At 42.1% G+C, this 144,179-nt stretch overlaps 1 protein-coding gene across 3 annotated transcripts; it reads right to left on the bottom strand.

The window, feature by feature from the left end:
* Positions 1-30,557: 30,557 nt before the first annotated feature.
* On the bottom strand, positions 30,558-108,583 carry MAPKAPK5 (MAPK activated protein kinase 5). 3 transcript variants are annotated; one of them, XM_089676876.1, is made up of 15 exons: positions 108,385-108,583; positions 81,188-81,261; positions 72,461-72,536; positions 67,318-67,415; positions 61,469-61,577; positions 59,852-59,941; positions 59,509-59,604; positions 52,371-52,451; positions 51,509-51,696; positions 49,366-49,486; positions 48,756-48,886; positions 47,907-48,022; positions 45,562-45,642; positions 39,832-39,936; positions 30,558-37,336 (listed from the first exon to the last, which is right to left on the bottom strand). In XM_089676876.1, exons 1-15 carry the CDS (start codon positions 108,418-108,420, stop codon positions 37,239-37,241), a joined length of 1,500 nt encoding a protein of 499 aa, XP_089533002.1. In that variant the 5' UTR covers positions 108,421-108,583; the 3' UTR covers positions 30,558-37,238. The 3 variants fall into 3 exon arrangements, with proteins under 3 accessions (XP_089533002.1, XP_089533010.1, XP_089533020.1); XM_089676884.1 differs by lacking the exon at positions 45,562-45,642; XM_089676894.1 differs by lacking the exon at positions 59,509-59,604.
* Positions 108,584-144,179: the final 35,596 nt, after the last annotated feature.

Here is a 144,179-nt window from a genome sequence, read left to right as displayed (position 1 = left end):
CTCCCCTGTGTAACTTCGATGTCAGCCATTGGCAGCTCATGCGTGACACCTGCCGCTTGCTCAGGCCCTTTGAGGAGGCCACGCTATTCGTGAGTCGGCAGGACTATGGGAGGAAAGACGTCATTCCTCTGTTGCACGTCCTGGAACAAATGCTGTTAACAATGGCTGGTCAGGGTGCGGTAGACGTGGCACACAGATCTCAACGCCATATGACCCCTGTGGAGGCAGGACAGGAAGAAGAGGAGGAGGTAGAGGAGGACATTGGTGCTCAGGAATTATTGAGTGAAATGGGTGGTTTTTCCACTTAGCGGACAGGAGTGGAGGAGCAGGAGCATCTGGTAGAGGAGGAGGAGGAGGAGACAGAGGACCCAGACGCACCGTGGCAGTATGCTGTGGAGATGGAGGCAGGGAGTCCCTTGCATTCCTTGGCACAAATGGCCCATAGCATGCTCGGTTGCTTGCGTAGCGACAGCCGAATAATAACCATCAGACAGAGGGATGACTTTTGGCTGTCCACCTTGTTGGACCCTCGCTACCGTTCAAAAATGGTGGCCTTTTTCACACCTGCTGAGAGGGAGGCCAAAATAAAGTACTATAAAAACCACCTATGTAGTCAGTTGGTCTCTGCCTTTCTGCCCCAACGTCCATCCTCAGACACTGTGGGCCCTGTGCGCTCGCATTCCGCTGCCATGGCAGCAGGGGAGGGGTGGGGTGGTAGGAGCAGTGGCAGCTCCACCAGCAGCGGCTGCCTCAGTCTGCAGTCGATGATGAGTAGCTTTCTTCACCAGCGCAGTGAGGAAACTACTAACCAGCCGCAGCAGCAGCATCAGGTGGACCTGGAACAGGACCTCAAACAACAGGCTTGGGCCTACTTGGACAGCACCCTGCCAACCGAGGTAGACAATCCCCTTGACTACTGGGCAACGAAACTTGACCTTTGGCCCCAACTAGCTGAATTTGCCCTTGAAAGGCTGTCATGCCCGGCCAGTAGCGTGGCATCGGAGCGCGTGTTTAGTGCGGCAGGAGGTATTGTAACTCCGCGGAGGACACGACTGTCCACCCAAAGTGTGGAGAGACTCACGTTTGTGAAAATGAATCAGGCGTGGATTAGTCTGGATTTCAAACCACCAGTTCCTGACACAACTGACTAAATCCGCCATGAATCATGCCCCAAACATGTGCCACTTTCAGGTCTCCTCACACTGCTGGTGGGTTCCATTTTGTCATAGGGTGCTGGCAGATTACGGGCCTCCCATTGCTGCTGCCAGGCCCGTAATCTGCCATGGGCCCCTGTACCGCCTCCTCATGCTGCTGCCAGGTCCAGAGTGTGTCATGGGTCCCTGTACGGCCTCCCATTGCTGCTGTCTCCATCGCCACACTCTGCCATGTGCCACTTTCAGGTCTCCTCACACTGCTGGTGGGTTCCATTTTTGTCATAGGGTGCTGTATGGCCTCCCATTGCTGCTGCCTCCACCGCCACACTGTGGCTCCACACTCTGGTTTTGGCCCCGTGACTGCCCAAATGAGTGAAGTGCGCGGTGATTCTAAGATCGACGGCACTCATCTGCATGTCATACTGACTGACAGTATTATTTCTCTTCCCCAGCAGACTCCAAGGGCATTTAAATTAAAGGTACAGTGTTCTGCACTAATATAAAGGCTCTCTGAAGCCTAGAAACACCCTTTTATAAGTTAAATTCGCAGCGAATATATTCGCCTCGAATCAAATTTATTCCTCGAATTCGCCGAATCAGCGGAATCGAATTTTTGAATACTTCGCTCATCTCTACTCATGATACGGGATCAACTTTTGCACATTTGCCCAGCAGTCTTCAGACAGTTTGTCTTGGAGAGAGAGCCAGCATCTACTAAAGCTGCAGCAGATCTGGCAGATACCTTCGTCCACACACGGGTGTCTGACACTCGCAAGGCTCCTCCGAACGGCTGGAAAGGGGGGAAATCGCCCCTAGCAACCTCTCCTACGTCGGTGAGTCAAGCTTCCCCTCCGCCCACACCTGCAGCGCCTGAAGCCAAGTCATTCCTGCCTGACAACTGCAGATGTTTCACCTGTGGGAAAGCCGGACATCTCAGGATGCAGTGTCCTGAGCAGAAGCAGATGACCAACCGGCCAGCAACTCTTCCTCCGTGCTGTTCGTCCACAGGAAGATGCGGATAACCCCCACCAACTTACAGCCAGTCACTGTGGGCAACCGGTCTGTAACTGGTTTCCGGGACACCAGGGCAGAAGTCACCTTGATCCGGCCAGAGGTGATTGAGCAAAGGAACCTCATCCCAGGAAAGTTCCTTACCCTCACGGGAGTTGGGGGGACCCGTTCACGCATACCCTGTGCCAAGGTATTCATAGATTGTGGTGCAGGAAGGGGGGTGAGGGAGGTGGGTGTCTCGGAGGAAATTCCCACACCTGTTTTGTTGGGTGCTGATCTAGGTACTCTTGTTTCCCATTATGCCCCTGCCGAGAATACCCGGAAGGGCCCCCTGGAACTCTCTGGACATGCCAAGGTACTGTGTGCAGATATTGGGATAATGTCTGGGCAACCTGTGGATGGACTGAGGGAGGGGGCTGGGAATGGAGTGGGGCTACAGGATTCTCCATTAGCTGGAGAACGAGAAGAAATCCCCTTGCCTGGGGAGGTATCGAACTTGTGTCAGTAAGTTTCTCTTACTGGTCTAGTGTGTCCTGCCTTTCATTGGCATATTAATGTATCCCTCCTCACTACTCAAGCCACCTGCCAACAAATCCAGTCTTCTATTCACACCTATTTTTCACAGAACGTCGGCTTGGTCTCTTCAGCGGTCACTTTGTGGGAGGCCCATAAGGCCACCATTTGCAGCCACATTATCCAGTTGGCCTCCTTGAGGAAATGGGACTGGGAACATCGAGTTATTGAATTGACATCCCTGCCAAGGCAGACAAAACATGGAAGACGCACCCCATTGTAACCAACAGGAAGGCTCGCGACACTCTGGCGACAGAAATGGATATTCTTTCCACCTCTAGAGTCGAGTGGGTCTTGCGGTGGACCAAGCATTAATTTTACACTAGCACCAGTAAATCAGGACCTATTATCCAGAAAACTTAAAGTGATTTTAAAGGCTTACTTTTTTTTTTGAATAACAAACATGTCCATACTTACCTGCTGTGTTGTTGTTTTTCACAGAGCAGCCTGGATTCTCCTCCTCTCGAGTCCCCCTCCACCGCTCCTGGCTCCTCCCTCCCATCGGGTGGCCCCACAGCAAGACGTTTGCTATGGGGGCATCCACTGCTCCGTGTGTTCATTTACACACACACACACACACACACACAGGGCTCAGCCCCGCCCTCTCTCTCTTCTCATTTGCTCACTGGCTGTGATTGACAGAAGTCTCAGCCAATGAGGAGAGGGAGTCACAGGATAGCCGAGACCCCAGTGCACATCGCTGGACCGAGAGGGGCTCAGGTGAGTATTAGGGGGGCTGGGGGGGATGTTGCCAGAGAAGGTTTTTTACTTTCATGCATAGAATGCATAATAAAAAAACCTTGAGCCTTTACAACCACTTTAACTCCGTAGCTTCCTAGCTTCCTCCTCTCAGAAGGCATTCAACTCTCTGTTGTGGGAATTTTTGATATAAACCCCACTGGGGTTTCCTGGTTACTTCTCTACGCCCTTCTTGATTTTCAGCGGCATTAGACGCACTGCCCTCTGTCCCTAGCCCTCTTCATGTTAGTCCTGGAACCCTTAGTGATAGCTCTCCACAAAGACCCAAACATTGCTGTGGTTTCTTTAGTTGGTGGCGACTATAAAGTGAATCTTTTTTTGTGGAAGACACCTTTCTGGTCCTGACAAATCCCTTCATTACTCTTCCAAACCTGCAGAAGGTCCTGCAGCAATTTTCAGACATGTCCGAACTACACATTAACCTGGATAAGACGACATCCCTTAATATCATCTTAGACCCCAACCTAGTTACTCATCTGCAACAGCATTTTCCCTATCGTTGGGCATCCTCTTCTATCGATTATTTAGGAATTAAACTAACCCCTGATTACTCTTCTCCATTTGCCCCTAACTATAACTCCTTATTACGCTCTCTAACCTCCCTTATGCAAGCCTGGCACATGAAGAAACTTGGCTGCCAGGTGTGTGTCACTGTGTGTTGCGCACGTTTGTGACAATCAGTACATCAGAATTGATACATTTTCAGATATACTGTACCATACCATAGTTTGTGGGTTATATAACTTTCCTACAGATTAAATAATATACACTGATTTGGGTTATTTTTACCAACGAAATGTGGCAGATAACATTTGATCTTGTGACGGAGGGTAGGCAGGACCGAACACACAGAGTAGATGACAAACGCACAAAGTTTTATTGAGACAAAAGAATGCAGTTGTGTAACATACAACTTAAAATATTTGCAGATTTCTATAAACGATCGCATGTCTTTTCTAGTGTTAGCCAGATGAAAGCGATAAGAACAAATAACAGAGGGATGGATGTGACGTTGGATGTGCCATCCACTCCTTAGTAAATAAAATCAAGCATCATTCATACTTGGCAGGAATGCTTTAGACACTACAGTGGCATTCTTCCGTCAGTACAATGTGTACACACTTGCTTCATTGGTTTGTGTGAAGGTGAGCAGGCGCTGAAAGAATTCATTTTCAATCTGCTTCAGGTCAAGTGGTCAACGTAATAAGACGTGAACAGTAATCTGCGCATTAGAACCACAATGACATCACTTTTGTTAGCTTTGTTGCCAGACATTAGTTGCCCGTTTTCATCTATGGGTTTGATTAAATGACAGATATTACTTCATTACAAGCAAATTAGAATGATCGCCACACACGTGCACAATATCATATTGACACAGTGTTGCTGGTATGAGTATTTTTTCTTGTAACAACTGGACAATTCTGTCAGTAAAGTAAGTTAACATCAGCCAACATGGACAGTTTCGGCAGACATATGCCACCTCAGCCAGGATGATCCACAGAATAAATGGTATGGCATGGCAACTTAGACAGCTGTGGTTGGCTTCTGTTCTACACATTCAATCTCACAAACTACCTAAGCTGTTAGATAATCAGTGTACCAACGCTTTAACAGTACAGCTATTGCTATATTTTTGGTAAATTGCAATTGTTTTCTTGTCTTCATAATCCAGCATTGGAGGTTTCTAGCTACACCCCTTCCTCCTGCTGCCTAGGCCTTTCACACTTCTAAAACAACCATAACAAAATTTCAGGTGTATATTTAACAGTCAAAAATGAAGCAAATAAAGAAAGTTAATTGTTAAGGTTTACACACACTTAAAAAAAAAAGAAACTCTTCCTAATGTTAAATTGAGGTTGGACATTCACTCCCCCCACCCCTTTAAGGTTTTGTAACTATAGCATATCACAAAACCGCTGATTAAAATGCTAACCACGTATAAAGCAACCTGCAATACACATTGCATTGCAGCATTGTGAAGAATCCCATTCAATTCATCTGAATGTGATCACTCTGGGCTGCACAGAAAATGCAGGACACCTTTTCCCAATAGGCTGCAATGTAGCATGGCAACGGGAAGGAGCAGAGGTGTCCCTATGGTTGGTGTCACCCGGTGCGATAACACTTGATGACACCCCCTCCAATGAGCCCCGCAGAATGGATCGGATCTGCAGATTGAGCATAATGGATTGAACTTGCTTTACAGCTTACCTTTTTGTGCAACGGGTTGCATGGCGACGATCCCCACAGGATGGATTTGATCTGCGAATTGAGCATAATGGATCGGAGTCCGAACCATTATCCTCCCCAATCCGCAGATCCGATCCATCCTGTGGAGATCGTCCGCATGCAACCTATACAGGGTGACGCCAGACCCGCTCCACAAAAAGGTAAGTTGTAAAGCAAGCTAATGATCCCCGCAGAATGGATCAAATCTGCGGATTGGGGAGCATAATGGATCGGACTCCAATCCATTATGCTCAATCCGCAGATCCGATCCATCCTGCGGGGATTGTTGGCTTGCTTTACAACTTACCTTTTTGTCCGGTGTCGGCCCGTGCAGTAGGTGTCACCCGGTGCGGTGCGCACCCCCTGCACCTGCCCAGGGACACCACTGGGAAGGAGACCTATAAAAAACAATACATTTTCCATTTGTGAGCTACCAAACAGAGCTCCAGTAGGAGGAAAAGATGTCTTCCTACATGTTGCATTTTTTTGTGAGTTGCCCTAAGCAGTCCAGTCAATTAAACAAGATTCTTTAAAATGTTAGTGCTATGTGTTAAAATGTATGGGAACAGGATTAGTGTGAGCAATAGGATGTAGCGTTACCTTTAACACAGCTTGGAGAATAATCTTTGTTGCTAAAGATTATAACAGATTTGATTCTGGCACATGTCTACAGAACTATTAACCTGTTATTCAAACAGTAGCTCAAGATAAAAGGTAGAATTATTATTATTATACAGGATTTATATAGCACCAACAGTTTGCTCAGTGCTTTACAATATAACGAGAGACAATACAGTAACAATACAAGAGGGATTTGAGGGCCCTGCTCCTTGGAGCTTACAATCTAGGAGGGAGGGACTAGTGGTACAAGAGGTAGTAACTGTGGGGGATGCACAGGTTGGAAGAGTAGAAGATTCCAATATTAGCTGAGGGCAGGATAGGCTTCCCTGAAGAGATAGGTTTTCAGAGATCGCCTAAAAGTGAGCAGAGTAGATGATAGTCTGATATATTGGGGTAGAGAGTTCCAGAGGATGGGGGAAGCTCTGGAGAAGTCCTGGAGACGAGCATGGGAGGAGGAGACAAGGGAGCTAGAGAGTAGGAGGTCTTGCGAGAAGCGGAGAGTACGGTTTGGGTGATATTTAGAGACAAGATCGTTGATGTAATTTGGGGCAGAGTTATAAATGGCTTTATACATTATTGTTAGTATTTTGAATTTTATCCGTTGGGCAACAGGAAGCCAGTGGAGGGATTGGCAGAGAGGGGTGGTGGATACAGAATGGTTTGTAAGGCGGATGAGTCTGGCAGCAGCATTCATGATAGACTGAAGGGGGGATAGGCTGCGATGAGGTAGGCCAATGAGGAGGGAGTTACAATAGTCAAGGCGAGATATAACAAGGGAGTGAATAAGTTGCTTAGTGGTTTCCGAGGTTAGGAACGGGCGTATCTTGGGGATGTTGCGGAGGTGAAGTCTACAAGATTTGGACAGTGATTGGATTTGGGGGTGAAAGGACAGTGGGAGTCTAGGATTACACCTAGTACCCTGGCATGAGGGGAGGGACTGATGATTGTGTTATTGATCTTGATGGAGAAATCAGGGGAGGGGGCACGGGCTGGAGGGAATACTAAGAGCTCAGTTTTGGAAAGACTGAGTTTGAGGAAGTGGAGTGACATCCATGCCGATATGTCACTTAGTAGGTTAGTAATGAGAGAGGAGACTAAAGGGGTGAGGTGAGGAGTAGATAGATAGATTTGTGTGTCATCAGCATAGAGATGGTACTTAAAGCCGTGGGAGTTTATCAAGTGACCAAAGGAGGAGGTGTAGATGGAGAAGAGAAGGGGTCCAAGGACGTAACCTTGAGGGACCCCTACAGAAAGAGGGAGTGAAGAGGAGGAGGCAGCGTTATAGGTAGTGCTGAAGGAGCGCTGCGATTGGTAGGAGGGGAACCAGGAGAGAGCAGAGTTTCTGAGGCCAAGAGAATGGCGTTTTTTTGAGGAGGAGGGGATGGTCAACCATATCAAAAGCCACAGAGAGGTCAAGTAAATTTGCATGTGCTGCCCTGCTTAACAATAGCCTGTATGCTCCTTATTTTCTTCAGTAAAATCAACTTTTCAACTGACAGACATTTATCACATTTATTAGTACCTCATTAAGCACCTGTTTAGTATCTTTAATGTAAGATGGGGTGGACGAGACAAGGGGCTGTAAGAAAAAATCTATATATTCCCCAACCCTAGAGCATAGGGAACCGATGCCGCTGATAATTGGTCTACCAGGGGGATGTAATGGATCTTTATGTATTTTTGGGTGGTAGTAAAATACAGGGAGCCTAGGCGCCTTGGGATAGAGATAATCTCTTTCTTTGTTGTTAATTACATTGAGATCATGTCCTTGTTTGATTAGGTTCTTTAGGTGACCAACAGGTTTTTTGGTAGTACGATGTATGTGTCCTTGTCGCCAAGGATTTTCTGGGCTTCTTTTATATATTCCCTTTTACTTAAAACTACTACCCATCCCCCTCTTGTCCGCAGGTCTTATAACTAAATCCTTGTTATTAAGCAAGGATTTGAGGCCTGTGTCTAGATCTTTAGAATTATATGGACGTTTGATTTTAATAGTCTCAACATCTTTTAGGACTAGTTCTTTGAAGATGTTAATATATGATTGTTTGTGTGGTGGGGGGTTAAATAAAGATGCATTTTGAAGGTTTGAATACGTGGAATTAGTAGTTAGACTATTGGTTCCAGTTGATTTACTCATGAAGAAGTGTCTCTTGATAGATAACTTCCTAGCAAATTTGTGAATGTCCACGAAGGTCTGAAATTTATTGAGTTTGGTCTTGGGTGCGTATTTAAGGCCTTTGTCCAAAACTGTGACATGGATTGTCTAGAGACCCGCATTAAACTGCTCGTGCGCGAGTATTGCGGTTGCCATTTTGTTGGTGATCAGGTCATATACAGACTAGATATAGGAAGTTATTACTACATCTATTCCAGAGAGTGGCCGGAGCTACTTTTCTATAAGCGCTATATAGATGATGTCCTTATAGTGTGGCAGGGAGAGGAATTAGCTCTTGTAAACTTTTTTGGAACACTTAATAACAATAACCTAAACATCCAGCTTACTTATGAATATAGCACTGATCAAGTCAACTTTTTAGATGTTACCATAATAAATAAAGGTGGATATTTCACTAAAGAAGCCCATTTTAAACAATCAGATAGAAACGGGTATATCCCTATAGATAGCTGCCACCACCCTCGATGGCTGGCAGGCGTACCCAAAAGTCAGTTCATGAGGATAAGACGGAATTGCACTAACATTGAAACTTATTATGACACGGCAACTGTCAGGTACCGACTGGCAGTGACTCTAGAGATCCACAGGCCGGGGTTCCCCAGGGCGCGGAGTCTAAGCCACAGTCTGCTTATTCACCAGAGCCCCTGATGGTGGGGATGGAGCAGGCTGAGACCAGGTCGCGGCCCCTGAGTACACCCAGCTGTGGTAGAGGTAAATGCCAGTGGTATGAAGCGGATCAGAGCCTGCTGTGAAGAGGCGGAGCAGATTTGGCAGCAGCGGGTGGATCCTTGCAGGATGGATGGACGGATGACACCGTGGAGAGATAGTGAAGTCAGGCAGGCCAGGTCGGTAACAGTGGAGGAAAACGGTACAGAGCAGTAAGCAAAGAGTAATCAGGTCACAGGCCAGGTTCAGCAGCAGGAGGTCAGATCATCAGGAACAGGCAGAAGAAAAGTAAAGATGAGCCAGGGGTCAGGGCAGGAGACGGTCAACGGCAATCAGGGTCAGGTTAGGTCGGCAACAAAGCAATCTCAGGAACAGAACAAGCAGGAACAAGACCATACGGCAATGTGAGCATTGCAAGAGCTGGTTTAAATAGCCCACCCGGCGCTGACAGGCACGCCTGGGTCCTAGTGCCTGCCCGGCGCATTGGTGATGGGCGTGCCTGGGTCCTAGTGCCCGCCTGCCTGTATGTCTTGTCAGGATCCTATGCATGTGCAGATTCTTGCGCCGCGGTGATCTTCTCGTTCCCTGACATTGCCCCCCCTTATGGGAAGCCTCCGAATGCCCAACTGACTCCTCTTTTGTGGCTGGTTGCAGAAAAATTCTTGAATTAACCTAGGAGCATGGACATTTTGCGCTGGCTCCCCCAAATTTTCTTCTGGGCCAAAGCCTTTCCATTTAATGAGGTACTGCATCTGACCTCTTCTCTTCCTGCAGTCTAAGATCACCTCAACCTCAAATTCGTCTTCTCCATCAACGTCTAGGGCCTCTGGGGGTCTTCAACTTCGGTCCGGGAAAGGATCCGGTGCTGCAGGTTTTAACAGGGATACATGGAAAACAGGATGTATCTTGAAAGATTCGGGAAGCGATAATTCATAGGCCACTTCATTAATCTGACGTTTCACTTGGAATGGGCCCACGAATTTGGGTGCCAATTTCCTCGATGGGCATGCCAACGTCAGGTTGTCAGGTAGACTCTCCTGGGTGCAAGATCAACTCCCCTCTTCTTCTTCTTCTATCAAAGGCTTTCTTATTATCCTCCTGAGCTTTTGCCACTGCCTCCTGTAATACCTTGTTATTGGATGCAAAGAAGTTCAGAGTATCTTGAGCAGCCGGAACCAAAATTTCTGGAATTAGCTCAGGCAGGAAGGTAGGGTGGAACCCATAGTTGGCGAAAAATGGGGATTGCTTGGTGGCGGAGTGACTCGCATTATTATAAGCGAATTCTGCCAAAGGCAGGAGTGCCAGCTAGTCATTCTGGAGAAAAGAGGTGTAGCACCTGAGATATTGCTCCAGAGTTTGGTTGGTCCATTCAGTTTGCCCATTCGTCTGTGGGTGATATGCAGAGGAAAAGGATAGTTTGATTTCCACAATCTCACATAAAACCCTCCAAAACTTCGAGGTAAACTGTACGATATCCTTAGGCACTCCATGAAGCCTTACCACCTCCTTAATAAAAATCTGCGCAGTCTCTGGAGCGGAAGGCGTTTTCTTCAGCGGAAGGAAATGGGCCATCTTGGACAGGCGATCTACCACCATGAAAATTACAGTAAGATCTTGTGAGGGCGGTAGTTCCACTATAAAATCTATGGATATCATACTCCACGGTCTGTCGGTCACTGGCAAAGGTCGCAGCTGACCCCAAGCTTTGCTCCTGGAGGACTTATCCCTATTGCAGATGGCACAGGTCTTCACGTAAGCTTTGCAGTCCTTGGCCATAGTCGGCCACCAAAACGTGCGCTGTACCAGTTCTAATGTTTTGAACACTCCAAAGTGGTCTGCCAACGGGTGATCATGGCAGTATCCCAGTATCAGTGTTCGAGGTTCTTCGGGTACCACGATCTGCTCCCCTTTCCATAAGAGCCCATCTCTATTTTGAATCGAGACTCCAGGTGGATTGGGAAATCCCACAGATGCAGTTTGTAATTTGGACAGGAGTTCCAATTGCAAAAGTAGGAAGTTCCCTGCTGGCAAGATTGTGTCTGGTTTAGGAGTTTCTTTAGGGTCCTCAAACATGCGAGAAAGCGCATCGGGTTTCGTGTTCTTAGACCCTGGTCTGTACGTTATATGGAGAACAAACCTCGAAAAGAACAATGCCCATCTGGCCTGACGTGGTCGAAGGCGCTTAGCCGTCCTCAAATATTCTAGGTTTTTATGGTCCGTGTAAACTAGGATTGGATGCATTGTCCCCTCCAGCAGGTACCTCCACTCCTCCAGTGCTGTCTTGATTGCCAAGAGCTCCCGGTCTCCAATGTCATAGTTCCTCTCCGCTGGTGTGAGCTTCCTGGAGAAGGCGGCTATAGGGTGCATGAGTTCCTTAAGACCCTTCCTTTGAGACAGAACTGCTCCTACTGCGTTTTCGGACGCATCAACCTCCAATATGGACGGCAACGAAGAGTCGGGGGGACTCAAAATGGGTGCTGCTGTAAACAATCTCTTCAGGGTCTCAAAGGCAGCCTGCGCTTCAGGAGTCCACTGGAAGCGAACCCCCAGCTTCGTGAGTTGAGTGATGGGGGAAACAAGACCCGAAAAGCTCTTGATAAATTTTCGGTAAAAATTGGACGAAGCCAATGAACCGCTGAATGGCCTTGTCAGCCGGTACTGGCCATTCCAAGATTGCAGAAATCTTCTGGAGATCCATGGAAATTCCTGTGGTGGAAATAATTAGTCAAATGAATGGAATACTGTGCTTCTCAAAGCTGCACTTTTCTGCTTTGGCGTAGAGCCCGTGTTGGCGGAGTCGCTCCAGCACACTCCTGACATGACCTCGATGCGCCTCCAAGGAAGGGGAAAAAATCAAGATGTCATCTAAATAGGTAATGACAAAAACATCCAGATAGTCCTTGAATATATCATTTATAAAATTATGAAAAGTGGCGGGTGCGTTGCACAACCTGAACGGCATGACTAGGTACTCGAAGTGGCCGAAACGGGTGCGGAATGCTGTCTTCCACTCATCCCCCTCTCGGATGCGGACCAAATTATAGGCACCCCTCAGGTCCAACTTGGTAAAGATAGATGCCGTCTTCAATCTTTGGAACAGCTCAGGGACTAAGGGAAGGGGATAACGGTTCTTAACTGTTATCTTGTTCAGTTCCCTATAATCTACACAGGGCCTCAGGGACTTGTCCTTCTCCACGAAGAAGATCCCGGCTCCAGCTGGTGATGTGGAAGGACGGATGAATCCCTTCTGGAGGTTCTCGTCTATATAGTCCTTGAGTGTCTCCAGCTCTCGCTCGGACAAGGGGAAAATTCGCCCGAAAGGGATTTCAGACTCTGGAAGAAGATCGGGCAGTCATATGCTCGGTGCGGAGGAAGAATGTCTGCTCCCCGTTGGCTGAATACATCGAGGTAACTGTGGTAAGCCGAAGGAATTGCTCGAGCTAGCTCTGCATCAGTGTCTACACATAATAGTGCCTGTGTGACCAACGGAGTTTTGGGACAACAATGCTCTTGGCAATAGAACGAACTGAACTGGATTGACCCAGTCTTCCAGTTAATTTGGGGGTCACGCGCTTGTAACCAGGGGAGCCCCAAAATAACTGGGAATGGGGACGCGATGGCATCCAAGCGAAGGAGTTCCTGATGGTGGCCGGCCACCGTAGTACAGATTGGTGGGGTTTCTCGATCTACCAGTCCAGATTTAATCCGGGACCCATCGGCCAGAAAGATGTTCAAACTGCGCTCCTTGGTTTGTAAGGGAATCTGCTGATGGGTAGCAAAGCCTAAGTCTATAAAGCAGCTGCAGGCCCCTGAATCAATAATGGCCGTCACTGACACGGTTCTTCCGGGGAGTTGGAATGAGATAGGCACGGCTAAGTGAGTCGAGTTGTTAAGACATGCTGGGGATATAGCAGAAGCAACAGAGGCAAACTTACTTAACTTTGCTGGACAGGAGCGCACAAAATGACCGGCTTCCCCACATTAGAGGCAGAGGTTGTGAAGCTGGCGTCTTTGGCATTCAACTGTTAAAGAAGGCCGTATCAGTCCGAGTTGCATGGGTTCGGCCCATCGTCCGTAAGTTCAGAGTTCCTACTACTAACATAGGAATTAGACTGGAGCGGTACCCGGTGTAGCACCCATGTCGGTCTCAGACCCTGACTGGTCCTTTCTGGCCTCCGTTCCCGCAGCCTGCGATCAATCTGGATGGCCAGAGGTATAAGATCTTCCAGGCAGTCAGGCATGCCCACTCTAGCTAATTCATCCTTGAGTGGGTCAGATAGGCCTAAGCGGAATTGATGATGCAGGGCTGCGTCGTTCCATTGGGTGTCGCCACTCCAGCACCTAAATTCGGAAGCGTAATCTTCTGCCACTCGGAGGCCTTGTTGGAGGGAGTGCAGAGCCGCCTCAGCAGAAGCGACCCGTTGTGGGTCATCGTACAACTGCGCCATTGCCTTGAAGAATGCGGAGACCGAGTTCAGCTGTAGTTGGCGGGCTTCCAGCAGTCGGTGGGCCCAGCCCTGAGGCTCCCCCTGCAGTAACGATATGACAAACCCCACCTTTACGTATTCCGAAGAGAATGTCCGTGGCTGTAAATCAAAGTATAACTGACAGGAATTTTGATATGCCCTGAACGTCCCTCGATCCCCATTGAAACACTCGGGCGTTGGCACAAAAGGTTCGGGTGGAGGTAGAGTATTCTGTGGGGCCCCTGGCAGGAGGCGATGTAGGTGGATCCGGGGACGTGACCGCTGGTGAAGCTAGGGCAGGGGTCTGCAACCTTTAAGACATAAAGAGCCACTTGGACCCGTTTCCGAGAGGGAAAAAAAGACTGGGAGCCGCAAAACCATTGCAACATTTAAAACAAATCCGACACTGCATATATTGCAAAAAACGCTCTGGTCATGAAGGGGGTTTAAGGGCCCAGTAAGCAAAGGGTTAACCAGGGCCACAGTGTATCGTCATAATTACAATCATAGCCTTAGGTCAGTGGTGGGCAATCTTTTTTTTTCAACTGAGCCAAATCTCGCCAAAACCACGATTGAAATTTATTTTGAGAGAAACATTTTTAAAACTGAAAATACATCCCCCATATAGTAATTCATCCCCCATAGTAATTCATCCCCCCTATAGTAATTCATCCCCCATAGTAATTCATCCCCCATATAGTAATTCATCCCCCATATAGTAATTCATCCTCCATATAGTAATTAATTCATCCCCCATAGTAATTCATCCCCCATATAGTAATTCATCCCCCATATAGTAATACATCCCCCATAGTAATTCATCCCCCCTATAGTATTTCATTCCCCCTATAGTAATTCATCCCCCATATAGTAATTCATCCCCCATATAGTAATTAATTCATCCCCCATAGTAATTCATCCCCCATATAGTAATTCATCCCCCATATAGTAATACATCCCCCATAGTAATTCATCCCCCATATAGTAATTCATCCCCCATATAGTAATTCATCCCCCCTATAGTATTTCATCCCCCCATATAGTAATTCATCCCCCATATAGTAATACATCCCCCATATAGTAATTCATCCCCCATATAGTAATTAATTCATCCCCCATAGTAATTCATCCCCCATATAGTAATTCATCCCCCATATAGTAATTCATCCCCCATATAGTAATACATCCCCCATAGTAATTCATCCCCCATATAGTAATTCATCCCCCATATAGTATTTCATCCCCCCTATAGTATTTCATCCCCCCTATAGTATTTCATCCCCCCCTATAGTAATTCATCCCCCATATAGTAATTCATCCCCCATATAGTAATACATCCCCCATATAGTAATTCATCCCCCCTATAGTAATTCATCCCCCCTATAGTAATTCATCCCCCCTGTGTCAATTCACTTACCTTTGCTCCGCGCGTTCCTCTAGCTGTGTTCCCGCGCCGTTCTGGTCTTCAGGGCGAACTGTGAGAGGAGAGGAGTTCGTCACGCTGCCCCGCCTACATCCTGACAGCCAATGTTTGGAGGAGGGAGGGGAGCGGGCGCCCGGCACATAGAAGAGCTGCATTAAAAGAGCCGCGGCTTGCCGACCCTATTGCCTGTCACCTGGTGGGCAGTGTGCTCCGGAGCCGCAGGAAAGGTGAAAAAGAGCCGCATGCGGCTCCGGAGCCGCAGGTTGCCGACACCCGGGCTAGGGTCTGAATGCATCCCTCCAAATGGGTATACCCCTCCTGTAGTGTCTTGATGGCTTGTGTGAGTGGGGAATGGGGAAGGACCTCTTCCAGGCTCAGCCATGTCCGTATGGTACTGTCAGGTACCGACTGGCAGTGACTCTAGAGATCCACAGGCCGGGGTTCCCCAGGGCACGGAGTCTAAGCCCCAGTCTGCTTATTCACCAGAGCCCCTGATGGTGGGGATGGACTTGGAGCAGGCTGAGACCAGGTCGCGGCCTCTGAGTACACCCAGCTGTGGTAGAGGTAAATGTCAGTGGTATGAAGTGGATCAGAGCCTGCTGTGAAGAGGCGGAGCAGATTTGACAGCAGCAGGTGGATCCGTGCAGGATGGATGGACGGATGACACCGTGGAGAGATAGCGAAGTCAGGCAGGCCAGGTCGGTAACAGTGGAGGCAAACGGTACAGAGCAGTAAGCAAAGAGTATTCGGGTCACAGGCCAGGTTCAGCAGCAGGAGGTCAGATCATCAGGAACAGGCAGAAGAGAAGTCAAGACGAGCCAGGGGTCAGGGCAGGAGACGGTCAACGGCAATCAGGGTCAGGCTAGGTCGACAACAAAGCAATCTCAGGAACAGAACAAGCAGGAACAACAGGAACAAGACCATATGGCAATGTGAGCATTGCAAGAGCTGGTTTAAATAGCCCGTCCGGCGCCGACAGGCGCACCTGCCCGGCGCCGTCATTGGTGACGGGCGTGCCTGGGTCCTACTGCCCGCCTGCCTGTATGTGTCAGGATCCTACGCATGTGCAGATTCGTGCGCCGCGGTGATCTTCTCGTTCCCTGACAGCAACCATCCTAAGGCAAAGATTTATAGAAAAGGGATATACGGCTTATACTTTAGATATGGAGATGGATAAAGTAGCCAATATGAATAGGAATAACATGCTTTCTGACCCACCAACACAAAAAAAGGAACATGTTCTGTCCATTCATCACCCCTTTCTCCATTCAATACAAAACTATACGTCAAATAATCAAGAAAAATTGGGATGTGCTCAGAGCAGACCCAATCCTCTCCCATGCTCTACAGGTGCAACCACAAATTGTCTTTAGAAAGGTACAATCACTGCGGAACACCATCGCTCCCAACATAACAGATCCTCCTCCCCGCCTTGGTTTATTTACTAATCTTAAAGGGTTTTTCCCCTGCAAAAGATGTCAAATTTGCCAACATAGCAATATGTCTAAAAAGATAATCGAGACGTTTACCTCAACTACAACTGGAAAGTCTTACGACCAGGGCTTTCTTTCTGCCGGAACGCGGCGGTACTGCGTTCCGCCACCTTTTTCTTCTTGTCCCCGCTCACCGACTGCCTCTGCAGAGCTGACAAGCTATGCAGAGCAGCGAAAGTGACAGGTGCCGGACGCGGCTTGTTTATGTCATGCTTGCGCGTGCCCGGCACCTGTCACTGCCGCTGCTCACAGCCGGTGAGCGGGGACATGCACGCTTCACCCCCCCCCCTCTACCGCCAGCGTGTAAACATCGGGGGCGCGGACGATGGGCGAGGACACTATGCACGCTTCACCGCCCCCCCCCGCCGGCGTGTAAACATCGGGGGCGGCGCGGCGACATCAACGGCAGTGACAGCGTGGACGCAGGGGCCGTACAGCTTGGAGTAGGTAAGCTGCGCTCGGCTCCCTGTCACTGACTGCAGTATCATGTATTGCTCTAAATTTTTACTCTCTCCCCAGCCTGTGCCCACCTAAACTATCCCAACCACCTGTGCCCACCTAAACTATCTGAGCCCACCTAAACTATCCTCACCCACCTGAGCCCACCTAAACTATTTCAGAACGCAATTGCTCAGCGCTCAGCGGCGCCGATCGAGAGCGCCCCTCCTGTGCATGAGGAACAGGAAAGATAAATTCAGTGATGGACGGTATTTTTTGGAGGAAAAGGTGGCAACCCTAGGGGAGCCTGTAGGAGCAGGCACATCTACCAGACAGGGTACACATGCATGCTAGACTGATTTTATATCTATGCTGGACGTTTACAAACGGCCTGCCATGATTTTATATCTATGCATGTGTTCCTGGTGTCAGTACGGTACTGATTTTATATCTATGCGTGTGTTTCTGGTGTCAGTACGGTACTGATTTTATATCTATGCATGTGTTTCTGGTGTCAGTACGGTACTGATTTTATATCTATGCGTGTGTTTCTGGTGTCAGTACGGTACTGATTTTATATCTATGCATGTGTTTCTGGTGTCAGTACATTAGTCATTTTATATCTATGCATGTGTTTCTGGTGTCAGTACGGTACTGATTTTATATCTATGCGTGTGTTTCTGGTGTCAGTACGGTATTCATTTTATATCTATGCATGTGTTTCTGGTGTCAGTACATTAGTCATTTTATATCTATGCATGTGTTTCTGGTGTCAGTACATTAGTCATTTTATATCTATGCATGTGTTTCATGCAGATCATGCAAGAGGCAGCCGGGGGTCCGATGACATCATTTCCCTTATATGGTATGTACGGGAAATGATGTCATCGGAAGCCCCTCCCAAATTTTACTTGCATTCCTGTTCTCTAAAGGGGTGGTCCTAGGGTTTGATGGGGGCGTGGCCAGGTTTGGGTGGGGGAGTTCCACCACCTTTCCTCTGAGAAAAAAAGCCCTGCTTACGACATATCTACTTTTATTACCTGCAACACCCGATATGCGGTATATCTTTTGGTGTGCCCGTGCCGGAAACAATACGTCGGCGGGACCACCAGAAGATTCCGAGACCGTTTCCGTGATCACATATATAATATCAAAAGAGGTTTCCGTGAACATTCACTATCCAAACATTATAGGGATTTCCACCATAGGGTCTCATCATCCCTCAAATTTGTAGGGATTGATGTAGCACAACATCATTGGCGTGGCTCTAATAGATGCAGGCGAGTTTCACATTTAGAAACCAAGTGGATTTTTGAAATCAAGACTATGACCCCTGCAGGCCACAGTGTTGAAGTAGACATAAATTGCTTCATCGACAACAGTTAACATTTACCACTCCATATTTTATATACATTCCTATACCTGACTGAATGATTACTACTAGGAGTATTTTACGTATACAGTTTGTACAGTTAACACTAGCGTATTGTTTTTAATTTTGAAGGATAACTTATTATATATCATATATTTTACCATATACAATTTACATTTTATGTGTTAATTATCTTGATAATGCTTTGCTTATATTTACCAGTCTTATCTACATATTAACAATTTCTAGCTCAGTATGAGCACTATTTGAGCGATATATTTACGCTTAATGAATCGAGTATAATAATCATCAGGTTCTATGGATAAGAATATTGTTTACATATTTTATATTGTATATAATATGTACCCCCTTTTTTTTTTTTAACTGTTTCAACATTCCTTTATTCTTTACAGTATTAAGCAATATGCTTTATCGAATATGTAATTTTAGCCCATTACAGCTTGCCCCGCATTACTCACTTTGGTAATAACTTCCTATATCTAGTCTGTAAATGACCTGATCACCAACAAAATGGCGACCGCAAAACTCGCGCACGCGCAGTTAAATGCGGGTCTCTAGACAATCCATCAAACCAATAAAATGGTGATCGGAACACTCGCGCATGCGCAGTTCTATGCGCATCTGTCACATCTTTGCCTACGATAACATGGCGCTTGCGCATGCGCAGTGAGTCGAACTCCGGCAAGATGGCGTGCACAGACCAGCATACCTGTCACCCACCACCAGAGGGACCTCCTAAGGATCATCATAGTACCAGGCAGTACCCACATAGGACCTCTGGCTATATGAGATCTCTATATGTGCATTAAGATTGCGCTTCCAGTGAGTGGGCTATCTTTCCATACTTTCACATCTGGAGGCGGGATCAGTGCCCTCACTGGGCATATCAAGTTTTAATATAATACCTTGGACTCTGCATTTATACTTCGTATATACCACATTGGACTCTCCATTTATACTTATTATTTGGAGATAATTTTCATCTTATTGGTTAGCATTCACTTTAGCGCTGCACTGTATTTACTTCTGCTTATTCTTGTGGTTCCTTTTGGTGCATATAGCTGCTTTCAAGTGCGCTCGCTAGGCCTTACAGACTTTGAATACAAAGCTGAATGTAAAAAGCACAAAAGTCCTGAGGCTATGACAACCACTCAGAGTAAATCACCTATATAAAAAATGCATCTTACAGCAAAAGCTTTCTAAGTCCAGTTCACAAATATTACCCGTTTTAAACTGGTTTAACTATTCAGTGTATTAATGTTATGCCCCATATACACGCTGAGAATATTGGGCGAATGATCATATATTTTTTTTTGTTTTTGCATGCTAGTCTCATATAAAAAACAAACAGAACCACTGTTAACCATTAACAGACCAACATGCTTAGTCACTAAGACTCAAGCAGCAATATCTTATACCAACCAAAAAACAGTTTATCAACCACTGTCCACCCACAAAGTAGGCGACATTACCTAAAAGCCAGGTTACCAACCTGGCCCCACCCCACAACCGCGGCCTAAACAATCACTCTACAATTCAACAGTGAAAATGCCCTTACCAATATCTGAGACAGTATCAAAAACAACCTCCCAAATTTCCCAAAAGAGGGAAATCCTTTTGCACATTATATTGGCTTTTCTAAATAACAAATGCAGTAATCTAGAGGCTGGACAAAACATTTAGTGCAGCATAACACTTTTGACAGGAAAATAATACCTTTTCATATAGAGATGTACACATCAAAGCAAAAGGAGGGACAACTGAAGCTGCAAGAGGGACAACTAAAGCTACATGAGGGACAGAGGAATTTGGTCCCAAAGGAGGGACAATTGGGAGCAATGCCAAACACTGTTAGACCTCTGATGAAACTCTCCAGTTTACAATAGAGAAAACACCAATAATGAGTATACAGTAAATCAGTATATCAATCAATTCACATGTTATGGTAACTTTACAATGAACTGAAGTCTGGGCCTAGAAAACCACTTATATGTGACCAGAATAGATACTGTTTTATTTAGAAGGCCTAAGAGTTTGAATCCACCTACATCATTGCCTTCCAGATGAGATACAAGAATATCCAACACAGGTCACGCTTGCAAATAGGGAATATGAGCAGCCAGCTTTTTCAAATACTAACCCCATATACCCTGCAAGAGAACTGGAATTTTAACAGGAGAAGAAAAAAAATTTCCGCATTAGAGAACATATGAATGTCTACTATTCATACTATTATTTTTTTTTTTTTAAATAATAATTATAAAAGCAAAGGGCGTCTGTAATAAATCCAAAGAGAAAGACGAATATAAAGAGCAGCATGCCCATCTACGTCTTGATGCATTTCCTATATAGCAGCTGCATATCCTGCACCATCAACATATTTAAAGACAGATTTAAGTTACAGTTCTGATAAAAGAGAGCCATTCACATGCAACAAAAAAAAGAAAGGAAAGTCTTGCGAATAGTTACAATTTTTGAATCAGCTCTATTGGACTATGTGAATGTCCTAAGGCATTAAATGATGACTGCCTATTCTTGTCTTGCTAATCCAATTCTGCAAACAATTCTGTCTAGAAAGTTAACTTACCTCAACTAACCACCAGACTGAACTGAGTGGGAAAGAAATTCTAAAGTGTTTTATATGCAGAAGATCAGATTGATTTCATAGCAATAGTGATATTACATGACATGTTGAATGCAATTTGTGACCCAATAGCATCATGTAAACATAGCTTCTAAAGTCCTTTTAGGAACGAGAATTATATGCAAAGTCATTGTGTCTTTTTCTAAAAAAAACCTCCTATTAATAATTTTGATGATGGAGTGTGGAAACAACCACTTTTTTTTTTTAAGAAATATTTATTGGGTTTTCATTGAAAACCCAATAAAAAAAAACTGCATAAGAATGCTGATAGCATATACAGAGAGCGTTGATCACAGAACGCAGAAAGGATACAACAGAAACTTAATGTCTTGCTCTGAATAACACAGCATATGCCTGGGTATGTCTAGTATACAGCTAGGTTTAAACATGAAATGACCCTTGGCATTTTACGGGTGATAAACCCAGAACGTATAAAACATACAATAATTCAATAACATAATGCTAAATAAACTGGAGAAATGTTCATCTAGCCAAAGTAATAAAATAAAGTATAAATGGGGGGTAAAAAAGGGGGGGGGGGAATTATGGAGAAGTCAGCAAATGCTAGATTGACAAAGAGGGGGTGTTAGAGAGGAGGGAAGTTAGGGAGAGAACAGAGAGGAAGGATGAAAGAAAGAAAGATAAGAGAAAAGGAGTGTGAGAAAAGGAGGGAATAAGAGACCAGAAACTAAGACAGCTAGTACCTAGGATTACCTGGAAAGATCACCAACACTGAACCCAGAGAGGAGACCAAGTAATATGCAGTAGAGCCACAAAAAGACCCTGATGTTGCATGCCGTGTGAGCGGCCAGCTGACATGTATGCAAGGGAGAGGGACATGAGACAGCTTAATGACAACCAATGATACAACAGTCATACAATGAGGCTAAGACTAGGATTTTCGGGTGGTAAATGAATACCATGTCAAGAGCTCAGATTGTTCCGATAGAGGGAATGCTTTGGTGATATATGTTTTCCATTTATGTATATAGGGTTCCGTAGAGCGAGAACTAGAAAGGTGTAAATCTAGTTTCTCTCTGTGAAGAAGACTATTTAGATCTTGTTTAGCATTCGATATAGCTGGTGGGATTGATCAAATCAATTTCTTTGGAATGGCTCTCGTAGCCATCATGAGGCAGATTATCAGCCACGGCTTATTCTTCTTATACTCAGTAGAAGTAGCAGAATGTATTTTGATATTGCGCATATACCCATGGCTTGTGTGAGCAATATATCATTTAAGTGACAACTTTGTGTAGCAAAATACATTTTGGCCTAAATTTATAACGAGCTTTCAGTTTTTTTGGATATTTTTTTATGACAGAAATGAGAAAATATTTTTTTTCAAATTTTTTGGACTTTTTCTGTTTATAGCACAAAAGAAAGCTCTATTTGTGTGAAAAAAAGACATAAATTTAATTTATGTACAGCATTACATGATTGTGCAATTGTCAATTAAACTAGCGCAACGCTGTATAGCAAAAAATTGCAGTATCTATACCATAGTTTAGACGCTATAACTTTCACACAAAGCAATCAATATACAGTTGTGTTCAAAATAATAGCAGTCAGACATCACTAACCTGATCAATCACTGTTTTTGGTAGAAATGATATTTCTACATGGCAAATAATTTACTAGCAGGTGTAGTAGAGTAATAGAAATGCAACAGACCCAACAGTCATGACATGCATGCTGCTGATTCTGTGTAATTGAATCGCTAATTGAAAGGGGCATGTTCAAAATAATAGTGTGGAGTTCTATTAGTGAGGTCATTCATTCTTTGAAAAACAGGTGGCAATTATTGCCCTCATTTAAGGAAGGAAGGCAGCAAATGTTGTACATGCTGGTTACAGTGCATTTCTCACTGAAATTCTGAGGAAAATGAGTTGTTCCAGACATTGTTCAGAAGAACTGCGTACCTTGATTAAAAAGTTGATTGGAGAGGGGAAAACATATAAAGAAGTGCAGAAAATGATAGGCAGAAAATGGCAAGGACTCAGCCAACAATCAACTCCAGGAAGATCAAAGAAGGTCTAAAGTTACCTGTGAGTACTGTTACAATTAGAAGACGCCTATGTGAAGCCAAGCTATCTGCAAGAAGCCCCCGCAAAGTCCCACTGTTGAAAAAAAGACATGTGCTGAAAAGGTTACAATTTGCCAAAGAGCAAATTTACCTAAAGAGAAATGGCGCAACATTTTGTGGACTGATGAAAGTAAGATTGTTCTTTTTGGGTCTAGTGGCTGGAGACAGTTTGTCAGACGACCCACAAACACTGAATTCAAGCCACAGTACACTGTGAAGACAGTGAAGCATGGTTGCGCAAGCATCATGATATGGGGAAGTTTCTCATACTACGGTGTTGGGCCTATTTATCGCATACCAGGGATCGTGGATCAGTTTGAATACATCAGAATACTTGAAGAGGTCATGCTGCCTTATGCTGAAGAGGTAATGCCCTTGAAATGGGTGTCCCAACAAGACAACGACCCCAAACACACCAGTAAACGTGCAACATCTTGGTTCCAGATCAACAAGTTTGACGTTATGGAGTGGCCAGCCCAATCCCCGGTTCTTAATCTAATAGAAAACTTGTGGGGTGACATCAAAAATGCAGTTTCTGAGGCAAAACCAAGAAATAGAGAAGAACTGTGGTGAGCATGCATGTCTGCCGTGTAGGATTCTCATTTTCACCACTTGCACCAACACAGGAGCACGCATGAAAAAGCATGGCCAATTAATTTGACCATGTAGAGCTTAGTCAGCTTGTTATGGACATTGTTATCCTATTGTGATCTGATTATTAATACGGGTCATTACACTTATCACCTATATGTGGTAGTATTTATCCCTGCATAGGGATTCACTGTGTTTGAATTATCACGTATATTTTTGTTGAGATAATCCCCAGATGGGGGGAATTATTACCACCGGATTAGGTTCAACTGAACCTCTTATTTGCACCGTTTACCACTTGTATATCACTGTATAGATCTGGCCAGATCCAACACCTTATTAGGATTTACTATATTGTACTGTTATATATGCTGTTCTTATTCACTAGTATATATGTTGTTTTATTCATATGCATAGGGTGGTCATATCCACTTAACAGTTTTCCATATAGCGCTGCATCATTATATTGTTAAGTATCATACTCACAATGGACATATAAAACATAGGCATTTCACAATGAACCTCTGGTTGGCTCTGAGGAAGAGGCTGAGTCCTCGAAAGCCGTCAGCCAGATGGTCATCCAGGGTTCCATAGTTGTGGACTCAGATGCTATATGGATTGAACACCTTCGTTCATTGTGATATCCCTATGTTTTATATGTCCATTGTGAGCATGATACCTACTTTTTTATTCTTTCAATAAATATTTTTAAACGATAATGCACTAGGCCGGTGTACCGTTTTGTTTTTTCATTTGCATTTAGTGACTTTGGACTACCCCGATCCATTGAGGGCAGCAAGCAGTGCATATTCCAGAACATTCACGTTGTCATTCTAGCCTCTGCTGAGTCCATCCCCAGTGCAGGAGTAAAGTATTTGCGGTGTTTAATTCTACCAAAGTATCTGTTATAACAGCAGCAAATGAAAACACAGTAAAGACATTTCCGGGTCAGAAGTATGATAAGTGAAATATAAATGAAAGCACTAGAGAGCTGGGAGTGGACAGAAAGGGGCGGCTAAAGGTTGACAGACAGAGCACCCTAAGCAGGGAAACCACTGACAGAGGAGATTGAAGCAGTCAATAGAGTGATGTCTGTGTACATTCCCAGCCCTCAGAGCCTTTACCCCTAGACTTGTGATGATGAGGGTCCTGTTGGACAGGTGTTGATCAGGCTATTGGGCCATGGTAGCAGCTTCAGACACACTGCCTACAATGTCAGGAACAGTAGTGCTTTGGGTATCTGAGTGGGGCCTGCGTATTCTTTCACGATAGCTCATCCCGTTGGCCTGTGTGCTGACACTTCCAGTCAGTGGTCCTCCTCTTCTTGTCCCTGCCAAGTCCAAATGGCCACCTGGTCCCAGTAGTGATGTGATGCTCAGGCACTTCTGGTCCAGCCTCAGGATCTTCATCTGCCTGGTGGCCCCTTGGAGAAGGATGTGCAAATGTGTGGTAGACATCTTACCCACTTGCCGACCGCAGATAGCCGAATGACGGCTTCACTGTGACTAGCCGGTCCTGAGAGGGTGTCATATGACGTCCTCCCAGAACATGCCCTCCCATGCGCCCCCGTCGATCTCCATTATCGCTGTGTCCTACGGACACAGCTCATCACATGATGTGGTTAAAGGCCAATCACAGCAGCCTTTTAACACGTGAGCAGCCATGTCCAATGACACAGCAGATCACCAGTCAATGCAGTTGCCGGTTCCCGGTGCACTTTCCTCACGTTGTATGGACCTGACAGCGAGCGGGTTTTTCTTTTAATATATGGGGGGCATATATCTGACAAACCAACTGCCGGTTGTCAAGATACAAGCAATCCGGCCACCTGATCGTATCCAAACACTCCCTGTAAATGTCACCCCACCCCTGGCATGCACTGCATTCGATTCAATGGAGGACAGGTGAGACAACCGGATGTCTCATTAAGAGAACCTGTAACCAAAAAATCCTCACGTGGGGGACTTTTTATCCCCTATGTGATGGGAAAACAAATTAAGTGAAAAAAAAAGTTTTCTAATTGTGAAAAATTAGTTGCACCCAAGCCCCATGAACGTAAATGCACACATTGGGGACACCAACACATTAAATGATTGAAGCAACAACTTTTCTTTTTTGGACAATTTGCTTCTTACGTACCCATTCCACATTACGAGTGGCACAGATACATAGTTTGTGTGTTCATTATCTGGACTGGCACAGAAGAAATAAATGGATTTATGCAGTTTTTGACAAAGAATTATTTCAAATCCCAAATTTACCATAAACAGAAAATTCAACTTCTGGATATTAAAATTTTAGTGTAGGGAAATGGTTTACTGGCTATAATTTGTATAGAAAACCCACCCATCCTCTTGGTTAAAAGTATACTTTATATTCAAAATTTATGAACAAGAAACTGTTCAAATGACTTTGGGATTAAACTTGTGAGGGGGAGAATATTAAATAAGAGATAGCAAAAAAACTAAAAAAGGCTTACCAGAAGCCTAGAATCAAGACCAGGAATGTACTGCTATTTGCCCCAAAAGACTGAAAGAAGATAAGTACTACCAAAATATTTACCTGGTATTCTCACCATAACCAGCAGATCCAGGTGATCCTGAACAAATCCTTGTACTTATTGAAAACGGACAATATGGTAAAAAAAAAAAAAATGTAGTAGAGTGGTTAGAATTAGCATTCAGGTGATCAGCCTCAATTTTAAATAGGCTTATACATAATTATTGTAAAGGGTACATTTGATAGCAGTATGTGTAGTCTGTTTCCTAAACAAAAGATTAAATCATCATAAGTGGTCAAAAGTTAAAACCATAGTACTATGTTGAATATCAAACCATAGGCATCATATATTTGATGCCATGCCAGTGTGGCACTTTTTTGTGTAAGCAAAACAAAACTTCAGTTTCATTGGAGTCTCTCTTTAATTGAAAACAGTAAAAAAAACTCATTTAGTAGGCATGTTGGTCATAATTATGTCCTGGACTAGTTTTGTGACTTTAGGTTGTGTAAATGTGAAATGGTGACTGACAGGTTAATACATAGGATATGAAACACGATGGATACAACTTTTAAAAGCTACTTAGGCTCTTAGTTACAAAGTGTTTCTTTACTGTAAGTAATTGAGGTTATAGAATTAAGGATTTAGAAAGAATGAATTAGAAATTAGTTAAAACCTTTGTATGTGAATTAAGCTCTTTTCCTTTAGTAGGGGCAAGTATGGACAAGGACCCTACTGCACATCGAACATGAAGCTAGGTGAACCTCACGTGGGAACCTGTTCACTCAGCAAAAAAGTCTCCATGTTTCAGCATGCAACACTGCTGCATATACAGAACTATTCCATATATGCATCCCCCCTACTCCAATAACCTGGTGAATTTGAAAGGGGGACTGTAACAGAAGCGTAGGCAGGACAGAACACAAAGAAAATGGTAAACACACAAAGCTTATTGAACTATGGGAGGCACTCAATTTGGGCAGCTCTTGGCACTCTGCAACATGCGGCTTGTAGGGACACTCACGGTAATCAGGCTCACGGGGAGTCAGCGGGACCTTGACTATGGGGTCTGACCTCAGCACAGCTCCCACACAGCTTTCTAGGGCCAACATCAGGCTCACGGGGCTCAGCGGGACCTTGGCTATGGGGTCTGACCTCAGCACAGCTCCCACACAGCTTTCTGGGGACATCAGGCTCACGGCTCTCAGCGGGACCATGGGATGTGACCTCAGCACAGCTCCCACACAGCTTTCTAGGGACAACATCAGGTTCACGGGGACTCAGCGGGACCTTGACTATGGGGTCTGACCTCAGCACAGCTCCCACACAGTCTTCTAGGGACAACATCAGGCTCACGGGGCCTCAGCGGGACCTTGGCGATGGGGTCTGGGTCAGGTAGCGATGGCTCAAGCCCTCAGGGGGGCAGTCCAGCAGCGGTCAGCGGACCGAGATCCTCGCATGGCTCAGCTTTCCAGGGACAAAGTGATCAGCAGCCAGAAGCCCTCACAGCGGTCAGCTTTCCAGGGACAGCAGCGAGCAGCAGGCAGGGGCCCACACAGCGGCCAGCTTTCCAGAGACAGCAGCCAGCTTTCCAGAGACAGCAGCAATCAGTAGACAGGGGCCCTCACAGCGGTCAATTTTCCAGGGACAGCAGCGGTCCTCACAGAGGTCAGCTTTCCAGGGACACTCACAGCCCTGGCGTAGTGGCAGCGCGTAATGGTTCTGACCTTTGGGGGGGTTTCCTGCAGAGTGCCCAGTGGGGATGGCTGAGGAGGTCCAGTCCCCACCAGGACCTCCCTCCACAGCGGTGGCGGCAGAGAAGGAGCGGCCGGATCCCGTGCCAGCCTTTTAAAAACTGGCAGGACACTTCTGGTTGCCCCAGCAACGGCCGGCCCAGCGCTGCGTTGCTGGGGCAACGAGGTACGCCCCGCTGACTCGGGCCACACTCTCAAGAGCGCGGCCTTTGTCTCCGACACGGGAAACCTTGGGGGGCACGCAGACACCTTGGCGGCCCTTTGCTGGGGATTCTTGGTGGGGGGTCCGAGAGGTGCTAACCGCACCACAGGGGGCGTTTCCTCCCGTCCTGCACAGCCCTTTGATGTAGGCTGGCAGGACGTGAGGGATCTGCAAGGGGGGAGGGGTGAAGGGATAGGCAGAGGGACAGCAGGCAAAGGGGGGTAGGCAAGGCACGGGCACTCCGTGACAGGGACATATGCCTAATGTTGGCTAACTTTTTAGGGTTCACATAGGGTTGACTGGGAAGTGTGTTTGTGGGTGGGCTTCCACCTAGCAGGCCGGTAATTAGCAAGCTGTAGTACAAGTCCAACATACATGCAGAGATCCACATCTATGCCACACAAAATGTCACATACAATGCCTTTTTTGCATCTCTAGCTGGGAGACTTCTGGAGCACCTGATGTGCAGATATATTTGATATGACACTTTATATTTCCTGTGTGCTGTTTATACATTTAATAGCATTACTTTAGGCTTTGATATGCTGCCTTATACTATACTAACGTTCATTGTGGCACTGAACAGTCTATGCAGGAATTACGATACTGCCATTTAATCTACTTGCCCATAAGATAATACAGAGCATCTTTTAAGGATGCTAAATCAGCAGAGAACTGTATGCAAGGAACACTTTTTAATCAGAGTATAGCATCAAGTCAGTTAAACTCCTCGGATATTGATCTGGTCAGTTTCCGGTGCTTTGGTGTTAATGAAACAACAGGTACACTAGATGGGCAACAATGAGACGACCCCCAAGACAGGAATGGTTTTACGGGTGGAGGCCACTCACATTTGTTTCCCCTACTCCTCTTTTCTGGCTGTTTTTGACTAGTTTTGCATTTGGCTAGGGTCAGTGGCACTACGGGTAGAATGAGGCGATACCTGGACCCTACAGTGGTTGAACAGGCAGTCCAACTCCTCCAGGATGGCACATCAATACATGCCATTGCCAGAAGGTCTAATGTTTTCCAGCACATTCTCAAGAGCATGGAGGAGATTACAGGGGACAGGCAGTTACTCTAGGAGAGCTGGACAGGGCCATAGAAGGTCCTTAACCCATCAGCAGGTCCAGTATCTGCTCCTTTGTGCAAGGAGGAACAGGATGAGCAACGCCAGAGCCCTACAAAATGACCCCCAGCAGGCCACTGGTGTGAATGTCTCTGACCAATCAGAAACAGACTTCATGAGGGTGGCCTGAGGGCCCGACCTCCTCTAGTGAGCCCTGTGCTTACCACAGAGCTCGACTGGCATATGCCATTGAACACCAAAATTGGCAGGTCTACCACTGGTGCCTTTTGCTTTTCACAGATGAGAGCAGGTTCATCCTGAGCACATGTGACAGATGTGAAAGGGTCTGGAGAAGCCGTGGAGAAGGTTATGCTGCCTGTAACATTGTTCAGCATGACTGTTTTGGTGGTGAGTCAGTGGTCTGGGGAGGCATATCCATGGAGTGACGCACAGACCTCTACAGGCTAGACAATGGCTCCCTGACTATTAGGTATCGGGATGAAATACCCCAGGACACCATCCGTCATCTCATTAGGAACATGTCCCGATGTTGTAAAGCATGCACGCGTACAAGCATCTGTGGGCCATACAAACTACTGAGTACCATTTTGAGTTGCTGTAATGAAATTTCAGCAAAATAGACTAGTCTGCTGCATTATTTTTTCACTTCGATTTTCGTGTTGTCTTTGAATTCAGTCCTCTGTAGGTTGATAATTTTAATTTCCATCAAACGATGGGGTTTCCTTACATTTCTGAACACATTACCCAGTCCATATTAGTATAGATATCCGGCCTGATATTTTTCCCTATTGAGATCTGATGTTTTCAAAGTGTTCCTTTAATTTTTTTGCGGTGTGTATATACACACACACGCGTTAGAGCTTGCAGGAGTTTTCATTTTGCTCTAGGAGGATGCAGAACCCTTGACCTATGTCTGGACAGTGCTGATTAGCCCTGTGCGGATCACATGCACTCTTCTGAGTGTAAAAAAAAAAAAAACCTCTCTAGCAATACACACCAAACTAAGCATGTGCAGAGTGACTCCACACGATATGTCTTATCACGAGATAAGAGGGGGACACTGGAAGAAGGGGAGGACCAGAAAAGTCAGGATCAAACAGCATTTCTACAAAATGCAGAGGATTAACCCCTTAGGTTCCACAGTGATTATAACAAGCATGCTTTACTGCATATACAGACTGATTTTACTGTTGTGGGTTTAGTAACACTTTAAGAACCTCTGGTTTAAAACGCCATTTTTCACTGTTGATGGTAAAAATAGGGCACATGAAAAATCAAGACACAAAGGTTTCAGTAAAATTTTATATACAGTAATGCATATTTACATTTTAATACTGGTCTGAAAAAACTGTAATGACATCAATAAACATTGCAACATAAATTAAATATGCCTGGTACATTTAAGAAACAAGATTAAGAATGATGAACCACAGAAATAGATCAGACAAAGATCAACTGCCAAACCTCCCTCCCATCCCCAATTTGGCTGAATTATATTATTTCACTAACTTTTAAGTTATAAATAAAACTGAATTTATTATTCTATTTTCTGCAATAAATTCCATTAAAGTCAGCAAATGTTATCACCCCCCATATGTGTTTGGCATATAAATGTATCAAAATATTTCTTAATCATGCCATGCACAAAAAGTGTCCAAAATAATGTTGCACAACTTTTATTCTTGCGCACATTTGAGAAAGGATAGTTTTTACTCAACTCTAGTGATCATATAGGGTATGTGATTAACTTTAACAGAACTGCTTCATGATAAAAGATAATATATAAAATTGATCAACAGCTGAAAACGTTCAGAAGCTCACTGGGCCCATTTATAAAGCTGATGGAAAAATTCAATTTCTAGCTATTTTGCAGCGCAAGTTTCAATTACTAGGAATTATCTAAGACAGTTTTTCCATTACACAGCTTTATAAATCAAGGATGTATTTTTATGAGTGGTTTCTTTAAGTGATGTTCATAAGAAGAACATCTATTACATATAGGTACAGCATTTATGTTTCTACAAAATGATCTGTCATCAGTAAATAAAGTGTATATGTGCTGACCAAGCAGGCAACCATTGACTAAAAGCTTCCACTACATGACCCCCTAAATACCAGGGGTCTTAGACACACCACTGGACATGATCAGAGAATTTCCAGTCCAGTGCATCGCTTCTGATGATGATGGTCTCTTTAATAGTGATATATTCATTCCTCACGCTAGATTGTGACATGACTGTACCAAAAGTGTCAAGTGACACTCTTGTTTCCCACCTTTACAGTACCCATGTTCATCCTTTTCTGCACTTTAACATAAATGTCACAAGCATTACCCTCAAGGACAACCTGTTAGGAAAACTGATTTAGAACATAATTTTGAATTACAAGTGGGCTTTACAAAAGTATTAGAAGAAATGCAAATATAAACATATGTTCAGCAGTTTTTGGGTACATACACAAACAGTTCTCCAAGGCAAGAGAAAATCCAGAAAAAATATCCCATCACTTGGAAAGTCAGCTGCAGCATGGCATGGACAGCACTCTGACCCATGTTAAAATGTCCACACCATGCAGTCCCAATTTTAAAGTGATCGAATACAGTCTGTTAAGCACAGAACGCAGTGACTGCATGGAACAAGCAACACTGTATGAACCTTATATGAAGAATTGCAGCGAACAAATTACAGAGCTACTTTGATTTTTTTTTCTTTGAGCGTAGACTCCCAGAATCTAAGTCAAGGTTATGTTGCTTCTTCAGGTTATTTACATGTTGCATGCAGTTTATCAACATTGTTTTACTGACAGAGACCTAAAGTGTTCTTTGGTTGCAGATCAGTTGAAGATATGTATACAAATGGATTTTTCCATTCCTAGTTTATGATAAATGTTGGTTTGCCTGCTAAAATTAATTAGTAAGTGTATAGGAAAAAGACAGAGAATACTGCAGCTCAAGGTCAAGTTTATATATCACTGCTCTACTCCCATGTAAAACCAAATACATAAAAGTTATATTCAAGGGTAAAAGTGATTGTTTAAACACATTTAGTTTTATAATAAAACAAACTCAATAAAATAAATCAGACTTGTCTTATAAGCATAGTGCTTTCGCTATAGGACCATGCGACGTAAACGTTCAACAACCACTAAGACCAAACAATAACGCATTACACAAGTGTCTACTTCACAAACAGCCTCAAAACAAAACTTACATGTCCCAGCTTTAACTTTTTGAGACTTCAACCATAGAAAGATTCCAACTTTGTATCAAGTATTATGTCAGCAGGAGAAATACCTGCTGTTCTGCATAATGCACAGCATCATTTTCAAAGGGTGCTAGATAAGTCACAAACCTTCAAGAGGATTTCAAAAGCCTGATCTCTGTAAGCAAGGTGATAGATCCAGTCAGACCTACTAGGAAACACTTAGTCAATGTAGGGGGTTCCACATTTACAACATATTGTAAACTAATTGGGAAACGCCTCTGCCAATTTTTTTCCTCTGTCAAAGAATGGGAACCTGACTGTCACTGATTTTATGCCACATTCACCCTTTGGCTGTGTTTGGGAGAATCCCACAGTGGAACGATCAAAGGACTGACTACATAACTTGTGATTCTCCAAAGAGATGTCTGCCTGTCTAAGGCTAGCCTTGACTCACTTAACATGAATGCAAAAAAAACTTAGCAAGTAGCTCAGCAGGAGTGTTAACTATACTAGTCTGAAATAAAAATGTCATGAAAAATTGGAACGCCAAACTCTCCACCAATTAACTTCAGGTAAAATATGCACTCATAAAATTATACTCTTTTTCCCATAAGCTTTGAGGGAACAAATGCGTTCACGTTATTGGAAAAAGACCACTTATCTTTTGCACTGTAGTTTTTTATTTAAAAGAAGGGAATATAGACCACTTCCCTCTGTTGGGTGGCCTTGTGAAATAATGCTGAGCACAATCCAGGAAAGGTAATTTTCTTTAGTAGGACTCCCATGGTTTTGGAGTATTAAATAATACTGGTATTTCTTCTACTGTGGAAACAGACTTCCAAAAGTTCAAACACTTGATTTAAGAATAAATTTGGGAATAAATACAAAAGTATGGCTTAGATTCAGCATGTCAAGCCATGTACATGGCCAGCCAGCTGTTGCTGGACTACATCTCCCATGAACTTCAACACTTTAATACCAACAGATAAATAAAACTTGATATGTAAAAGATTGCTTCTGATGTTTTTAACCCCAGATTTACTCCACTAACAGTTTGAGCATCCCTCAACAGCCATTACAACTCAAGGAATTTCTTGCCTCAGATGTATAATTAATGCCAACCTGAAATGCAATTTCCTTAACATCTCCATTTGGAGCACTTTTCCACCTAACCAACACACACACACAATATTTAACATTCTCTGATGTGAACAGAGAAAGAACCACACTAAAGACTAGAAAACACAAAATGGTCATACATCCTAGTTATAAATCTGAAAAGAGAATGATGTGCATTTGTGACAAGTGGCTATTTTTTATTCCTTTACATAAACTGCTTCTAGGATTATTGCCATAGCAGTCATTTTACTACACAAAAGTACCAGTGATGTTTACTGATCACTCATGCACAAAATGATATGATGAGGTCATACACATTGGGGTTCCTTTACTAAAACTGAAGAGTGCAAAATAAGGAAATATGGAATATTTCATCTTGTTCAATTACGCTTTGACAAAAAAAATAAAAAAATCTGAAAGCCGATTGATTTCCATGCAGATCTGCACCAAGTTTTGCACTTTCCATTTTTAGTAAATCAACCCCACTGTGTAATCAACACTATACAGTCTGAGATCACAATGTAAAACATATACACTGCTTACTAATAGAGCAGATACCTGTGATTATCAGTACCAAAATTCAGAAAAGGATCCTTGCAACATATAGAGATTACAGACAGGCCATTTATACTACAGTGCGAGGCTTGCCAGTGCTTCAAACATACAGAATTTCATGAAGTTCAAGAAAAGGAAATCTCAACCAACATTCAACTATCATGAATATAAAACTAAAACCTTTTTTAGAAAATAAATGAAATGTTCCCGCTAGAAGAACTGAACGCAAAGTGGAGTAGTGAAAGTAGAAGTGGATCTTTATGACATGACATTTGTGGCTATGAAAGTATCTGGAGATAAAGTAAATAGACATTCAGGGTAAAGATACAGCATTTCCCCCACATACTTGTTATTTAAAGTTGAAGACCATGGCGTTGATTTAGTAAAGGCAAACAGACTAAGCACTGTGTAAGTGCAGATGTTCTAGAGCTTATTAAATGAGGTAAAACGTCACTTTACAAAGAATACCCAATCACATGCAAAAAAATAAAAATAAATAAACAGCATTTTTGCTTGCACATGATTGGATGATGGAATTAAGCAGAATTTCCCTTCATTTACTAAACTCTGGAGCAACTGTACTTGCAAAGTGCACAGTCTATTTGCATTTAGTAAATCAAGCCCTATGTTTCCTTTTATTTTAAATGATTTCTTTGGGTCAAACTGGCCCAAACAAACTATTTCTATAACTAAATGATTCTGCCATTGTGTCTGCTTTATGGTACTGTAGTAGCATTAGCTATATACAGTAGAGCAGTGTTTCTCAACCAAGGCACCCTGTAAAATTCTGCACCTTGTTCTAATGTGAAAAAAGAAACTAAACGTTTTACATAATGCAGTTACATCCTCACACACAAGACACCCAATGTTAGAGGCGATTTATTCTTCCAAAGAAAATACACCTTTGCACACTGGTGCTGACTAGTATTCCAATGTTACTCTTTTCCCTCAGTTGCTCTCCCTCAATCAGCTAATGTGAGGCCTGTGTTGACAGAGAGGAGCAGGGGAGGGGCAAACAAGGATGCTGTGCAGGTGCCCAACATCCACCTTATCAACCAATGACGTCACTGGTTGTAACAACACTGGCGGCTAGAAGGTCGAAATGGTGCACAATAAAAACCTGTGGCTTTGTGTAACTAAAAGGCAGGCTTGATCCAGCTACTGGTTTGAATACAATTTTGGGGCAATTTTTAGGCATTTTGCCAAGGCACCCCTGAAGATACCTGGAGGCACCCCAGGGTACCTGGGCACACTGGATGAAAAAGGCTGCTGTACAGTATGCTGCACTGTGTACCAGCATCCTCGCAGTCGACTTTCCCCATGCTGCTGGCAGAAAAACGAGAGTGCTTTTCAGTCAGAGGAAGCTTTGAATTTTATTCATGTGGAAACAAGGCTTCCCCCTGACTGGCCAAGATGGAGATGGTAAGATCATCTACCTGACTTCCACCACAGCTAATCAGCGGGAAGTAATGCATTCATTCATAAAAATACAAGGTATCCTCTAAATGGCTGAGAAGCACTCCGTCTGACTCATTTTTGATCTAGCAGCACATGGGAAGTGGCCCTTGATGCTGTCAGCACAACAGGGTCACAGGGGAAGCACTTGCAACCGAGCCCTGGAGTTCCACCACCATGGGGGCCCCAAGCAGTGCTGCCAACCTCCCATTATTTTATTGACAGTTTGAAAAAATAGCCTGATTTCCCCTGTCCATAAGTCTAAAAAAAGGAAGTTATACTTAACTATATTTTCCACTATTTAAAACAAGCCTGTACTGACATAAATGTAGGCCCTGCCACTGAGGCCTTTTTTTGGGTGTTGTTTCAATGGATAATTACACAGTGAGTAAATGACCTTGATGTACAAAGCCAGTGAAGTCTTGTTATGGGTCACTTGCTCTTAAATACTAAGACTAGAGAGTGCGCAATGAAAGGTCAAATAAACACAATAAAACAAAGGATCTTGAACCTAGGAGCAATCACAGAAGATGAACAGTACAGCGGGAAGTTTCATGTTTACACAAATGTACATTCAGCTAAGCTCTCTGCTATGAAAGAGCTTTTCAAGATAGAGCTGGGAAGATCACTTTGGCAAAGAAAGCCAAGCCACGCAAACATTAGTACGTCATTGCCGTTACTGAAACGTACATAGTTTCTAGAATCCCAGAATTGGCACTTTAGTCTGCAGTTCACCACTGCATGTTTAGGCACACTAAACATATGCATATTGTATATTAAAAGGAAAGTGTTAAAATAGAAAACTAGATTATCTAAAAAGAAAACTATTAAAGCTGAGAACTGTGCAGTAAAAAGGAGAAAAACAAGCACCCCACAAAGAATAAAAAAACAATAGTTATGAACAGAAATACATGGTATGTCTTTTCAGTGCTAAACAAGAGCACCACCTAGTGGAGAAATTGCTCAAAGCAACAAAATGCTTAGTTTTAGGGTCGGTAAAGATGAATATAAGAGGGGAAAAAAAAAAAAAACGAGAGATTTCTAGAACATGGATACAGATTGAAAGTCTTATACCTTTCTGAAATATACTGGCACCTATACAGAGCAGCTGGTGAACAATTCAAAGGCATGTGCTCTATCCAGTTATTCCTGAGGATACCGCCAGCCAGTGTAACCAAGTCAGTTACATTCAACATACAGCTAATTTCAAGTATGTTAACATGTTGACCGTCAGCCGAGACTGAACTATATTGCTCAGAATGTATTATTCTGACAGTTTAGAAATCAAGCAGCGTGTATACATAGTAGCCTGCTGACTATCTAGGGGCAAAAAAAATAAAAAATTAGAGGGCTCATAACTTTGTAGAGTTATACAAGTTCATGAACAGCTATGTATCCCTGCTAGGCTTGTACCTATTAACAGTACAGTAGTGTGAAAAAATATTTAAACCAGTTCATATTTTCTAAATAAATTACAGTACCAATGATCTTTTTTTCTTTTAAACCTCTATCTACATTTATACTGTATGTTCAAGCAGTGTGGAAATTTAGTGATATAATTTACATAAAACTATTTTACAGTTATTTAAGACGCAAGTATTCTTCTATAAAATAAAATAAAAAAAAAAACACTTCAGCTATTGAGAATCTTCTTGAGAGTTTGTTCGTTCTTCAATAACCTGCTTTACAATTTCAGCAAGTTTTAGACGATCAACTTTGTCTGTAAATCCTTGTCCTGAAAGAGAAAAGAAATGTTATTACTGCAAGATTAAAACCTATTTGTCAGACATTTATCCCCTTTAAGGGAAATCAATCTTGATTTACTACAAATAAGCACAAAAATCCACAAATGACTTCTATGTAAACTGTTTTTTTGGGAATCTTCCATAACAGCGCCACTGTTGACATACAAGGGAAGTTCAAGTAAAACTGGGGCTTTATATAATAAAAGAACACATTTCTAGGAGTGGAAACTGCATTTATTTTTCTATATACTCCCCTGCTACATTTATACACTTATCCCAGTGTTTAACGAATGCCCGGAAATCTTTGGCATAGAAAAATTTATCAGTACGCCTTAACCATCCTAGGACAGTCTGCTGCACTTCCTCATCATTGTGTTCACCGTTCCCACAGAAATATTTGTCTCAATTACATGACAGGTTATGCATTAATTATCCAGGATCAGGTGTTCCACGTGCTGAATGTTAACTGAATAACTGCTGTGGGCTGGGTACCACCACAGCCAGAATCCTCACTGACGGCCTACAGCCATCTTTGAAACATTTACACCACTCAAATGTCTTGCAGCAGTTCAGCATCTTACCACTGTACTGTGCTTGAAGCCTTTTGCAGATATCCGCATGTTTTACACTTTTGTTCACAAGAAACTTCATCACCACACGCTGTTCCATGCATGCACTAACACTGTTGTCTGCCATCTTGATTAAACGGGCCTGCGACGTGTGTCTGACTGCCTATCAGTAATAGCACTTGGCACTTACTACTGAGTGTAGTACCTCCATGCTAGCATCCCTTTTTACACCTGTTAAATTAAAAGTCCCAGTATGACATGAACGCCCCTTGCATTTTCCCTAACTACAAACCCAATTAAAAAAAAAAAGTTGGGACACTGTGTAAAATCTACATAAAAACAAAATCTAATCTCATAAACCCATATTTTATTCTCAATAGAAAACACATCAACTGTTTAAGCTGAGAAAATGTACCATTTTAAGAAAAACAAAGTAATTTTGAAATTGACAGCAGCAACAAGTCTCAAAAAAGTTGGGACAGGGCAAAATACAATCCCAATTCCATCAATGTTGGGACAGGGCCATGTTTACCACGGTGTATCACCCCTCCTTTTTAACAACACTCCATTAAAAGAAACAGAATAATCATTCTGCTGTATACGTGGCCTGGTAAAGGCCCTGGTCCACGAGATCCCAGCGTTTTGGTGTGGGCTGAAGGCACAGGTGTACTGGGGCATCCAGCCCCACTACTGAAAGCCTATAAGCAGTCTGCATCCCAGGCAATCAGCCCCAAGCCCATACTGCCCTAAAAAGTAGTACTCAGTAAGCCAGCAGCATCTTTCAGCCGCTCAGTTATAAAGGGTGCTGGCAGAGGGGCTGGATGGTGTGCCTGTGCCTTCCACCAGCACAAAAATACCACAATGAGTAGAAGCCCTGAAAGCATTTCAAGTTCTGGGGCAATAAGCCCCTGCGAGAGGAGCTGATGAATGGCATCATGAAGATCTAGTCAGTCTTTGTGGGAAGAGAGGTCAATTTGAGGGCATTAAGTGAGGAAAAACATAGACCGAAACTCCCCAGAAATGACACTTTGATTCCAAGAATTCTCAGATGTTTAGGTTCAGAGGGCCCAATGGACATCTCCCCAACTCTGACCAGTGGGGGCACCCTATCATTGAGAGCTTGGAGTTGGACTTGTCTTCCAATGAAAGTGTGTTTCAGACTTAGATTTGGAGCTGGAGGCCTGACAGAGACTTTTCCTAGTCTCAGAAATAGTACTACTGGCTGAAGCACAGGCCTTCTTTTTATGGGGGAGAAGAGTACTCTTATCCCCCGTGATCTCCTTGATGTACCTATCCAAGAAGGGTCCGAATAGGCATTCAGGCCGTTTAGGCAGTAGTGCAAGGCCCCAGGTAAGGTAGGGGTCTATTTCTGCAGGAAACCTTCCTTAATATGATATTGCTAAGCAAAACATTTTGGGCAGAGCAAAGAGCTTCTCAGGGTGAGGCCAGTCACTGTACAAAACAGGCTCTAAGAGATACCTCATCCCCAGGCAGCCTATCCTCAACAAAAGCCAAGTCAGAGACCAGCTCAGGAGTGGAGAATTAAGGGGCCATTTGTGACCCCTGTGATCAACAGACCGAACAAAAAAAAAAAAATCCTCCATCCGCACACCAACGATGTGGATAGAGGAATCCCCCCCCAAACCCTCTGCTGTCAGGATATACTGATGAGTGGCTGCTGCTGCTATTTGTTTGACAGAAGTCGATCAAAACAGCTGACTGCTGTGAAACAGGGATGACCACACACAGATCAAAATTTGGGTAGTTCAGGAAAGACCCACTGAAATTCAATCAATCAGTCTATGGGTAGTTTAACAAGGTACGTGCAGAAACTCAAAAGAGCAGCCTTAGAAACATTTAAGACCAGATCAGATTCACTTTAAGATAAAACTGACTGACAAAATCTCTAAATTTACCATTCCAGCTAAAACTTTGTAACGTATCTCTCAGTAATTTACAGTCTCTGTTGTATTCCCAGGCTTCGTGTACAACTTCATTTAATTTTTCATCTTCATTTTCTCCTGTAATAAGAGAACAAGAATTGAATCTCTCAGTTTACTCTTTTTTTTTTTTGTTTGCATCTGCAGGATTTGGCAGGACTTTGGGATGCCAGACAGCACATCCGGGTCCTTAAAATGGAATAAAACTTAATCTAAAAAATAAACACGCTTACAAGATACTCAGTACAGATTTTTAAGGATTCATACTGTGTTTTCGGGTGTAGGTTTACAAAACACATGTGCAAGTGATGTCACACAATATTCTTACAGCAATATCTATGAAAGAAGAAGCTTTAGGAGTATGTCAACACCCCATATTGGTGTTTCCCAACCTCTTTTCAGTAAAGGCACCCTTTAAAATGAGGCACAATGACGAGGCACCCCATTGTAAAAAAAACCTAAATTAATAGTTTACAGAACAACAGAATCCAAACACGTAGGACACCCAATGTTCAAGGAGATTTGTTTTTCGAAAGGAAAAAAACCTTTGCACACGGGTACTGACTAGTATTCCAATGTTTCTCTTCTTCCTCAGTTTCTCTCCCTCTCTCAGCTAATGTGACCCCAGTGCTGATGGAGAGGGGCGGGGGAGAGGTAAACAAAGATGCTATGCAGGCACCAGATATGTCCTCCTAATCAACCAATGACGTCACTGGCTATTAGGACGCCGGAGGCTAGAAGGTTGTAATAGTGAACAATGAAAACCTGTGTCTTTTTGTAACTAAAAGTCAATCTTGATCCACCTGATGGCTTGTATACAATTTTTAGGCATTTTATCAAGGCACCCCTGAAGAAACCTGAAGGCACTCCTGAAGAGCAGTAAGCATGCTGATGGGGCAAAGTCTATAAAAAACATGCTGTGATGCCGAGAATGAGTGTGCAAGCTCTGATGTGTCTTAAGAAGCCAAAAGGGACAAGCAAACGTAAACAAAGGATTATATTGGGCAGGTTTTGGGGGTGTCAGCAGAGGGCTGCAGTTGTGCCAACTCAACTCACACAACTCAAAACAGGACTGGTGGAAAATTTTAATTCAATCAGCATCTGCAGCCAATTAAATGGATTGCTGATCAGTGTATTCTGACAGCGAAGGAGTCCCTGGTGTCAGAATACAACAGCAAAGCAGGGTGGATTGCTCCACCCACCAGCTGATCACAAAAACGATGCATATATGGTCAGTCTAAGAATTTGGATGGTCTAAGGCTGGCCATATGAGTCAGGTTTTTTTTTTTCCATTCAACCAGCATGTTGAATGAAAAAAAAACTGACCCGAAAGTGACTTTTAGAGTGTCTTGACCCCACACAGGCTAGGCTTTAGCTATCCTTCATTTACAAACAATGCAGGAGGGCAGTTTAACATTTTTTAATCCTGTTTTAGGACAATGTTTAAATCTAATGTACAGATGATAATGAACTGCGAACACAATACAGATGTGCTTATTTATGTTAAGCATTACTCCACAGCCCTCTCCTAAACACTGCAAAGCAGGGAGAGCATGTAAGAATTTTTAAGCAAGAAAAAAAAAAAGCATTGAAAAAAAAGCTTAACAGCAATTTTAAAATATTTTTATTAAAAGGATAAATTCACCTTTTAGAAAAAAATAATAAATTCACATTTGCAGGTAAGAAATGTGCATATATTAATTTTGTCTGTAGGAGCCTGGAAAGCACTGCACCAGCGATCAGTAGATCTCTGGTGCCATGCCGGTCTCATGCAGATCTGTCAGTATAACTGCTTGCCCGTACGGGATGCAGGAGTAAGCAGATATACTGACAGGAGGAATGAATGAACTACCACGGTGCTTAACAGCGCTGTGGTAATTCATTGGGGACAACAAGCGGACAGTCGCTAAGGCCGTTGGGACTTGTAGTCTCTTATTCGCAAAGCCCTGTCAATGAGTGACGTGGCTGTGTGGGCGGAGCCCCGCACAGCCACTTTTTTTTTTTAATTTGACAACTAGCAAAGGGGAAAGAAGATCCTCTGCTAGCTGTCAAAGCAGGGAGAGCAGAAGCTGGTCTGATCGTAACATGTTACATGTTACACCGTGCAAATGGGTGTAACATGCTACAAGAGGTGAACTTATCCTGTAAGTTATGCTATGTTAACGGGAACATATAAAAAATATTGGCTGCAAAAGTGGAAAAAATGTAAAATGTTCATGCTCATATAAGCAAACAGCCTCTGTAATAATCATCATCATCATCATAATAATAATAATGCGGCGTGCAACAAGGACTGATATATATAATTCTTCTCAAGCAGTATAAAACACAGTTGGAGTGCCAGGAGCGAGACCTCCCTTCAATAATCTTCAACTTATAAAGAGATCCAGCGTCAATATTTATGTAGTGTCACCACTCACCAGATGTGCTGACCTCAAGCTATAAAAAAAGGTCAAAATAGAATATAATATAATATTAGTTTAATATAATATAATTGCTTCAATCTTGAAAGGTTGCTACCGCCACCATCAACAGGTAATCCAAATATGCACACTCGCCAAAATGTAGGACCTCACTGCATTACATCTTACAGCGAACAAAATATGCAAAACAATCATAAAATATAGAAACATTCGAATAGTTTAGCAATGTTATTTTATTAACAATAATCACTGAAGAATAAAAATCATAAAAGTGTGCAAAAATGTACTTAAAAGGCTGACAAAATGAGAACAGGCAGGCAAACAAATATAACCAGGTGGTTCACAGTGGAGGTGGTGGACACAAAAAGCATGAAAATCAACTGCCAACACACAAGCACATGAGCAGACATATGCTTGAGATACAAAGCACAAAGCTGAGGAATGCTTAACCACTTGCTAGACAATTGCTTAAAATTAAAAGGGATCAATTTTGGCTTTAAAGAAGCAGCCTGGAAAGAGCGGAGAAGTGCTCTCCACATAGAGTAGCTGGAAGCGGCCAAGGAGTTGGGTTTTGGAGCCCTCCATTGTTGAAGAAGGATCTTTCCTCCAGAGACCTCCTTTGTGGGACTTGTCAAATGCATCACCAAAGACACTGCCTTCATGAACTGTGCAGGCTTTTAGCCATAAGATTCTCTACATATGGACAGAAATGACAGCCATTCTGGAAATTTGTGTTACAACACAAAAAAATGTAGGACAGAAGTCAATGTCTGTAAGAATTCCACCGAAACAGAGTCCTAGAAAATAGGATGCCGTTGGCTATTCATTGCTCTAGTCAAGGAGTCTCCAAACTTTCTAAATATAGGGCCAGTTTGCTGTCCATCAGATTTTCAGCGGGCTGGACTGTCAGTGGGAGGGAAATAGTGCCCCTTCAATGGTGTCAGTGGAAGGAATAGTGCCCCGTCATTGGTGTCAGTTTGAGGAATAGTGCCCCGTCATTGGTGTCAGTTTGAGGAATAGTGCCCTACTGTTGGTGTTATTGAGGGGCAATAGTGCCCCATCGTTGCTGCTGGTGGTAGGTATAGTCTCCTATTGTAAGTGTCAGTGGGGGAAAATAGTGCCCCATCAATGGTGTCAGTGGGAGAAATAGCGCCCCATCGTTAGTGTCAGTGGGAGGAATAGTGTCCCATCATTGGTGTCAGTTTGAGGAATAGTGCCCTACTGTTGGTGTTATTGGGGGGATATAGTGCCCCATCTTTGGTGTCAGAATCCTTAAATGAAGAAACAACTTCTAAAGGGACAATAAGATGATTGTTTAAACGGCAGTCCTAATATGTTTTTGTGAACTCGTTACACTGGATATAGCTTGGCAATGATTCTCAGAAGAGTGAAAATCTTTTCAGGTGTACCCCAATCATCGTAAATGACCCATTCCATTTGTTCATCAAGGAGGGATGCCTTTCTATATTTTGCATGTCTCTTAGTATTTACAAGGGCATGGAAAATAGAAGAGAATCAAATGTAACTCTGATTATGCTTTTGTGCAAAGCAAAAGTGAGCATTTGTACATTGGCAAGCATTTTGCGCGAAGCTAGGTTTAAATATCCAAAAAGCGCATAAACTGAAACACATTCCCAGCTTCTAGGCAGATCTACGTAAAAATGAATACTATTCAGGGAACACTTATACACTTCTCAAAAACAATTAAAGGCACACTTTTTAATCAGAGAATAGCATCAAGTCAATTAAACTCCTGGGATATTGATTTGGTCAGTTAAGTAGTAGAGGGGGTTGTTAATCAGTTTCAGCTTCTTTGGTGTAATGAAATTAACAACAGGTGCACTAGATGGGCAGCAATGAGATGACCCCCAAAACAGGAATGGTTTTACAGGTGGAAGCCACTCACATTTTTTCCCCTACTCCTCTTTTTTGACTGTTTTTGACTAGTTTTGCATTAGGCTAGGGTCAGTGGCACTACTGGTAGAACGAGGAGATTCCAGGACCATACAGAGGTTGCACAGGAGGTCCAACTCCTCCAGGATGGCACATCAATACGTGCCATTGCCAGAAAGTTTGCGGTGTCTCCCAGTACAGTCTCAAGAGCATGGACAGGCAGTTACTCTAGGAGAGCTGGGTATCTACTCCTTTGTGCAAGGAGGAGCAGGATGAGCACTCCCAGAGTCCTACAAAATGACCTCCAGCAGGCCACTGGTGTGAATGTGTCTGATCAAACAATCAGAAACAGACTTCATGAGGGTGGCCTGAGCTCTGTGCTCCCTGTGCTCACTGCCCAGCACCATAGAGCTCAATTGGCATTTGCCATTGAACACTAGAATTGGCAGGTCCGACACTAGGGCCCTGTGCTTTTCACAGATGAAAGCAGGTTCACCCTGAGCAAATGTGGGAGACGTGAAAGGGTCTGGGGAAAGTCATGGAGAACGTTATGCTGCCTGTAACATCGTTCAGAATGACCGTTTTGGTGGTAGATCAGTGATGGTCTGGGGAGGCATATCAATGGAGCGATGCACAGACCTCTACAGGCTACACAATGGCTCCCTGACTGCCATTAGGTATCGGGATGAAATCCTTGGACCCATTGTCAGACCCTACACTGGTGCAGTGGGTCCTGGGTTCCTCCTGGTGCATGACAATGTCCGGCCTCATGAGTATGCAGGCAGTTCCTGAAGGATGAAGGAATTGATACCACTGAATGGCCCCCATGCTCGCCTGACCTAAATCCAATAGAACACCTCTGTGATATCATGTTTTGGTCCATCTGACGACACCAGGTTGCACCTCAGACTGTCCAGGAGCTCAGTGATGCACTGGTCCAGATCTGGGAGGAAATACCCCAGGACACCATCCATCGTCTCATTAGGAGCATGCCCCGACATTGTCAGACATGCACACAAGCACGTGGGGGCCATAAAAACTACTGAGTACCATTCTGAGTTGCTGCAATTAAATTTCAGCAAAATGGACTACCCTGCTGCATAATTTTTTCATTTTCGGGTTGTCTTTGAATTCAGTCGTCTGTAGGTTGATAATTTTCATTTCCATCAAACAATGGGGCATTCTTACGTTCCTAACACATTGCCCAGTCCATATCAGCATAGATATCTAGCATGATATTTTTTCCCCATTGAGATCTCATGTGTTTTCACAGTGTTCCTTTAATTTTTTTGAGCAGTATTTAAGTGTACTGCAAGTAGTAGAGATATTGATTTGCATACTTGCTGTAAAGCTACAATGTCAGTCTGTTAACAGGACGAACCTGTCTTACCTTTACATGTCGCTGATCTCTCTGTATGGGTCCAGGCTTCAGCTGTCACAGTGGGCATACCCCTGGAGGGGTTTTCAGGGCCTGGGAAGCATAGGAAAACACCAAGGCTCTGAACCTGTATAGTACCTTCTGGCTAACTACACTCGTTGCACTCAGTGTCAAGGTGAGCACCCAAGCAGGATCCAGTGCCCAAAGCAACATTACAGGTCGTCCCCACAACATGAGGTCTAGGTACGGCTCATAAGGTAATACTAGGTACGGCTCATAAGGTTACACTGATCTGGATGCACTGCTTCCATTGTTATAGTACAAGGTAATGAGGAGTTGACTGAAGAGGGACATTATTTTAACACTTATTTGTACAATATTTTTTTGGAGTCGGAGCAGTTATATTTCATAGTATTTCCTGCAAATTTGTCATAGGACATTAATAACAAGCAACCTGCACTTCATTATTGAATTACACACTTGTGTTGTATATCACTTTCTCCCCATAGAGCCATTATATTTATTAATTCCTCTGTGACTGACAAGTATACATAATGATATGGGCCCTGCAATGTGATAAGGTCTGCTGGTTTTGCATATGATACAAAAGGCACAATTAGAAAATCCACTTATGAAACACCAAAATATATGCAACTAGTAAGTGGGTATAGAGTGGGATGTGAGTTGGATCTGTGCCTCTGTATTCTTTTCAAATGTGCATGGACGAAACTTGTTGGGAAGAGCTTTGCATGCTGATGTCTTACACTGCCAAATTGTTTTCAGGTGATGGTGGTTTATTACATTTTCCTGCTGGTCTTTATAGGATTTTTATGCTTTAAAAAGTATTTTAAATAAAATAATGTTACTGCACTATTGGAGTGTTTCTCTGTTTTATAATCATGTCATCAGGAGGATTAACCTTCACGGAAGATTTGTTTGGTGAGTGTGTGTTTGGATTACCTGGTGATGGTGGTGACCTTTTATGATAGAAGCACAGAGTTATATGCTCATTTGACCTATTTTTATAACTTGAGGTCATCATATCTGGTGAGTTGTGGCACTACACATCCACTCACCGGCCACTTTATTAGGTACACCTTGCTGGTGCCAAGAAAATATTCCACACACAATTACACCCCCACCACCAGCCTGAACCATTGATACAAGGCAGGATGGATCCTTGCTTTCATATTGTTTATGCCAAATTCTGACCCTACCATCTGAATGTTGCAACCAGTCTGCCCAATCTCCTCTGACATCAACAAGGCATTTTCACCCACACAACTGCTGCTCACTGGATATTTTCTCTCTTTTTCAGAACATTCTCTGTAAACTCTAGGAATGGTTGTGTGTGAAAATCCCAGTAGATCAGCAGTTTTTGAAACACTCAGACCAGCCCGTCTGGCACCAATAACAATGCCACATTCAAAGTCTCAAATCCCCTTTCTTCCCCATTCTGATGCTCTGTTTGAACTTCAGCAAGTCATCTTCACCACGTCTACATGCCTAAATGCATTGAGTTGCTGCCATGTAATTGGCTGATTCGCAATTTGTTTTACCAAGCAATTGAACAGGAGTACCTAATAAAGTGGCCGGTGAGTTTATATTGAAGCTGAATCTCTATAGAAGTTGAAGAGTACAGAGTACTGAATTGAGGTCTCCTGACACTGCAAAATGGGTTTTATGCTTTTAGGAGGCCCTGTTGCTATGTTAAAAAAATAAAATCATTAGTGGCCTGTAAAACAAAAAGTTTTATAATAAAGCTAGCCACAGGCCTGCCACTGATTGAAGTTTTTCAAACATTCTCCTTTGATGAAACCGTTGACTTCTGTCAAGCAAGGACAGCCACACACTGATCAAAATTCAGCCAGTCCTTGCAGAACCGGACGAATTTCGGTCTATGGCCAACTTAAACTTTCCAAAGGATGCAGAATAAAATATTTAATCTCTTGAAGAGCTACAGGTGCTGCTGTCATCCAACACTTCTGGATGTGTTGAATAATGTGTCACCTGCTGGTTGCGATCATTACTCCTGCCTGCTGTTCTGTCACTATTGTGTTCTGTGGGCTTTTTTATACATTCCGATACGAAATTAAACTATTTTACACCTAGATACCTTTAATCTAATGAACTGGAGTTGGGCTTTAAGAATAGATAAAATGTTAGGCTAGCAGAATGTAATACATTTACAAAAAGCAATCTTTTAAACCAAAACAGTCAATCATTCTCAGTTTTCTACAGAATGGCATGCAAAAGGAGACCTGATACCTACGGGTGCCTGATATTACATGCTAAATGTTGGTTTGGCACACCATTTAGGCCCACTAATTGCTTTAAATAAATGCATGATAATTTACCTTCTTGTGGTAGAATACATTGTGCAATCACATCCCGCAGTTTTTCCAAAGCAATATTGGAATCTTCACTTCCATTCTCTGCATCTTGAATATAAACATTTTCCTTGGGTTTTGTCCTGTAAATAAAAACAACATGCCAAAAAGAAAAAAAAAAGTCATTATGCTTTGCAGATTTTGTTGGATTTTGGTTCAGAGATGTGTCACAATTAAAAATGGCACTTTTGCCCAACCCCCAAAAAGTGATCTGTAGGGTCTACGATGAGTATCCACCACTGTTTTCCTTTAGTCCCAATGATAAGGAGGAAGGTTTTACATTTTGATATATTATCCCTTACAAAATTACTTGGCTAACGAAGAACACCACCAAATAATTGTCATTAAAATTGCACCTTTAGGAAAGTCTTAGTTAAGAGCTTTTGTATATCTATATCAGTTAACCTGTTCCCGCTGGCCGTATGCATATACAGTATGTGGCCTCTTGTAGGGTGGGCTTTAACACCGAAAGGCTGCATATATGTGCCCCTATGAAAACACTATCTGTGCTGAGAGCATGTGCCCTGCACGCTCCCAGCACAGCTCCTGACAGGTACTGGAAAGCTCCTGATGCATATTTGCGATCATATGTCCGCTGTGACTGTCAATTATACACAATGATTATAGCCGCTAGCAATAATCATTGTGTTCTCCTGGCAGGGACGGCTCCACGCACCCCCATCTAACCCTCACCTTTCCTCAGCTTTACATCTCAAATAAGATAAGAAAATGAAGGGACATGCTGAGGAAGTTTCTTTCCAGATCACTCCAGCATATTGATAGAGATGGGTAGCTATGTTTACTCATAACATTTACCCCAACAGCTTTCTCTTGCGCAGGATGGGATTATTGACAATGTTTAATGGTTTCAAGTTGACTTTGAGGTCTTGTATTCTCATGTTGGCAAGCTGCTCTGCATGGGCTTGCTGTATCCCGGCAACCATTGCCTGCAATGGAAAATGACACACAGTCTAATTAGTTCCTGTGCAACTTTCTTAAGGCAGCGCATCCTCTGAAGTGAACGCAACAGAAGACTCTTTAATGTGATAATGTGCTGACAGAGAAAACACACCGTAATGGCTTAATGTAAACGGCATACTCCTGAATATGCATTTCTGCTATCTTCACCTGGAACGTAGGCAAGACAGATTTTCCCATTGAGAGCCTTTGTCTGAAGTGTAACCTGAACCCTCAATTTTACCTGATTATAAAACACTAAATTTAATTTCAGTTTGTTTTTTGGTAGACACTTGTACCAACACCCACAGAAATCTCGGTACCACATTTACAATTAATGTTTCTTACAATGTTGTTTTACTGATAAATATCAGTTTCATCCATTTGTAATGTCATCTGTGTACACCATGGAAAGTTAACATTTCCTAACAATTTAAGATTAAGGCAGAGCATAGAATCCATATACAACCTTATCCATCATCATCTGTGCAGATGGCAAAATATTATCCAGTGCCTCTGTGGAGTTTAGCCAAGGGTGGTCCAGAACACCTTCAATGGTGAGTCGTTCCTCAGGCTTAACCTTCAACAGCCTGCAGACAACATTACATATTATCCTCTGTTCTTAAGCACTTAAAGCCTAAGTGCAGCCAAAAATAAAAGACAGAAACATCAGCACAAGGAACATAACTTAAGAGTCAGTAAGATGTGTTTTCCTTGTGCTGTTATCTCTTCTTTTAGTTTAGGTCCGCCTCCATCCATGTCCCACCCCGGCAGGGTTAATAAGCCAACATGGGGCTGTAACAGGCTCTCATCAAGACCAACTATGTCAGCACTGTCCACCCAGCTCTGCCTTTTATAGAAGAAATACCACAGTGTCTATGAATGAAATGTGATCTATGAATCAAAAGCGGGTCGAAAATTGATAGGTCCACCTCCTCCCTTCATAGAAGTGATAGTATGGCTTCTATGAACAGGAAAGCTGGGAGAAAGGGCAGGCACGGTTAGTCTTTCTTGAGGAGATCCTGTGACAGCCCCTTAGTTTTATTAATCCTGCTACACCAGAAGAAAACACAATAACCACCTTTTAGCATCATTTTATATGTGCAAGAGTCTTAAACAGAATCTTGCCAAAAAATAATCCTATTTCTGAATGAAGTGGGAGCTTGTGTGTCCTTTCACACATTTCCTAGTGCAGTGTTGGGAAACTTTGCAAATGTCAAATGTGACCCTCAACCCAACGGGTCTCACAATAGCATCTGTACCTCGATGTTTGAAGAAAATGGACCTGCATAATTTTTTTAAAGCAGGACAACACAACACACAGATGGTTTACATTTGAGTGCTGTGGTGCATAAAAAGACACAGGTGAGTTGTAGTGCGATATGTACATGCATTGTGGTGCCATTCAGAATGTTGCAGCAATACATGGTCAAATATACACTTTAACATGCTCCTGCAACACATAAGTGTGAAAACGCACCAATACAGAAATTGTTTAAAGCCAGCTTTATAAACAAGTGTTGTGGTAATGCTTTTTACCACAATGCACATGGTTGATTGGTCACACAGTGCACTGCCATGCCATTTAATTAGTTTGTCCAACCACAGCACAGAACGGTGCACAGCATAAAAATAGAGGAAAGGTAACTCTTTCCCAGGTATGATTTGCACTGACAGCCTAAAGACACCAATTTAAAAATGTTCTCCTCAGTGGGCAGAAAGAGGAAATGACAGGCAGGGAATGAGCATCCACACATTAACAGTACAATAGCAAGGCAAAGTTCAAGAGCAGCTGCACTCACAGAAGGAGATGCCTCCCCAACTGCCTGCACACAGGCACCGAACCACTGCTAAGACTGGTCATGATGTTAAGGGACCCCAGTAGTTTTAAAAACACTGTAAAGCTTACAAAACTGGTGCCTTATTTAAATGCCATACCTGTAAGGCCACAATTCCCCACAGTTAGGCCAAAAAACCTACCATTTTAAGCGACCATCCTTGTCAGGCCTAGCATTGGGTATGCACTATATGCTGGGCAAATCCCCAGCATCATAGGAATGAGCATTTTCCCTCTTTCATGGCCCTTGCATGCACAATGCACTCTCTCTTGCCCTGTCGCAGCAGCACTGGATTTGGCTCCTGTGGCTCCTGAGAGGTGGAAGTGCATTGCTCATGCCTGGATAGAGAGTGCTTGTTCCTGTGATGCCTGGAGTGTGCTTAACTTATGCTGTGTTCTAGATCCTAGGCAGGATGGGGCTGATCTCTTGCAATGGTAGTTTTTTAGCCAGGCTGTGCTGAAGTCATCAATGGAATACAGGCATGACATAAGCACTAGTTTTAAGTTGTAAGCTTCAAAGTGTTTTTAGAACTACTGGGGCCCTTCGACCACATGGTATATAATAGAACAAAGGTGATTTCAGCTCTAAAATGAATAAGATTTTGTTTTATGGGCAATCTTGCTTTTTGATGGTGTTCACATTACAGTTTCCACACCAGTCTAACAATAGCTTAATTACTGTTGGTCAGCTACAGAGCACACCGGATTAACACTGAAAAAAAGCCTCTTACTTTATAATTACAAACACAGATTTCAAGAAAGTACAATAACTCACTTTCTGACAATGTCTTTTGCCATTTCTGAGATCTGGCTCCATTCTTCCTCTGGGAACTCAAAGCTTCCTGTCATAATCTTCTTCCTCATATCCTTAGGGATTGTCCGGCTGTGGTGCTTGGAGTAAAAGGGAGGGTAGCCGCACAGCATCACATAGATAATCACACCTAAGGACCATAAGTCACAGCTCTGGGAGAGACAGAGACAACCACAGTGTAAACATAAAACACGTAATAGTGATAGATCCCTGTATGCACAAAGTGCATACAAGTGTTGGGGGTCTGATAACATGTTTTTCCTACAATAACACAAGGAGGGAAAACATGCAACATTTCCTCTACATCACAAAGAACATTTTAAGTGTTCCCTGTTGCTTGCTTTCATATTGTGACAAATGTGAAAAAATATACACATTTCTTCACAAGCTAATACGTTAGTGAATTTTACAAGATTTTTCTAGCAATATCTGTTAATTTGAGCAACTTGATGTAAACAAAATTGTGATTACAGAATTGCTGGAAAACAATTATTCTATTTACATTTCTATTTCTGAATTCACATGGGTTATCAATTTAAACATTTCAGTCTATAAAATAAAAGCTGCTGGGGCGACATTCATTTCATGTAGAATCTTTGCAGGATAGCCATTACATAGAATAAAAGCTGGCTCATCCAGATGTTCTTGAGCAGTAACTCAGCAAAAATGCAGATAAAGAAAGCGTGCCCTCTCATTGGTGAAAATCCCTAAATGGAATATAATGTGGAACTTTGGAACTCTAGTTTTTGTGGAAAAAAGTATTTCTAAATATTCAATGGCTGCCACAAAGCAAAGATCCGTTTTGATAATCGACAAAAACATTTACCTTATTATATGTATATGGTGTTGGTGAGGTAGGAATAATCCCCGACTTCTCTTTCTGGTGTCTTCTTTGTGCCTCTAGAACCTGCCAGTTATATTATAGAAGTAAATAGAAGTGCAGTCTTAAAAATAGAGTTTTTTTTGTCTTTAATTGGTAAACACCTTATATATGGGCAACAAAAATGTTTCTGTAAGGGGTATATTTTGTGTTAAAAAAAAAAAAGTTTTCTATAAGGCATTTATCAATAATAAATTACTACAGGACTTATTCTACCATTTAAAGCCCTGTGCTGCCTGAAGAACAAACGTGTTTCCTGCATAATACAGAATGGGCAGGTCCATTGATCAGAATTCTCACACTGCTAGAAGAGATGTGTCCATCATGTGGCATGTGTAATCTGATCTCTCCGCTCTTAAGGCTTCTAGCAGAGTACCAGCTGTTGTGTGAGCTTACAGAAAGCTGCTGCTCTTGTGTGGAGCTCAAGAATGGCTTGCAGCAAGTGATAAGTATATCTAATGTAATCTTTCCAATTGATACATATGAAATACTACTTTGTAATATTGCATAATTATCTGACTAAAACAAATATGTCTTTTAAAATATTTATTATTAATCTTTAAATACAATTTAATTGTTGAGGTAAAATAAACCTTCTTGTGAACACACTAAGAAGCAACTCCAACGAAAACAGATTTCTATGCCATGGGAGGATAGTGGCTAGGGTCATTGCTCCTTTGGGTCTTCCCTGTGGCATTATAGCTTGACATAGAGATCATAATATGAATCTCCTGCGCTCAAAAATGAATGTATGCTTAATATCAAATAAAAGGCTAATAACCACACCTTATTACCTATAAGTGAACAATGCTAAATATACAAAAAATGGTGTAGCGCTCTTACCAAATGATATACACAAAATAATAATGCACAAGTGATAACAAAATGATTGTAAATTGTAACTGATCCCCTATGGGGTCTCCAAGTGAGAAACAAATACATAACACAGTGAGTAAAATTATAAATCCATGGTCTCTAATTAGACCTGATATAATCCAACTACACACAACAAAGTGTTAAACTCCCCAAATCTCAATTGAGATTAGTGATAAAACATGACTAGTCAATCAAAAATTACAGTGACACACACGTGATCCCAGCACTGGAGGAAAGATATTCCAAATATAGTGAAAAAAAAGTGCTCGGTGAAAACAGAAACACTCCAAACAACGTGTTGCAAATTCAATTTTCACAATAATTCCACACATCAAAAGCTTCAAACATAAAAAATGGATATAGGAATATATACATCCCATAAATAATATAATGTAATATAAATTGTACTGAAAAAAGTCCAACAGAAATAGTGCAACACCAGCGTTCCACAAAAATTAAACCATTAAAAATTAAAATCTTACAACAATGAAATTCCATAGGTCAAAAGAACATACTGTTCCCAGAGATGCATTGCAGCTAGCCTCATGGCATGGAGCAAGAAACAGTATGTTCTTTTGACCTATGGAATTTCATTGTTGTAAGATTCTCTCAGTTTATGGAATAAACTTCACAAGATCTACAAGATGTCATTCTCATTGAGTTACTGACTGTGGTATCCAACTGAGGTCGAAGTTATCGCTATCTCATCACAACTGAGTTGGCTATATTGATTATAGCCAAAGGGGATTTGGAGCTGATCCTGACCTAAAAGGCTAAACGCACAGATCCGATGTGAGGTTTTTCTGCTTGGGATGATACCATAAAGAGGAATTTGTGCTTGGAGCGTCCAGGTGTGATCCCAAAAGCTGTTTGGCCCTTTTAGGGTCATGGCAAGGAGGTGAGGAGCCAATTTAGCCATTTTTGGATTTATCACCAGCGGCTGCAATGCACACAGCATCACCTGCATGTTTTAATTTTTGTGGAACACTGGTGTTACACTATTTTTGTTGGACTTTTTTCAGTACAATTTATATTATAATATTTATGGGATGTATATAGTCCTATATCCATTTTTTATGTTTGATGCTTTTGATGTGAGGGATTGTGAAAATTGAATTTGCAACACGTTGTTTGGAGTGTTTCTTTTTCACCGAGCACTTTTTTTCATTATATTTGGAATATCTTTCCCCCAGTGCTGGGATCACATGTGTGCGTCACTGTAATTTTTGATTGACAAGTCTTGTTTTATCACTAATCTCAATTGAGATTTGGGGAGTTTAACACTTTGTTGTGTGTAGTTGGATTATATCAGGTCTAATTAGAGACATTGGATTTATAATTTTACTCACTGTGTTATGTATTTGTTTCTCACTTGGAGACCCCATAGGGGATCAGTCACAATTTACAATCATTTTGTTATCACTTGTGCATTATTATTTTGTGTATATCATTTGGTAAGAGCGCTACACCATTTTTTGTATATTTGACATAGAGATTTCCACCCTCCTCTAGTAAAACATGTAGTTTAACCTGCCTGAAAATCTAGTCTTTCTATCCTTGGCCTCAGATTTCTGAATACATTTGATGAAGTGAAAGTTGAAAGGTAGAATATGCAACATATAAAATGCAGCAACCAATCTGATACCAATTCTTATTAACACATTAAAATATGCCTACTGCAAAATTTAATCTACAAATCGCAGATTTCCATACTACACCTCCAAACTCACAGCATGTTATCAATTGTTAATTCCATGAGGTGGGGTAAAGTGTTACTAAACCCAATATCCTGCATTCACTATATCTGGTCTCCCACAGTACACAGAACATGGAAATGCAATTATTTTAGTAAATGTAAACTGATAAAAATACCTTTTCTCACCAGCAGTTAGAGTAGTCTTGTGACTTCTATCAGTGTCCAGCAGAGCACTGGTTAAAGCTTGTAGGAAGAGTTTTCATTCTCTCATTGTCCTAGGAGACTGCATAATGCCTGACCCTGTCCGGACAGTGCTGATTAGCCCTGTGCTGATCACATGCACTCTCCCAAGAAAAAAAAAACCTCTCTAGCACTACACACCAAACTGAGCACGAACAGCCTGCCCCCAAGGCTCTGATCTATCAGCAGATAGATTGGGGACAGTAGAAGAAAGGGAGGATCAAAGAAGACCGGATCAAACAGCCTTTTTACACAATTCAAAGGATTAACCCCTTAAGTTCCACAGTGAGTATAACAAGCAGGCTTCACTGCATATACAGATTGATTTTACTATTGTGGGTTTAGTAACACTTTAAAGCTTGTGCTAGTGTAATACCATGACAGATTAATGACCATGACAGATTATACAGATTTACATGTGTTCTCCATATATGCGGAGTGTGCATTCATTATATTCCATCCTACTTGTGTAAGATTTCTTAACACATAATATTTAAATTTGTTTTTCTCACACCTACCAATATGTAATAAATACTAGATTAAGTAAATACATCTCTCCATCTCCACTGAACTTGAATAGCAGCTTAAAATTACAGTGTAAGGGGCTTTTGGGACAAGTTCTGTGCATTTATATACCTCTATACTCATTTCAGGTCAACATAGGCTAAGTGGAAATTAAATGGGACTGTTGTTTATTTAATTAAGACAACACTGCATCTATCTGAGGTGCTGTATTTAGACATCATGCTGCTTTTGGGACACCTATGAGTTAGTAACAGGTTAGTGCCCAAAAATAGAATCAAATCAATGCTAAAATGCAATACTGGAGGCCTACGATCATGCTTTTATATGCAGAACTAGTTCAAAACGCAACAGGCCACCAGACAAGAAAAACTGAGAGAACGTTTATGCTTTTTGGAAAAAAAAAAAAAAAGTCAATAGATTTCTCAACATCCCCTACCAAACAATAAATTTGCTAGAGGGAGGCAGCAATCAGACAAATCGCAGCAGTTCTTATCGGGATTATGAAAGCATTTAAACATTTAGTGTATCATTATCATCATCCTTAGTTTTTCTGAGGCTGACTCAGAGATACAGTATCTCACAGAAGTGAGAACACCCCTCACATTTTCATGTGACGACACTGAAGAAATGACACTTTGCTGCAATGTAAAGTAGTGAGTGTGCAGCTTGTATAACAGTGTAAATTTGCTGTCCCCTCAAAATAACTCAACACAGCCATTAATGTCTAAACCGCTGGCAACAAAAGTGAGTACACCCCTAAGTGAAAATGTCCATACTGGCCACAAAGAGTCAATATTTTGTGTGGCCACCATTATTTTCCAGCACTGCCGTAACCCTCTTGGGCATGGCGTTCACCAGAGCTTCAAAGGTTGCCACTGGAGTCCTCTTCCACTCCTCCATAACGATATTACAGAGCTGGTGGATGTTAGAGACTTTGCGCTCCTCCACCTCCCGTTTGAGGATGCCCCACAGATGCTCAATAGGGTTTAGGTCTGGAGACATGCTTGGCCAGTCTATCCCCTTCACCCTCAGTTTCTTAAGCAAGGCAGTGGTCGTCTTGGAGGTGTGTGTTGGGGTCATTATGTTGGAATATTGCCCTGCAGCCCAGTCTCTGAAGGGAGGGGATCATGTTCTGCTTCAGTATCTCACAATACATGTTGGCATTCATGGTTCCCTCCATGAACTGTCGCTCCCCAGTGCCAGGAGCACTCATGCAGCCCCAGACCATGACACTCGCTCCACCATGTTTGACTGTAGGCAAGACACACTTGTCTTTGTACTGCTCACCTGGTTGCCGCCACACACGCGTGACACCATCTGAGCCAAATAAGTTGATCTTGGTCTCATCAGACCACAGGACATGGTTCCAGTAATCCATGTCCTTAGTCTGCTTGTCTTCCGCAAACTGTTCACGGCTTTCTTGTGCATCACCTTCAGAAGAGGCTTCCTTCTGGGACGACAGCCATGAAGACCAATTTGATGCAATGTGCGGCGTATGGTCTGAGCTCTGACAGGCTGACCCCCACCCCTTCAACCTCTGCAGCAATGCTGGCAGCACTCATATGTCTATTTCCCAAAGAAAACCTTTGGATATGACGCTGAGCACGTGCACTCAACTTCTTTGGTCGTCCATGGTGAGGCCTGTTCTAAGTGGAACCCACCTGTTAACTGCTGTATGGTCTTGGCCACTGTGCTACAGCTCAGTTTCAGGGTCTTGACAATCTTCCTATAGCCTAGGCCATCTTTATGTAGAGCAATTCTTTTTTTCAGATCCTCAGAGTTCTTTGCCATGAGGTGCCATGGTGAACTTCCAGTGACCAGTATAAGCGAGTGAGAGCAATAACACGAAATTTAACACACCTGCTCCCCATTCACACCTGAGACCTTGTAACACTAACGAGTCACATGACATCGGGGAGGGAAAATGGCTAATTGGGCCCAATTTGGACATTTTCACTTAGGGGTGTACTCACTTTTGTTGCCAGTGGTTTAGACATTAATGGCTGTGTGTTGAGTTATTTTGAGGGGACAGCAAATTTACACTGTTATACAAGCTGTACACTCACTACTTTACATTGTAGCAACGTGTCATTTCTTTAGTGTTGTCATATGAAAAGATATAATAAAATATTTACAAAAATGTGAGAGGTGGACTCACTTCTGTGAGATACTGTAAGGGTCAGGCACTCCTTGAGGTCTGAAAGCTGCTTCCTGGTCAAATGCTTGAATTCATGCTAATAAAATGTGTTGCTCCCAAGTAATAGTTTAGATTGTAAGCTCCACGAGCAGGGCCCTCACATTCCTTCTGTACTGAAAGTATTGTAATTGTACTGTCTTCCCTTATATTGTAAAGCGCTGCGCAAACTGTTGGCGCTATATAAATCCTGTATAATAATAGCAACAAACACGCAGCTCTGATTTTTACATTCCTTTTTACTACAGTGCTGTTATTTGATCCTATTATGCACACACAAGAGCCAGAATGAGGTCAGACAGTTGGCAGAGCAACAAACTTTAGGTGACCTCTCACCTTTAGGCCTCGTTCACATCATGTGCAGGGATGTGAGTTTTTCTCCACGCATTCTACATGGGCACAAAGAAAACAATTGTTCTCTATGTGCCCTGTTTACACCACAACACTAATATCATATGCGCATTTTTTTCTGCATAGGAATCTGCAATGTGTATAAAATGCACTAAAATCTGCATGAAAACTGATGTAAACTCATGTCTCTGCAGGTGAAATCTGCTAATTTTTCTCATCAGTTTTTCGGCATGTATGGTGTGAACGAGGCTTTAAAACAGGCCATGCATACAACGATCAATGAATTGAATGGTTTAGATGGATCATTTCAAGTTTGACCATCAACATAAATGGGTGATCAATTCTGATCAGATATCCATCAAAATCAATAGATTTTGTGAATAATATGCACAAACAAATAATCTCATGAGCAATCAACTGGGATTTTTTTATATTATTATTAAAAAGTTACTGATATCTGAAAACAGAGCCCGAAAAAAAAAAGGAAGGTAAAAAACAAAGGGCTAGTCACCAGTGTTGCCTGCAGTCTCCCTGCTGCTGATCTTTTCCCCATTGCTGACCTACCAACCCTTTTTTTCTGTGCTGTGCATCTGTGTGGAGGTGGCCATTTTGGAAGAAGCAGGACTTTTCTGCCTGGTGTTCTCCTTTCTGGAGACTTTCACAAGGAAGTAAAGTAGTGACATCTGTGAATCACACCGAAAAATCTCCTGACATGAGCAGTCAGAGGCCATAGTGCCTTAGATCTCACACTACAGATATACAGCTATGTGGCTGTGGCCATTTACACACCAGGAGGTGCGCTACTAATTTTCAGTAGGAATTCAAGCAGTAGCAATTTACAATTCCAGATTGTTTCCTATATCATAGCTATTTGAGTTCGGGTCCACTTTTAAGACAAATAACATTTGAAAGATTGATGAAATTTACAACCTTGCACAACTGAATAAATAAAAATAAAAAAATGCAAGGTCAGTCAGTAACAGCAATTAGCTATTTTTTGTCAATTCCATAAAGGTGTTGAAATTGGTGCTGAAATTCATCCTCTGAAAACATTAAAGTAACGAAGAAGACAATAAAAATCTTTCATAGGCAAGCCATTATACTTATGATAAAAGACTGACTAGTTTGATTCTAATATTCCCATTGTAATTGGTACGCTTATTTCTTATGTTCCACGCTTCTATATTTGTTTAGAAAATTACCTGAGGAGCTACGTAGTAAGGGGTAAACTGTGGTGTCATTAGGTCTCCTTGGTCTATTTTTGCAAACCCAAAATCACACAGTTTGACTGGAGCTTCCTGAAACAAACAATTGTGAAAGGACATAGATGCAATGTACAGTGATTAGTTTGATGCTTAACGTGGTAAGTATAGAAATTTTACCAAAAATATTAGAGCATTAGAAAGCAGGCTGCCTGTTGGAGCAGGAGTTCATGAGTAGATGCAGAGCCTGTATTTGTAAACACATAGTACTTAAATGTAATCTAGTGCTGTAATTAGTGTGAGAAAACCGCCTACTGCACAAAAAGGATTATAACAGTCTTACCAAGGAGTTATCCTTAAAGAGCAAATTCTCTGGTTTCAGATCTCTGTGTGCAATGTTTAATGAGTGACAATGCTGTAGAGCCAAAGCAATCTGTAAAAAAAAAACACAAGTCAGCACAAGGAGTACTTCTCCTCTACAGTTTTATCTTACATGGCAAGAAGAGTTGTGTCAATATCTATGTTATTAAATATATACTAGATTGACCGCACTCCATTCAATTAGAAGAAAATTTACATTTTCAGCAAATATACATTTAAGATAATAATGATAAAGTGGAAGGGTATGCCTAAATTTACTGAAATGCTGATACTTATACTTCAGTAATTCCTAAAAGAATTGCAAATTGTACCTTATGGCTGCACATATGCCCCACTGGCTCTGGTTTTGGTCAATTTGAGTTGCCCCATTAAGGAGTGCAGAGTAACATTCAGAGTTCTTTTTGCCGGAAACCTATACTCAGTTCCATGTCACACATTCTGCAATTTCACAAAGGCAGGATGCAAAAGAGCAGTCCATCTGTAGAGGCGGATCACTACTTAATGCACTGCATATGGCTATGGTAGGATTTCACCTGAAGAAACGATTCCGAAACAAGCAACCTTCATCATGCTGAATGCACATGGAGAAGTCATTATAGAAGGGGGAAGGAATTTAGCTCAGTAAACTACATACAGATAAAAGATTTATTTGGTTGTTAGTCTCTGTATAAACATACACGGTCAGATCTGACTACCAGTTCCACTTTAACATCTGAAAATCAAGCAGTCTATTCAGCATTGTACTGAACAACTGCTGGCATTGGTTAGATACGAATGCTGACTTGGGTAGGATCATTTTGCAGCATTATTATGCAGCAAAACCTGTATAAATATTGAACAAATATACGTGTACATGAGAATGATAATTAGAAACAATACATACAGTAGAAGCAATATGTTTAAAACCACAGCATACAATACTAAGACTTTGGATTTAGTTAACCACAATAATTTGTATTTAAAACAATAAAAAAAAAAAAAAAAAAATCAACAAAGAACTATAGATTCCCTTTAACACACTTTATGGAGATGTAAATTGTCCCATATATTCTCAAGGCTCCACAAACAATTGAAAACACCAAAGTAGTAGATGGCAGTATCCCATAGCTACATGGCCAATGTAGCCACTGACAAGTAATAAGGCTCCCTGGAGAAGCTTTTAATAAACAATGTGGAGACCCATTAAATATAATCTTGTACATCTGCATTAAAAAAAGAAAGAATCAAATGGCTGGGCTTTCCATTAAATTATTTTTATATTTATTTATACACCAATCAATGGATACATATACAAAAAGCAATGGATACATTTATACAATGTTGGAAATGTACACTGGACCTAACACAGGCCAGGCTTGCAGTCCACCACAGGCCCATAAAGCAGAGTATGCATTACTATGAAGCCAAGTAGGAGAGTACTCAGTGTGGCTGAAACAAAACATTCTGCCAAATGGTAGGGTACATAGCATGTTATTATAACAAAGCAGGCAATAAGATAAGTGAGAACCTAGGTCCCTCTAATATGCTTTAAACCCTTATTGTTCATTGCAAGCCTGCTGGTGGAAATTCTGGAACTTGCCTGCTTTGTTACTTGGCTGGCTTGCTTCTCAGTGAAGTGCCGGTGCTGGCTGATTCTGTGAAACAGCTCGCCCCCCTCCATCATCTCCATAACAATAAGGAGCCGTGCCCTGTTCAAAAGTGTTAATTTAAAGAGTGTGTCAATTATCAGTGAGTATGCAGTCAATGCTGATGCTGGTCAACGGAAGGCGCAACCTTGCTTGGGTTCCCCATTTGCTGCCTTGATAGAATGCAGTTTGGTTTTGGTGAAGGTTGTGCCCCAGATTGACAGCACTGGCACTTCTCTTCCAGCAGTGTTAAAATCAATCCTCCTGCCACTGTATCATATACTACCTTTATTTAATACAATTTGTATGAAGCAGGGTGCCACTAAATTTAGTAAGCCTGGTAAATTTGGAAAGCTACAAAATGCAGGAGGTAGCCATTCATAAAAGTTGTATAATAAAATAGCAACTGCAGAAAAGGACATTAGGGAGCCAGTAAAAATGTTTTGACAATGGTCAGGCAAACTATTTGATTACAGCGTTTTGGTGCCATACATTTAATGAGGTACATGTGCATGTATTACAACTGTTGCAGAATTATCAGGAACCAATTACACAAGTACATGGCCTAGTAATACCACATGCTGTCTGTGAAGTGATAATCTGTATTATCTTGCCAAAATGGCCACCTCCATTACTGTATGAGCAGAGCTTTCACAAACTACAGGAAGTAAACGCTTCTTCCATATTGTCACTATTTAGAAAACAAACTCGACAATATTTACTACAACAGTTTATATTTCTAGCCAAATATGCCAGTAGATTTAGACATCATGAGAATGGATTTGAACCTGTCTGTCCATGACCCCTTTGTGAAGATTTCTGCTTAATTCCTGTCCAAGAGACTGCTGGATTGTAGCCCTTCCCGATTCTATTTAAGCCCTGGTTCACATGGGACAGGACTTTGAAACTGTGCGACTTCACTTGAAGTCACGCGATTTCAAAGTTGCATGTTAGTGAGACTTCAGATGCAACTTGGAAGACATCTGTGCGACTTCATGCACAGAGGTCTATGCATGTTGCACCTGAAATCACAAAAAGTAACTCAGAAACTATGTTCAAAATCAGTGCGACTCCAGAGTCCCACTGATTTGAACGGTTCCACTGTGGACAATTACTGTTTAAGTAATACTAAAGAAGTGAAGAAAATCCACCCAAAAGGAGACAAACACAACAATACCCGAGAGACCTTATAATCATGCCCACCCCTCACAACCTTTTCTAAATCCCATCGCTAGACCATCTACAATCAATCAAGCATCCTGAGAACTTTTCCACCACACTTGTCCGCCACTCCGTTTACCTTCTTAAAATGCCTCCTTTACTCCTCCTCCTCCTCATACTCCTCTCCTCCGTTCCCAAAATCTCTTCTCTATATCCCTCTGCTCCTCCCAAACAACTGTACATCGCACCTTCACTGCTTCCATCTCCCTACTACGGCTCTCACCACCTCCTCTTGATACTCCACTCTCCCACTGACCCCGAACGCCATCACTGGTAGACATACGCGCTCTTGTACATTCCGCTCCCATGCCACCTTTCTCACCCTTCTCCTAACTGCTGGGGACATCTCCCCGAACCCTGGTCCTCCTCCACCACGCCCACACACAAGGCACCCTCTTACTTCCACGAACTGCCGCAACCCCCTCAATCTAATACCTGTCCCTCTGCTCCCCAAAACCACCTTCCCGTTTTCATGTGCACGCTTGAACGCCCGATCGGTTTGCAACAAACTCACCGCCATCCACGACCTCTGTCTCCCGCTCCCTTAACCTCCTAGTGATCACCGAAACCTGGATCCAAGCCACTGACTCTACCTCCCCTGCAGCACTCTCCTATGGAGGTCTCATCTGGACCCACTCACCCAGACCCAGCAGTCAAAAAGGTGGTGGGGTTGGTATGCTCTTGTCACCGCAGAGCACCTTCCAAGTCCTCCCAAACCCTCCCTCTCTATCCTTCTCCTCATTAGAGGCCTACTGCATCCGGCTATTCTCTCCAATCTCTCTGAGGATTGCAGTAATCCATCGGCCTCCTGGACCCGTGACCCGCTTTCTCGACGACTTCTCCACCTGGCTACCCTTCTTTCTCTCCTCCGAGCTACCCACCATCATCCTTGGAGACTTCAACATCCCTATCAACATCAACAACCTGGCTACATTACAACTCCTCCACTTAAACTCTTCTTTTGCACTCGTACAGTGTATACAGTCCACCACCCACTCTGACAGGAACACCCTGGACCTTGTTTTCTCCCATCTCTGCACTCCCCACAACCTCACAAACACCCCCTTTCCTCTCTCTGATCACAACCTCATTACCTTCTCTGTCTCCTCGTCCTCAAAAACCTATCCCTCCAAACGTCAAACTATCACCAGCAGAAACCTCCGCAACTTGAACCCTGCCCCTTTCCACTCTGCAGCTGACCAACTTTACGACAGCATCCTTCCCCTGTCCTGCCCTGGCCACTACTGTTTATAACAACTCGCTATCAGCCGCCCTAGACTCGCTAGCACCCCCAACAACAGGAAGCATTAGACCCCCACCGCTACAACCCTGGCAGACTGACCATACCAAATATCTCAAACGACGCAGTCGTGCGCTGGAGCGACTATGGCGCAAAACCGGATCCCAACAAGCCTTCACCCGATATAAATATGCCTTCCTAACCTACACTTCATCCCTTCACGCTGCCAAGCAAGCCTACTTTGTTATCCTCATTAATACCTTCTCCTCCAGTCCTCAATGGCTCTTCTCTACTTTTAACTTTCTACTCTCTCTGCCCCCACTTCCACCCAGTACCTCATTCACCGCCCACGAGATTGCTAACCACTTCAAAAACAAGATTGACGCAATTCGTAGGGACATCGCCAATGCTCAGACTTCCACCCCACCTGGCATCCCTCACACTAAAACCCCCTCAACGCTCCACTCCTTCGACCTCGCCACTGCACAGACTCCCACCCCACGTAGCATTCCTCACACCAAAACCCCCTCAACACTCCTTTCTTTAACCTCGCTACCACTGAAGAGGTCACTAAGGTGTTCTCTGAATCCCACCTCACCACCTGCCCCCTTGGCCGTCCCCTCACAGCTCCTACGATCACCCTCTTCCTCCATCCTACGCTCATTCACTCACATCTATAATCTTTCCCTCTCTTCTGGCACATTCCCGCTCCACTCTAAAGCACGCGCACATCACTCCCATACTTAAAAAACCCTCCCTGGATCCCACCGACCTGAACGAACTTAGACCCATCTCCCTGCTGCCATTTACATCCAAACTCCTTGAGCGCTTAGTCTATAATCGCCTGAGTTCCCACCTCACCGACAACAACCTCCTTGATCCCCTACAGTCTGGCTTCCGTCCCCTACACTCCACCAAAACTGCCCTACTCAAATTCACCAACGACCTGCTAACTGCCAAAGCTAATGGCCACTATTCAGTGCTCCTACTCCTCGACCTCTCTGCGGCTTTCAACACGGTTGACCACCCCCTCCTCCTCAAAAAACTACACTCTTGGCCTCAGAGACTCCGCCCTCTCCTGGCTCTCTTCCTATCTATCACGCGCTCCTTCAGTGTTACCTATAACGCTGCCACCTCCTCTTCACTCCCCCTCTGTTGGGGTCCCTCAAGGTTCTGTCCTCAGGCCCCTTCTCTTCTCCATCTACACCTCCTCCCTTGGCCAATTGATACACTCTCACGCCTTCAACTACCATCTCTATGCCGATGACATGTAAATCTATCTCTCTACCCCTCACCCCACCCCTTCAGTCTCCGCCCGTATCACAAGCCTACTGAGCGACATATCGGATTGGATGTCATTCCACTTCCTCAAACTAAATCTTTCCAAAACAGAGCTCCTAGTTTTCCCCCCAGCCCGTGCCCCTCCCGACTTCTCCATCAAGACCAACAACACCACCATCAGTCCCACCCCTCAAGCCAGAGTACTAGGTGTCATCCTAGACTCCAATCTGTCCTTCCAGCCCCAGGTCCAATCGCTGACAAACTCATGTAGACTTCACCTCCGCAACATCTCCAAAATACGTCCGTTCCTAACCCCGGAAACCACTAGAAAACTCATTCACTCCCTTATTATTTCATGACTTGACTACTGTAACTCCCTCCTCATCGGCTTACCTTACCGCAGACTATCCCGCTTCAGTCTATCTTGAATGCTGCGGCCAGACTCATCCACCTTACTAACCGCTCCGTATCTGCCACCCCCCTCTGCCAATCCCTCCACTGGCTTCCGATTACCCAACGGATAAAATTCAAAATGCTACCATTGACGTATAAAGCTGTTCATAATACTGCCCCAAACTACATCACCGATCTGGTATCCAAATACCACCCAAAACGTACTCACCGCTCCTCACAAGACCTCCTACTCTCTAGTTCCCTGGTCTCCTCCTCCCATGCCTGCCTCCAGGACTTCTCCAGGGCTTCCCCCATCCTCTGGAACTCCTTACCCCAATCCATCAGACTGTCACCTACTCTCCTCACCTTTAGGCGCACTTTGAAAACCTATCTCTTCAGGGAAGCCTACCCCGCCCTCAGCTGATTACTGAACTCCTCCACTCTTTCTACCACTCCATCCCCCACAGCTATTTCCTCCTGTACCACTATCCCCTCCCTCCAAGATTGTAAGCTCCAAGAAGCAGGGCCCTCGAACCCCTCATGTATTGAATCATATTGTTACTGTACTGTCTCGTGTACTGTCTCCCATTATAATGTACAGCACTGAGCAAACTATTGGCGCTATATAAATCCTGTATAATAATAATAATAATTCCCCATATTTTTTTTTTAAATATGAAGAAAAATTTGGCTGGCATTCAATGTTAGGTATTTATTTTTAATGATTTGGAAAGAAAAGTAGTTTACCAGAATTTATACTTCTTAGGGGCTTGTTTACACAAGGCACATTAAAATCATGAAATCTTTAATAAAAGATGTAAAGTAAAATTACTGCTGACACATACTTTACCTTAAAACTGTCTCCACCATCCTAATAACACCTACGCTAACTATCCAGTGTAAGAGATGTATATTTTCAGGCTCCCTCTGATCTGATCACATTATCCAGCTCTCCTTAGTCAGCCAGTGTGGCTTCAGGAGAGAGGAGGGAGCACCAACAATGGATGGGCCATTGAAGACTATGGATGACATCACGGCTCTACTAGCCATTATTAGAGCACTCTCTCCTCTCCCCTCCCCTCCAGCCGGCAATGGCTGACACAAGAGATCACATGACCAGGTCAAAGTGGCCTTACAATAGGCAAGAATATAAATCGTTCCTACATAGATTAGTTGACATAGGTTTTAGGAGGGGGGGGGGCAGTTTTAAGACTAGTTATGTGTAAGCAGGAAATAAACTTTAACATGTAACAGTTGAAAAAAAGCCTGTATTTTGTAATAATGCATTTATGCCAACTGGCTGGAACAATAAATTAAACACTCAGATCAATACTGTATCTGAACGTATAGCTAGCATAAAAGAATGATTAATAAAATAGTAGAGACCTGTCCAGCAAAAGGAATTTAGAATTGTATTAGAGAAGTAATTGAAACAAGACAAACTGGAAAAGAAATTACTTTATGGCAACAAAGTAATGCGCATAGAAAAATACTTTTAAACCAGGTTATCCTACTAGAGGAATCTTACATACAGCTACAGGACAAATTATTGGTGTTCACCCTTCTGCAAAAGAATAAAAGTAAATATAATGAAAAAGAAAGCAGCATATAAAAAAATTGCTTTGGTTGAAAAGAAACCGTAAGTTGAGCAGAACTGTCTGGTCCTACCTTGGACTAGATTCGTGGGGAAACTGCACACTATTCGCATAAACATCGATGATTTGTACAATGTTTGGATGTGCTGCACACAGCATATGTAACCGTACCTTCAAGAGAAAAGAAACAAAAAGTAAACGTACATGGTAAGGATATATCTATGTAAAAAACAAATGGCAAACTTAAGGAAAACCACCGAGTGATTATCAGGCAAGAAGGTGTTATAGGAACATTTTTTGAAGACATTTGTTTGGAAAGCTCTTGACACAAAACCCCATTGGGATAACTGTGGAAACTGGTGATGTACTCTAACCTGGCATACTGCCAGCAATATAGGTTACAGATATCTAAAAGATCTACAGTCATAAGCAAAGATTGTGACTGTGCCAGGTATCAACCTTTAAATTGTGAGCTCTTCAGATTTTTTATGTTGGGGTTGTGTGTTCAATTGTAAAAAACTGTATGCTTATTTCAACAATATTTATGCACAGTACAATTGTATACTATCCGCATCAAATACAATTAGCAGTGTTAATTATGGCTTAGCTGTTTACCATTGTACCAAGGATATCAACTCCTTTGTGTGTAAACAAAAAGAAAAGTACAATAGATGAGATAATTGGCACAGCAAGACAATGCCCTGGAGTAAATTTACAGCTTTTTGTACAAAAGAAATCACTTGCGAAAGAAGTAACATGCATAATAGTAAATGATGGGAAGTGCCTCTCACCCTATAAGGTAGGATTAAACCATGTTTGTTAGCCAGTATTCTCAACTTTGTCATATTTCTGTGCAAACTAATTTGATTTTCAGTTGCTTTTGGCTAACAGAAACACTGCAGATTACAACTTTACACACTTGTAAAATACAATTGTATATCCACATGTGGCACCCAGCTAAATCCATTCTTGTGCACCCGATGATCATAGCCAGCATTTGGGCTTTCATCCTATGGATAATCACCATTTTCTCTTCAATAATTATCCTGGCCTCTTGAATACCAGACGTTATTAGTGTTACTTTATCTTCTTCAGAAGAAAGAAAATTAGAGTTTATTTCAGGACTGGGCTACACAAGTGCTTTTAGTCCTCGTTTTGGAAACTTTAGGAAAGAATTTGAATCCATCATTTTTACTGCCATTCAAGGATCCATTACAATGTTTTTCTAAATCCTGTACTGCTGACAAGGTTGTAACAGAAAAGAAGTGAGAGGAACTCTCCAACACCAGCACAGACAAAGAAGACTAGAAACTCTGTCAATTTTTTTTGTCTGCGCACATCTTGCAGATTTTCAGGTTTTCCTTCACCTCCTGCTTGATAAAACTGTTGTCACTAGGACAGAAAGGAAGGGAAAATCTCTCTAATGAAATCCTGATTAGTGGTTTAAAACCAGACAGGAGTTCTAAATCTTTCCAGTTTAGCTTTACATACATTTTAAATGGTATCGAAACACAGCAAAAAATATTATATACCGCAGCTTAGCAAGTCTTAGCTGCACTGGTGTTCCATTTTCAGGCTTTTTTACCTTCATATTTTACCTGGTGATCCTGACAGTAACACTTCCCGGCTTAAGGTGACAATGCTCACTCACTGTACTCTGTCTAGGGAGGTACAGCATTGTCAACCCGGGAAGACAGTGTGTTAGAACTACAGAACACCACCTACTTCTCTACCATTTATTATTTTTTATATAAAATATGTAGAGATTGTAAGCTCCAAGGAGCAGGGCCCTCCTAACGCTCTTGTATTGAACTGTATCGTTGCTGTAGTGTCTCCCTTTATACTGTAAAGCGCAGAGAAAACGGTTGGCACTATATAAATCATGTATTCTAATAATAATAATAAACTCACTTATTACCTTTTTTCAGAAGTATCTACCTCTCTTTGAAGCAATCTAGTGTGTGTGCTAAAATCATATTTTGAGGGCAACTATGCCAGTTTTTCACAGCTAAGAAAATAAAGAACACTTTTCACAACCACGGATTACATCTTCTCAAGTACACTTAAATCCTACTAAATTAGTTATTCCTCTCTGACCTAGATTTATTCACCTAAGAAGGGGCACCTAAAGGGCATTATCAGTTTTTACTTTAACATCACCTGTAAAAACAGAAGAACGAATGCTACAATAGGGAAAAAAAAAAGTATTGGAAAAATACAAATACACTAATAAATAAAGAGGTCTATAAACAGGTAAAGTTTTCAGCTCAGCCATTTGCCAAGCTATGTCCACTAATCCAATGTGCATTATTTATTACGGGTTACCTACAATTATAGCAAGATGTGTTTTCTTTACGTACACCACTTTAAAAGGGTAGTTTTGTTAAATGAGAAGTGTCTTTGTCAGGTAATTAAAGACAGTTACTGACTTGAGACCCAACACCCCATGCATGGACTTTACAGGAAGCTTTTATTAAAAGGTTTACACACTCATAACAAAAACCCAAAGTAAATGCAGAGAAAAATAAATCCCTCCGTTACATAAATATAATAGGGGCCTAGTGTATGAATGTGTCTTTCCAAACATTTTCCAGAACCACCAATTGAATTTAAACGTTCAGAACCATTCTGATCCGGATTTCTAGCCGAGGTGAACTCCAGTCCTTCGTCAAAACATGTTCATTAACCTCCCTGGCGGTAAACATGTATAATATTGACTGCAATTGTAATCCTGCAAGTAATTGAGTGTAAAGGTGTCTGCATGCAGTGTCTTTAACCTCCTTAGCGGTATTCCCGAGTGTAGCTCGGGGTAAAGTTTCAGTACCACAAGCGGTAACTTCGAGCTACACTCGGGCTTACCATGCGGCGTTGCTCAGGGATTCCCTGCAGCGCTTATCTTGTCCTTCGCTCCCACGCTGTGTCCCCTGCAGCGTCCCCGGCCATCTCCTCCGGCCGATGCCGGCATCCGGCTTCCGTGTTCCGGTCCCTGGGATGTCGAGACGTACGGGGGCCGGAACCGGCGGCAAATTTTAAAGTTTTAAAAAAAATGGCATTTTTTTGTAAACAATTATTACATAGCAAAACATTGCTGTTTCAAACCATTTCACATACATTTTGTCCCTACTGCTTTGTCCTGTGCCCTGCCTGCATGACTGTTCTTTCTGCCTGGAAACTGGGAAAAGTCCATGGAGTCCAAAAAGCGTCCCTTTAGGTCAAAATCAGTTTTAGACCAGCTAGAGAACATCAGAAAAAGTAAATCAGAACCACTTGCAGAATTGAGTGATAATGATTTGTGGGGAAATTCGTCAGACAATTAAAACGATTCTGCGACTTTGCTCAGCGATGTGCGAACTTGGCGCTATATTTCAAATTTCAGTGTTTTTGGTTTGATTATATTATTGAATTAAATTATATTATTTTTATGATTATTTATTAAATTATAATTTATGATTTTGTGTTTCAAGTTTTATCATATCCGGAATGTTTACTGGACTCTTGTTCGTGCAGATTTCAGCGAGTTATTCCTAAAAATTACAGACCTACAATAAAAAACTACATATTTCCATGCAAAATAATGGTACCGCTTTCAGCACCAAAAATCTGAAATAATCATACCACCAGGGAGGTTAATAAATGACTATTTATAGGGTGCCCATGGCACAGTTATACAGTGCATCCAAAAAGTATTCACAGCGCCTTAACTTTTGCCACATTTTGTTATGTAACAGCCTTATTCCAAAATGGTTAAAATTCATTTTTTTCCTCAACATTTTACAAACAATACCCCATAATGACAACGTAAAAGAAGTTCATTTTGAAATCTTTGCAATTTATTAAAAAAAAACAAAATGAAAAAACCACATGTACATAAGTATTCCCAGCCTTTGCCATGATACTCAAAATTGAGCTCTGGTGCATCCTGTTCCCACTGATCATCCTTGAGATATTTCCACAACTTGATTGGAGTCCACCTGTGGGAAATTCAGTTGACTGGACATGATTAGGAAAGGCATAAACCTGTCTATATAAAGTCCCACAGTTAACAGTGCATGTCAGAGCACAAACCAAGCCATGAAGTCCAAGGAATTGTCCATAGACCCGAGACAGGATTGTATGAAGAAACAGATATGGGGAAAGGGTACATAAAAATTTCTGCAGCATTGAAGGTCCCAATGAGCACAGTGGCCTCCATAATCTGTAAATGGAAGAAGTTTGGAACCACCAGGAATCGCAAAATGAGCGATCGAGCCTTAGCCAGGGAGGTAACCAAGCACCCGATGGTCACTCTGAAAGAGCTCCAGCGTTTCTCTGTGGAGAGAGGAGAACCTTCCAGAACTGCAGCACTTCACCAATCAGACATGTATGGTACAGCAGCTAGCCGGAAGCCACTCCTCAGTAAAAGACAAATGGCAGTCTGTGTGCCATTTGCAAAAAGGCACCTGAGGGACTATCAGACCATTAGAAACAAAACTCTCTGGTCTGATAAAACAAAGATTGAACTCTTTGGCCTGAATGCCAAGCGTCATGTCAACTATGTGAATGTCCTGGAGTAGCCCAGCCAGATCCCAGACTTGAACCCGACTGAACATCTCTGGAGAGATCTGAAAATGGCTGAGCACCGACGCTCCCTATCCAACCTGATAGAGCTTGAGAGGTAGGGAAAGAAGAATGGAAGAAATTGCCCAAAAATAGGTGTGCCAAGCTTGTAGCATCATACTCAAAACGACTTGAGGCTGTAATTGGTGCTAAAGGTGCTTCAACAAAGTATTGAGCAAAGGCTGTGAATACTTATTTACATGTGTTTTTTTTTCATTTTTAATAAATTGCAAAGATTTCAAAACTAACTTCTTTAATGTTGTCATTATAGGGTATTGTTTGTAGAATGTTTAGGAAAAAAATGAATTTAATCCATTTTGGAATAAGGCTGTAACATAACAAAATGTGGCAAAAGTTAAGTGCTGTAAATACTTTCTGGATGCACTGTAGACATACTGCAAGTGCTGCTTCCCCCCCAAGTATGCAGTGTCGGTGGTGGACGTCAAAGGTGCCTCTCATCGTTTTTTTTTTTTTTTTAAATTGTTTGATTTTTTTTTTGTTTCAACTGGAATCCTTCAACAACATAGGCAAAACAATGTGCAGACCTGCTTAGAAGTGCATTTTTTGTAGAAATAGAACAAATATTGAAAAGTATTTATTCACAAGGACAAGGAGCTCACCTCATTTCTGGCTTTTGGACGATCTATGAGAATCTTCAGTGCAAACCGCTCTTGAGTTGACTTTTTGACACATACCCTAAAACAATGAAATTAGATTAAATCTAAAATAGAATTGCTGTCTATTTAAAATAACTTATACTGATAACTACATGCATATTTATTTTAAAATTTAATAGGCATGAAAATAAACGTTTAAGAAATGTCTGAGAGAACCTTCCTTTTTCTGGTTAGGCGACAAAAAAAAAGCAGAAGAAGCGCTCAAGAAAAATGCATCTCTTTAATTTCAATGTATGTCTGCACACTGGTCCGTTGTGCTTCCCTTGCATTGTTAAAAATCCTGCTTGCCACATTTTTGGTGCATATTTGGCGAGTTAAAAAAAAAGCACCAAAAACACACCTCCCCACTGAGACCTGGTTCACACTAATGTGTTTTTTTAGGGTTTCTTACAGAAAGGCACTACAGTCCATTTAGCATGGTTTCCTATGGGACACATTCACATATATGCTTTTTTGAACAGCTGTGTTTTTGGAAATGGTCAGGGACTTTTTTAAATACAAAATTTTGTTTTTTTGGTTCAATAGACTTCAATGGAGATGCTGCAGAAAATGCATGTAGTGCATTTTTGACAAGTTTTCACATGTTGCTGCATTTTTGATGCGTTTTACGTTTTTAATCTGCCCAGCAGCAAGTTGGGAAAAAAAAAAAAAAAAAAACGCTTTAAAAACATGAATGCAAAAAAACTGCAAAATGGACAAAACACAAACTGCATTGTTGTGAACCAGGCCTGAAATGAATTGAAAATCCATCAAAAATGCACACGTGTTGTGTTTTGATGCGGTTTTTCATGACCTATGAAAAACACACCCTAAATGTGGTAAAATCGCAGCAAATCATGGGTAAAATCGCTTTCAGCGGCCATTATCGGCACCTTTTTCTGTATCTGTTTTCAGCCAATACCTTTTAGCCCCCAATATATTGGCGCGCCTCTACAACTTATTCAGTTAAAAATAGAAATGAAAGGCAAAACATTTCTGAATAGATATAAAACCATTATAAATACCCTTTTCCCTGTTTTATAAGTGACCACATACCTTCTAAGCTCCTTATGAAGCGGAGAACAGAGATCTGGGGTTGGAGAAAAAGCAGAACACTGACTTTCCCAATGAATAGCTGTGCACGGGTGGGGTTCATGAGCACAAGCCTGATCATAGGAGGAGAGCAGGTTGAGTTCCCAAGCACAGGTAGAGAACTGACCGTGCTGTGCTCTCATGCCTAGAGTGGTCAGTTATTAATAGGAAAGCAGAGGGACTCGAAGGAACACCAGGGATTTCACACAAAGGAAGCAAGAGAACAGGAGACTTTGTCATACAAGTACATGATACAACAAGCACATATCAGAAATATACATACAAATATTACATATCTTTTAAGATATTAGCGATTTCTTTGCAAGGGAGAAGAGGTCCATCACCTTGGGCCACTGGGAACAAAATGAGGACTGGCAGAGTGAGGGGTAGAGTCATAGGGTGGGCATGCCCTTGATAGCTTAGCCAGCATCCAATTACCTGAAGGTACAAGCCTATAACCCAGAATCTGTGAATACCTGGCCTAAATGTTGAGTTTACATTATTTTAGGCAATCCATTAAAATGACACCAAAAACCATACAGAGCCAGGTGATTTAAAATCACATAGACCCGATCACCTGAAAATGTAGCTTTATGGTTTTTTTCCGTAGTATATATATTAAGTGCAATGGCTAAGCTTGCTATAAGTAATGCATAGCCATCCATCCGGTAAGCATATAACCAAGCCAAAAAAGTTTTTACAACTGCATTTTCAAGCACAGGATGTTTAACCACTTGCCTACCGGGCACTTATACCACCTTCCTTACAAGGCCAATTTTCAGCTTTCAGTGCTGTCGCACTTTGAATGACAATTGCGTGGTCATGCAACATTGCACCCATATGAAATTTTTATTATTTTTTTCTCATAAATAGAGCTTTCTTTTGGTGGTATTTACTTACCGCTGGGTGTTTTACTTTTTGTGCTATAAACAAAAAAAAGAGCAAAAAATTTGAAAAAAAAAAAAAGGTTTCTTTGTTTCTATTATAAAATTTTGCAAACAGGTAATTTTTTTCCTTCACTGATGTGCATTGATGAGGCTGCACTAATGGGCACTGATAGGCAGCACTGATGGACAGCACTAATGAGGTGGCACGGATAGGTGGAACTGATAGGCGGCACTGGTGGTGGGTACTGATAGTCAGCACTGATAGGTGGCACTACTGGGCACTCACTGGTGGCACTGACGCACAACTGCTGGGCACTGACTGGTGGCACTGATGGGTGGCACAGGTGGGTGGCACTGATGGGTGGCACAGATGGGTGGCACAGGTGGGTGGCACTGCTGGGCACCGATCATCAGGGCACTGATCATCAGTATCCTGATGATCGATGCAGATCCCTACTCTGACAAATGCCGGTTCTCGGCAGGACTTTCCCCACGTTCTGACAGCGTGAGGAAAGTGCAGCAGAGAACCGGCATTGCATTTACCTGTGATCAGCGTGTCATTGGACACGGCTGATCATGTGGTAAAAAGCTGGTTTGATTGGTCTTTTACTACATCACGTGATCAGCTGTGTCCGTAGGACACAGCGATCACGGAGATCGCCGGGTGCGCGTCCCCGAGCACGTTCTGGGAGGACGTCATAAGATGCCCTCCCAGAACTGACCGGCCGCAGTGTAGCCGTCATTCAGCTATCTGTGGTCGGCAACTGGTAAGCAGCCCCAATCCTCCTCTTCTTGGGCCCGTCCCTCCAGCTGAGGGCCTCCAGAGCAAGCAGCTTGCTCTGGGGCACCCAAGCAGGCGCGTTCTCGAGCCATGGCTCCGCATGTCCAGTCACACACAAAGCCATGTCTTGGCTCCACCCCCCCCTCTCTTGATTGGGCTCACTGGCTGTGACTGACAGCAGCAGGAGCCAATGGCTCCCGCTGCTGGATCAGCCAATCAGGAGTGAGAGTCCCCAGGGAGCAGAGGCTCTCGTGGAAAACCGCTGGATCAAGGGGGGCTCAGGTAAGAATTGGGGGGGGGGGGGCTACTGCACACAGAAGGTGTTTTACCTTCATGCATAGAATGCATGAAGGTAAAGAACCTTCAGCTTTTAGAACCACTTCAAGCTGGGTACAAACACTTTTTTTTTTTTTCATTCATCCCAGTTATCTTATATTATAGATACATATAAGATAACTGGATACTAACATTTATAGTTAAAGTTGATCCAGTTAACCCTTTGATCACCCTAGATGTTTAACCCCTTCCCAGCCAGTGTCATTTGTACAATGTCAGTGCATATTTTTAGCACTGATCACAATATTAGTGTCACTGGTTCCCAGAAAGTGTCAGTGTAAAAATGTCTGCTGCAAAATCTCAGTTCCGCTATAAGGCACTGATTCCCACCATTAAGAGTATTAGAAAAAAAAAACACATTAAAACATATTCCAGTATATGTCCCATAGTTTGAAGACGCTATAACATTTGCGCAAACTAATCAATATACGCTTATTGGTATTTTTTTTAACCAAAAATAATATGTAGAATACATTTTGGCCTAAATTTATGAGGAAATTAGATTTTTAAAATTTTTTTTATTGGATACGTTTTATAGCTTACAATACAAAAAGTAAAAAATGCAGAGGCGATAAAATACCACCATAATAAAGCTCTATTTGTGGGAAACAAATGACATTAATGTACAGTGCTGCATGACCATGCAATTGTAAAGTAATGCAGGGTCGTTAGGCAAAAAATGGCCTGGTCAGGAAGGGAGGTAAATTTTCCAGAGGTCAAGTGGTTAACATGTTTATTGAAAGCATTGTGATAGCTGATCAATATTTACAAAAAAGTGCCTATTGATTCTACCAGAAACCCAGTGAGCTCATAGGTTTCTGTATACTCTGCTGCACTGAAATATCAAGCAGTGTTATCAGTCCTGCTTATCTGACCAAAATAGGTCTTTCCCTATGTTATGGAGATGAAGAGGTGTTTCTGTAGCCCAAATCAGGAAAAGGAAACATAGGGAGGCAATATTTCTCCTTCATGGAGAGAGTACAATGAGTGAGCGTTGGCACTCTGGGAAAGAAAGTATGTTACTGGCCAGATCACGAACTGACATGAAAGGCAAAAGAAGCCTGAAAAAAAAAAAAATATGGCAGTCAAGGACTGGTGAGCTGCAGTATATGACTTTTTTGTTCTTGGATATAAATGGTTATACTTTTAAATTGTATCTTACAGAGGTTACAAAAAAACATTTATATCATAGTTTTCATTGACCTTATGAGCACCATATGTACAAATCCTAATAAGCTTCTTATAGGAAGAAGGGTTTTGCATTTTATTATGGGTGTATAGTTATGAAACAACAGCAGGGAAAGCATGGCCATTATGCATCAGAAAGGTTATTGTTGGCCAAGGCAGAAATGGCAACATCAGACGACAGGACAGGCCCTCAAAAGGAAGCATTTCTGTGCCATGGTATAAATAGATGAAGGCTACATTACTGTGTCAGTGTGTGTAACTGAAGACTATAAACAAAAGGACATGCAAATTTTTAAATATAATAACATTCATGTCTACTGTCATAAACATTTAAAGTATTTCACAAGCAAAAATAAAGCAGAAAGGAAATATCAGCCATTTAGGAAATTAAATGTAGCTAAAACCATAGCACTCCTAAAAGAAAGGGATATTCAAAGCTAAAATTAAAACTAAGATAGTTACTATGTAACAAGCCCTACACCTATCTTTTTTCCTTTGAGCAAAAATGTAAGTAAAAAGACATTTATCTTAAATGTAATTACTTATAAGGACCAGCTGTGCAAAGGAAAACTATCCTTCTCAAGGCACCCACTGAAACACAACTGAAAACTCAGTTAATAAAAATAAATAAATAAAATAGTTGCCAGTTTGCATTATCTGACCTTTTCAGAATAATTATTTCACAAAGTAAAAAAAAAAAAAAAAAAGAGCTATGGTGTACAGCTTAATCAGATATCACTTTACCATAGTAATTTAGTAAAAATGATCAAAGTTCATGATGAAAGGTCTTATTACAGGTTGCAGCACTTTGTAGATACTGACTATACTTATTAAATACAGCTACCAATCCCAGGAAAATTGAGAGAAAAGTCAGTTAACCTGGAAGTGTCCCTTTCATATAGTATCTCCCAGAAGTGAGTCCACCACTCAAATTTTTGCAAATCTTTTATTCTATCTTTTCATGTGACAACACTGAAGAAATTACACTTTGCTACAATGTAAAGTAGTGAGTGTACAGCTCGTATAACAGTGTAAATTTGCTGTCCCCTCAAAATAACTCAACACACAGCCATTAATGTCTAAACTGCTGGCAACAAAAGAAAAGATAGAATAAAATATTTACAAAAATGTGAGGGGTGTACTCACTTCTGTGAAATACTGTATTACATTTATAGGAACCTGGCAGGACTGGAGAAATCCCTGGGTGACAACCAATGAAACTAAAAAAGGAACTGCTGGCAGCAAACTATTTACTAAATAAATCTTTTTAGGAACTAAAAATGTATGGCTACAGATACTCTTTAACCTTGCCATTAGGGCATTCCACAGTGCTAACGTTAGATTTACCACAAACAGCATCATGAAAAAAAAGTCTTGAGTACAAGGTTTTATAAGTCATTGAATAATGCAGCTTTATTATATGGATAAAAGCAGAATTCCAGGAATAGTCCACCCTGGCACAAAGTAAGTATACAGTGGGGATTGAAAGTTTGGGCACCCCAGCTAAAAATTTGTATTAATGTGCATAAAGAAGCCAAGGAAAGATGGAAAAATTTCCAAAAGGCATCAAATTACAGATTAGACATTCTTATAATATGTCAACAAAAATTAGATTTTATTTCCATCATTTACACTTTCAAAATAACAGAAAACAAAAAAATGGCGTCTGCAAAAGTTTGGGCACCCTGCAGAGTTAATATCTTGTACTGCCCCCTTTGGCAAGTATCACAGCTTGTAAACGCTTTTTGTAGCCAGCCAAGAGTCTTTCAATTCTTGTTTGAGGTATATTTGCCCATTCTTCCTCACAAAAGTCTTTCAGTCATTTGAGATTTCTGGGCTGTCTGTCACGCACTGCTCTTTTAAGGTCTATCCATAGATTTTCAATTATGTTGAGGTCAGGAGATTGTGAAGGCCATGGCAAAACCTTCAGTTTACGCCTCTTGATGTAATCCCCCGTGGATTTCGAGGTGTGTTTAGGATCATTATCCATTTGTAGAAGCCATCCTCTCTTTAACTTCAGCCTTTTCACAGATGGCATCAAGTTACCATCCAAAATTTGCTGAAATTTTATTGAATCCATTTTTCCTTCTACTCGTGAGATGTTCCCTGTGCCACTGGCTGCAACACAACCCCAAAGCATGATTGATCCAACCCCATGCTTAACAGTTGGACAGAGGTTCTTTTCATTAAATTCTGTGCCCCTTCTTCTCCAAACGTACCTTTGCTCATTCCGGCCAAAAAGTTCAATTTTAACCTCATCGGTCCACAGAACTTGTTTCCAAAATGCATCAGGCTTGTCTATATGTTCATTTGCAAAGTTCAAACGATGATTTTTGTGGTGAGGACGTAGAAGAGGTTTTCTTCTGATCACTCTTCCATGAAGACCATATTTGTACAAGTATCTCTTTATAGTGGAATAGTGTACCACAACTCCAGTGTCGGCCAGATCTTTCTGGAGGGATCGTGCAGTCAAACGTGGGTTTTGAATTGTTTTTCTCACAATCCTGTGAGCTGATATCTGTCTGATATTTTTCTTGGTCTTCCAGATCTTGCTTTAACTTCCACTGTTCCTGATGACTGCCATTTCTTAATTACATTCCGAACAGAGGATATTGACATCTGAAAACGCTTTGCTATCTTCTTATAGCCTTCTCCAGCTTTGTGAGCGTCAACTATTTTCAGTTTCAGTTTTCTAGACAACTGCTTAGAAGAACCCATGGTGCCGATTGTTGGGGCAAGGTCAGATGGGTCTGGGCATTTAAAACCTTTGAGATTGACATCACCTGGTCTTCCCAGACGATGACTGAGAACAATCCATGACACTGGCAGGTCTCAGCTTGGCAAAGGGGGCAGTGCATGCTATAAATTCTGCAGGGTGCCCAAACTTTTGCAGACGCCATTTTTTTGTTTTCTGTTATTTTGACATATCTAACTTTTGTTGACATATTATAAGAATGTCTAATCTGTAATTTGATGCCTTTTGGAGATTTTTCCATCTTTCCTTGGCTTCTTTATGCACATTAATACAAATTTTTAGCTGGGGTGCCCAAACTTTCGATCCCCACTGTACATATTCCATACATCATCGGCCCCTGGGGAAGCTGGAAATTACTGTAGTAGTCTGTGTGGCTACAATTAGGGTTCATTTACACTTGCCTCGACTTTAAAATGCTTTTTTAATTTGTTTTTGATGCCTCGGTGATTACATTTTTTTGAAACTTTAATGAAGCTTGGCAAATGCCCAGCATATGTGTTGATTTTCTACTTGTTTTAAAGGGGCCCAGTAGAACCCCGCCCCAGTAGTGCCCCCACTCAACAGATCCCCAGCTCATAAATATCTCTATTCAGCAGATCCCAAGCTCATTGGTACCCTCATTCAGCAGATTCCAAGCTTGTAAGTACCCTTGTTCAGCAGATCCCCTGCTCAGTAGTAACCCCCAGCTTTCCTGATCCCCTGCTCATTAGTAACCCCCAGCTCTGATGATCCATTGCTCAGTAGTAGTCCACAGCTCGATTGAGCCATTGTTCAGTAGTAACCCCCAGCTCTTCTGATACCCCACTCGCTAGTAGCCTCTAGCCCTTTAAAAAGCTGCAGGTGCTGTTAAGGAACTTTGTCATAGATTTCTATGGAGGCGCTTTGAAGCATCAAGAAAGTGGCATGGGTACAATTTGACGCAAAGCAAACGTAACGTGTGAATAGAACTGCAAGCGTACCATTTTATCCAATTACAGGTGCTTTAACTGGCATTCCAAAAAGCATTTCCAATGCCACATTTTGAAGCAAGTGTAAAACAAGCCCTAATATCCACAATCTTCCAGGTGTTGCTCAGGTTTTGTATGAGCAGCTTCCCCTCTGCACACCGACCACAGGGGTTGCTCAACACTGCCGTCATTCAAAAAACCCCTTTTACAAAGCATTCTCCAATTGGACAAGGTGAAGATTGGGGATCGTGACATCAGCATTCCTCCTTTTTATTCACTGAAAAAAAAGTCATTCCAAAAATGGCAGCAGTGCTGAGCAACCCCTGTGGTCAGTGTGCAGAGGGGAAGCCACTTGCACAGACCCAGAAAGATTGCTGCTATCACTGTCATAGCACTGATTACTACAGTGATTTTCAGCTTCCCTAAGAGCCCATCAGGTATGAGATATGCATATTTACATTGTGCCAAGCTGGTACAATGTAAGTATGCAATACAAATACTTCTATAAATGTAGCAATAGCAAATTTAACTGTGAAAAGAAAATTCTATTTTTCTTCCTCTCTTTCCTCAAAGTGAAAGTATATAAAATAAATTTGCATATACTCAATTCTTCTACCAAACCATTGCAAATGAGACTACAATGAGAATCCTACAGCAATAGCCAACATGCCTACATTTCAGAAGAATATAAAAAGAATGCTATACCTTACTGGACCACTGATTCCAGCACCAAGCTTCTGTGTCCAGTTGATGTTGTACTCTTCCAAGATAGAAGTATCCTGCGTGCAATCACACAGATAAAGATGGTTAAACATTATGCTGATAATGTGAAATAAATTTTTGGCAATAATAAAAAACAAATGCATTTTTATTGTATTTTCTTTTTAAAGATTTTGGATCTTTGTCATGTTGGAAAAGTGCACGACGACCAAGGGAACAGAGTGATGGTAGCATCTTCTCTTTCAATATAGAACAGTATATCTGTTAATTCATGATACCACCAATGAAATGCAGCTCTCTGACACCAGCAGCACTCATGCAGCCCCACAGAAAAACACTGCCACCACCATGTTTCACTGTAGGCACCATGCATTTTTATTGTATTTTCTTTTTAAAGATTTTGGATCATTGTCATGTTGGAAAAGTGCATGGTGACCAAGGAAACGGAGTGATGGTAGCATCTTCTCTTTCAATATAGAACAGTATATCTGTTAATTCATGATACCACCAATAAAATGCAGCTCTCTGACACCAGCAGCACTCATGCAGCCCCACAGAAAAACACTGCCACCACCATGTTTCACTGTAGGCACCATGCATTTTTCTTTGTACTCCTCACCTTTGCGACACCATAACAGTTTTGAAGCCATCAGTTCCAAAAACATTTACCTTGGTCTCATCACTCCAGAGTACAGAGTCCCAGTAATCTTCTTTTTCAGCATGGGCCCTTGCAAATTCTAGGAGGGCTTTTTTGTGCATGGGCTTTAGGAGAGGCTTCTTTGTGGACAACATCCATGCATGCCATTCCTCTGTAGTGTACGTCGTAATGTGTCACGGGAAACAATCACCCCAGTTTGGCTTTCTACTTCTTTAGCTAACTGCAGTGAACTTGCACAGCGATTTTCTTCAACCCTTCTCATCAGAAGACGTTCCTGTCAAGGTGTTAACTACTGTGAATGGCCTGGACGTCTCTGTGAGATGGTTGCAGTTCCATCTATGTTAAATGTTTGTATAACTTTTGCTACAGTATTCTGATAATTTGCTGATCTTGTAACCTGCACCTTTCTTGTGTAAAGAAATTAATTTTCTTTCTCATGCCTTGTGACATTTCTCTTCCATGTGGTGCCATTGCTGACAGCATGAAATGGGAAGAGTTTTTCTTTAAGGAACGCCCTTTTATAATCAACTGTCTGCTGGACACCTGTTTAATGAATTAGACTAACCTGTAGTTGAATTCATGTTAATTAGGATATTGTAGTCTAAAATTTAGCTTTGCTCCTAAGACTTTCATTGGAGTGTTTTCATTTTTGCAACATGGTCTTGAATGAATTTGTTAGCAAAAATACTTTTTTGTGTTTGCAAATTAACAAAAAGGGCAGCACAGTGGCTAAATGGTTATCACTTTCACCTGGCAGTACTAGGGTCATTGGTTCAAATCCCAGCCACAGCATAACCTGCCTGGAGTTTGAATGTTCTCCCTGTGCCTGCGTAGGTTTCCTCCGGGTCCTCCAGTTTCCTCCCACACTCCAAAGACATGCTGGCAGGTTAACTGGATCCTATCTAAATTGGCCCCAAGTATGTGTATGTATGAATTTAAGTTACGGACCTTAGTTTGTACACCCCTTGAGGGTCAGGGACCTATGTGAATATACAATATATAAGTAAAGCGCTGCGCAAGTTGACAAAACTATACAAGTACCTGAAATAAATACATTTTATATACACACACACACACACACATATAAATATACACATACACATATATACATACACACACACACACATATATAAAAAATAATCCTGCATTGCTCAAAACTTCTCAACTAACATTGGCCCATATACCGTGGTTGTCACCTAGGGATGCTGGTTCCCACAATAAACCATAATGGCAATATGTGCCAATGCACACCTCTATGCATCTACGTGTCATCTGCAAATTCACAATGTGACATGTACAAGCCCAGCCTCCACTTCAATCAATTTCAATGCGGACAGTAAAAAGTAGAAATTAGGATGAACTTTAAGAGCAGTCATGCATTGTCATTCCAAGTGCTATGAGCACCGGAAATATGCATTTTACTACAAGACTGCTACTAGTTCTGCTTTAGGGACCTTCCTAATCTGAACCTCATTCCCCACACGCACCCAAAACCTCATTTACTTCAATGGAAAGCTTCTCTAGAACTCACCATTCCATTGGCAGCTTTCCACTTATGTCTATAGGCTGGTCTGTCACAAAACATTTCTTTCCAACACTAAGGCAGGGCTTGACAAATTTGCTTTGAATCTAGGAGCCAGCTAAAAAAGTTAGGAGCCAGTTTTTTTTTTAATTTTTATTTAGCATAGCATGGATTGTCACCGCCCGGGTTAAGGCAACTTTGGGGCAACAAGCTTCATGTGATGTGATTTGCCGTGCAACAATCACGGCAAAACTGCACCATGTTTTAGGTGCCATTGAAAATAATGACACTTGAACCTGTGTTTTGCGATCGCAGCGATTCTGTCGCAATTGCAAGAGGCACAGATGTGAATGGAGCCCTCCTGGTTCACACATATGTAATTCTGGATACGTTTTCAAACTCACAGATTTGCATGACAGGCTAGATATTATGTGGTCCTATTGAGGTGGTTTACACAGGTGCAATCCACACGCATTGTGTCTTGAGTGCCATTATGAAAAGGATCCTGTGCGAGTTTGTAGTGGTGCGTTCCAGACTCACAAGTGATAGAGTTGAGTGGCATGAGGAGATAAGTGTTCACATAGGATTGCAACTGACAGGCATTTTTGCATTGAAGTCAATGGGACGCGATTTTGCACTGAAGTCAATGTCACTTTTAATCTAATCTTAAAGAGGTTGTAAAGGCTAAAGGTTTTTTTATCTTCATGCATTCTATACATGAAGGTAAAAAACCTTCTGTGTGCTGCTCCCCCACAGCCCACCTTATACTTACCTGAGCCCCAACTGGATCCAGCAATGTGCACGAGAGCAATGGCTCCCCTGGGTCTCTCTCATTGGGTAAAACAAAGCAGTGGGTGCCATTACCTCCTGTTGCTGTCAACCACAGCCAGTGAGGAGGGAGTGGGGCTGAGCCACGCTCTGTGAGTCTTATGGACGCACAGAACAGCTTGGGAGTGAGCACACACGAGTGTCCTAAAGCAAGCGGCTCGCTTTGGAGGCACTCAGCAGCAAGGAGGGGCAAGGAGTGCCAGCAGGGGACCCGAGAAGAGGATCGAGGCTGCTCTGTGCAGAACCATTGCACGGAGCAGGTAAGTATGACATGTTAGTTATACAAAAAAAAGGGTGTTACTTTAACAGCATTATTCCCTTGAAACACTTACAGGAGTCCAGGCACATACTGAATAGGAAGCTTTTCCCTAACCTTCAGATTTGGGACAGACTTTGGACATAGTTGCTGGGAAAACATGCAAGCCCAAGGAATAAGTTTCACCCTTTACCACAAACCTCCAAGGCTGAACCTTCCTATATACAAGCCTGGGTGAAAGGAATAGGGATCTCTTTAAAAAAAAAAGGCAGCAATGGACAGAATCTTGTTCTCATATTTCCAAAAAGCTCAAAACATTTCCTGCTAGGAAAACTTTTATAAAGCACTGCTTAGGCTGTATTTAGGCCTGCTAGAAGAATTAAAAAATATATCCAGTCCTACTAGCCCAATCTTAAAAACCCTAGAAGGCTCTGCTATTGCATCCACCAAAGTCCCCCAAAAAGCTCATGTTCTGGTTTTCCATATATTCAGTGCTACTAAACTACTGCCAGAGCCTGGAAATCCCCTAAACTGAGCTCCCAGGAAGTCGAAAACATACTCAAAAGATACTGTACAGGAAAGTTCAAATCATATGTCCCAGGTACCGAGCAGATAGTTTTTTTTTTCTACCTTTAGCCCTGCTGCAGGCAAGCAGCAGTGCTCTTCTGACAGCCCCCCCCCATCTTGCCAGCTTCCGCCTCCCCCGCTGTGTCTCCTGAGCTCCGCTTGTCCATCTGTGGGCCTGGGACCAGTTCAGTGGTTGTGGGTGGGTATAGGGGAGGGAGGAGACATCCGCTCCCCTCCCCTTCTTGTCCTGAACCTGGAAGTGATGTGACCTCACTTCCAGGTCCCCGTTGACAGATTCCCGCCCATCAAGGCCGGGAAAGAATGTAATGCAGTGCTATGTGTACTGCATTACATTCAGGGGAGGCATGCATGGTCTTTTAGACCCTGGATGTCTCAAAAAAGAGAACCGGTCACCAAAAAGTCCCCTATGTGATGAGAAAAAAAAAGGTTAAGCAAAAAAAAAAAAAAAATGAAAGTTACACCAAAGCATATAACCCCCCCAAACTTTTTTCAAAGCCCCACATATATACGCACGTACAAACGTAAAATCACGTGCTGTGGCAGGACAAGTAGATTGTCATGAGGGACAAGTAGATTTGGGCACCAATTTAGTCCCTGGACAAGTAGTTTTTTTAAAAATTTCCACACTGCTGCTGTATATTCATACACATTCACACACGATGATCTTGAATGTTTGACATTAGTAGATAGGAATGGATCATGCTCTCTCTGTCAAACCTCAGAATATTTAAATGCCCTAACAATGATGCAGATTGCGTCTAAAATAAACTAGTTCTTGGGGGTGGGAAGAGGTTTTCCTCTCACCCACCCCACCCCTTCACCTTATCCTACTCACCCACCACTTTCTCCCCCCCCTCTTTTTTCCATGCCACTATTTTAGCTTCTCCAGCAGTTCCCTTCATCACAAATTACCCATTCTTTTGTGCTGTCTGTACTTCCTCTCTTATTTGTTCAGGTGACCATTGTCACTGGGACGTTTGGAAGGCCAAACTCTTGAGTTGTCACCAGAACATGAACAGTGGGAAGGCTTTAAATAGAGACTCTTGCTGTGATAACTGTTTGGAGGGGGGTTCCCCATTTTCTCTCACTTCCTTTTGCGCTTAGAATTGTTTGAATTTTTTTTTTTTAACTCTTCCAGTTCCCAATGCTGTCTAGAGCCTTTTTTCATTGTCAAGAATGCATGCAAAGCATTTTCAAGGTACTCAAATGGACAAAACACTGAACACAGGATGTTCCTACCAAGCTTGTCAAGCATTGTAATGACCAATTCACACCTCAGACCTCTCCCACCCTTGGAAACAAAAGATATGTTAATTCACACCTCAAATTCCTCATGAAGACCCCAGGTGACCTTAATAATTCACTCCACCAGACACCTTTCCCACCCTTGGAAACAAAAGAAATGTTAATGATAAAAACTCACACCTAAGCTAATCTCAAAAACATACTCTTCTCTCTGCTTCTACTCTGTATTTCTCTGAAACAGTCTGAAATAGTTAATTTACCACTTTTCAGTGCATTCTGGGCGTTTGGGAGGTTCTCCTGTGCTTATCTTTAAAAAAGCTTCTAAACGCAAACGCGCATAAACACAATATGCAAACGCAGCTAAACAGATGTTTTTTAACCTACGTTTTCCAGCAGTCATTTTCCATTGTTCAGAAGTGTCCCGTGTACATGGAGCCTTATATCACTGTTGTTCTTGCAGTGAATTAGAGGGTCACATTTATAAAAGTCTTTGGGTACTTTACATGGGTCTCTTAATTGTTTTGCACCATTTCTTTCTTTAGAATTCAATAAATATCATTGAACAAGAAAGTGCATTTGCATTAATGGAAGATGGACATCTTTCTATAGCCAAACTTAAAAAGGGCAAGTCAGTGCTTATCATGTCTCTTAAACTATGTGTTTGAGGCGCTACCCAATTATTTTAAAACACATTAAAAAAAATAATTAGTAAACACCCATACACACACCCTAAAGCAAATCAACTGTGCAGTAATACTAGGCAGTATACAGCTTATTACAGTATATTTTTACATAGTTACATTGGTCCGACTTGGACCAATAAAACTATGAATATACCATACCAGGCTGATGCCCCTGGAAGCCGGAAACAACACTGCTACTTTAGTGATCTTCACTGGCCTCTGGGTCCTGTGTTGAGCAACTAGCCTGGTGTATTGTGAACACAGCAAATTGGCTGATCGAAACAAGCGCCATTCAGAATGAATGCAAGCTGTCCTCGGAGTGGACGAGGTGGAGAGGTGGGGCAGTGACACCACAACTTTCAGTTGCTGCATAATTAGCAATATTTCACTTTCCGCCACAGCCATTGCATCTGCTCATGAAAAACATCATGCAAAAGCATGACAGTTTATAGCAAGTCTCCCCAGAAAAAAAAAAATCAGCATGCCCACTCATTTAGGGAGTGACTATTGTGACTTTTTGAAGCTGAACTCCAGACAGAATGATTTCCTAATGTTCAGACAACAGGTGGACAGGCTTTAAACACACACAAGAGGGACGCAAATTTTGGATGAATATAACTATGTAATCAAACACAGCATCTTGTATTACTAATCAGAAACATAGCAGCAATTTAAGCATTCTGTCATAAGAAAAATATCCATCTGGGAAATAAATCATAACAGATTGACAAGATTTCATCACATTTAATAAATGATGCTAATGGTTCTACTGTTTGTATTCATCATTTTAAATAATATAAATATATCTGTATAAAAGTTGTTTACAAGTTTAAAGTGATTGTAAAAGGCAGATTTTTTCTTTAAAATAACAAACATATTATATTTACCTGTTCTGCGCAGTAGTTTTGCACAGAGCAGCCCCCATCCTCCTTTTCTCGGATCCCCCACCAGAGCTCATGGCCCCTTCCCTCCTGCCACGTGTCCCCATAGCATGCTGCTTGCCTTGAGGGGACCCAAGCAGACTCGCTCCCAAGTCTCTGTGTGTCTGAGCCAAAAAGAAGGGAGAGTCCAGGGAGAGACGCAGCTCTTGTGCACATTGCTCGATGGGGATGGGGCCCAGGTACATAGTAGGGGGGAGGGGCTCTGTGGGTGCTGCTGCATACAGAAGGTTCCTTACCTTTATACTGTACATATAATGCAAGAAAGTGAAAAACCTTCAGCCCTTACAACCACTTTAACTACATCCCGACCACCCTTTAGCAGATATACTGCACAAAATCATATATATATATATATATATATATATATATATATATATATATATATATATATATATATATATATACACACACACACACACATATACATACATACATACACACACACACACATATACATACACACACACACGTCATTTTGTGTATCTGGGTAGGGAGCGCGAGTGAGCCCTAACCGCGCCACCATTCGCAGCCATCAATCACCAGGTCTCTGCCGGTGATTACCCGCCGGCACCCGGTGATTACTGAGGATCGCTGATGGGAGGAGGGCTGCTTTGTTTACTAACAGTCCTCCTCCCTGTTGGCTCGAGCACACTGCTCTGAATGGCTGTGCACAGCCATACACAGCAGTATGCTTACAGTGAAGCACAAATACACCGCCCCCCAGTAAAACACTCCCAGCACACAGTTAACCCTTTGATCACTCCTTATGTTAACCCCTTCCTGCCATTAGTACAGTGTCAGTGCTTTTTTTTTAGCACTGATCACTGTATTGGTGTCACTGTCAGTTCCCCCCAGTGTCAGAATGCCTGCCGCATGGTATATAAATACCAGTATATATATACAGCACCATTTGTAAATGCTATAACTTTCACGTAAACCAATTAATTTACGCGTATTGGGATTTTTTTTTTCTACTGCACATGTTTAATAGCAAAAAGTCAGAAATATTGTTTTTTTTCTCAAAACTGTTGATTTTTTCTTTTTCTAATAGCGCAAAAAATAAAAAACACGCAGGCAATCAAATACCACCAAAAGAAAGCTCAATTCGTGGGGAAAAAAAGGACATCAATTTCATTTGGGTGCAGCGTTGCATCTCCGCACAATTGTCAGTTAAAGTAACGCAGCACCATAACGCAAAAAATGGCCTGGTCAGGAAGGGAGGTAAATCCTCAGGAGGGCAAGTGGTTAAGTGAAACTTCAGGGTAACCGATAAATAAACAAACTGAAATGTATACATATTTAGTCATGAGTGCTACAGTTCAATCACCTCTAGCTGCCCTAAACGGTACTCTGTGCTATGGACACATACTACCTGGACGATTAGCTGCATCCAGTTTGCATGCGGCCAAAATCATTGTCCTGGGATCCCAACTGTGTGTCCAGGGACGGTTACAGCCCCCTAAGGCATGTAACTGTTTTGGATGAATAGTTACATGCGAACCGTCAATTTGTAGAGGTTACAAATCTGGCTGAGGCTGTTTATACACCGTATGCACAGATTTATACTCCACCAACATAAATCACTGATTCACACCAACAGTAACCTGTGTAGCTGGGCCTTGACTGAGTTACCCAGAATTTATCATTTTGAACAGCTAGTCTTGCGATGTTTGCTCATTTTCTATGCTACACAGCTTTGCCAAGTGTTCAGGAAGCCTAGAAAATGATAAGTGGACTCGGGAAGCAGTGACAATAAATAAGGAAGTAGCAGAGTGATCATCCTAACTAGCAGATGTGTAGATCACAAAAATGGCTGGCCAAAATTACAAATCCTTGGCAGGTAAAAGAAAAAAAATCCATCTCTCTGCATAACTTTCATCTATTTGGAGACAAACTGTCAAATTTGGAGACAATTAGGAAAACTAGCCATCATATCTAAAAAGGCACCCAAGTTGTGGTTTTGTTTTTCAAGAAGAGAAAAATAGCCAAAAGCCACCATCACAATCGATGGTAACAACATTATCAATAAAAACATATTACTAGTTCAGTATTACCAGTCTCCCAGAAATCCACCCACTCCCTTTCCTGAACAAACCCCCAATTTTCCCTCTTGATTAGAGGAGATTAAGGGGGGATATGATCAACATGTATAAATACATCAGTGCTTCATATAGTGAACTCGGTGTAGATCTATTCACCCTGAGGTCATCACAGAGGACAAGAGGGCACTCTTTATGTCTGGAGGAAAAGAAATTTAATCTTAAAACATGGAAAGGTTTCTTCACAGTGAGAGCCATGAAAATGTGGAATAGACCCCCTCAAGAGTTGGTTCTGGCCAGCTCAGTGGATTGCTTTAAAAAAGTCCTGGATTCTTTCTTAGATACACAGAATATAACTGGTTACTAACATTTATAGGTAAAGTTGACCCAGGGAATATCTGATTGCCTCTCGGGGGATCAGGAAGGAATTTTTTCCCCTGCAAGAACAAATTGGATCATGCTTTGCTGGGGGTTTTTGCCTTCCTCTGGATCAACTGTGGGTATAGGATTATAACTTTTTTTTTTAATGGTTGAACTGGATGGACTTTTGTCTTTTTTCAGCCAGACTATGTAAAGTGTAAATATCCACTTGAAGACTGCATAACACACACCTCTTTATTAGGTACACCTGTTCAATTGCTTGGTAACACAAATTGCTAATCAGTCAATCACATGGCAGCAACTCAATGCATTTAGGCATCTAGACATGGTGAAGACGACTTGCTGAAGTTCAAACAGAGAATAGGGAACAAAGGGGATTTAAGTGACTTTGAACGTGGCATTGTTGGTGCTAGACGGACTGGTCTGAGTATTTCAAAAACTGCTGATCTACTGGGATTTTCATGCACAACCATCTCTAGGGTTTAAAGAGAATGGTCCGAAAACAAAAAAATATCAGGTGAGCAGCAGTTGTGTGGAGGAAAAATACCTTGTTGATGTCAGAGGAGAATGGGCAGACTGGTTTGAGATGATAGAAAGGCAGCAGTAACTCAACTAACCACTCGTATGTATAACCAAGGTATTCAGAACACAATCTCTGAACACACAACATGTCGAAACTTGAAGCAGATAGGCTACATCAGCAGAAGACCACACCGAGTGCCACTCCTGTAAGCTAAGAACAGGAAATGGAGGCTTCAATTCACACAGGCTCACCCTATGCAAGTATAACAGCTCCCACTCTTCTGGGAAGGCTGTCCACAAAGTTTAGGAGTGCATCTATGGGAATGTTTGGCCATTCTTCCAGAAGCGCATTTGTGAGGTCAGGCACTGATGTTGGAAAGAGGGCCTGGCTCACAGTCTCCACTCTAATTCATCCCAAAGGTGTTTGGGTTGAGGTCAGGACTCCCACCCCAAACTCGCTCATCCATGTCTTTATGGACCTTGCTTTGTGCACTGGTGCGCAGTCATGTTGAAACAGGAAGGGGCAGTCCCCAAACATTTCCCACAAAGCTGGGAGCATGGAATTATCCACAATGTTTTAGTATGCCGAAGCCTTAAGAGTTCCGTTCACTGGAACCAAGCCCAACCCCTGAAAAACAACCCCACGCCATAATCCCCCCCTCTATAAAACTTTACACTTGGCACAATGCAGTGAGGAAAAGTACTGTTCTCCTAGCAACTGCCAAACCCAGACATGTCCATCGGATTGCCAGACAAAGAAGCGCGATTTGTCACTCTAGAGAACACGTCTCCACTGCTCTAGAGTCCAGTGGCGGCGTGCTTTACACCACTGCAGCCGACACTTTGCATTGCACTTGGTGATGTAAGGCTTGGATGCAGCTGCTCAGCCATGGAAACCTATTCCATGAAGCTCTCTACGCACTGTTGTTGTGCTAATCTGAAGGCCACATGAAGTTTGGAGGGCTTTAGCTATTGACTCTGCAGACAGTTGGCAACTTCTGTGCACTGTGCGCTTCAGCATGCGCTGACCCCGCTCTGTTGTTTTACGTGGTCTACCACTTCGTGGCTGAGTTGCTGTTATTCCCAGTTGCTTCCACTTTGTTATAATACCACTAACAGTTGACAGTGGAATATTTAGTAGCAAGGAAATTTCACGGATGGACTTATTGCACAGGTGGCAACCTATCACAGTACCACGCTTGAACTCACTGAGCTCCTGAGAGTGACCCATTCTTCCACAAATGTTTGTAGAAGCAGTCTGCATGCCTAGGTGCTTGATTTAAATCCAATGATTTGGAGGGTTGTCCCAATAGTTTTGGCAATATAGTGTATATATGGCAGTACTTCAAGTGGTGTTTATCCCAGTGTTGTTTTTTTTCAGGAGGCAAATCAGCCTTTTTGTAAAAGAAATCCTAGTGGCTAATTATCAACTGGATTGTTTTTACAGGCGGTAGGAGAGGGATGAACACCCCCCACCACCACCGGTGCCTTTCGGTGCTCTCTGTCCCACCAGAGAACCCAAAATTGGAGCCAGTGGTACTATCGGCTTGCCATGGAGTTTTTCAGGGACCGCAAGGTCCCAGATGAGCTCAATTGTATAGGAAACCAGAAACAAGCATTTTCGGCAGTTACAGTTTTCCGGATGTAAACTGCACCAGTTTTAAATAGGAAAAGCATCTGCTCACACTGACCTTGGTGTGCTCAGATGCTCTGAAGAACAGAGGACATCTGGGGTGGAGGAGAACCAGGTCAAAACCAGGTAACTGCATCCTCCCCCACCCAAAAAAGTGCCATGTCACTAATTTTATGAGCTGCTGCGTTTTTGGAAACGGGACTTTTGTTGTATGCAAAAAGTTGCGTTTTTGGATCAATAGACTTCAATGGAAATGCTGTAGAAAATCCATGTATTGTTTTTGACTAGTTATCACGCGTTTGCCGAGTTTTTAATGCGTTTTGCGTTTCTGCCCAGCAACAAGTTGGCCACAAAAAGCCATTCAAAAACACATAAAAAAACATGCGTGCAAAAAAAAAAAACCGCAAAACACAGCAAAAAGCAGTGAAAAATGCAACTTAAAACGGCAAACGACAAAAACACGGGTAAAATTGCTGCAAAATCGCAGATAAAAATGGCAGCCATTATTGGTATGTTTTTTTCCTATCGGCAAAATGCCGATAACACTATTTTTGGCAGATACATTTCGGCCGCCGGTATACCGGTGTACCCTTTTGTGTTGATGGGCTTTGAGCTTGTTTCAATGGCATCAGTAGGAGATGCTTCTGAGATCACTCAGAATTCACTATCAGGTACATTTGACCTGCAATTGACCTCTTTTTGACTTTCTTCAAGCAGCTTTTGCATTCCAATAGATTTTTATGGGACCATAAAACCCATTTACCATGTACAAAAGCCCATCAGCTGGCCTTAGAAGGATTTTTTTTTTCTTTAAATCAGCCTGCTTGATGGATTCCCCTGTCCACACAAGTGAGGTGGATAGGGGAATCCTCCCAGCTGCACTATTGTATTCTGACAGAGGGGACTCTGCTTTCCAAATACACTGCTCAGAGCTGCATCCACTGATCAAATGAACATTTTCCAACATTCCCCTTCGAGAGAAGCCGATTATTAAATTGACTTCTCCCAAGCAGGAATGGCCATAGGTAGGCTTAGCTGGGCGATTTTGGATCCATCTATGGCCAGCTTTGGACACACCATAACCGCTGTAGCCTTAAGGTGAAAATGGAGGTCATTAGTACAATGTCTGTCTCACTGCATATCTATTTGTGACTTCAACCAGGCCTTGAGTGTTCTCGATTACTCATTTACCCAGGAAAGCTTATCACCTTACTACAGTCATTGTGTAATAACTCCTCCATTTAATTTAAAGCATTTGTATGTGACCAATTCCTAGCACTCATAACAATGAGGTTTTGCTTGTATAGATGGCTTCTATATCACTATTACTTTTATACAGCTTACATTTTCTTAAACTGAACCTGTATTCTGCTACACAAACTAACCAGTTTGATGTATAACTGAGCCCCCGAAATGCCACAACTTTAACCCTGCAGGTGCCCACCAACAATCTGTCAACTGGAATTCAGAAAAAATAACAAAAATACTGTGGGCCTGATAAACTAGCTATTGAGGATGTACCAAGCAACTGGCACACAGAAAACCGATTCATAGGATGCACCAAACAGTTGTTCAAATTCAGGGATTTACAAAGTACTAGCAACCAGATGTGACTAGTGATTCCATCAACTGCTAAAATTCCCAAAGTGCAACATGCCCCACAAACGTAGCAAGCGTGATTATCCAGTTGTAGCACATTAGAGGTGTCTCCCAAGGGTATGATGGCACAAGACAGCCAGGATCGTGTTTTAGGAGTGCAAAGAAATGTGCTTTGCATAAAAACCAGTGAAAATTTTGTGGATAATGATTTAAGATGGGTGGCATTAGTAAAATGGTTGAGTAGCATAAAAAGAAAATGATGAAACACACATACATATATAACGTTAGTAGGAGTTATTCTTGGGCCCTGCTCACATCTTGCGTTTTACACTCCTTTCAGGTGCAGAATGTTAAAAATAATCCTGCATCTTTGATGTACTTTCATTAAAACACACGTTACATAAAGTTCAAAGATAACACACCTAAAACCCACTGCACAGAGGTGTCACTGAAACCTACAGTGTAGACATGCATTGTATACAAGAGTTGCAATGTCATAATATACCAAATAATAGATTGCTTCAAAAACAACTGTGCCATTGCAAAATCTTCTACTATGCACCTATAAACCTATATGTGCTGCACCATAATAACAAAGATTATTTGAAATGCAATGCACCAAAATCAAATGTAACATGTAACAATTTGCATTCCCGCACAACTGCCAATCCGAATTCATACGATCCATTTTTTCTAGGTATAGAGAACATATGACTTTGCTTCTTTCTAAGCACAGAACTTGGTGCCTGGTGCCTAAACAACCAGCCAATAGATTTGAATACTATCAAATGAAGTAGAATGTATTAAGACTGGAGCAGCTGTGCCTGGCAACAAAACAGTTTCTAGCTTTCATTTTCAAAGCTTTAGGCCCCTTTCACAAAGGCATTACATTCCATCCGTCTGTTGACTGATAAAAAAAAAAAAAAAAAAAAAAAGAAGGACAGCAATGCATTCCTATAGGTAAACGGATGACTTCTGTTTACATCAGTTTTTCTTCTGCTTCCGTTAAGGTCCAATTGAGAATCTGTGGCAAGATTTGAACATTGTTGTTCACAGATGCTCTCCATTCAATCTGACAGAGCTTGAGCTATTTTGCAAAGAAGAATGATCACAAATTTCACTCTCTAGATCAGGGGTCTCTAAACAAAGGGCCAGCTTACGGTCCTTCAGACTTTAGGGGGCCAGAGTGGCCAGTGGGAGTAGAAAATCTCCCAGCGAAAAAAAAATGTCATAAAGCTTGTAATCAGTTGTGTCCAGTCATTGGTATTAGTTGGAGGAATAGTGCCCCATCGCTGGTGACAGTGGGAGGAATAGTGCCCCATCGCTGGTGACAGTGGGAGGAATAGTGCCCCATCCTTGGTGACAGTGGGAGGAATAGTGCCCCATCGCTGGTGACAGTGGGAGGAATAGTGCCCCATCGCTGGTGACAGTGGGAGGAATAGTGCCCCATCGCTGGTGACAGTGGGAGGAATAGTGCCCCATCGCTGGTGACAGTGGGAGGAATAGTGCCCCATCCTTGGTGACAGTGGGAGGAATAGTGCCCCATCCTTGGTGACAGTGGGAGGAATAGTGCCCCATCCTTGGTGACAGTGGGAGGAATAGTGCCCCATCCTTGGTGACAGTGGGAAGAATAGTGCCCCATCCTTGGTGACAGTGGGAAGAATAGTGCCCCATCCTTGGTGACAGTGGGAAGAATAGTGCCCCATCCTTAGTGACAGTGGGATGGATAGTGCCCCCTCATTGGTATCAGAGGGAGGAATAGTGCCCCATTATTGGTATTAGTTGTAGGAAAAGGGCCTAATTGTTTACATCAGTGGGAGGTATTGTGCCTCATCATTGGTGTCAGTGGAAGGAAAAATGCCCCATTGTTGGTGTCAGTGAGAGGAATGGTTCCCCACTGTTGGTGCCAGTATAAGAAATGGTGCCTCCTCATTGGCGTCAGGGGGAAGAAAAGTACATCAAGGGCTGAATAGGGGCAAGCAAAGAGCATTCGGCCCACAGGCTACAGTTTGGAGACCAATGCACTAGATGTGCAAAGCTGGTAGAGACATACCCAAAACGACTTGCAGCTGTAATTGTGAAAGGTGGTTCTACAAAGTATTGACTCCAGGGAGCTGAATACAAAATGCTATCTACACTTTTCAGATATTTGTAAAAAAAATTGAAAAACATTTATCATTTCCCTGCCACTTCACAACTATGTGCCACGTTGTGTTGGTCAATCACATAAAATCCCAATAAAGTAAATTTATGTTTTTGGTTGTAACATGACAAATTGTGAAAAATTTCAAGCGGTATGAATACTATTTCAAGGCACTGTAAACGGGTGAAAAATGGATGTAAACAGAACATAAGATGGATAAATTGATGTACACGGCATCTGTTTTTTAATGGCAAAAACATGAGAGCTGATGAAGCAGGTGGACCGTCCATGTGAACAGGGGCCTAAGCCCTGTTCACACTTTATAATCATTCTACTTCAGCACGATTTCAAAGCCACAGATCTGTGCAATATGTACCACCGATTTCATTACGGCTTGCAACTTAATTTAACAGACGTCTATGCAAGTCATAGTCTGGAAGTGGTTAACTACATCAGTGTTTCTCAACCTTTTTTTCAGGCAAGGTGCCCTTTAACATGCTGCACAATCTTGGGGCACCCCATTCTAAAATGTAAAAAACTGAACTAATAGTTTTTCATAATGCATCAACATCTACACACATGGGACACCCAACATTAGAGGTGATTAATTCTTCCAAATCAAATACACCTCTGCATATTGGTACAGAGTAGTAGTCTAATGTTTCTCTTCTCCCTTAGCTGATGTGACCCCAGTGGTGACAGAGAGGGGCAAACAAGGATGCCGTGTGGGCACCCAACGCACTCCTTATCAACCAATGACATCAGTGGTTCTTAGGACGCCAGCGGCAAAAGAATGTATTGGTGCACAATGAAAACCTGTGGCCTTGTGTAACTAAAAGGCAGGCTTGATAAACCTGCTGGCTCATATACAATCTTGGGAACTTTTCAGGCATTTTGCCAAGGCACCTCTGAAGAAACGTTAAAGCATCCTTGTTGAAAAGGGCTGTACTACATAATAAAAATTGTCAGCATAGACCAGCAATGGGCAAACTACGGCCCGGCGGACCTTTTAATCCGGCCCGGCGGAGCTTTAAATCCGGCCCGCGGATGTGGCTGTCAGGATGTGTGTAGGCGGGGCAGCGTGACGAACGTGAGGGGAGCTAGGCTCCTCACACAGTCAGCCCTGAAGATTGGAACGGTGCGGGAACACGGCGAGAGGAACGTGCGGAGCAAAGGTAAGTGAATTGACACAGGGGGGACTTGGGGACTTAATAGGGGGGATGAATTACTATAGGGGGGATGAATTACTATGGGGGGATGAATTACTATATGGGGGATGAATTACTATGCTTACTATGGGGGAATATTACTATACTTACTATGGATGACACATACACATCATTCATCTACTCTTGGTCCGGCCCCCGGGTCCAATATATAAACCTATTGCGGCCCTCAAGTCAAAAAGTTTGCCCACCCCTGGCATAGACAAATGACCTTCCAGACTCTTCAACCAAGCTCTGTGTGTGTTCACTTGCAGTGCACAAAGTTAGAACTGCGTTTCTCTTCTCTAATAAAATAGTGCCCATCATTCGTTTTTAAATGTTTTATAGTGTTTTCATTAATGCAACTGCACATTGCATGGGTTTGGAGAAATATCATCTTACACCCCGGTCACATCAGGTACGACTTGTCATGCGATTTGCCTGCCCTGCGACTTGCAAATCGTATGCCAAGTTGCACCCATTCAATAATAGCAAACGTAGCACTAAACAAGTGATAAATAAATATATCGTCATATGTATACTGTAACAAACGTATAAACATGCGCTGTGGAGCGCTATATTAGATGGTCATGTTTTGCATTGTATTGTATTGTTATTGTTCTGTCCCCCATTGTAATGTACAGTGCTAAGTGAACTATTGGCACTTTATAAATACTGTATAATAATAATGGTGGTGATAATAACTTCTAGATATGACGTATAAGATGCAGTTGTGACAAAAAGATAAATAGATATATACATTTATCCAAAATCGGTATAAAGTGAATTCCATGACTCCAGTGGCTGGAAAACTAATGTATATTGCACTAACCAGAATAATAAATCACACATTTGAGTATATCATACCACTCCTGGTCATCTGGATCCGAAAGGGTAACTCAGAGGATCATCTGGCACACGTCAGCACATCAGGTGGTCAGCAAACTATTGCTCTCCAGCTCCAGGAAAAATCCCATCCGATGTTAAGGACCAGTCATAGGCGTAAAATGGTAATAACAGGAATCCACCTTAAGGGGATCTGGCATGTAAACCAGTATCGAAGATGGCCGCCGGCCTTCCTCGTGGCCTGTGCGGCGTGACGTCACTAGCTGGGCTCCTCTCTAACATGTTTCGTGCTCGTGCACGTTTTCAAAGGGAGCGTGCCTGCAGTCTAGTGTAAGGTTATATAGGGTGCTGCGGTTTAGCGGTAAAACGCCATCTTATCCGACTCACGCATGCGCAGTGCATGCGGAGACGGCCATCTTAATGATGATATCAACAATGCAGCATAGGGCAGGAAGGGCAAATGAAAATACTAGGATCAGCTAATATTAATCATGCCAAACATAAATCTCATTGATCTGGTACATAAATATCACTGATCTGGGACATAAAATGATTATATACAGAGGCTATGCGGCAATCAACCACAAGAAAAAGTACGTCCCGCCAAACGGGACTGGAAGTGGTGGAACCTCCATTGTTCCGAGGTCCAATCTATGGAGACATTGTCCGCTATTAGAGAGGTCATATTGGTGCGGTTCCGACTTGATCGGAGCCGCACCGATTTCTAAAGTAGTGCATGCAATACTTTTGTTGCGATTTGCATAGACACCTGTGTCAGATGTCTTGCAAATTGCAACTGAAATTGGCAGGTCATCCGATTTTGAAAAGGTGCGACTTCACTGTAAGTCGCATGATTTCAAACTCGGCTTTTATGTGACGGGGGGCTTACTCCTAGCCTGGGCACACTAAATTGTACATGAATCTGCCTAACCCAAATGTAAACATGGTACATTAGTAATTGTCAAAAACCAGTTGCCACAAAGACAAAAAAAAATGGCTGTACATGTGGCAACTTGCAGGTAATTTAAAGTGGTTGTAAAGAATTTTTACCTTCATGCTATCTATGCATGAAGGTAAAAAAACCTGTGTGCAGCAGCTCCCCCAGCCCCCTCAATACATATCTGAGCCTCATCATGACAGCGATGTGAATATCCCAGGTCTCTGCCTCATTGGCTGAGACAGCAAGAAGGGAGCCATTGGCTTCCGTTGCTGTCAATTACAACCAGTCAGCCAATAAGAGCAAAACCGTGGCTCCCTGTGTGAATGGACACACAGAGCAGCGAGTGCCCCTATAGCAAGCTGCTTGCTGTGGGTGCACCCGACAGAAAGGAGGAGCCAGGGGACCTGCGAAGAGTAGGTTCCAGGCTGCTCTGTGCAAAGCCACTACACACAGTACAATGTGCAATACAATTGCAAGTGTTGCCAGAACTGAAGCAAGCTACCACCCACAAATTTGTTCAACCACTTGAATTTGGTCAATTGTGAAGTTAGTTTTTTGTTTCCCACAAAAATGGAATTGAATGTTGAAATGCTAGCTGGCCATACATTGTACAGTTTTCACGTTAAATGTCCTTTAGATTTATTATCAACTATGTAGTACATCGGCCTGGCTGACTGCATACAAATTGAAAGTGTTTAGGTTTGACCTAGTATAATATACCGGTAGTTTTGGTAAATCTAAAGAAAATTTGTGTAATGTATGGCCAGCCTCATCAGCTACCTTTCTGAGCCTTCCAGTAATTTATGGAAGAACATGTTCCCTGCAGCTGCCAGATCCTAGATTAGTTTGACCAATATAGGAATTTTCTATATCCATCCACTCCACATATGTGAAGGGCCTGTACTACTACTACTCAGTGACCTCTCCTCTAGAGCCCAGCCTGGCCTCTGTGTTTCTGGTGCACTGTACTAACATGCTCTCCAAAGAGACAACTGACCTCTCTGGCTGCCATGAATGCCTATGTGGCCAATGTATGGAATGTGAAGCAGAATAGAAGCAAGACACAACCCCCACTCAAGTCTTTACTTTGATTCCATAAAATACACTGGGGGGGGGGGGGGGTCATGAAATGTGTTTTTTTATGAGTCACAGCTCCACTTTTGTTTGCTCTAGTTTCCACATAAATTCCAATATTCCCCAACAATGAATTCTCTGAAGCTGCATGCAGCATCTAGGGTGCATTCAGAACGGAGAGTCAGAACAGAAAGCCTCAACATGTAACTACCTAAGGAAAGGTCCACATACAGTACAGGAAAGGCCACATCCGAACCATGCCTGAATTTCCAACATTACAGCCTTTGGTACTCCATGCAGCTCGGCTTTCACACAGAACACTTTCCTATGTTCTTGGTCCTATTCTGGATGAGAATATTTTGATAGTGTGTACCTAAGCTTATTGGAGATCACTTCATTTTTACTGACCACAATGTACAAAGCCATCCACAACACTGCCCCTAGCTACATCACCAACCGCATCTGCAGATATCGGCCAAATCGCCCACTCTGCTCCTCCCAAGACATCTTGCTCTCTAGCTCCCTTATCACCTCCTCCCATGCCTGCCTCCAGAACCTCTCCCATCCTCTGGAACTCCCTACCACAGCATGCCCGGTCAGCCACCACCCTGTCTGCCTTTAGGCGATCTTTGAAAACTTACTTCTTTAGGGAAGCCTACCCCACCTCCACCTAAGGACTGTACTTGAATCACCTCCACCAGATCATCCCCTGCAGCTATCACCTTTTGTATCACCTCCCCTTCCTTTAGATTGTAAGCTCCATGAGCAGGGCCCCCTATTCCTTCTCTATCGAACTGTATTGTAATTGTACTGACTCTCTCTATATATAGTAAAGATCTGCTTAAACTGTTGGCGCTATATCAATCCTGTATAATGATAATAATACTGATGGGGAAGAAGAACCATGTGGCTATTAAAGCATCGTTCACACCATACGTGCAGAAAAAACTGATGCGCAGATTTCACTTGCAGAGACATCAGTTTGCTGCAGTTTTCATGAACGCTTCAATGAGTTTTATACATGTTGCAGATTCCTGTGCAGAAAAAAATCTGCCAGTAATGTAGGCCATAGACGGCTCGAAAACCGAGCCTTTTTTCATCTGATAAACGAAAAATTGGTCGTTCGTTAAACCGACGTAACCACCAATGATTACAAAAATTGGCTGACTAAGTCATAAAGTTCACCCCATATAACAGGCGAAACTTCTGTTGCTTCCAGGTCACGGCTCATGCGCATATTTTTTCATAAAAACGATCATACGATTTGACCATCATTGATGAGAAAAATCGGTCGTTTTCCACAAATTTTCCAACATAACCGATAATCCGGAAAAAAAAAGTGGAAAAAAACGCGAAAACCGGCCGACGAATTACCCACTAACAGTGCGAAAATCGGCCGATTAATCTTTCGGATGAAAAAACAGCCGATTTTTGAACCGTCTATGGCCGGCATAACACTAATGTTGTGGTGTGAACAGAGCACATAGAGAACCATTGATTTTGTTGTACCCTTGCAGAATGCGTGCAGAAACTGATGTCTCTGCGCCATGGTGTGAACGAGCCTTTACTCTGCAGGGAAATAGTGATTCCCTGACCCTGCTGCGTATTGGAACAGACCTATTGTGCCAAATGGTAAATGCAGCCCTGATCACATGACACCTATGGGGGAGATTTACTAAAACTGGAGCGTGTAAAATTTGGTACAGCTCCGCAGAGAAACCAATCGGCTTCTAACTTCAGCTTGTTCAGTTAAGCTTTAACCAAAAAAAAAACCTGGAAGCAGATTGGTTTCTATGCAGAGCTGATTTCTACAACAGCTTTGTTCCATCTAAGCTTTTCTGTACATTACAAATCAACAGGAAAGAGCTTGCTTATGACTGGGGAAGACCTGAGATCAGAACAAGTACAAATCAGTGAACTAGATCCTGATTCACTGTAACACTGATATGTCACAGGAAATTGTAAGAATGCCAGCCAGCCAATCCGCACAAAGCCACATAGTCAGGGTTCAGGAGATCCATGATTCCCCACAGAGTCCCTATGGCCAGCACCGTACTGCACCTGCCTAATCTGGACAATTAGCACATGGTGATTCATTTAGAAAATATCAGATGCACACAATATGATGATACAAGACTGACTCATCGGCATCGGTCATATATAGAATTCTCCTCACATTTGATGTGTACTGTGCTGCCTCCAAAAACACAACAGACAAAGCAGCTACTGCTATCAGAGTAACCTGGTGCTGTATGACGGCTCCCTTTACCAGAACAGTACAGGGAAAAACCATGCACACCACCCTCTAATACACAGACACCCATTTGTATATAAAGAGCCATCACTGACACCAGCACAGAGCACATTGATACATATCTATAAATACAGAGTGCCGCTACCAGCACAGAGCACACCACCCTCTAATACACAGACACCCATTTGTATATAAAGAGCCATCACTGACACCAGCACAGAGCACATTGATACATATCTATAAATACAGAGTACCGCTACCAGCACAGAGCACACCACCCTCTAATACACAGACATCCATCTGTATATAAAGAGAGCCATCACTGACACCAGCACAGAACATACGCCTTCTATGGCTCCGTGCACACTGGGCATTTTAATAACGCTGATAACATTAGCCGTGTAAAGTCACATTAAAAACGTAAGTTTAGTGTTTTTGCATTAGTGTTTAGCGCTGTTCTGCCATGTTTTTCCGAATTTGCGGTTTTTAGCATTTTTTGCTCAAAAAAAAGGTCAAAAACGCTGGTTTACCACGTTAGAGCATTTTTACAGCTAAAAAACAGCTCTAGAAACCCACTAGTTTTGGGGGGTTTTTCCAGCCAAAAAATGCTGATAATAGTCTATGTGCGCATGGATACATGGGATAACATGCTGGGGAGTTTACTGGCTGTAGAACAAAAACCACCAAAAGCCAAAACAGCAGCTGTAAAAAAGTCCATTGTGCATGAGGACTAATACACAGACACCCATTTGTATATAAAGAGAGCCACCACTGTCACCAGCACAGAGTACAATAATACATGTCTATAAATACAAAGCACCACCACCAGCATACTGCTCTCTAATAAATAAAAAAAATCAGCTGTTCTAGTAGGTCTTTCCTGACATTTTCTTAGTCACATCCTACAGCAAACGCCATGGTCAGCAGAGAGCATCCAAAGCATCAGAGGGATGTCATTGTTAAAAGGTATCAGTCAGAAGGGTACAAAAGAATTTCCAAGGCATTAGATATACAGTGCATCCAGGAAGTATTCACAGAGCTTAGCTTTTGCCACATTGTGTTATGTTACAGCTTTATTCCAAAATGGATTACATTCATTTTTTTCCTCAACATTCTACAAACAATACCCCATAATGACAACATGAAAGAAGTTCGTTTTGAAATCTTTGCAAATTATTAAAAAAAAAAGGAAACAAAACCCTACATGTACATAAGTATTCACAGCCTTTGCCATGACACTCAAAATTGAGCTCTGGTGCATCCTGTTCCCACTGATCATCCTTGAGATGTTTCCACAACTTGATTGGAGTCCACCTGTGGGAAATTCAGTTGATTGGACATGATTAGGAAAGGCATAAACCTGTCTATATAAGGTCCCACAGTTAACAGTGCATCTCAGAGCACAAACCAAGCCATGAAGTCCAAGGAACTGTCCGTAGACCTCCGAGACAGGATTGTATCAAGGCACTGATCTGGGGAAGGGTACAGAAAAATTTCTGCAGCATTGAAGGTCCCAATGAGCACAGTGGCCTCCATCATTCATAAATGGAAGAAGTTTGGAACCACCAGGTATATTCCTAGAGTAGGCCGCCCGGCCAAAATGAGCGATTGAGGGAGAAGGGCCTTAGCTAGGGAGGTAACCAAGCACCCGATGGTCAATCTGAAAGAGCTCCAGCATTTCTCTGTGGAGAGAGGAGAACCTTCCAGAAGAACAACCATCTCTGCAGCACTCCATCAATCATGCCTGTATGGTAGAGTGGCCACAAGGAAGCCACTCCTCAGGAAAAGACAAATGGCAGCTCACCTGGAGTTTGCCAAAAGGCATCTGAGGGACTCTCAGACCATGAGAATCAAAACTATCTGGTCTGATGAAACAAAGATTGAACTCTTTGGCCTGAATGCCAAGCGTGATGTCTGGAGGAAACCAGGCACCACTCACCATCTGACAAATACCATCCCTACAGTGAAGCATGGTGGTGGCAGCATCATGCTGTGGGGATGTTTTATAGTGGCAGGAACTGGGAGACTAGTCAGGATCGAAGGAAAGATGAATGCAGCAATATACAGAGACATCCTTGATGAAAACCTGTTCCAGAGCGCTCTGGACCTTAGACTGGAGTGACAGTTCATCTTTCAACAGGACAACGACCCTCAGCACACAGCCCACATAACAAAGGAGTGGCTATGAGCCAACTCTGTGAATGTCCTGGAGTAGCCCAGCCAGAACCCAGACTTGAACCCGATTGAACATCTCTGGAGAGATCTGAAAATGGCTGTGCACTGACGCTTCTCATCCAACCTGATGGAGCTTGAGAGGTACTGCAAAGAGGAATGGGAGAAATTGCCCAAAAATAGGTGTGCCAAGCATGTAGCATCATACTCAAAATGACTTGAGGCTGTAATTGGTACTAAAGGTGATTCAACAAAGTATTGCACAAAGGTTGTGAATACTTACGTACTTTATTTTTAATAAATTGCAAAGATTTCAAAACAAACTTCTTTCACGTTGTCATTATGGGGTATTGTTTGTAGAATGTTGAGGAAAAAAATTAATTGAATCCGTTTTGGAAAAAGGCTGTAACATAACAAAATGTGGCAAATGTTAAGCGCTGTAAATACTTTCTAGATGCACTGTACCATGGAACACAGTGAAGACAGCCATCCTCAAGTGGAGAAAATATGGCGCCACAGTGACAATACCAAGAACTGGACGTCCCTCCAAAATTAATGAAAAGATGAGAAGAATACTGGTCTGGGAGGCTGCCAAGAGGCCTACAGCAACATTAAAGGAGCTGCAGGAATATCTGGCAAGTACTGGCTGTGTGGTACATGTGACAACAATCTCCCGTGTTCTTCATATGTCTGGGCTATGGGGTAGAGTATCAAGACGGAAGCCTTTTCTTACGAAGAAAAACATCCAAGCCCGGCTAAATTTTGGAAAAACACATCTGAAGTCTCCCAAAAGCATGTGGAAAAATGTGATATGGTCTGATGGAATCAAGATTGAACTTTCTGGCCATAATTCCAAAAGATATGTTTGACGCAAAAACAACACTGCACATCACAAAAGGAACACCATACCCACAGTGAAGCATGGTGGTGGCAGCATCATGCTTTGGGGCTGTTTTTCTTCAGCTGGAACTGGGGCCTAAAGGCTGGCCATACATTATACAATTTTCTCAAGATTTTTGGTTTAGATTTACCAAAAACCATAAAATATGAGGTCAAACCTAAACGACACTTTCAATTGTATCCAATTAGGCAGGACCTTGCGCTATATAGTTGAAGGTAAATCTAAAGGAAATTGGGCAGAAAATTGTATAGTGTGTGGCCAGCCTTAATCAAGGTAGAGGGAATTATGAACAGTTCCAAATACCAGTCAATATTGGCACAAAACCTTCAGGCTTCTGCTAGAAAGCTGAACATGAAGAGGAACTTCATCTTTTAGCATGACAACGACCCAAAGCATACATCCAAATCAACAAAGGAATGGCTTCACCAGAAGAAGATGAAAGTTTTGGAATGTCCCAGCCAGAGCCCAGACCTGAATCCGATGGAAAATCTGTGGGTGATCTGAAGAGGGCTGTGCACAGGAGATGCCCTCACAATCTGACAGATTTGGAGTGTTTTTACAAGGAAGAGTGGACAAATATTGCCAAGTCAAGATGTGCCATGCTGATAGACTCATACCCAAAAAGACTGAGTGCTGTAATCAAATCAAAAGGTGCTTCAACAAAGTATTAGTTGAAGGGTGTGCACACTTATGCAACCATATTATTTTAGTTTTTTATTTTTACTTCCCTCCACCTAAAAGATTTCAGTTTGTTGTTCAACTGAGTTGTACAGTTTATAGGTTACATCAAAGGGGGAAAAAGTTCTGAAATTATTTCTTTGTCTCATTTTTTTTACATCACAGAAACCTGACACTTTAACAGGGGTGTGTAGACTTTTTATATCCACTGTATCTATAAACACAGAGCACAACACCCTCTAATACACAGGCACCCATCTGTATATAAAGAGATCCACCACTCACACCAGCACAGAACACATTGATATGTCTATAAATACAGAGCGTCACCACCAGCACAGAGCACACCACCCTCTAGTACAAAGATACCTGTCTGTATATAAAGAGAGCCACCACTGACACCAGAACATAGCACATTAATACATATCTATAAATACAGAGCGCCAGCACAGAGCACACCGCCCTCTAACACAAAGATACCTGTCAGTATGGCAGTAGCTGCCACTGTCACCAGCAAGCTGCCCTTTAATACACAGATACATGTCTGTATACAAAGAGAGCCACCACTGACACCAGCACAAAGCACCCTGGCCTCTAATGCACAGAGCTGCTAACATCACAAAGCACACTATCCACTAATACACAGACACCTGTCTGTATATACAGAGAGCCACCACTGTCACCAACACAGAGCACATGTCTATAAATACAGAGTACCAGCACACTGCCCTCTTATACAGAGATGTCTGTCAGTACAGAGGTAGCTACCACTGTCACCAGCACAGAGCACACCGCCCCCTAATACACAGATACTAGTCTGTATATAAAGAGAGCCACCAATGGCACCAACACAAAGCAGCCTGTCCTCCAACCCATATATATATATATATATATATATATATATATATATATATATATATATATATATACACAAATACACAGAAGGATGCTACCATCACAGAGCACACTGCCCACTAATACACAGATACCTGCACAGAACACACTGCCTTCTAATACACAGAAAGCTGTCTATATATACACAGAATGCCATCAACAGCACAGAACACACTGTCCTCCAATACACATATAGCTCTCTGTATATACAGAGTGCCATAACCAGCACAAAGAACACTGTCCTCTAATACACAGATACCTGTCTGTATATTCAGAGGGCCACCATCAGCACAAAGCACACTGCCCTCTGTATACACAGACAGGTATCTGTGTATTAGAGGGCAGTGTGCTCTGTGCCAGTGGCTGCTCTCTGTATATACAGACAAGTATCTGCGTATTAGAGGGCAGTGTGCTCTGTGCCAGTGACTGCTCTCTGTATATACAGACAAGTATCTGCGTATTAGAGGGCAGTGTGCTCTGTGCCAGTGACTGCTCTCTGTATATACAGACAAGTGCCTGCGTATTAGAGGGCAGTGTGCTCTGTGCCAGTGGCTGCTCTGTATATACAGACAAGTGCCTGCGTATTAGAGGGCAGTGTGCTCTGTGCCAGTGGCTGCTCTGTATATACAGACAAGTGCCTGCGTATTAGAGGGCAGTGTGCTCTGTGCCAGTGGCTGCTCTGTATATACAGACAAGTGCCTGCGTATTAGAGGGCAGTGTGCCCTGTGCCAGTGGCTGCTCTCTATATATACAGACAAGTTTCTGCGTATTAGAGGGCAGTGTGCTCTGTGCCAGCTCTCTGTATATACAGACAAGTATCTGCGTATTAGAGGGCAGTGTGCTCTGTGCCACTGGCTGCTCTGTATATACAGACAGGCATCTGCGTATTAGAGGGCAGTGTGCTCTGTGCCAGTGGCTGCTCTCTATATACAGACAGGTATTTGTGTATTAGCGGGCCTCCTCTATCACCAGCACACTGTCTTCTAATACACAGTTACCTGTGTGTATATACAGAGAGCCATCACTGTCACCAGCACTGAGCACACTGTCCACTGTCTGTCTATACAGAGAGCCGTCACCAGCACAGCGGCCCTAATACAGAGACAGGTGTTTGTATATCCAGGCCACCTCACACAGTCCCCTCCATCCCCCCACAGCGCACCGCTCCGTCCGCTCATACCTTTATTGTTCTGTCCATGTCGGTCCTCTGCGACATACAGAGGGGATGGGTGAATGGCGAGGAGCGGGTCACAGCCTGGGCCAGAACATGAAGCCGCCGCTCGGGTCCTCCATACAATAAGACGGAGGGGGAGGGATAAGAGGCGGAGGACCGAACACACCGGGTCAGAGTAGAGACCTCCTCTAACTACAACACATTACCTCCCTACCGGAACGACCACAACAATGCCGGTTTTGTTAAACGCCTACAGCGCTAAAGCTCCTCCCAGGCTGGGAAGGTCGCGGCCTCCGGACTCCTATAATAGATCTTACACAATAGTAGAAGTGAGTCACAACGTGTTTAGAAACCAATTGTGTGGAAAACGAGACAGGCATTTTGAATGGGCACTTTCGAAGCGCGCCACACATAATGAAGGGCCCCCTGCCAGCCCCATAGTGGAAGCCGCTGCTGGGTGTCCTTCCGAGCTGAGGGCGCGCTCTGATTGGGTCATGAAGTGGTAATGCTTAGTGAAGGGTTTTGTTAGAAAGAAGGGCGAGTGCGGTGCCGGGAAGAGCTTCCGCCCATCTATCTGATGAGACAATTAAGTGATGTTTATATATATAAATCTCTATGTATATGTAGACTTTTTTTTCTAGAAAATAGGTTAGCTTTGCCTGGCTGCATTTTATCATGGTTCATTTTGTAGTTATTAATGTAGAATTCAAACTTAACTAGTCTTAACAATGTTCCCTCCCTTCTCATAATACATACTGCATGCTGGCTGACCTGTGCAAGGGAGACTGTAGCCCTCCTTTTTTTTGTGGGGGGGGGGGGGGGAGCTATTATGACAAATGGCCCTCCCTAAACAGGATATTGTGCTAGACCTGCAGGTAAATAAGAGAACCAGAACCTACACTAGGTGGAAGAGTGGGTTTGATAATAACATTGGCAAACCCACCCAGGACAGAGCCATTGTGAACAGAGGGGTTCCAGTGTTGCCATCCGACCAGATTCACTGCTTGACAACCGGGCTATAGTCAAATGATGGTTACAGTGCGGTTGTCCAGTTCTGGGAGGGCATCATATGACATCCTCCCAGAATGCACCCCCTGCGGACACAGCTGATCACATGACAAGGTAAAAGGCCAATCACAGCGGGCTTTTACTACATGATCAGCTGTATCCAATGACACAGCTGATCACAAAGTAAATACAGTTGTCGGTTATTGGCAGCATTTTCCTCATGTTGTCACAGCATGAGGAAAGTACTGCCAATAACCAGCAAGTGTCACAGAGGACATGGGCACTGATTATCAGTGCAGCCCCAAAAGTGCCCAGCAGTGCCACCTATCAGTGCAGCATCTTCAGTGCCTCCTCATTAATTCCCACCAGTGCCACCTCATCAGTTGCGCCTATCAGTGCCGCCTCACCAATGCACATCAGTGAAGGAGAAAATTCACCTGTTTGCAAAATTTTATAATAGAAACAAAGAAAACTTTTTTTTCTCACATTTATTGCTCTTTTTTCGTTTATAGTGCAAAAAATAAAAAAAACTCCCAGTGGCAATTAATAAAACACCAAAAGAAAGCTTTATTTGTGTAAAAAAATGATAAAAATTTCATATGGGTACAGTGTTGTATGACCGTGCAATTGTCATTCAAAGTGTGACAGCGCTGGAAGTTAGCCTGGGCAGGAAGGGGGTAAAAGTGCCCTGTAGGCAAGTGGTTAAAATTCACTGACACGACACCCAAATTTTACCGGCACAGCCAAGTTTTTACTGGCGTTTCCAAAAGTTAAAAAACTACCAGTTTTAAGTGCAAATTTTAGTATTTAAGCTACAAACAAGTACAATATACAGTTAGCAATGTGATTTAATTTAGATATTAAGGAAAAAAAAATATTTCTTCTGTTATTTTGGATATAGTAAGGGTGGGTTATTATAACCAATCAGTTTTTGTCACCTTTGCCAAGAGAGAGAGGGAGACCGCTTTGTGTTTGCCACCACAGAGAGAGAGACCACTTTCCCCCCACAGCAAGAGCCAAGAGAGGCCCTCAGCCAGTCTGCAGTGCCCAGCAAACACACTGCTGACCCCCCCCCCTTTCCCGGTTCAGGAAGGGCATGATGTGGGGCCTGGTGCCCCTCTGGTACAATATGAAATTGCCTGTATGGACGCCGGACCACTCAGGCAGTGAAAACCAATTCCACTATAACTCTCTACCATCTCTAGAAGTCGAAATACCATCCCTTGCTTGAATCATACTTGGGTATATCCAGTCCAGTCTTACACGCCAGAACAGGTGGTCACTGCTCCCTCCAAACACACTCCAGTCCAGAACAGCACTGCCAATCTGCCACTAACTGACAAGGTCCTGCTCAGCTGCTCCCAGCTTGCCTTGATGAGCTCCCAACTCCCATCCGGCCACACACGAGGCAACACTTCACTCAGCTCCTGAGTCCAGGGCTTTTTTTTAGCAGCTTGCTGGTGGTGGTGAGAAATGCACCATGATAATGATGGCATCACACTTATCGCTCAGGCACCCAACCTTTTCCCCCCCCGCTGGTGCTGAACACACAGGCACTTGGATGGTCTTGGACTCTCGGCTGGCTCTGGAACTGCATATGCGCAGTTCTGAACCAAGCAATTTTTCACTGGCACTTTTTTCCTGTTACTAGTGTTTATGGGCAGGAAAAAAGTGCCCCAGTTTTGACTGGCTGCCTGTACAATCACGAGCAGTTGGCAACACGGGGGGGGTCCCTTATTAGGTAATTAACCAGTAATCTAGGTAAAGAAATTGGAGGCAGAAGAACTACTGCAACCAGCATATAAAATTAACAGTAAACATATAGATCCCCACCAACACAGGAATAATACAAGAAAAGATTAATTGTACAAACAGGTATTATTGGCAAGGCGCCTAATAGCAGTTCTGGTGGAATTGTGCACATGTTCCTGGGTATATATATACTGATCAAAAAATTAAAGGAACACTTTGAAAAAACACCAAAACAGTCATGCTGAACAATGTTACTGGCAGCATAATGTTGTCCATGGCTTCTCCAGACACTTTCACGTCTGTCACATGTGCTCAGGGTGAACCTGCTCTCATCTGTGAAGCACACAGGGTGCCAGTGGCGGACCTGCCAACTCTGGTGTTCAATGGCAAATGCCAATCAAGCTCTATGGTGTCAGGCAGTTAGCACAGGGCCCACTAGAGGATGTTGAGCCCTCAGGGCATCCTCATGAAGTCTGTTTCTGATTATTTGGTCAGAGATATTCACACCAGTGGCCTGCTGGAGGTCATTTTGTAGGGCCCTGGCAGTGCTCATCCTGTTCCTCCTTGCAAAGGAGCAGATACCGGTCCTGCTGATGAGTTAAGGACCTTCTACGGCCCTGTACAGCTGTCCTAGAGTAACTGCCTGTCCCCTGGAATCTCTTCCGTGCTCTTGAGACTGTGCTGGGAGACACAGCAAACCTTCTGGCAATGCTACCAGTAGTGACACTGACCCTAGCCAAATGCAAAACTAGTGAAAAACAGAAAAGGTGAGTAGGGTAAAAAATGTCAGTGGCCTCCACTTGTCAAACTATTCCTGTTTTAGGGGTCATCTCATTGTTGCCCATCTAATTTCATTAACAACACAGCAGCTGAAACTTATTAACAATCCCCTCTGCTACTTAACTGACCAGATCCATATCCCAGGAGTTTAATTGACTTGATACTATACTCTAATTAAAAAGTGTTCCTTTCATTTTTTTGAGCAGTGTAGTTATTAATAAAGATACCTCTAGATGAATGTTGCAGCAAAGTCCATTTGAAGGGGCCCTCAAGGATGAGCATGATGCTGTGTCCATCTTTGTGTCAGAGATCTGAAGAAAAGATCAGCGGTGATGGAGAGGTCCTCCAACTCTTGCACAATCAGCCTGGAACGCAGCTTCTCACACACAGAAACTGTGGTGTGGCACTGGAACTCTGAGTCAGCCTATCTACTCTCTTTAGTTTTAGTTCTGACATGCAGCCAGATTTCTAACTACAAGAAGTGACCACCAGATTCCTAAATTGGCTCTAGCTTATGCTGGTTTTCAGGCTCTAAATTAAAACTAGCTAGAGAAACCCAGATTAGAAGGGTCAGGGCTAACTAAAATGAGAGGCGCTTAAGGTAACTAAAATAACATGGGCTGCATATACAGTTCATCCAGAAAGTATTCACAGCACTTAACTTTTGCTACATTCTGTTATGTTACAGCCTTATTCCAAAATGGAATAAATTCATTTTTCCTCAACATTCTACAAACAATACCCCATAATGACAACATGAAAGAAGTTCGTTTTGAAACTTTGCAATTTATTTTTTTTTAAACACAAAAAAAACACATGTACAGAAGTATCCACAGCCTTTGCCACAACACTCAAAATTGAGCTCTGGTGCATCCCACTGATCATCCTTGAGATGTTTCTACAACTTGATTGGAGTCCACCTGTGGGAAATTCAGTTGTATGGCCATGATTAGGAAAGGCATAAACCTGTCTATATAAGGTCCCACAGTTAACAGTGCATGTCAGAGCACAAACCAAGCCATGAAGTTCAAGGAACTGTCCGTAGACCTCCGAGAGAGAATTGTATCAAAGCACAGATCTGGGGAAGAGTACAGAAACATTTCTGCAGCATTGAAGGTCCCAATTAGCATAGTGGCCTCCACCAGAAATCTTCCTAGAGCGGGCCGCCCGGCCAAAATGAGCAATTGAGGGAGAAGGGCCTTAGCCAAGGAGGTAACCAAGCACCCGATGGTCACTCTGAAAGAGCTCCAGCGGTTTTCTGTGGAGAGAGGAGAACCTTCCAGAAGAAGAACTGTCTTTGCAGCACTCCACCAATCAGCCCTGTATAGTAGAGCAGCCAGACAGAAGCCACTCCTCAGTAAAAGGCAAATGGCAGCACGCCAGGAGTTTGCCAAAAGGCACCTGAGGGACTCTTAAACCATGAGAAACAAAACTCTCTGGTCTGATGAAACAAAGATTGAACTCTTTGGCCTGAATGCCAAGCGTCATGTCTGGAGGAAACCAGGCACCACTCACCACCTGGTCAATACTACAGTGAAGCATGGTGGTGGCAGCATCATGCTGTGGGGATGTTTTTCAGCGGCAGGAACTGGGAGACTAGTCAAGATCATAGGAAAGATGAATGCAGCAATGTACAGAGACATCCTTCATGAAAACCTGTTCCAGAGCGCTCTGGACCGTAGACTGGGGCGATGGTTTCCTGGAGTGGCCCAGCCAGAGCCTAGACTTGAACCCAATTGAACATCCATGGAGAGATCTGAAAATGGCTGTGCACCGATGCTCCCCATCCAACCTGATGGAGCTTGAGAGGTACTGCAAAGAAGAATGGGAGAAATTGCCTAAAAATAGATGTGCCAAGCTTGTAGCATCATACTCAAAATGACTTGAGGCTGTAATTGGTGCTAAAGGTGCTTCAACAAAGTATTGAGCAAAGGCTGTAAATACTTATGTACATGTGGTTTTTTTTTGGTATTTTTAATAAATTGCAAAGATTTCAAAATGAACTTCTTTCACATTGTCATTATGGGGTATTGTTTGTAGAATGTTGAGGGAAAAAATTAATTTCATCCATTTTTGTACATACTTTCTGGATGCAGTATAAACTCTATTTTAATAAACAGTTTCACCTAATATACTATACTGTTGTGATTAGCCCTTAGCTATCACATGGTACTTGGGCCAGTCACAGCGCCCTATACCATGTGATAGCTATGGGCTAATCAAAGCATCACTAGAGTAAGCACAGCTTTTATGAATGAGATCCATTCATGACAGTTCAAATGATTGCTGTTACAGTGATCATCACTGCAACAGCAGTTACAGTGTAAAAAAAAAAAATCCCTGATCATCCCCCAGAGTAGTACAGGATAGGTCATCAGGAATGAATTTTCAAATTTATATACCATAGTTTGTAGTAGGAGTGCACCAAAATTTCGGTGGCCGAAACGTTTCAGATGAAAACACCCCTATCGGCTGTTGGCCGAAATGAAAATAAGCACAGATACAGGTGCCGAAAATAACCCCGCCCCCTCGCCACTGCCGCAAGGCACTGCCTGCCCGCCGTTGGCGCCCCTCGCCACCTGCCCACCGCTGATGCCCCTCGCCGCCTCCCGCAGACAGCACCCGTTACCGCTCGGTAGTTCTCAGCCTTACCTTGGCAACCACCAAACGATCCTGGCACTGGGCATAGAGATAAGTGAAGGAAAGATGGCCTCCACTCCTCTCTATGCCCTTGGAGGACTGGAGCGATGTCACTTCCAGAGCCTTGTAGACAAGGCCTGTTTTTTTTTTTTAGATGAATGCTTTTTTTTTAATCTAATGCTTTACATTGTAGGAGAGATGTGCGGTCTTATTGACCAGCATATCTCTCCATAAAGAGGACCTGTCACTGCTTTTTTCTATCACATGGGATGCATGCATTCCTTGTGATATTGTGGTAAACGTATACGTAGGCCACGCCCACATATGTAAACGGTGTTCAAACCACACATGTGAGGTATCGCCACGAACGTCAGAGCAAGAGCAATAATTCTAGCACTAGACCTCCTCTGTAACTTTACACTGGTAACCTGTAGAAAATTTTAAAGAGTCACTCATGGAGATTTTTAAGTACTGTAGTTTGACGCCATTCCACAAGCGTGCGCAATTTTAAAGCATGACATGTTGGGTATCTATTTACTCGGTGTAAAATCATCTTTCAAATTTTGCAAAACAAAATTGGGGTATATATTGTTTTTTTTTTTAATTATTAAAGTGTATTTTCTTCCAAAAATATATAATAATTTTTAAAAAACATCCATTTCGGTTTCGGTTTTCGGCCAAGTGTATCCTAAATTTTCGTTTTCCGTTTCGGGAACCAGAATTTTCTTTTTGGTACACCACGAGTTTTTAGACTATATCTATAATATTCACACAAACCAATTAATATACACTTATTGGGATTTTTTTTTTTTTACCAGACATGTAGCAGAATACATTTTGGCCTAAATTTATGAAGAAATTTGATTTTATTGGATATGTTTTATACCAGAAAGAAAAATATATTATGGGTTTTTTTTCAAAATGTTCAATCTTTTTTCATTTATATAGCAACAAATACAAAACCCAGTGGTGAGCAAATACCACCAAAAGAAAGCTCTATTTGTGTGAAAATATTTTTTTTTTGGGGGGGGGGGGTACAGTGTTACATGACAGAGCAATTGACAGTTGAAGTAGCACAGTGCTGAAAAGCAAAAACTGGCCTGGTAAAACCTTCCAGGGGTCAAGTGGTTAATCTTGTCCCCTAAACTGTGTGAGTTACTTAATTCTGTCTCCTGAAATGTGAGCATTAATTAATCATGACCCTTGAATTCTGAATATTAATCCTGAGCCTTGAACTCTCTGTGTTACTTTGCTGCTCTGGGCCAAGAGAGCATACAAAGCAAGGGTTAGGATTAAATAACGCACTGAGGTCAGGGGGTCAGGATTTAGAAATGCACAGAGCCCTGTCCCCTGTACTCTGTGTGTTACTTGATCCTGACCACTGAGCTCTGTGTTACTTGATCTTGACTGTTGCACTCTATGCATTACACTTTTTTGACCCACAGCAGCATAGGCTCAGGTGACATTTAATCATACCCTGGTAAATCCCATGTACTGTTAACACAATTTGGTCACAGTCCTCTTCTCAAGGTTCACACACATGGTTTTGTTTTTGTACCTTAAATGTCTGCTTATTTTTCAAAAAGTCTTTGATCAGTTGTTCAGGGCATATTAAAAATGAAGGGGCTTACAGATTTGAACCAGACGTATGAAGCCAGTATGGTTGGGTTGAAATATCTGAGTGAGTGAGCAGGCATATCACATCTAAAAATGTAATTTTTAAAAATGTGTGTTTTTGTGTTTAATTGAATATTAAAAAAATTATTTGCTCCTCAGCTATGAAGCCTTTATGGGATTTGCCACAATTTCTGAGGGAGAGAACAGGCTCATTGCACATGGAAGTTAAAAATTAGTGTCTGGTTTTGGAGACTGAAGATGGGGAAAAGTTAGAAATTGTAATCATAGATATCGAGCCTATATGAGCAGACTGCTCATGAGCATTGGTTTGGTGTAGGCTATTGCCATCATCCCCAAATTGTAGAATAAAGAACTAACCCTCTTTTTTTCAGGGTGGGACTTTCAAGGCACTTATGAGTCACTCCATACAGGGTCAGTATAGCAATTTGCATATTGTCCCTGGTATTGTTGTATTTATGAAACAAAGTATTTACAGATGTGTTTTCACTGCAGGTATCTTGTTCTGTATCTAGGCACCTCTGAAGAAAAGATTTTATGTTTGTCTCAAAAAGCGTCAGGTGCCCAATAATTGATGACTGTATTGAATGTGATGTATGACTGATGTAAAAACATTTGACCGCCTATCTCTTGTTGTGTGTTTTGATAATTTTTGTGTAATAAAATTCATCTTATTACGTTACAATTTATGCTGAAATGTACCTTGAAGGTTCCAAAAAAAGATTGTTAGTTCTTAATTCTTTCATATGTGCAGACTGCAATTTCTGAACAGCTCAACATGCACAGTGCTCAGCATAAATAAGTACACCCCGTCTGAAAATATCTCAATGAAGACAAGAACAATTTGCAAATTTTTGACAAAACTGAGTTTTGTAGAACATTTGTTTAGCTCATTACATGAACGTAAGGTGAATAATATAACTTAGATTACAAAATCTTCAGTTTTACTCAAATTAGTTGATGCAAAAATGAATACACCCCACAACAAAAACTACTCCATCTAGTATTTTGTATGACCTCCATGATTTGTAAGGACAGCAACAAGTCTTCTATATATTGGAGACATTGCAACATCGATGTTTTTCCATTCTTCAAGAATGAACTCTTTTAGAGCCTGGATGCTGGATGGAAAGTGATGCTCAACTTGTCTCTTCAGATTTCCCCATACGTGTTCATTTGGGTTCAGAGCAGCTACTGAATCACTTTCACCCTGTTCTACATCAGAAATGCAACAGTGGCCTTAGATGTGTGTTTTAGATCATTGCTATGTTGGAAACATGCATGACGCCCAAGGGCACGGAGTGATGGTAGCATCTTCTCTTTTAATATAGAGCAGTACATCTGTGAATTCATGATACCATCAATTTAATGCACCTCCCCGACACCAGCAGCACTCATACAGCCCCACAGAAGGACTCTGCCAGCACCATGTTTCATTGTAGGCACCATACATTTTTCTTTGTTCTCCTCACCTTTGCGACATCATACAGTTTTGAAGCCATCAGTTCCAAAAACGTTTATCTTGGTCTCAGAGTACAGAGTTCCAGTAGTCTTCTTTTTCAGCATGGGGCCCTCGCAAATTCTAGACAGGCTTTTTTGTGCATGGGCTTTAGGAGACCCTTACTTTGTGGATGACACCCATGCATGCCATTCCACTGTAGTGTACGCCATATTGTGTCACGGGAAACAATCACCCCAGTTTGGCTTTCTGCTTCTTTAGCTAACTGCAGTGATGGCTATTTTTCTTCAACCTTTCTCATCAGAAGATGCTCCTGTTGAGGTGTTAACTTCCATGAACGGCCTGGACGGCCTTGTGAGATGGTTGCAGTTCCATCTATGTAAAATTTTTGTAACACTTTTGCTGCAGTATTCTGACTGATAAGTAAAGCTTTGCTGATATTATTGTAGCCTTCACCTTTCTTGTATATAGAAATGATTTGCTTTCTTAGGCCTTGTGACATTTCTCTTCCATGTGGTGCCATTGCTGACAGCATGAAATGGGAAGGGGTTTTCTTTAAGTAACGCTTTTATAATAAACTGTCTGCAGGACACATGTTTTATGAATAATTAGACTCACCTGTAGTTGAATTCTTGTTAATTAAGATTTTGTAGTCCAAAATTAGGCTTTGCTCGTAGGACTGTCATTGGGGCGTATTCACTTTAGCAACATGGTCTTGAATTAATTTGCTAGGAAAAATACTTTTTTTTTCTCTGTGCAAATGAACAAATCTTGTTTGTAATCAATGGCCCGCATTTGTGGGAGTATTTTGTAGTATAGTGTCCCATATAAAATGTTGAATCTAAAAGGAAAGGAAAGTTTTTCTGACAAATCTGTTGGGGTGTACTCATTTATGCTGAACACTGTATATTGCATCTAGAAAAAAAGGAGGTTATTTGTGTGTAAATTTGAAAATATAAACATTGAACAGAATTGCACCAAAATTTTCAGTCCTTCATTGGAAGAGGATGCAATTTCTGAGGGAGAGAGAGAAAACAAATTGCATCTGCAAGAAAAACACTGGCTTTCTTTTTCACATACTGAATAAAGAAACTTTTGACAGATTTGCTGCTAAGCATGTAATTGCAGATTGAGCTAGAAATAAGCAATTATTTATGCAAAGCAGGGAGAAAAAAACATTCACATTGCTTCGTAAAAGCAGCACACATTACACACTGTTAGCCACACAGTTAACCATTTGATTGCCCCTAGATTTTAACCCCTTCACAGTCAGTGTCATTAGTTTTATTTATTTACCACAGTTTGTAGATGCTATACTTTCACACAATCCAATCAATATACACTTATTGGGGTTTTGTTTTACTAAAGGCATGTAGCAGAATACATTTTGGCCTAAATTTATGAAAAAAATTTGATTTTTAAAATTTTTTTTACTGGATATGTTTTATAGCAGAAAGTAAAAAATATATTTCTTTTAAAAGTTTTGGACTTTGTTTACGTAATAAAAAATAAAAACCAAGTGGTGATAAAATACCACCAAAAGAAAGCTCTATTTTTGTGAAAAGATTATATAAATGTCATTAGCGTACAGTGTCGTATGACTGTGCAATTTCCAGATAAAGTAGCTCAGTGCCGAATAGCAAACAAATACCCTGGTCATGAAGGGGGGTAAATCTTCTGGAGATTAAGTGGTTAAAGCAAGACAATATGGCCTGTAGTAATGCAATATTATTTATGTCTTCCCCTGTTGCATAATACCTGGTTGATCCTAACTGTGCCTCTCTTCCTGAGAGTAAACTTACCACGTTAATTATAGTGGCCAATCCATGACAGTGTGGTCAGTTTACATCTTTTGTCATGCCGCTTTCTGTACAGGCATGCTGTGGACAAGCACAGCGTGTCTGTAAGTTTCGTAGTCTGTGGAAATCACACCCCCCTGTCCATCCATCCTACCTCTAGTCACTCCTTCCTGCCCATCCGTCCTGCCTCCAGCCGTTCCTCCCCTCTTCTCGGACTAGGATTGTGACAATGCCATTTCTTGCAATGACATAATGCCCTTCTTTGCACACGCCCGCTTGCAGGTCCGTGAATCATTCTGGAAGCTATAACAGTCACGTGACCTGCACTTAAGATGTGGGGGAATTTAATATAAATAATATTTATTAAATATAATATAAAAAAAACATGCATTTATGATAGCTTTACATTTCTGTATTAAAAAAATATTTTTTAGATTAGTTACCTTTACAACTACTTGAAGATAGAGAGCAAACAGATTGCATCTGGAAAAAAATGTACGTATTTGAAATTTCAAACAGAAAAATATTAAGTGATTTCAAGTACACCTTTTAAGGCTAGGTTCACACCTATGCAGTTTGCGTTTGATCCATTTTTGCAGTGTGTTGTGTTTTTACACATGCATTTTTGGCATGTTTTTGATGCGTTTTGCATTTTTGTTTTCAACTTGTTGCTGGGCAGATTAAAATGCAGAATACATCAAAAACACTACGTGCATTTCTGCAGCGTCTCCATTGACGTCTATTGAACCAAAATGCAACGTTTTGCGCTTAAAAAAGTCCCTGACCCTTTCCAAAAAACGCACCGGGTGAAAATGAGGAGATGTGAATGCGTCCCATAGGAAATCATGTTAAGTGGACTGTAGTGCATTGCTGCAAAATGCACCGCAAAACGCATAGGTGTGAACATAACCTAAGTCTATTTGTATAGACTACTATTTCTGAGGAAGAGAGCAGACAGATTTCAGCAATATATATAAAATTAGAATCTTTGCTTAAACATAATTTAAACATTGATTTGCTGCAGAGAATCTCATTCTTATTATTGGGGAAATAATTTGAAGTCAGAGATTAAAGCCTATTTCAGCCAGAAATGTTACCTGAAACTGCGTTGTTATAGACACAGGTTTTAAAAATTGCACATATTTGCAGAACAGAATCTCACCATTTTTAATGGGATGCACATTTAAAGGCAAAGAGTCAACTTTTTTCAGCCAGAAATATGTATAACTATTCTAAAAAGATACTTTAAAACAATCCTATGGATTAGCTAAAAAGAATCTCACCCTTTTAACAGGTAATCTTTGAGATAGGGATATGTCCTATTGCAGCATTTAAAAAAAAAAAATTAAAGCATAGTTTTTTATTATTTGTACAGGTTCAAGCAGTATTAGACCAAAAAGCAAACATTTATTATATTGCAGCTTACCGATTCTTAGATGTGATGGTTGTATTAGTTTTAGTTCATTTTTAGGCTTTCTTTCTTTTACTTCCATTTGGTGATCTGGCCAGCAAATCTGTTATTTTTCAGAAGCTCAAGCTCTCTGGCAGAATGTATCAGTTTACTTGGGTGAGACAGACCATTTAACACTGGCAGGAGTGATTAAAATATTTTGCTTTTGTTTATTCATGTAAAACCTTTATTCTGCTTGGAAAAAAAAAACTGTTTGCAGTAACTGATTATAAAGTGTGAGCTGGAGTTTGGCTGTAGTTGGTTATTGTATTCAAATCTGCAAATACATTTAACACTCCACCCGTGACCACCACTGCTGCTGTCTGCTGTGCCTCCTGTACACGTTCCTTCAGAGAGTCTCACTAATATCGGAGGTGTGTTACGAGTCAGATCACTATTTGAAAGCGGCGGGGAAAAAAAGCCGAAGAGAAGAAAACCAATGCAGCCACCACATCTAATGATTAGTAAGCTGCAATATATTAAATTTTTTGTTTTGGGTTTAATAAGTTAACAGAATCTAATCCTTTTTCCAGATGGACACTCTGACCTCAGTGCCAGCCTATGACAGATTTTGTTCAAAGGAATTCAAAAGGGGGTCTATGACACTCTTTATGAATCCCCCTCCCCCCCATTTAGTCATCGAATATATATGCAGAACCTTGTAAATTAGAGTCACTAGACAACTAGACATGAAATCAATACATTTATGCAGTTTGTCTTTTGTTATTTGACTAGTTATTGAGCTTTGTAAGAATCCTCAGCACATCTACATAGGTCAAAGACCAGCATATTTTTTTTTCATTAGCTATGTGTTGGGGAGATTCACTTTCTCTAATATGCGTTGTCACCAGGACTAAAAGTCAGCAAAAATCTAGAATTTTGAGTTCTCATTGGTACAGGAAAAGAATGGTAATGTTAAGATGAGAACACTTGTTCTAATAACTCCTGTACTTGACCTTTTCTGGCCGTATAGCATAAATTCTGCATAGAAGTTTGCATCCAGAGAAACTTGTGTATACACTTGTATAGCCCTATCTGGCTATGGACTTCTATAGGCCACTGTACCTGTAGGCTCCCTGGTGGGAAAATATGCTGGAGGTTATGTCTATTTGCCTAAGAGGAGATTTCTGTCATTATGAGGTATCTCCAAAACGTCCGAGACAAGAAGTGGAAGTAAAGTCCACTTTGTAAGTTGTATCTACAGGTTAGCCTACAACCCCTGGCAAAAAGTATGGAATCACCACTTTTGAAAAATGTTTATTCAACTGTTGTGTAGAAACAAAACTAACCACAGACATGCCTCAAAACTATTTTTATTAAATGTTCTTGCATGGCAAGACCACTTACTGTTATCTCACATATATTCTTATTATTATAGCCAAATTTACCACCCTAACTCCTCCCACAGTTTTTACACTACAAAGACAGTAATATACCGAATCGTGTGGATTGTTCCCGATTGGTGTGCTATTACTTTGTGGAACGTTTCGCCGAATGGTTCACGAAATATTGGCGTTTGTGTGGTGAAATTGGTCCCATAGGAATGAATGGCGGAATGTTCAAAACTAGAGTGGGAGCTGACAAAAGCTAGAGTGTGAGCTGAAAAATCAGGACATGATTTCTAAACTGCCATCACTCCCTCATTTTCAAGCCCACCTACACAAATCTTATACCAAAACGTTCAGCTATCCCTGCTGCCACTAAAAATGTCCACGCCTAAGCCATTGTACTGATAGTTTTCACAATATGACCATTTGTTTTCAACTCGCGCCGCCCAGTGACATTCATTGAAACTCCACTCTAGCCACCTCAAATTTGAAGGGCAATTTCTAAACTACGACTGTGCCTTCATTTTTAATCTTTCAAAGACATACTATACATCAAAATGTAGGTCTGGGTTTTGTGATTCTCACAATCTTCGGTGTAGTATTTAAAATGTTTAAACTACAACCGTTTGAAGATGGCAACCGCCAGTGAAGTGAGCAAGTTGGAGCAGTTTGTTTTTAACCGCTCTTCTCTGCCCTTGCTGTAGAGTGAGTTGCCATAGGAACCCAGGTGTGTGAGCAGGCAGCAGAGTGACAAAAGCTAGAGTGTGAGCTGAAAAATCAGGACATAATTTCTAAACTGCCATCACTCCCTCATTTTCAAGCCCACCTACACAAATATATCAAAACGTTCAGCTATCCCTGCTGCCACTAAAAATGTCCACGGCTAAGCCATAGACCTGATAGTTTTCACAATATGACCATTTATTTGCAACTCATGCCGCCCATTGACCTTTTCACAGTTACTTCAGCCACTCCAACCACACAACAGTTACTCAAACCACTCCACCCAGTTACTCTGCCCACTCCAGTTGTAGACTACTGGTGGAGACAAGAACACTTCACACAACTTCCCCAGAAATTGTAGCTTTTCTAGTTTAACATTCCAACCTTCTGGGTTTAACCACTTCCATACAGGGCACTTTTACCCACTTCCTGCCCAGGCCAATTTTCAGGTTTCAGCGCTCTCGCACTTTGAATGTCATACAACATTGTACCCAAACAAAAATTTTACAATTTTCTTCTCACAACTAGAGCTTTCTTTTGGTGGTATTTAATCACCGCTGGGGTTTTTATTTTTTGCTAAATTAACAAACAAAGACCACAAATTTTGAAAAAAAAACACGTTTTCTTTGTTTCTGTTATAAAAGTTTGCAAATAATAATTTGTTCTTCATAAATTTAGGCCAAAATGTATTCTACTACATGTCTTTGGTGAAAATAACTCAAATTAGTATTTATTATTTTGTCTGTAGGAAAGATATAGAGTTCACAAACTATGGGATATATCTGAAAATTTATCAATCCTGAAGTACTGACAGCAAATCTAATTTCTTGACATCCTAGAATGTCAGGACAGTACAGATATCCCCCAAATGACCCCTTTTTGCAAAGTAGACAGTCTGATGTATTGCATAACAGGCATGACGAGTTTTTTGAAGTTGTAATTTTTTTGTTATAATTTTTTGGAAATGAAGAAATAAAACAAAATGATTTTCACAATTTTTTTTTACATACTGTCACCAGTTCAGTACAGTGTCATCATATAACTGGCATGGCAGTGATCAGGGACACTGACTGGTATGGAAAAAAAAAATTGGGGAGGTGATCTATTTTATTTTTTTTTTTTACATCATTTTGCTTATAGCAAAGAATTACTTTGCTATAAGCAAGCATTTACCTGAATGAAATCGATTCATTCAGGATTTTTTTTTTCTTAACTGTGATTTGGCCACAGCTAATCACATGACACAGCTGGGCTGTGATTGGCCCAGCTTGTGCATGTGATCGCTGTGACCATTCACAGCTAGCCACACTTGTATACAATGGATGCAATGATAGGAAGCCAGCCATTGTATACAACTGTCATGTGACCTACTGTGATTGGTCACAGCAGGTCACATGGAACCGGCAATGGGGCCGGTACTCAGATCTGTCATCGGCCATGCCCGCAGCGCGGCTCTGCGGCCACGCAAACTGCGCATGCCTGAAAAGGACGCCATATGGCATCCATCCGGAGCGGTGAGGGTTTTTGCCAGCCGCCATTCTGCCATAGGCCGGGCGGGAACCGGTTAAGAAACGCTTAAGAAAAGAAAAAAAAAGAAAACTGTAGTCAATTGCAACTGTTTTTTCAGATCAAGCAGAGGAAAAATATGTGGAATCACTCAATTCTGAGGAAAATATTATGGAATCATGAAAAAACCCACTACAGTACACCACTAGTACTTTGTTGCACCATCTCTGGCTTTTATAACAGCTTGAATTCTCTGAGGCATGGATTTAACTATCGACAAACAGTATTCTTCATCAGTCCGGCTTCAACTTTCTATTAATACAGTTGCCAGATCAGCTTTGCAGGTTGGAGCTTTGTCACGGACCATTTTCTTTCATTTCCACCATATTGGATTGAGGTCCGGACTATTTGCCAGCCATGACATTGACATTATAGGGTTTATTTACTAAAGCTGGAGAGTCCAAAATCAGACTCCCTTCTGCATAGAAACCAATCAGCTTATAACCTCAGCTTGTTCAATGAAGCTTTGGCAATGAAACCTGGCAGCTGATTGGTTTCTATGCAGAAGGGAGTCTGATTTTGGACTCTCCAGCTTTAGTAAATAAACCCCTATATGTCTTTCTTGAAGGAAAGTTTTCACGGCTTTTGCCCTATGGCAAGATGCATTATCATCCTGAAAAATGATGTCATCATCACCAAACATCCTTTCAATTGATGGAATAAGAAAAGTGTCCAAAATCTTAATGGAAACATTTAATGAAGATTTAATGACTGTCTTCTCCCCTGTACCTTTACCTGACATGCAACCCCATATCATCAATGATTAAACCTGCAGGGGACCCATTATCTTTTTTTTTTTCGGGCAGTTTACTACCACTTGAAGGAAAATCTCTCAATTGGATACAGACAGAAAACTTGACTGTGGTCTGTTTTACGCTTTGTCTAATTTTAATTGTAATGTAGAGTAAACTGTTACAATACCATCAGCTATTATACTCTGGGATTCCTATATGTTCTCCCACCATATACCTGCCTAATATTTTAATGCTGACAGTAGTGACACTAAACTCTGCTTAAGTAAAATTGCATTCAAGTGTACATTGTTTAACCCCTTCACGCCGGCCGCATGCAAATGTGCGGCCTCCCGGCGTCTGGAACATTTGCGTTCATGTAACAAAAAACATATGTGCTGAGACCGCGCGCCCTGCGCACTCCCATCACACTTGTGTGGTACTCACGGAAAGGTCCTGGTCCGCTCTTTCGATCGGGACCTTTCCCAATCATGTGACCGGCCGTGACGTGACGTCACGGCGGCCACATTACACTAAGCCCCGCCCACCTCCCGGCGCAGGAACTCCTCTTCACGCCGAGACGATCTGGCGTAAAGGGGTTAAAGTACACTTTTGCTCTTATCCTATTCCAGGTCTGAAGATTCCTTTTTTTTTTTATTTTGCTGTGATCTGACTTCCTCCAGGAGGGTGGCTACATTTGTTCTGTATGTAGGAATGTAACCACCTTTCCTTGCTTGATCCCAAGAAGGATTATGGGATTTGTAGTGTACATAGAGCCATACACATGTTCACAAGTATCACTGCTTGCACTGCTTAGGGCTCCATGTACACTGCAGCTGATAAACTGTCGTTTAGGAGCTTTCTGTGGTTTTTTTTAGCAGCCCCTGAACTTTCCCTAATGTTTTCCTGTGTGTCCATGTACACTATGCCATTTACAGTCATTTACAGGCAGTTGAGTTTACAGTCGTTTTTTTTAACGTGCCAAACTTGCGTTTGTAGAGTAGATTTTATCAGTGTTTAAAACGCTTGTAAATGCGACTAACCACGTTTATAAGTGTTTGCGTTTAGATGCGTTTTTTAACTGTTCCATGTCCAGATGCTGTCCAGAGCCTTTTTTCATCATCAGAAATGCATGCAAAGCGTTTTCCATGTATTCAAATGAACCTAGCACACCAGCGCAGTCAGTTCCAGGTTTTGCGTGAGGGAAAAAAAATGGTAGAACGCACTGCATTATGCTCATGATGGGATCCATAGTGAATACAACCAGAAAAGACAGGTAATCTCAACATACACTGCTCTCTCTGCTTCTGCTCTCTCTATTTCTCTCAAAATGTCTGAAATAGTTAATTTTTTACTATTTTTCAGTGCATTCTGGGTATTTGGGAAGGTCTCCTGAGGTTATCTTTAAATAACGCTTCTAAACACAAACGCTCATAAATGCGGTATGCAAACGAGGCTAAACAGACGTTTTTTAACCTGCGTTTTCCAGCAGGCGGTTACCATCCTTCAGAAGTGTTTTCCAAACGTCCCGTGTACATGGAGCCTTATACCAAAACACAGATATAGGAGGGGTGTTGGGGAAGCAAAGGTTCAGGAGCTTACAGAGGAAATTACAGGGAGGCAGAAAAATGCAGTAAGAAACTATTTAATGAAAAATAGATTACAGAACTATTAAGTAGTGGATGTGTATGGGTTATTTTTGGAGAATAAGGATATCGTTTAGTGTGTCACTTTGATCTTGTGAAATATCTCTTTAGTAGCTATAAAGGACATTGTTGAGCTGTTACTGAAAACATTTAGGTTAGACAGTGTCACCTAGTGGTCAAGACAGAAACCCTCAGCCTAAAAGTTTAGTCTAAGACAGAGAGAACAAGTCTCCAGACCAGGACTGAGAACAAGAAATTCATCACAGACAGTTCTCAATGCACAGAGGAAAAAAAGTCATAGTCTCACAGTATTCCTTGATATTCAAAGCAGAGTGTTTTAAAGGTATAATTGTTTAAGGCTGTCATCATGCCTGAGTTAATATACCTTTTGAATGTATTCCATCATAAATGCCTTTTCTTTCTGGGAAATACATTTCCTATAATAACAATACACACTGAAATGTACAATGAAATAGCATATGTTCTCTTCACAGCTGTACCACAGAAACTAGTTCAGTGTGCAATTTCTGTACAAGAGAGGAACTTGCAAAATATGCAAGTCTGAATGTAAGGTTGGAGTTCAACTTTTAACATTGATAATTTATACCTAATTGCAGGAAAATTATAATGGTTTTGAGTCATATTAAGTTTATAATTATTGCCTGCAAACCATCTGAAAGGGAGCCTAGAGCTCCACCTTTTGGCTGGAAATTGTAAATATGATTTATGCTTATTAAATGTCATATTTTGCCAATATAATATCAACATTTAATAACTACATGACAAACAAAAATGTCCTACCATTAGTCAATATACGTTCTTCGGGCACTTTATTAGGTACACCTTGCTAGTGCCAAGAAAACATCCCCTGCACCATTACACCACCAGCAGCCAGAACCATTGATACAAGGCAGGATGGATCCATGCTTTCATGTTGTTTATGCCATATTCTGACCCTGTCATCTGAATGTCGCAGCAATCAGTTTGCCCATTCTCCTCTGACATCAACGAGGCATTTTCGTCCACACAACTGCCGCTCACTGGATATTTTCTCTTTTTTGGACCAATCTCTGTAAACCCTAGAGATGGTTGTGTGTGAATATCTCAGTAAATCAGCAGTTTTTGAAATACTCAGACCAGCCACATTGAAGTCACTTAAATCCCCTTTCTTTCCCATTCTGATGCTTGGTTTGAACTTCAGAAAGTTGTCTTCACCACGTCTACATGTCTAAATGATTTGAGTTGCTGCCATGTGATTGGCTGATTATCAATTTGTGTTACCAAGCAATTGAACAGGTGTACCTAATAAAGTGGCCGGGGAGTGTACATCTTCACATACTTACAGGCCCCAAATTATTTTCTTAAAACATTCTCACTATATATTGACTGCTCTAGACAATTTGATAAAACAGATCATATTCAAACCTTGTTCAATATGACTCAAATTTAAGTTAAAGTGCTACTAAACCGATTTGTGCATGCTTTGACATATAGGTAGTGAAAATAGCATTAACATCATGGGTCCTATAAAACTAATTTTATTCTAAATACTTTTTTAGATGTTATGTAACTCAGAAACTTTACTAGGGGTCACACTGAGCTGATTGACGCTCTAGAGGGCACATATCATAAAATCGCATTAACATCATGCCTCACATAAAATGTAATTTTAATGACTCTAAATACCATTTGTAAGATGTTTTGTAACCCAGCTACATGATCATTTTTAAGTTCCTATGCAACTCAAATGGCAATATGTGGAGAGAGCACATTCCCTGCTTGCGATGTGCTCAACATGCATCACTACTTGATCCTGTCTTTAAAAAACAAGGGCGCACCAACCTAGTGCATTACCATAACTCAGTTTTATAATATATAACAATTGAATCCTCACAAACGCATGTCATGCACAAACAATTTAAAAATATCTACAGATACAGACGAAACCGCCTCCAAATCTACCATACTTGGCTGATGACATGAGAACACCTTTAAGCATCCATAAAAGCTCTGAAGACACCAAGTGGCGAAACATGTAGGGGCTGCTTTCATGTCCGTTATATCCGGTATAGTACTGACGTCACTTCTGGTTCCGGAGATTGGAACGCATGCCAAACTCCAGGAAGTGGAGCAGCGATGCACACACGCTTATTGTATTGGCGCTGAGATACTGGGCACCCACATCTGTAAGTGCATTTCTTATAATTTATGTTTTTATGGAGAGTTTTAAATAAATGCTACACTATGAGAAATGATCTTTCATGATTCATGGTTTCTCACTGATGGAAAGTGGTTGGGCTTTGTGAAGAGTGGATACACTGAAGAAAACTGAACAGTAAACTGTATCAGAATTTCTGGGATACCAAGTGTTCTTGGACCTTCCTTTTAATTAAGGTGGTTGTGGATTTTCAGTGAGTGATTTAGCGTGGCACAAGTGGTGAAACACTTAAGAATTTTTGGCACTGGAAAGAGTGCACTTTAATTATTCGAGCGAGACTTTGGCACATTTATATTTCCATTTTTAATCTCATTATTATTTTTTTGTGGTAGATACTAATTTTTGCTTTTTATTAATTGTATCTCCATTTCACTAATCGTATCTTTTATTTCACCAATTGTATTAGTTGTATTGGTTATGCACATTTTTGGGTACATAGATCTGCACAATTTAACATATGACCTATAGTTTTATAGGCACATTTCATTCATCTAACATTGTAAAATGAATCTATCTAGCCCTGCAAAGAAGAAATCGCTATACATACTTGTTCTTCAGCCACTCTGGTCTGGTCCCACACTGAGCTGTCAGCAGCGGTTTCAGTGTGTAGGCGTGTGCAGGAATGGCAGCCGACAACGGAAGCCCCATAGTAGGTCTATGGGTGACGTCACTTCCCAGGCATTTCATAGCCGTTGTCAGTTCTTTCCTGCAAACAGCATCCGCCGCTGGATGCTGGACTGGATCAGCTTCAGAAAAAGTATGCATAGCAATTTCTTCTTTACAGGGTTAGATGGATTAGTTTTAGAATGTGGCTATGAGTAGGTTTAGAGTCAGGTTTTGGGTGAACTTCTACAGTTTTGTAGGGTGGCTCCAGAATTGTGAATGAAAGCATCTTCTGCTTATCAGCCGCCCCATGTGACGCTACTGCAGTCTTGCAGGGCAGTTTCAGAACTCTGACAGTGGCTTCTCCTTGTCAGCAGCCCTACATGACACTCCTGAACATACACTGCCTATTTTCAGAAGTGCACATTCAGGAGTGTCACTTGGGAAGGCTGACAAGAAGGCGAGGCCACTGTTAATCACAGTTCTGGAGCCACCCCACAAGACTGCAGAATGGTCACATGGGGCAGCTGAAGATAATAAAGAATTTTGTTTTCATGTGAATGAATAATAGTTATTACATATATATATTTGGATCAATTGTATTCTCAAAAACCAGGCATGTGACTTGCTGAGGAGAGCTTGTCTGGCAGTTACAATGTAGGAGCCAAGGGGCACTGGGGGAAGAGAAAACACAGGGCTTACCAAACATGAAAATGGAGTATGTGTAGAGAGAGTGGCAACCCAGAAGACTGGAGATCAGCTAGCGTAGTGTTGCCACTGAACAAGGAAGCAATTTTGCACTGGCAGGATCCCCAGGTAATTACTCTTTACTATTCTATTTTTTTTAAAGAAATGCTTACCACACATAATCTGGGAAAACTGTTTTTGAGTCAATGGGGAAAAATACATTTTTGGGTTTAAAGTGGTATTAAACCCAAAAATGTATTATATTGCAGATTAGCTTTTTCCCCTCAGTTTTGACTTGGTGATCTGGTCAGCAACACATCCCCTGTATTAGTGAGACATAACTCTGGATGAATGAGCACATGAGGCACAGCAGACAGCAGCATTGACAGTCTGGGGGGGAGGGGAGTTGGTAATGTAATAGCAGATTTGAATACAATAACAAATTGAAGCCAACCGTCAGCTCACACTTTATAATCAGTTACAGCAACAGTTTTTTTTCTATTTGGGATAAAGGGTTTACATGAATAAATAAAAGCTAACCTTTTTAATCACCTATACCAATGGTAAATTGAGTGTCTCATCCAAGTAAACTGCTTCATTCTGCTGGGGAGCGTGTGCTTTTGAAAAGCAACAGACTTGCTGGATGGATCACCAGATAGAAATAGACAAAAGAAAACCTAAAAAAAGAAGATAAATGTAGCCATCACATCTAAGAATTGGAAGCTGCAATATAAAAAATGTTTGCTTTTGGGTTTAATGCAGCTTTAATGACACTTACAAGGTGGCTTTAGCCTATAAGGGTGAAGACTTTAATACCAAACCTTGAAATAGAAGATACAGTGGGTATAGAAAATAATCACAGTTTGTTGCTTTGCTGCCTGAAATGAAGACAGGCACCTTTTTGTTTTATCCAGCTGTATTTGCTCGGTGCAACATATAACATCCAAGTGAAAGATATAACACCAACATGTCAGAAAAAGTTTTAATAAAAATCACTAACAGAATCATTGAGTTGGCAAAAGGATCACCCCCCTCCTAAAAAATCATGGGAAGCCAATCACCTTCTCAATGGCTCACATTTGACTTTCAACTGTGATCAGCTGTGGTCATTTTGATTAACTCAGCATGTAAATAGCTTTCCTGGAGCATTTCAGTCCATGATAGTGCAATTGCAGCAAACAATCAACTATGGGTGGCAAGGCACTGTCAAAAAATCTCCGAGATAAATTTGTGGGTGGGCACAAGTCAGGAGGTGGATACAAAAAAAAATTCAAAGGCTTTATCGATGCCTAGAAGCACAGTGAAGTCTACTGTTGAGAAGTGAAAGGTATTTGGTACAACATAGACCCTCCCTGGATCAGGACGTCACTCCAAACTGGATGAAAGAGCCAAAAAGAAACTGGTCAGAGAGGCTACCAAGAGGCCTACAGCAACTCTGAAGCAGTTGCAGGAATTGCTGACTAAGAGTGGCCATTGTGTGCATGTAACAACAATATCAAAAATTCTCCACAAATGTGGCATGTATGGGAGGGTCACAAGAAAACAAACACTCCTCAAGAAAGGTCACATGCAGTCACGATTGAGCTTTGCCAAAGTGCACCTTGAATATTCTGCCACATGGAAAAAGATGTTATGTTCAGATGAGACTAAAATGGAATGATCTGGCCTCAGCTCTAAACGATATGTCTTGCAGAAATCCAATAAAGCTCACCATCCAAATAATACCTGTTGCATTAATCCCACGGGAGGCGCTGGAAATTATTTGTCCCCTTTGGTTGCTCTGACCTTGTGAACTCCCCAACACCACTGACACTCTGGGTTCTGACATATTCAAATCAAAGAATATATGCAAACTGAAATGCACGACACCAACAACAAGATTTGTAACCATCAATTTACTAAGTTGGGTTATCTGATAGTAGCAAAACGCAGATGTTGGCCTGGGATAAAGGTTATTGAACAAGTCATAAAGGTAGCAGATTATGTAAACAATGGCAATGCAAAAAACTAGTTAATTATGATAAACAGGCAACATAAAGCATCTGTGACCCCAGAAACGAGGGGGAAGAGGAGACTTTTAGGAAGCTGCTCTCTCTAGACTCAAACAGAATGAAGTAAATAGTAATAAAATAAACAGGCTAGAGTAGGAGTCCTTACTTAAAATACTGAGCAATTAAGAGAGCCATATTTCACAACTGACTTTGGGAGATAAAGTTCCTTTGTGAATGAGAATGATTCTCAGAGTAGGGGTGTTCTTGTAGTCTTCAGCTAGCTCTGATGGGGCCCAGGGACATCTGGTACCATAATAAACCAATGGAGCTGAATGTAAACGTATAATATTGACTGCAATTGTAATCCTGCAAGTAATTGAGTGTAAAGGTGTCTGCATGCAGTGTCTTTAATTACAGTATGCAAGAAACTATAGAATGATCTTCTACCCGCTCACCACTGGGGAGATTTGTGCTAGGATGGGAAATTCGAGGGGGAAGTGGATGTGTGCATGGAGGGGTGATTTTTTGGGTGAAGGATATTTGTGCTAAGATGGGGGAATTGGGGGCGAGCTTGGGGGGGAAAGATTTGTGCTGGGAGGGTTGGGTTATACTGGAAGGAGGGGACATTTTTGCATTGTTGTTTGGGGAGAATTTTGGCTTGCAGATAGAATTTATGCTTGGGGGAGCGTGCTGATTAGTGCTTTTTTTTTTTGAGGGGGAGGGATTTATGGTGAGACAGGATGCTCATACATGAGGGCTTAGTTTGTCATCTTCGCCCTGGTAGCTAGATGACCTAGTCCTGGCACTGGCAGCACCACACACAGGGCAGTCAATAGATCTCCCCCCCCCCCCCACACAGCACATAGCTAAGATCAGATTCCCTTACAGACACAGCTTCAATCTGCAGTATACAGCTGGCTGCTATGTTGCAGTTCTGACCCTGTCCTCTTCTCTTCTGACCCCTGTCCTCTACCCTGATTACCCTCTGTACCCTGCTCTTCTGACCCCTGTGCTCCATCCTGCTGACCCCTATACACTGCCCTTTTGACCACTGTCCTCTGCCTTGCTAACCCCCTTTTCTATGCTCTGCTGACCCCCTTTCTTCTTCCCTACTGCCCTGTCCTCTGCCCTACTGCCCTGTCTTTGCCCTGATAACCCCTGTTCTCCACTCTGCTGACCCCTATCATCTCCTCTGTTGACCCTTGTCCTTTGCCCTGCTGACCTCTATCTTCTGCTCTACAAAACCCCTGTATACTGCTCTACTGACTCTTGTACACTCCCCTGCTGATCTCCCATCCTCTGCCCTGCTGACCCCTATTTTGTGTCCTACTGACCCCCTGTATACTGCCCTACTGACTCTTGTACACTCCCCTGCTGACCTCTCATCCTCTGTCTTGCTGACCCCCTGTACACTGCCCTGCTAACCCCTGTACACTGCCTTGATAACCTGCTGTAAACTGTCCTACAAACTAATGACCTCTGTACTCTCCCCTACAAACTGCTGACCCTGTCTCTCTGCCCATATGGCCTCCTGTACACTGCTCTACTGACTTCTATACACTGCCCTGTTGACCTTGCATGCTCTGCCCCCCTGACATTGTTTTAGATTTATTACTAACCCCAGAATTTGGATGATAAGCTGGGCCTCTGATCTTGCTACAGATCACTCCCATAATATAATCACCATATTTTTGCATTGTCTATATATGGGAAATCCCAATGACACAAAGTTTAACATTGTGAGGGTTTTCTGTGGGCTCATCCTGTCATCCTGTAGCAACACAGAGTTGGTTCTGTCTACCATAGAATCAACAAACTAACAATAGTTATTTACTACTTGCCAATAAAAATAAACAATAGATCATTATTATATGCAATCTTTTGCTGTTTACTTAATTAAAGAATAGCTTTCACCAGAAGTTAAAAAAGCTTGTTAAAACCCCAGGGACCCAGTGTATATACAATGTGTCCCCAATAAAATCTTTGCTGTGGTTTAGAATTAAAATGCAATTTATATCTCTGTCAGTGCTGGCTGTAGCACTACCCTTGGCAGAAGCCCAAATTATTAGTGTTCCTGTGGGGGAAGTACAGGCAATACTGAAGTCACAGTCCCCTCTTCATTCTGCTCCCTTGTACTAATAAAAGAGTCTGCAACCTCCCACTGCTGCCAGCTTGGGTGGGGTGGGGGGCAATTTAGGTAGGATCAGCTTTCCTTTCTCCTCCTGTTTTTCATGTTTTCAGAAACTTTCCTTCATATAGCATGTAGCACAACACTGCACAACCCAGTATACCATTTATCTTAATCTTTCAGGATTTTATTGTGTACAATCCTTTGTGAAGATGCTGAAATTCCACAGCTGCTACAGGCAGCATTGCGAGACAGACAGAGAACAACCTCCTGCAGCTGCCAGCGACACAAACCGACTACTACATTTGTCCAAGAGAGACCAGTGTAGTAGCTGGCAGCTTGTGTTGCTGTCAGCTTGTATTTTTGTCAATGACATCAGTCTACTCCAGCTGCCTTCATTCACAACACAAGCCACCAGAACTGACTGTAGTCATCTCCTCTGAAGCTGAGAATATGGGAGGTTGTTCTCTCTCTGTCTCGCAGTGCCTGCATTTAGCAGCTATGGCATTTCTGCAGCTTCAAATGAGATTATACATAGAAAATCCTGAGAGAATAATGTGATAATATACTAGTTTGGCAGTGGGGTGCTACATGATAGGTTGAAGAAAGTGATGCTGGTTTTGTGTACAAACAAGACCGATAAGCATGAAAAGACAGGTGGAGAAAAGAAAGTTGATCTTAAGGCCTCACAAGCACTGGACGTTAAAAACGCAGCTTTTGGAGGCCTTTGACTTTTTTTTCTGCCTCTAAACGCGCCGCTATGCTAGCTTATTTTCTTTGTACACAGTTGTTTGTAGGTGTTTAGAGGCAGAAAAAAACCCCCATCACTTGTGCATTCAGGAGAGGAGGATGTGGGCAGAAAAAACCCCTCAACGCAACTAAACGTAAATGTGTCTACACACTAGGCGCATTCAGCGCTTGAGCATTCATTCATTTCAATAGCCAGAATAGATTAAACTGACTGTAAACCTCAGACATGAAATATGAACAAAGCATATCCTTGTACAGTGTGTACTTGTCTCAAAGTGGTTCTGAAGGCTCAAGATTTTATATCTTCATGTATTCTATGCATGAAAGTAACCCCCCCCCAGCCCCATACAATCCTTACCCGAGCCCCCTCTGATATAGAAATATTCTTGACAATCTCTGCTTCCTGGGGACTCTTCCTCCTCATTGGCTGAGACAGCAGTGGGAGCCCAATGGCTCCTGCTACTGTCAATCACAGCCAGTGAGCCAATGAGGAGAGAGCGGGGGCGGGGCCAAGCTACGGCTCTGTGTGTCTTATGGACACATAGAGCAGCGGCTCAGGAATGAGCATGCAGCTGTGCCCCCAGGGTGAGAGGCTTTCCCTGGGGGCACTGCTTGAGGGGGAGGAGCCAGGAGTGCTGACGGGACTAAAAAGGAAGAGGATCTGTGAAAAATCAATGCACAGAGAAGGTAAGTATAGACATGTTTGTTATTGAAAAAAAAAAAAAAGCAAAGCTTTAGTGTCATTTCTGTCTGCTGCTTTGTTTCTGTGTTATCAGCATGAGTCACTAACAAGTTTTCAGGATTTAAAAGAAAAAAGGTGACGGGACCTTCAGCACACAGCCTGTGATTGACAGCCTCAGCGTTCCTATTTGCTGTGTGAAGGGGGTGTCCCTTCCCTCCAATCAGTTGTAGGAGCTCTCCTTACTGAGCTCTGTATTGTGTAATTTCAGCTCTCTACCCCATTTTCTGACAACTCAAACAAGCTTTATAACTGTTGGACTTTGAATTGATGTAGAGAAGAGAAGACATAAGTACAACTTTTGCAAGAGGAAGTTTTTCATCTTTGTCTAACCCCTTGAGGCCAGTTACTTCACAGCCACTTTAATATTTTTCCCAATAAAATGAATGAAGACCAAAATGCTTGATGTGCCCGAACAAGTCTAACCGCACCTAAGCGCGTTTGTAAAATGTGGCTTTAGGTGCACTTTTAACATTGCTATTTTCCTGGGAGAAAGGTGTTCTGAAGAGCCAGGCAAACATCCAGTATGCATGAGGCCTAAATCTCCTCCATAACCGACAGCTGCTGGAGTTTATGAGCTCAGTTTTTTATGAGTGCAAAGGGAGGGGGACCATGCAACTTCGTACCCCCGTACATATTTTAATGGGGACAAGTGCTACAGTTGCAAGAAAAAGTATGTGAACCCCTTGGGATTACGTGGAGTTTTGCATGAATTGGGCATAAAATGTGCTCTGAACGTCATCTAAGTCACAACAATAGAAGAACACAGTCTGCTGAACATAATACTACACAAACATTAGATGTTGCCATGGTTTAATTGCACATAACATGTAAACATTCACAGTGCAGGGAGGAAAAAGTATGTGAACCTTTGGACTTAATAACTGGTTGACCCTCCTTTGGCAGCAATAACCTCAACCAAACGTTTCCTGTAGTTGCAGATCAGACCTGCACAACGATCTGGAGTCATTTTGGACCACTCCTCTTCACAAAACTGTTTCAGTGTAGCAATATTCTTGGGATGTCTGGTGTGAATCGCTCTCTTAAGGTCATGCCATCCTCTGCGGAGCTTCAGTTGGTGGACAGATGGTCGTACGTTTTCCTGAAAAATGTCTTGATAAACTCTGGAATTCATTTTCCCATCAATGACAACAATCCCTCCAGGCCCTGAGGCAGCAAAGCAGCCCCAAACCATAATGCTCCCTCCGCCATGTTTCACAGTGGGGATGAGGTTTTGATGTTGGTGTGCTGTGCCTTTTTTTCTCCACACATAGTGTTGTGTGTTCTTCCCAAACAACTCAATCTTGGTTTCATCTGTCCACAGTATATTCTGCCAGTAGTGCTGCGGAACATCCAGGTGCTCTTTTGCAAACTTCAAACGTGCTGCAATATTCTTTTTGGACAGCAATGGCTTCCTCCGTGGTGTCCTCCCATGTACTCCATTCTTGTTTAATGTTTTCCTTATTGTAGATGTGTTAACAAAAATGTTAGCATGTGCCAGAGATTTCTGTAGGTCTTTAGCTGACACTCTGGGATTCTTCTTTACCTCATGCAGCATTCTGCGCTGTGCTCTTGCAGTCATTTTTACAGGACGACCATGCCTAGGGAGAGTAGCAACAGTGCTAAACTTTCTCCATTTGTAGACAGTCTGTCTTACCGTGGACACATGAACATCAAGGCTTTTGGAGATACTTTTGTAACCCTTTCCAGCTTCATGCAAGTCAACAATTCTTTTTCGTAGGTCTTCTGAGAGCTCTTTTCTGCGAGGCATGGTTCACATCAGACAGTGCTTCTTGAAACCAGTAAACACAAAACAGGTGTGTGTTTTTTAAGGGCAGGACAGCTGTCAGCAACACATCCAATATCACCACACTGATTGGAGTCAAGGTTGGCTCACTCCTGGCTCCAATTAGCTCTGGGGGAAGTCATTAAGCTAGGGACTCACATACTTTTTCCTCCCTGCACTGTGAATGTTTACATGTTATGTGCAATTAAACCATGGCAACATCTAATGTTTGTGTAGTATTATGTTCAGCAGACTGTGTTCTTCTATTGTTGTGACTTAGATGACGTTCAGAGCACATTTTATGCCCAATTCATGCAAAACTCCACGTAATCCCAAGGGGTTCACATACTTTTTCTTGCAACTGTATGTGCGCTGGGTCCTCTGGAAAATTGTAAAAGCCCCTTTAATTTCAATGGTGGGCATACCATACACAAAAAATAAGGTAAGACTTCTTTAACATGAGTAAAGCAACTTTTAAAAAAGAGTAGTGCTACCCCCACAGGAGCTGCTGCTATTAACTAGTTCTTCAATAATAGTAGAGGCTGCCCACCACCACAAGCACCAGTCCATTCACCCTGGTTCCAATAATACAGTCTAGGGGATGTCTTTTCAAGATTTTTTGTTTGAAGAAACTCTAAACAGGTGAGGGTTTAGGGCATGGGACACTCCAAAATGATTAGCATTGAATGTTGGACAGTCTGAACACCCACAGCTGAAGACCATGAGGTAGCTTTCTGAACCATTTATGACAGCACAGCTGGAGACCATCAGGCAAGTTTCTGAGCAGTCTAAGGCCCCACAGCTGTAGAACATGAGGCAAGTTTTTTCGCCATCTGGTTAACTTGTGCCTATGCACAACTATGGGTAGCCAATGCAATTTCGAGAACACTGCACAGTCACAGGGATTAGGAAAGCTGCCAGCTTCCAGTTTCCCTAAACTAGATGCCATGTGCTGAGTTCCTGCAGTCAGCTTCTGACATGGTCCATCCAGGCCCTCAGCCCTGACACCACTGAGGCATCTGGAACAGCTAAACTGTGCATGGGCTACCTAAAGGCAGCAGCCCCTCAGGTTTTGGGACCCTCCTGGGGAGAAGAAACCAAGCTCTCCAGTGCTTTAGCCCATTTATTACCTTTCCACCACCCTTCTGAACACTCCTCTTCAGACATTGACTGGAGCATAATACATATTCAGGCTGGTTATTTGCATCTCTCTCCCTAAGCGCTAGAATATTCTTCCAGAGGCAGCGGGAAGCAATCAAACTCCTATCCTGTGAATCCCTGAACAGACCAGGATAAATGATCACTGCTCCCTTAATTGCAGAAGGAGCCTAAAATGTTATTAAATATTTAATGACAACAAAAAAAAGTCATGCCCTAATAATCCTAAACCTTAGGCCCCCAAAACACATTTTCTACTCTGAATGATATTTTTGGCATCTACAGGTTATCCATGCAATTTAGCACTTTATTAGCAAACCTGGGTAAGCAGCACCAATTCCAGCCCGCTCAAATCAGCCTCTTTCTTTTTTTAGTGCAACACATACAGTGGGGCAAAAAAGTATTTAGTCAGCCACCAATTGTGCAAGTTCTCCCACTTAAAAAGATGAGAGAGGCCTGTAATTGGCATCATAGGTAGACCTCAACTATGAGAGACAAAATGAGAAAAAAAATCCAGACAATCACATTGGCTGATTTGGAAAGAATTTATTTGCAAATTATGGTGGAAAATAAGTATTTGGTCAATATCAAAAGTTCATCTCAATACTTTGTTATATATCCTTTGTTGGCAATGACAGAGGTCAAACGTTTCCTGTAAGTCTTCACAAGGTTGGCACACACTGTTGCTGGTATGTTGGCCCATTCCTCCATGCAGATCTCCTCTAGAGCAGTGATGTTTTGGGGCTGTCGCTGGGCAACACAGACTTTCAACTCCCTCCAAAGGTTTTCTATGGGGTTGAGATCTGGAGACTGGCTAGGCCACTCCAGGAGCTTGAAATGCTTCTTACGAAGCCACTCCCTCGTTGCCCGGGCAGTATGTTTGGGATCATTGTCATGTTGGAAGACCCATCAGCAAGGGCATCTTCAATGCCCTTGCTGATGGAAGGAGGTTTGCACTCAAAATCTCACGATACATGGCCCCATTCATTCTGTCCTGTACATGGATCAGTCGTCCTGGTCCCTTTGCGGAGAAACAGCCCCAAAGCATGATGTTGCCACCCCCATGCTTGACAGTAGGTATGGTATTCTTTGGATGCAACTCAGCAATCTCTCTCCTCCAAACACGACGAGTTGTGTTTCTACCAAACAGTTCTATTTTGGTTTCATCTGACCATATGACATTCTCCCAATCCTCTTCTGGATCATCCAAATGCTCTCTAGCAAACTTCAGATGGGCCCGGACATGTACTGGCTTAAGCAGGGGGACATGTCTGGTACTGCAGGACCTGAGTCCCTGGCGGCGTAGTGTGTGACTGATGGTAGCCTTTGTTACGTTGGTCCCAGCTCTCTGCAGGTCATTCACTAGGTCCCCTGTGTGGTCCTGGGATTTTTGCTCACCGTTCTTGTGATCATTTTGACCCCACGGGGTGAGATCTTGCGTGGAGCCCCAGATCGAGGGAGATTATCAGTGGTCTTGTATGTCTTCCATTTTCTAATTATTGCTCCCACAGATGATTTGTTCACACCAAGCTGCTTGCCTATTGCAGATTCAGTCTTCCCAGCCTGGTGCAGGTCTACAATTTTGTTTCTGGTGTCCTTCGACAGCTCTTTGGTCTTCACCATAGTGGAGTTTGGAGTGTGACTGTTTGAGGTTGTGGACAGGTGTCTTTTATACTGAAAACAAGTTCAAACAGGTGCCATTGATACAGGGAATGAGTGCAGGACAGAGGAGCCTCTTAAAGAAGAAGGTACAGGTCTGTGAGAGCCAGAAATCTTACTTGTTTGTAGGTGACCAAATAATTATTTTCCACCATAATTTGCAAATAAATTCTTTCCAAATCAGCCAATGTGATTGTCTGGATTTTTTTTCTCATTTTGTCTCTCATAGTTGAGGTCTACCTATGATGCCAATTACAGGCCTCTCTCATCTTTTTAAGTGGAGAACTTGCACAATTGGTGACTGACTAAATACTTTTTTGCCCCACTGTAGATTTTTTTTACTCTCCTACATATCAATGTAGTGTAAATTAGCAGTTAAAAAAGTTTTCAGTTTGACGTACACTTGGAAAACTTTTCCTGATAAAAATTCTCTCAAGTTATAGACCGATGAGATTTGATCACTGCAAACTGAAAGTTAAGATTACTATATCGTGAAATAAACAAAAAGAACATTTCCACTTTTGCAGCCAAAAGTTTTTGTTTAACACCCCCTTTACATTTATTAAATGTTACAAATTTGACTGCAAAAGTGGAACTATGCTTTAAGTATTTAGCTATCTATTAATCATTATGTGGTTATACAATGGCAAGAACAATATTTATTTCTTAAATATGTAAGAAAGTTTTTCAGATTCCCTTAATCAAAGAAACAAGCATCTCCCCGTTAGGGCAGCCTTTTTCAACCAGGGTGCCTTCAGGTTTCTTTAGGGGTGCCATGGCAAGTTGCCTAAAAATTGTCCAAGATTGTAAACAAACCACCAGGTGGATCAAGCTTTCCCTATAAGTACATAAAGCCACAGGTTTTCGTAGTGCACCATTACAACCGTCTACCCACCAGCGCCCTAACAACCAAAGACGCCATCGGTTGATAAGGGCTCGTGTACACAGGACGTTTGGAAAACTCCTCTGAATGATGGAAACTGACTGCTGGAAAACGTAGGTTAAAAAAACGTCAGTTTAGCCGCATTTACATACTGCGTTTATGCGGGTTTGCGTTTAGAAGCGTTTTTTTAAGATAACCTCAGGAGATCTTCCAAAATGCCCAGAATGCACTGAAAAACAGTAAAAAATTAACTATTTCAGACATTTTGAGAGAAATAGAGAGAGCAGAAGCAGAGAGCAGTATGTGTTGAGATGACCTTTCTTTTCTGGTTGTATTCATTAAAAGACAGGTCATCAGGTCCATCATGAGCATAATATGACACGTTCTACCATTTTTTCCTTCACAAAAAACCTGGAACTGACTGCGCTGGTGTACTGGGTCCATTTGAATACATGGAAAACCTTTTGCATGCATTTCTGATAATGAAAAAAGGCTCTGGACAGCACCTGGATATGGAACAGTTAAAAAACGCTTCTAAACGCAAATCCTTATAAACACGGTTAGCCGCGTTTACAAGTGTTTGAAATGCTGATAAAATCTACTCCTGAATGCAAGTTTGGTGCCTTCAAAAAAAGGGCTGTAAACTCAACTGCCTGTAAACGACTGTGTACATAGACACATAAGAAAACATTAGGCAGCATTCAGGGGCTGCTGAAAAAAAAACGCAGAAAAACTCCTGAATGTGTTTATCAGCTGCAGTACATGAGCCCTAAGAAGGATGTTGGGTGCTTGTACAACATCCTTGTTTGCTCCTCTGTCAGCAATGGGTTCACATGACCTGAGGGAGAAGAGAAACATTATAATACTACTCAGTACCAGTGTGCAGAGGTGTATTTGCTTTGGAAGAATAAACCACCTGTAATATTGTGTCCTATGTGTGGATGCTGCTGCAAGATGTAAAACTATTAGGTTAGTTTTTTACTTTAGAAAGAGGTACCTCCAGATTGTGCAGAAAGTTAAAGGGTGCCTTGATTAAAAAAAAAAAGGTTGCGAAACACTGCCTTAAAAGACCAATGTATTTTCACATTTAGAAATATGTCAGTTCTGCACCATAATATTTTTTTGCCTTTTTGTATTTGTACATAGTACAGGGAAGTAGTAAAGCTCCAAGTTAACGTTTACTTTTCTATTTGAAAGAGCACTTTTTTTGGATACAGTGGGATAGTATTAAAACTCTTTCTTTTCAAGTCTTCATTAGAGAGAATTTCTTTCACTTTTTTAACTCAGTGTCATTGGTTTCACCACAAAGGAAGTAAGGGGATATCTGCACCAGGAAGGCAGACAGAAAAACACAGACAAAAAAAGAAAAATCTTATTTGAGACACAAAAGAAAAGCTTAGGGTATCAACCAAAGAAGAATTTGTTATAAAAAAAATCAGAATGTTTTGTTAGTTAATTCAAAAATAAAGTACCAGTAGTAGCTCTTAGGCTCAGTTCACAGTGCCGTGACTTGGCATCCGACTTTTGAGACCCCAAGTCTCATGACATGTGAAATCCCATGTTAGTCAATGAGAGCTGTCTTAATTAACACTACTGAAGTCGCTCCGACTTTAGAAAAGGTTCCTGGACTACTTCAAGGCAACTTCCATCCGACTTGTGCCTATACACTTTAATGGAGGTCACCTCAAAGTCGGATCCTCATCTATATTGATGTGATTTGGATCCGACATTACAGGAAGATTACCCAGGCATTGTCTGAAAGTTGCTTCCGAGTTGTTTCAGAGTTGCTTCAAAGTAGTACTCAAGTTGCCTGGGAAAGTCGCACTGCAAGTTGTGCGACTTTCAGGTCATAGTGAACCAAAACTTAAAATAAAGAGGCCACACAAAAATCCCCATATAAAAGGAATTATAACAATGTATACAATTGCTGAGTCATCTAAACGAGACACACACAAAAAAATGTCACTAAATATGTGGTAAGGTAGGTAATATAACTGAAATGTGTTGCTGTTGGGGAGTCTGTTTGGTAAAACATCAGCAGGAGAGGAAGTGTGGAAAAATCTTAAACATAGCTATGAATAGCAGGCCTTCCACTTCCCCACTCTATAAAAAACAAAAGCTAAAAAGTTTTGGCTTGACAAATATATAGGTAATATAATGGAAAGTAATGTCAATTTATATATTACAGCATTTCTGTTCATGATCAACAGGTATTTCCAGTAAGTGCTGAAAATATGAAGCCACCACATATAAGGACTGTAAGCTGCAATATATGACATTTTTGTTCTTGGGTTTAGTTATGCTTTAACTTAAAAGATTTACCAGAACTGGAGAGTGCAACATCTGGTGCAGCTCTGCATAGAAACCAATCAGCTTTCAGGTTTTTTTTCTCAAAGCTTAATTGAAGAAGCTGAAGTTAGAAGCTGATTGGCTACCATGCACAGCTGCACCAGATTTTGCACTCTCCAGTTTTAGTAAATCAACTCCATATGTGTCAATTTTCAAAGACTCGGCAGTTGCATCTGTTGTCAGAATAAAGCCCAACTCCAGGCACAAAAATTCACCACTATAACGACAATCAAACATTACATTGTCAGAAAACATTAACTTTAGCTACTTTTGTAACACAATCTTCTTTACAAAAAAAAAAAAATCCTTTTTCTGTATGTGTTGCTGTTGGAG

Source organism: Staurois parvus, unplaced genomic scaffold, assembly GCF_062004578.1.
Source record: "Staurois parvus isolate SC_StPar_1 unplaced genomic scaffold, SC_StPar_1.0 ptg000014l, whole genome shotgun sequence".
Taxonomy (NCBI): domain Eukaryota; kingdom Metazoa; phylum Chordata; class Amphibia; order Anura; family Ranidae; genus Staurois; species Staurois parvus.
This window is presented reverse-complemented; position numbering and strand designations above follow the sequence as displayed.

What these genes read in the sequence shown, in the direction of transcription:
- MAPKAPK5 (XM_089676876.1), bottom strand. Translation starts at nt 108,420, where the DNA reads ATGTCGCAGAGGACCGACATGGACAGAACAATAAAG. An exon ending in ACATGGACAGAACAATAAAG is followed by an intron (nt 81,262 to 108,384) that starts GTATGAGCGGAC and finishes GATTGCACGCAG; the next exon opens with GATACTTCTATCTTGGAAGA. An exon ending in CCAGCCAAGTAACAAAGCAG is followed by an intron (nt 59,942 to 61,468) that starts GCAAGTTCCAGA and finishes TTTTTTTTACAG; the next exon opens with ATTGCTTTGGCTCTACAGCA.